At 39.8% G+C, this 133,503-nt stretch overlaps 10 protein-coding genes, 1 non-coding gene and 1 pseudogene across 26 annotated transcripts in view; 6 read left to right on the forward strand and 6 right to left on the reverse strand.

The window, feature by feature from the left end:
• Positions 1 to 7,983, reverse strand: part of LOC105042827 (uncharacterized) — a 9,086-nt gene extending 1,103 nt beyond the window's left edge. Inside the window, exons 1-4 of the mRNA XM_010920168.4 lie at positions 7,533 to 7,983; positions 7,277 to 7,387; positions 2,197 to 2,265; positions 1,095 to 1,226 (exon numbers count right to left, since the gene is read on the reverse strand). Coding sequence (XP_010918470.1) covers positions 1,095 to 1,226; positions 2,197 to 2,265; positions 7,277 to 7,387; positions 7,533 to 7,742 — 522 coding nt within the window. The 5' untranslated portion in view covers positions 7,743 to 7,983. The remainder of the gene's footprint in view (positions 1 to 1,094; positions 1,227 to 2,196; positions 2,266 to 7,276; positions 7,388 to 7,532) is intronic.
• A 1,313-nt stretch (positions 7,984 to 9,296) lies between these two features.
• LOC105042836 (APO protein 2, chloroplastic) lies at positions 9,297 to 16,227 on the reverse strand. The gene is made up of 4 exons (XM_010920178.4): positions 15,943 to 16,227; positions 14,758 to 14,825; positions 11,299 to 11,619; positions 9,297 to 10,499 (listed from the first exon to the last, which is right to left on the reverse strand). Exons 1-4 carry the CDS (start codon positions 16,123 to 16,125, stop codon positions 9,671 to 9,673), a joined length of 1,401 nt encoding a protein of 466 aa, XP_010918480.1. The 5' UTR covers positions 16,126 to 16,227; the 3' UTR covers positions 9,297 to 9,670.
• Positions 16,228 to 17,921: 1,694 nt separating this feature from the next.
• Positions 17,922 to 23,175, forward strand: LOC105042851 (uncharacterized). The gene is made up of 5 exons (XM_010920194.4): positions 17,922 to 18,948; positions 19,369 to 19,421; positions 21,839 to 22,005; positions 22,088 to 22,236; positions 22,334 to 23,175. Exons 1-5 carry the CDS (start codon positions 18,138 to 18,140, stop codon positions 22,762 to 22,764), a joined length of 1,611 nt encoding a protein of 536 aa, XP_010918496.1. The 5' UTR covers positions 17,922 to 18,137; the 3' UTR covers positions 22,765 to 23,175.
• A 12,034-nt stretch (positions 23,176 to 35,209) lies between these two features.
• Positions 35,210 to 39,137, forward strand: LOC105042859 (protein NDL1). Its single transcript, XM_010920206.4, has 11 exons — positions 35,210 to 35,400; positions 36,899 to 36,998; positions 37,167 to 37,264; positions 37,394 to 37,482; positions 37,605 to 37,665; positions 37,747 to 37,833; positions 37,918 to 37,995; positions 38,084 to 38,140; positions 38,237 to 38,292; positions 38,372 to 38,507; positions 38,630 to 39,137. The coding sequence occupies exons 1-11, from the start codon at positions 35,341 to 35,343 to the stop codon at positions 38,849 to 38,851; spliced, it is 1,044 nt and encodes a 347-aa protein (XP_010918508.1). The 5' UTR covers positions 35,210 to 35,340; the 3' UTR covers positions 38,852 to 39,137.
• A 3,576-nt stretch (positions 39,138 to 42,713) lies between these two features.
• LOC105043055 (inorganic pyrophosphatase 2-like) lies at positions 42,714 to 45,458 on the reverse strand (annotated as a pseudogene).
• Positions 45,459 to 58,333: 12,875 nt separating this feature from the next.
• On the reverse strand, positions 58,334 to 59,716 carry LOC105042868 (inorganic pyrophosphatase 2-like). Its single transcript, XM_010920217.4, has 4 exons — positions 59,531 to 59,716; positions 59,308 to 59,429; positions 59,001 to 59,202; positions 58,334 to 58,931 (listed from the first exon to the last, which is right to left on the reverse strand). The coding sequence occupies exons 1-4, from the start codon at positions 59,666 to 59,668 to the stop codon at positions 58,566 to 58,568; spliced, it is 828 nt and encodes a 275-aa protein (XP_010918519.1). The 5' UTR covers positions 59,669 to 59,716; the 3' UTR covers positions 58,334 to 58,565.
• Positions 59,717 to 64,064: 4,348 nt separating this feature from the next.
• On the forward strand, positions 64,065 to 73,988 carry LOC105042874 (uncharacterized). Of its 4 annotated transcripts, none has more exons than XM_010920236.4 (9): positions 64,066 to 64,268; positions 64,869 to 64,971; positions 68,629 to 68,729; positions 69,044 to 69,239; positions 69,604 to 69,758; positions 69,986 to 70,129; positions 71,066 to 71,169; positions 71,292 to 71,442; positions 73,611 to 73,988. In XM_010920236.4, exons 3-9 carry the CDS (start codon positions 68,661 to 68,663, stop codon positions 73,692 to 73,694), a joined length of 903 nt encoding a protein of 300 aa, XP_010918538.1. In that variant the 5' UTR covers positions 64,066 to 64,268; positions 64,869 to 64,971; positions 68,629 to 68,660; the 3' UTR covers positions 73,695 to 73,988. The 4 variants fall into 4 exon arrangements, with proteins under 4 accessions (XP_029120459.1, XP_010918538.1, XP_029120455.1 ...); XM_029264622.2 differs by having other exon boundaries at positions 68,649 to 68,729; XM_029264626.2 differs by lacking the exon at positions 64,869 to 64,971 and having other exon boundaries at positions 64,065 to 64,268; positions 68,649 to 68,729.
• A 3,647-nt stretch (positions 73,989 to 77,635) lies between these two features.
• On the reverse strand, positions 77,636 to 79,198 carry LOC105042886 (probable F-box protein At4g22030). The gene has a single exon (XM_010920249.4). It carries the CDS (start codon positions 78,913 to 78,915, stop codon positions 77,794 to 77,796), a length of 1,122 nt encoding a protein of 373 aa, XP_010918551.1. The 5' UTR covers positions 78,916 to 79,198; the 3' UTR covers positions 77,636 to 77,793.
• An 18,526-nt stretch (positions 79,199 to 97,724) lies between these two features.
• On the forward strand, positions 97,725 to 105,699 carry LOC105042895 (homeobox protein ATH1). 10 transcript variants are annotated; one of them, XM_073252843.1, is made up of 9 exons: positions 97,728 to 97,947; positions 99,063 to 99,137; positions 99,214 to 99,277; positions 99,382 to 99,499; positions 101,213 to 101,273; positions 101,347 to 102,879; positions 104,412 to 104,767; positions 104,860 to 104,920; positions 105,171 to 105,699. In XM_073252843.1, the coding sequence occupies exons 6-9, from the start codon at positions 101,656 to 101,658 to the stop codon at positions 105,318 to 105,320; spliced, it is 1,791 nt and encodes a 596-aa protein (XP_073108944.1). In that variant the 5' UTR covers positions 97,728 to 97,947; positions 99,063 to 99,137; positions 99,214 to 99,277; positions 99,382 to 99,499; positions 101,213 to 101,273; positions 101,347 to 101,655; the 3' UTR covers positions 105,321 to 105,699. The 10 variants fall into 10 exon arrangements, with proteins under 10 accessions (XP_073108947.1, XP_073108944.1, XP_073108940.1 ...); XM_073252846.1 differs by lacking the exon at positions 101,213 to 101,273 and having other exon boundaries at positions 97,725 to 97,947; positions 104,860 to 104,949; XM_073252839.1 differs by lacking the exon at positions 101,213 to 101,273.
• A 4,028-nt stretch (positions 105,700 to 109,727) lies between these two features.
• LOC105042908 (probable serine acetyltransferase 1) lies at positions 109,728 to 129,903 on the forward strand. 4 transcript variants are annotated; one of them, XR_002165110.3, is made up of 3 exons: positions 109,728 to 110,761; positions 116,935 to 117,440; positions 129,622 to 129,903. XR_002165110.3 is itself a non-coding variant. In XM_029264621.2 (2 exons), the coding sequence occupies exon 1, from the start codon at positions 109,861 to 109,863 to the stop codon at positions 110,740 to 110,742; it is 882 nt and encodes a 293-aa protein (XP_029120454.1). In that variant the 5' UTR covers positions 109,728 to 109,860; the 3' UTR covers positions 110,743 to 110,761; positions 115,999 to 116,347. The 4 variants fall into 4 exon arrangements, 1 of the variants encoding a protein (XP_029120454.1); XR_012139171.1 differs by lacking the exons at positions 116,935 to 117,440; positions 129,622 to 129,903 and adding exons at positions 115,782 to 115,873; positions 115,999 to 116,347; XR_003800907.2 differs by lacking the exons at positions 116,935 to 117,440; positions 129,622 to 129,903 and adding exons at positions 115,793 to 115,873; positions 115,999 to 116,347.
• LOC114913025 (U6 spliceosomal RNA) lies at positions 128,960 to 129,063 on the reverse strand. Its single transcript, XR_003799044.1, has one exon. It is a non-coding gene; the product is annotated as a U6 spliceosomal RNA (small nuclear RNA).
• Positions 129,904 to 130,816: 913 nt separating the features above from the next.
• On the forward strand, positions 130,817 to 132,901 carry LOC140855819 (pentatricopeptide repeat-containing protein At2g15690, mitochondrial-like). The gene is given in 4 exon segments (XM_073252847.1): positions 130,817 to 131,537; positions 131,540 to 132,079; positions 132,082 to 132,217; positions 132,219 to 132,901. Coding segments are annotated over 4 exon segments (1,497 nt in total). The 5' UTR covers positions 130,817 to 131,056; the 3' UTR covers positions 132,559 to 132,901.
• Positions 132,902 to 133,503: the final 602 nt, after the last annotated feature.

Below are 133,503 nucleotides of genomic sequence, written 5' to 3' on the forward strand. Positions count from 1 at the left end.
TTTTACTTCGTAACAAGGAAAATTAATACAAATATGACGAAGCATGTGAAAGAAAATTTTAGGTCAAAGATATAACAGCCATGTTTGGACTTGCTAAAACCAAATTTTAGTTAACAAGAATCAAGGATAAGAGAGTTGTGTCTGGTATGAGCCCATACACAACATAAAGAAATAACTAATGGACAAGTTCTCTCCTTTCATTTTACTTCATGCAACTCATAGTAGGCTCTCTACATGGTGAAGTGCATCTCATAGTAGGCTCTCTACATGGTGCATGTCTCACTTTATATAGTTTAATTCATAAACTTGAAGGAGATGTTTGGTTGGGGGCAGTTGGGGCTTGGAATTGGAATGGGAATGGGAATGAAAATGGGTAACTCCCATTCCAACTATTTGGTTGGGGGAAATCCCAATCTTATTCTGATTTTGAGGAAGAATGAGATGGCTCAATTCCCCTAAAATTTAATCCCAACTCTCCCCTAAGGATTCAAATCTCGATTCTAATTTTGATTCTGGTTACAAACCAAATGCTTCAGGAGATATGACCATTCCGGTTCCCATTCCAATCCATTCCGACTCCGATTTTGATCGCGAACCGAACACCCCCTAAGGTGTTTCACCTCAAAGGTGAAGCATCAGACAAGGGGAATCCAATAAGCCTTTCATAGCCAATGGTTATGCTATGGTTCTTGAAATGCAATGCAGCTCTACAATCTTCTATTTTGTCGAAGGATGGATGGGAGGATTTTCGTGCATACAGCAATAATATGATTGAAATAAATATCAAGAACGTATGATACTTTACAAAAATCAGTCTGTTGACAATATAATAAATGATTCACATGTATAACCATTGGCAACTAAGTTTGCCACATCTATATGTCATTTATGAGTCCATTTAGCTATTCATCCCAAAAATTTCTGTATCTGTTAAAACATGAGTCTGCAGAAATCTGGGTTGTTCGATGGAAAATAAAAAAGGAAAGAAAGGCATTATGGTTTCTTAATGATGTGAATAAGAGAGCTATTCCTTAAAGTTATAGCAGCAATTCGTTTATAGATATAGCAGTATTAATATAAAGTACTGTGACTACCTTGGGAATGGGTGGTGGCTTGACAGAGCATGCTTTAGAAAGGTCATTGCAAAGAAAATTAACCAATGAATCAATTGAAGGCTTTGTGCTATAAAGAAATTCAGCAACATCAGTATCTGAGTAACCCATGACCTGCAAAGAAAAGGAAAAGAAGAGGTGAAGGGGTTGAGCATCAACAACCGCAAATATTTTGTTATATTAAATATCAACATACAATGGATGTCAAGTAATTGTTCTGATAACCAAGAAGGATAAAATAATTTTGTCCCGCATGCACAACTGCACCAATTAGTAAACAAAAACACCCAATAGGTAACAAGCACTCCCCCAGGATGAATCTTTTTTCCACTTAGATAGTGAGTTTCCATCTCGCCACAGCATCAAATTCGACCAATTCTACAGGTAAAAAGGATTTCAGTCAATTCATGCAAAAGCAAGTCTTAGACCCAGCCATGAGGGATATATGCAACATGGACAGCTGAATTGCTCCTTGAACATTTTCATTCACTAGAGCAGCCAAACTATTGTGCCAAACCATGAATTTTCAATACCTTCATCACTGGGTCTCAGGACTGAACAGCCTCCACAGTATTTAATCAACAAAGAGATGTCAACGACCATAATTGGGTTCATTTTCTAAGCAGTGAAGAAGGCAAAAAGAAAATCCATTTTAGTGTTAAATCTGATAGCTAAGTTCAGGCACAATGATGTAATTTAATGGAAGATAGTTTTTTTTTTTTATTTAATACTTTTAATTGGCAAAAGACAAAATGGATTTAGCATGCAATCATGCAGTGATCACCAAGTTCCTAAATGGAATCCAAATTTCTAAACGGAAATTATATCTAAAATAAATGACATTTCAAAGACCAGTTATTACTTCCTCATCCATCTAATATATCATTCTTTCCATACTACAGAAGAATTTACATAAAACTAGAACATGATGTTTACTTTCTATGCGATTATTTCTTCAAAGTAGCTCTGTAACTTGAGATATATGGCATAAAGACAACAAAAAGTAAACATACATACCTTTTTACCCTGAATTCCACAGAATCATAATTCCAATCAATGGTCACAACAAATGCAAGTTTTTTACCTCTTGACAAGCACGCTCGATAGTCTTGCATTCTGAATTACATTGTCCCTCAATGCCTTGCTCAACAAGCTGGTGAGGTAAAAAAGAAGACTAATTTAATAAACCAGGCAATGGAATGCCTTTAAGAATAGTTGCCATACACACACGTAAAAAGAATACATGTGGCAAAAGGATGTAAGCATAACAACATAGGAACAACAAACCACTATAAGGAAAAAGGAAAAAGATCTATATATTCTTGAAATTGCACTTACATGTCATGTCTTCTTACCCAAGAGAATATATCAATCAAAAAAGGATGGTGAAAGAAAATCTAACCATGACCAGCAAGTCTTATATGTCTTAGTCTTCATGGATGATTCTAAGGCAGTGATTGTCATCAAGGCTACATTTTCTTTATTCTTATTATATAGTCATTTAAATCTAGGATGCAAAGTTTAAAGAAAGGTTATAGCAGATCAGCATGAAGACAAATAGTCATCAAAAAAGAAAAAAAGGAAAAGAAAAAAAATTGAGAGGAAACTTCAGAAAAATGAGCATATGAAAGCGAAAAGACAAATCTTCCAGGAAGGGGTATATAATGTCAGAGTAAGTAGAACTCATCAACATCTCAACTAACCAAAATCAATGATCTAAACCCACGAAACAATACATATGGTAATAAAGCACTAGATTATCAGGTTTCAGTTCCTTAACTTCCTAGATTTCTGCTCCTTCCAAAGGTCCTATCAACACCCCCAAAATAAGATTCAGGATCTTTCAAGAAAAAAACAATGATACGTTATTGAAATCAAAATGGGGCGCTGTTGCAAACTTTTAAACGATCAAGAATCAAGTGCCAAAGTACTCTCAGAAGGTTAGACTGGATATCCTTCCATGCATAACCACTTATACAGTCTTGTATGATATATGTAACAGAATATAACTGATATTACCGAAACTATAAAAAAAAAAAACACACAAATAAGTAAATGTTCCAGTATAACAGTAGTGGCTCATCTTGTGCCTCCAGCGCATATTTCTAGATTCTGCACCATGGGTTCAAAGATGGCCTAGAATCTGTAATAATAAGTAAAAGGTGCAATGAATCCAACAAAACAGAAGATCTAGGTAGCTTTTTCACTGCAGGAGGAAGAACATTCGCTACAATTTCATGCTTTCTGGGCCCACTAGAGCCCATTTTACAGCTCCTACGACAACGAAGCAAGTTAGCTTCTTCATCGATCATGTTAGGATTTGATGCCTCGAGATTCAGCCCACATTGAGCCCACAGCGAGGTTCGCGGCGAAAAACGGAGTCCAACGAGACCAAGATCACCTGAAACGGAGCTCGGATGGAGGAGATACGAGCTTTTGAAGTCGGCACGACATTCGAGGCGGCGGAGGACCGCCGGCGACCGGCGGCGGGCGGCAGCGGCGCGCGGGACGCGCGATCCAGGCCCGCGGCCCAGGCGGGCGTGCGGCCCAGCTGGGCACGCGCAGGCCCGCGCGCAGGCGCGGGCCGGCCCAGGCCCAGCGGCCTGCTAGCCCCTTTGCCCCGGTCCACGGCGGGGCCTGTGGACCGCGTGGGCGTTTCCCACGCGTTTCTCGCGGTCCACGGCATTATTCCGTGGACCGGAGCGTGATCGGAGGGCCCAGGTGATTTCCGGTGACGATCCGACGGTTCAGGAGGTTGATTTGGCTTGTTTATGACTCTTAAACCTAATCTAATTAGGTTTAAACCATGTTTAACCCTTAAAAAGGGTCCTGTGACGAACAAACAGTGAGGTGGTTCGGATTTGCGCCGTACGAACCCGAGAAGAGAGAGAGAGGCGAGAGTGCTGAGAGAGGAGCAGGAGGCTCCTGGACAGCGGTCGCCAGGCACTTCAGGGGTTCAGGGGGGGTCTTCAAGAGAGAGAGAGCTTTTGTGAGGGAAACTTCTAGTGAGAGAGAATTGGGTGTACAAGGATTGAGGGTGAGGTCTCCTCTTGTAAATTTTTTTTTCATAGTGAAGTTTGCATGCCCCGTGAAGGCGAGCCCTTTTATGGCTGATCCACATATTTTAATTGTTTTTTCTTTTGTTTTGTTTTTTCTTTCTTCCTGCTGCATCGCGTGGTACTGAAAAGATCTTGGGAGGTGGTGTCCTGGCCAGACATCCACCCAACAAGTGGTATCAGAGCAAAGTGGTACAAGGACGCAGATTGCAATGGTGGTGAGCAAGACTGAAGATGGAGAAGACAGAAACAATCAAGATGGAGATTAACAAGTTCGATGGTAAGAGCAATTTCTCCTTGTGGCAGGCAAGGGTGAAGGACGTGCTCATCCAACAGGGATTGATCGATGCTCTCTTGTGCGATGAGAAGCCGACCACCATGGAGGTGCAGGATTGGAAACGGCTACAGATGCAGGCGGTGAGTACCATCCGCATGTACCTGACGGATGAGGTGGTGATCCATGTGCTGAGCGAGACTTCCCCGACGGTGCTGTGGTCAAAGCTCGAGGAGTTGTACATGGCGAAGTCTCTCACCAATACACTTTTCCTCTGGAAGCAGTTTTACCAACTGCGGATGACTGAGGGACAGAGCGTGCAGGAGCATTTGAGCCACTTCCAGAAGATCCTCACCGACCTTCTCAGCGTTGGCGAGAATGTTGAGGAGAAAACCAGGGCGCTAGTTTTGCTGGCGTCGCTTTCTCCTTCGTACGAGTCCTTGGTGACTGCTCTTCTAATGGGGAAGAGCACTATCAAGATGGACGAGGTCACCGCGGCGATACTCCAGAACGAGGTTCTCAGGAGGGAGAACCCAGCTTCGAGCTCAGGTGGCGGTAGTTCAGCTTTGGTGGCTTTTGAAGGAGCAGGAGGCGGTAGACGGAACGACAGGAGATCGCAACGAGGGCGGTCTAAGTCCAGAAGGGACTTGAGCAAAACCAGGTGTTATCGGTGTGAAGAGTTGGGGCATCTAACTAGAGATTGCCCTCAATTGAAAAATCGGACGGTGGCTGCTGTAACAATGGCCGGCAGCGATTTAGATGAAGATGTCCTGGAGATATCTGACGAGGTATCTACTTCTTCCCAGCAGTGGATATTAGATTCTGCATGTCCCTATCATGTATGTTGCAGAAAGGAGCAGTTTGACTCCCTGGAGAACAGTGAGGGCACTGTATATCTGCCGGATGGATCGAGCTGTGCGATCAGAGGCATTGGGACGGTCAGCTGGAGGACACATGACGGTGCAGTGAGAAGATTGGGGGAGATCCGATACATACCCGATTTCAGGTGGAATCTTATTTCACTTAGCAGACTGGATTCGAGAGGCTACAGGACGGTAGCTGGTGGAGGAATCCTGAGGGTGCTACGCGGCGATAGGATTGTGCTGGAGGGGAAGAAGGAGAGCAGAGGATATTATTACCTGACAGGAAGCCCAGTGCGAGGTGGAACTTCGGGAGCCAGACGGAGCCCAGAGCGAGGTGGAGCTCCAGGAGGCGGATCGGGCACGAGACAGGAGACTCGGGAGGACGAGAGGCGACGTCGCAAGGTGAGATTCCTATTGCCGCAGGACGATGTCCCGAGCAAATCTCAGGTCAGGAGGAGCACAGCATACAACGGAGATGGGATCGAGCAGCCTGACTCGACTCCCATGTTTGTCCATCCATGATCAGCAGGCGATTGCTCCAGGGCATGGGGGAGAGGAGATCTAGAAGCTCTCGGAGTTTGAAAGAGGCCGAATATCGAGTCGAGGTGGAGATTGTTAGGATTTGACGCCTCGAGATTCAGCCCACATTGAGCCCACAGCGAGGTTCGCGGCGAAAAACGGAGTCCAACGAGACCAAGATCACCTGAAACGAAGCTCGGATGGAGGAGATACGAGCTTTTGAAGTCGGCACGACATTCGAGGCGGTGGAGGACCGCCGGCGACCGGCGGCGGGCGGCAGCGGTGCGGCCGCAGACGGCGGCGCGCGGGACGCGCGACCCAGGCCCGCGCGGGACGAGCGACCCAGGCCTGCGGCCCAGGCGGGCGCGCAGGCCCGCGCACGCGGGCCGACCCAGGCCCAGCGGCCTGCTGGCCCCTTTGCCCCGGTCCACCGTGGACCGGGCGGTCCACGGCGGGGCCTGTGGACCGCGTGGGCGTTTCCCAAGCGTTTCTCGCGGTCCACGACATTATTTCGTGGACCGAAGCGCGATCGGAGGGCCCAGGTGATTTTCGATGACGATCCGACGATTCAGGAGGTTGATTTGGCTTGTTTAGGACTCTTAAACCTAATCTAATTAGGCTTAAACCCTGTTTAACCCTTAAAAAGGGTCCTGTGACGAACAAACAGTGAGGTGGTTCGGATTTGCGCCGTACGAAACCTGTACGAACCCGAGAAAAGAGAGAGAGGCGAGAGTGCTGAGAGAGAAAGAGCAGGAGACTCCTGGACAGCGATCGCCAGGCACTTCAGGGGTTCAGGGGGGGTCTTCAAGAGAGAGAGAGCTTTTGTGAGGGGAACTTCTAGTGAGAGAAAATTGGGTGTACAAGGATTGAGGGTGAGGTCTCTTCTTGTAAATTTTTTTTTCATAGTGAAGTTTGCATGCCCCGTGGAGGCGAGCCCTTTTGTGGCTGATCCACGTATTTTGATTGTTTTTTCTTTTGTTTTATTTTTTCTTTCTTCCTACTGCATCGCGTGGTACTGAAAAGATCTTGAGAGGTGGTGTCCTGGCCAGACATCCACCCAACAGATCAAGACCACGATTCTACACAAAAGACCTAGTAATTGTTTTGATAACGGTGGGCACATAATTACTTATTGCGAGGCATATACTACCAAAACAGCATTTCTTTATGTTGTAGAAACCATTCATATTATAATACCCTATGTAAAATGGAAGGGAACCAACCAAATTATTAAGCGAAGAATATTTACAAAATATTACAAAGTGAGAGGGAAATAATAGAAAAGGCTTCTTGAATTTCGTCAAATATAAACACTCCTCTGACTCCAAATGCAACAAACCACATCACCATTATAATTTAGTCAACGCAAAGCATCAAATCAACGTGAAATCAAAATAAAATTAACCGAACTACGAAACTCACAAATCAACTCAGAAAAAATCGTTCTCTTACCTCCAGTTTATCTCCATTCTCAACAATATCAATCTGGAGAATCCAGTCCGCTTCTTCCTTCTTCAAATTACACACGTTCTCAGCTATCTCAATTATTTGAAACTCCGAAACCTATCTCCACCCCAACCACACAAACCAAAAAGGAAAGAAAAAGAGAGATCAAACTAAAAGTTAGTCATGGGATCAAACGATCAAACAGAACCACACTTCGAATCAGGCAAGACGAGAAGGAAGCAAGAAGGGAGGAAGGAGGGACCTTTTTGGGGGAGATCTGGACCTCCTTCTTCTTGACCTGCTGGTAGATCTGGTGGGCGATCTTCTCGCAGACCTGGCACTTGATGAAGGGGATGTCTTCCTTCCGGGCGGCCGGCGATGGCTTTTTGGAGGCAGAGAGGGCGAGAGGAAGAAGGGCCGAGACGACGAGGAGAAGCAAAAAAGCGGAGAGCCCTCGGAGAAGCCTCGCCATTGTCCGCCTCCTTCGCTCTTCTTCACCGCTCCTCCTCCTGAAGGGTTTTTCTGGTAGTCGGGCTAGGAGACGACACGACCGCGGCGTGAGATCGAAGAATGGAGAGTAATGTCCGGAGACCGGACGGAAGTGAAAACGGGTTGAGTCGTGATCGAACCCGTTGGTTGCTCGCTCTGAGGAGCAAAGCTCCAATCGGGTCGGATCTAGTTCAAGCAAATTCTCATTTGGATGCAATCCATTTACAAGATATAATTAATATGTAGGGTTGGATTCTGGAAAATTCTTCCGTCTTGTACGGTAAATCGGTTGGAGTTCGGTTCCAGTTGAGGTGCATTAACGTTTTGGTTGGGAGGGAGCAACAGGAGAGAAGAAAAGAATGAAAATTAATATGTTGAAAATTTTTTTATTAAAAAAAAAAAGAAGGAGGAACATAAATTTTTTTAAGTCTGTAATTTTTTTTCTCAAAATGAAGAGATTTGTAGTAAAAAAAATTAAAAATTAATAAATTTTTTATTTTATTTTTTAATAATAAAAAATAAAATTAATATTATATTTCAATCCTAAATGTTATTTCAAACCTCCAATCTAAACCTTCCATCCGATTGAGACTTATGTGGATAAAAAAATTAATAAAAATATTTAAAAATATTTTTTTTTTAAATTTTTAGATTTATTGGATTCATTTCAAAAATATAATAATAAAAAAAAAATCATAATATTTTTTACTTTTCTTTTTCTTCTTTACTTCTAACTAGGAAGAAAAGAAATTCTCTTCTTTTCTTTCTTTAAATACCTAATCAATATATATATATATATATATATATATATATATATATATATATATATATATATATATATATATATATATATATATATATACACACACACATACATTCGCTTATTAATATTTTTTTTATTTTTTTTCTCTTCAAACTTCCAACTAAGACGTAAATGTGACTAATGGGATGGGGTTCCCCAAGAGGAAGAGTCTAATATCATGTTAGGGGCCACACGCCTGATGGTATTTCTATGGGCATTGCCGATACATTGAAGCAAAAGATAGCGGATGTTTTTAGTAGCATATATTTTATTTTGTGAGAGAACTAGATTATGATAAATATTTTCTTTTATTTCTGGGATATAACTAGATAGAGCAAATAACAACAACAACAACAACAACAACAACAACAACAACAACAACAACAACAATAATAATAATAATAATAAAATATATAAGAGTATAATTTATTATGTGATCAGGATCATGGACAAACAAATCCTAATTATGAACAAATTGTATACTACATTATTTTCTAAAAGAGAGGTGAATCTAAGCTAAGCATATCCTATGCAAGATCTTAAATTCTTATTACCGTTACATGTAAAGGATTTGAATCTAAGCATACCCTTTACCGTTAAGTGGAAGGGAAAGAATGAAACCTAATTGTTGCTGATTAGGATTCATAAAGAATGAAACACTTGAAAATTCCTTTCTTCAACTCTGAGCCCTTCATGAATAGCCATCACAAATTGATCAGAATATAAACACAACGATAACCCCAAGAGAAAAATTGTCCGATTATCACAACCATAAAGGGCATGCCAGTCCATCTGCATCTCATTTTATCATGCAAGATACTCGACAGATATTTTAGCTGGGCGTCCAAACACCCCTTGAATGACCATAGCTATTAGAGCAAAGTACGACCAGCAATGGATTATACACTGAGAAATGGTTACCTCTACACGAAAAAATAGCATCAATTTGTTTAATGCTGATTCAGCGCATCCAAAGTGAATGATTGCCATCATTTCTGGGACATCTAGGAAGAGCTTGAGGTGAATGATTAATCTGCCTCAATATGCTAAACAGTACTTCTCTGAGTATATTCCAGCCATTCTAGTTTAGATGCAGAATTAGGTAAAAGTCATACCACCATCTCAGCTTCTCTCAAATTGGTTGGTATTCCAACATCCAGCCTCATGGTAGGTTTGTACTGTTCTGGCACTCTTGCTCCACCCTGAACGCACAGCTCCACCACAGCTGGTGCCTGTCCATAGAAGTTCCTCAGCTCTCGCTGCAGCTCTGGTTCTGTTGCTGGTACATGCCACACAAACCTCGGTGGTATCAGATCATCAAGCACTGCTGCTTGCCAGCCATGCTGCCCATTCCGCTGCTGGTGCTTGAATGCCCCACAATTCTGTGCCTTGTGCCCGCTGGGTCCCACATGCACCTCAGGGCAGTAGCCACACACCCTCACCGCATACTTCCTCATCAGCCTCCCGGTACCCTGCCTAAGAGTGTCCCATGCTTCAAGTGTCTCCTCAGAAAGGGAAGCAGTCTCCTCGGCACTGGATGGTGGAATTGCATCAGAATCAGGAATTTCATCCAGAATCGGCTTATTAAATTTATCAGGCTTGGGGTCAGGCAAGTCATCTTCATCAGCATCAATGATCTCACTCTTCCTAATGCGAATGACAGGCTTCCTCCGCCGCTTGGTGGGTAAGTCAGGAAGGTCGACACCAGCCTGGACACAAAGTTCCACAATAGCTGGAACTCGGGGGATGGAGAACCTCTCCTCATGAGAGATTCGCTTACCTAGACGGTCAAAAAGATGGTAGGCCTCAATGGGCAGAAATACATCTTCTACTGTTGCATTAGTCCACTCATGCAGACCCCTGCGTTTATCTGCATGCAGGCCTCGGCATGATTTGAATGGGTGCCCAGTCTGGCCAACATGAATTTCATTGCAATACCTTGGAAAGAGAAAAAAAGAAAGAAAAGAAAACATTGTTTACTAAAGAATCTGCAAATCCTTACATACATAACTAGCTGCTTTAGCCGATCAAAAAACAAGCATAGGCAATGGGAAACAACAAAACTGACCAAACTCTACATGCACGAAAACATAAGGTTTCAACAGACATATCTGATATGGTAATAGACACCAGAATATTGGTGATATGTGCAGCCGGCTAAGACTTACCATGGTCTGACTACACATAAAGTTGGGGAGGCTACAATCAGTTGGGAGCATTTTGGTCAGTTTGGCCTCAAGTGTCAAACAGGTACTGAAGATCAAATGAAGTCAGCAACTCCAAGTCTAAGACAGCCACAAAAGAACTGCACTTTAATTGTTTCAGTTCTAACTACAGATACTTTTCATTGGTGTAGGCACAAAATCAGAAACTTGAGCATATTGAAGAAAAGATACACCAGTACATGTTTTGTGGTATCTTCACACAGAATAAGTTCTCCATAGGCTAACAAAGGCTTTATGGTTTTAACAAGAGTAGCATATAAATGGGAAGTTAAATAAATCTTACTTTAAAATGATTGATTATATATACCGACCAGCTGTATTGAATGTCAATAAAGTCTAACCGTTTCCTGAAGCATTCATTATCATTATATTTAAGTAAAACTACAAATACAACAGTGGTGCTGAAAGGCAACGCAACAATAACATTCAATGTCCGATACGATGATGCAACAATGAACTATGTCAACATTATGCAAGATGCTCAAAGGAAGAGGAATAGTGGAGAAAGATACTTGCAAGCTCGCACTGGCACTACTTTCATTAGCCTTTTCAGATTGTTTATCAACAAAATCCTTGCATTCATCACTTCATATGCAACTGGTATCAGGCTTCTAACCAGCATTCCATTTTTTGGTGGTGGCATTGGTCTTCTGGGCTTTCCCCTGGCTTTCTTTTGCCTCTCTCTTGCCGCACGCCTTAGCTCCAATATGGGTATAGGAAAGGGTTTCTTCTCCCTCTTTGAGTAATAGCGAGGAAAATCAGCATTTTGAGGGTAACTACTTTTGTCTATCACAGAACTTGGATGGTCTTGGCAAAAACACTGAGTTGGAAGTCTGAAAATCAACAAACATTTAACTTTCTTAGCACCATGCTGCAAATAAACAACAAACGAGGTTCAATTCAATGTTTACCACACCCATGGCTGATCTGATATCTTAGAACATCATATGTAAATACTTTGAAAGCATGATGATCATACATAAATTCAAAGAAAATTGATATATATTTTGATAAAGCTTAAGCAGTTCTCAAATCAGAACAAAACATACCCAGCATCCCCACAGAAATGGGGAAGGAGGAAGGAAGAAAAGGAAAGGAGAAGGAGGCGGGGATAGAGAGAGATGGAGATGGAGATTCCATGATTCTTGTGTGAGAAACAAAAAGCACTTGAAAAATCAGAAGCAAGGAAGAACAACAAGCAACATCTCCTTAAAATATTTGATGCATATCAAGCCAGAATCAAATCCCTAAAAATGATGATGCACCCTCTCTACATCTTTCAATCACATCCATCTTATCCATAGTTGGTAACTTTTTTGAACAGCACACATGACATGAAAAACAATAGCATCAGTTTGTTCAACTGGAATGAACAGACATGAAAACTGTTTATTCTTGAAAAAAGAACCATGAATCTGAGTATCTAATCCTTTTCTAGCTATTGATTTACAAGTCATATGTAAAATCTGAAATTTAATTCTTTTTTCTCAAACACATCACATCACTGGTAAAAATCCTCCTAGCTAGCTCCTTCAATGGTACCGGCATAATTTGAGAAGCATTGATCAGATTAATTCATGAAAGCTGATGATATTTCTGGTTGGTTGAGTATGCAATGTCTCATCCAGGTTCTGAGAATGACTAGGCCAGGTCATCCAAATCTACCATTTGTTGAGGTCTTGTCTTTTTTCTCTCTACTTTGGAAACAAGATCATATCTCAATAAAAGATTGCTCTTTTTTTGGGTAAAAGTAAAAACACTGTTCAATGACTTAGAAACAAGGTCGGAAAACTTCATGTTTTAATCAAGTATTCAACTATAGCAAGCCAATTACAGGTTGAATTAATGCAACTGCCTATTATCAGCAATTAACCGGACAGATTTTATGAAGGACTGAGCTTTTGGGCAAAACTCACACACCATCTGAAGTTTTGAACATTTCAGTTTCATCAAAAGTGATCCAAAACCCAGGTTGGTCACATTCCAGTTGAAACTGACTATTGGATCCTAAATTAGTATATTTATGGAAATTTTTCTCTTTCTTTGTCAATCTTTCTTTTTTTTTTCCAAATTTCAAAAAGTTTTTTGACAAATAAAACTAAAAATATGAAAGTTCTGAAATGAGTTGTAAACATTTTGATATTGGGTTGACAGAAATATAAAGAACGAGATATGTTAACAATCTAGAGCTTAAATATTGAAGAGATTTAGAGCTCCATATGAAAGATTATCATCAAACTAGAAAGATATATTATACTCTAAAATAACATGAAAAATATTTGTGATCTTCATCAATTTTTCAAAAAAATGTTTTTCTGACTATTTCAGCACAGACCATCAAAGATGAATAACAAGCACGCCTACGTCCTAAACACTACATCATATACTAAAAAAAATGTTTAATTTATTTTGTCGACTTGCTTTAGGTTTTTCTTATTTTGATATTTCCCAATTTTTCATATTCTTGAATTTATTTGGCAAAAACTTCAGTGCTAAAACTTCAAAATTGAAACTGAACCTGAGTTTTCAGACCTCACTCCACAATCTACTTCGAAGACAAGATCATCAGCATATTAACTAAAGAACTCCATATGGAATCATGCAGTTACTCAAATAATTATTTAGCTTTAGTAATCAGATAATGCCATTTATATTCACTGTATAACATCCTTATGTGGTCATCAGGGTATGAATTGCAAGCCAAAGGGGCGCAGCAACAGCAATTCCTAGCCTTCCTTGTTCTATCAATTGTTTCACCATTGCCTATTTTAAGCTCAAACTTATATACACAAATTCAATGCATGGATTATACAAGAACATGTATGGGTAGCAGGGTAGGGGTGAGACAAAGTTATAATAAGTAAATCAAAATGAAAGAACACACTCCAATTCCACCTATAATCTCAAATTTTGCTCCAACAAATGCATCAACAGATGATAATGTGAACAGTGTCAAGAAAGATACTGGTGAGAATGATTGATAACATGCCAAACATAGACATTTTGTCTATATTTGGCTGTTCAAATCATATTACGAAATTAGAGTTCTAGTTCTTCTAAACCAACATAATGTCCTTTCTAAGATTGAATATTCATGATAGCATAACTAATAATTTGTTGTAAGTTTCCTATTTAGAGTGTTTCCCTCAGGTTCAATAGTGGGGGAAAAAGTATCACATTGTAGGTTAATCGCTAGGAGACACTAGCTATTGTCAGATTGTGCTGCCAATTATATATTTACTTTTCAATGATATATGCATCATATTTGGAAACTGTTTCCATCATGAGAATTGAGAATAGAGTGTGCCTCTTAAATCATATAAGTAGTAGACTAACTTATTGCAATTTTTTAGTTTTTACCAATATGCTTCATGTAACCTTTAGTAGTTATGACTCAGCCAAGTCAATAATTAATTCCTTCAACAAACCTAATCTAAAACATATGAGTCATCGGAGTTGCAATATTCTTTTCTAGCCATGCTTTAGTACAAGCATAACCTAAACTAGTAGTGTTGATGCATAGCCATGAACTTTATCACGTACTTCAAAATGATGACTTTATTGGAACACCTTGTTTTAACTTGTTTTATATACATCAAAAAACCAATTAGGCTGATGCATTCCCTATGCCTCACACTTTCCTGTCAACATTGACACCTATTAGTTAGGATCCAGTTGAGAAAGCTACAATAATCTCAAAATCAGCTAAATTACTTTTGCACACGGTCAACATCCAGCAACCAGAAATTGAAGCACAATCAAGGGCATGTCCATTTCAACCATTTTACAGCACTATGTAGATCTTCGTATCCATATAACAAGGAGGGACAGCAACAAGAATCATTTTGAATTCATATAATTCTTTTTTCTAAAAAAAACCATAATATTATGCCTTGAAAGCAGAAACAGAGCATCATACAACTCTAGCTGAGGGCCCACATAACTCATGGGAGTGGAAAAAACGAGATGACCTGGCACGCTGACAATCTTTGCGTGCACCCTTGACAGGAGCCACATCCAGATTTAGCTGCTGCTTGATCTGTTAATGTGTTTAATGGAAAGACAACAATTTATTAAACCATCAGAAAATTGAGAGGACAAGCAAAGGGGACTATTGAAGATAAATTTTTACTTGTTATAGAAAGACAAGCATGTAAGAAATCAAAAGTAATACTGTATTGCCAACTACAGCCAAAAAACTGAAGAGTGACTTTTTTGTTTCCACCATGTGCACAAATATATCCGACCAGGTTATGACAATTGACAGATACAAACCTAAGCTAGTGAAATAGAAGATATTAGACAAGGTTGCATCTTAGTCATATAGTTTCCCTGAAGTGAATGGAGTTGTCATATAGTTTCCCTGAAGTTAAAATGGAGTTGTATATAACGAATTTCTAGCTGTAGTAGGTATAGTTTTGACATCAATGATATGCTTACTCATTAACATTCAAGGCCATTTTATGGCTACACTCCACTTTTGGTTTTTTCTCTAGCATGTTCGTTCTCATATTCTTGGGATTCATATTTCCATTTCATGTTATAATTTACTATTAGAAACGAAAAAGAATTGTAGAAACAATACACAACGGCACTTATTTCCTTTTTTCACCCCCAATCTTTGTCAAGTCCTCGACAAAGTGTATTTCAATCCTTGGTCATTATTTTCATCAACCTCTTCTTAGACACATTATTCAACTTGATCACGAGACACTTCCTCATCATGGCTCTTTTTGGCAAACCTCTAAGATGGTTTGTCCATCTCGAAGACATTTTTCCTCCCTTTTCTGCACGGATTCTAGTGCTACTTGTAAGCTCTTTAATTTCCCATCCCTCCTGAGAACAAGTTCTTCCTAATCAATCACATATTCAAAATCATCATCTTCGAAACCTACATTATTTTGGAAGGGGGAAAAAAAATCCACAACGTGAGGGTTACATTCCATCGACGGATTACAAGAGCAACAACAATAAACTCGGCAAGGCAATAAATCAAGCACATGAAAGACACGAGAGTCAAAGTCCGGATGCCTTCTTGGCCCCGATTCTCCTGACATAAATTCTTTGCTGGAGTAGCTCTGATGGACAAATAACCATGCAGGCTCCCAAATAGTACTATGAATTTGAGCTGCAAAGAAAGGAAGTGCACGTCATACCCTTTTGTGCGATAAGAGGGAGCCGAGGTAGGCCGAACGGGACGCACGGATACCGGAGAATCTCTTGGAGCTCGACGAGGAGTAGAAGAAAACGAAGGTTGCTTTTGCGGTTGAGGCAGAAGAAGGAAGGAGGGAGAAGGAGGAGGGAGAAAGAGAAGAAGAAGATGATGATGAGCAGCTCATCACATCACCAGCTGATACTGACGACTCTCTGCTCCACGGTGCCCGTGGGATGGAGATATCTAAAAAGAAAAGAAAATATCAGATGGAACCGTCGCGGATACATCGACTGCTCCCGAATCCAAGATGAACCCGAGCCCGGAGCCTGGCCGAGGGTTGAGCTGAAGGTGATCGCGACTGGGCCGGACCCAAAAATCTCTTATAAACATGAGAAAATTATTTTTTTTTTCTTGAGGCCCTGCAATAATGGAAAAGAAAACTATATTATTACGATACATGATGGCCGGAGATCCACCCATTTCCCCATGACATACTGAATATCACTTCTAATATTGCTGGAAATACTGATGATTGAATTTAACGAATTAATGAAACATGCCCACAAATTTTATAAAATATTTTATTTTTTGATTTTATAAATTGTATATTTGTACTCATATTGAAGTTGTATGATCACCTTTTGTATAAAAAAAAAAAAAAAAAAAACTACATAATTTTATTTTAAAAAAATGACAACCAGACATTTCAGGGCCAGCAGTAAGACTGCCCATCCCCTACGGGTTGGTCAAACCGGAGATTCTAGTATACCAAAACTATACTATCTCATCATATTTTTCCTTCATTGGTATGGTCTTAAAAAAAAAAATTAAAAAGGTAGCAAGAAAATAAGATGAATTTGTCTTTTTACTTACGTGATACCTGTTACATGTTAGCTATACTTTGGTAATTAAAAATGATTAAATAGGAATAAAAATATTTTGAAATGTAAATTTTGTATTATCTCTATCTGTCCTAATCTATGCTGGTCCTACTTATAGCTATCAAGGATAATAAGCACATATCATCAAGTAGTTTATCCCACTTCGAAACTAGATGTTGAAGTTATAATATAACTTGATCACAAAATAATCTCAATATTTATGTCTATGATAAATATCAAAAAATAATTTCTAGGTAAAAGAAAGATTGATAACTACATAAAAATGTGACATTGAGTGCATTTTGCATATTAAACTAGATTATGGTTGCATTGCTGCTAAGGCCATGTGATTTCATTATCAAATGGTCCGCTTGGTATTCTATGCAGGTACCAATTTTATGCTCTTTATCCTTTTTCAAGATAAATCAAACATATATCTTCTGCTATTTTATATTTGATGCAAAGACAGACACATTAGATGCATAACTAGTGATTGACTAGATAGATGTAATCTTAGATAAATGTTTGCGAAGAACTTTAAGCCGATGCTAACAGGTGATTGAAAGTTAATTGGATGCCTTAGACATTATACAATGCTTATATAAGATGAAAAGTCCATTTTATAATGAGCAAAGGGACTCAAGGTATTTGGATTCTAAATCAAGAAAGTACTTGTAAGCAATGTGATAAATGAATAATGTTAACTTTCAGACTTCAGAGAAAAAATATTTATCCATGCAAGATCTAATCTGCCTTAGAATATTCCAACTGAAATTAAAAATGGCAATACTTAACCATTTAACTTGTTTAATTTGATCCAACTTATTATAGATCAGATTAGGTTATTTGTTTAATAAAACAACGAGGGTCAGGTCTACATTTTTGACCGTTCAATGAATAAGTCAGTTTTGGTTGATAAAATTTGGATCCATCTTGTATCTGACCCATTCTAATCTGGTCTGATCCAACTTGGTTGCCATCCTGAGCCCAAATCCATCCCATGTGTTCACCGCATAGAAATTCATATGGGTCCAAAGATAAGAGCCTCCGTGTGGGAGCGCCTCACGGTGGTGGTTTTAAATTTAAATGCACCCGCAGTGTAGAGTAAGCATTTAGAGGTCCTCTCCCCAAATTGTTAAACCTCTCCCGCATTCGAGCCGTTGCAAAACCCTAACCCTAACCCAAACTTCCCCAAGACCTCTTCGAGACGACGAGAACGACCTCCACCGACAGGAAATTAGGTTAGGGCTTCTCCGCGCCTTTCTCCGCTCTTCATTCTTGCTCGATCATCGATTCGAAAGCTGTCGATTAGGAGATGGATGCCGTCCTCCTCGAATCCCCGACCGTCGCGAAACCCCCGGCCTTCGCCCCTCTCGCGGGCCTCAATTTCCAACCCGTGCTCAAGGAATCCATCGACCGGTTCCTGATCGAAGTCCAGAAGGAGTCCTGCGACTTCTCCGCCTTCCGTTCCATCTTCTTCCGCTTGATCCAGTCCAGCGCCGACCCCCCGCTCGAGGTTATCTGGTTATACTCCGCGGTTGGCTACCACGAGGCCATTGCGTCCAAAAAAGAGGCCATTGAGCGCGTGATGGCCGTCAAGGACCTCCTCCAGCTGCTTTTCTCTTGCTCTGCTTCGTGCGGTGGCCTAAAGTCGATAGCTTTGCTTGCTCCTGCTGTTTCTGAGCTCTACCGATGCGTGTCAGAGGCGGGGAAGCTCTCCAGGAAGGTGGCGAAGAAGGCAAGGAGGGATATTGGGGCTTTGGTGGAAGGGATAATCAGCTACATCAGCATTTGTAGCAGCAAGAGCTCCAAGGTGGAAGAATTCTCTGACAACTACCTGCTTCCTTGCTTTGTGGATCTTGTTCGAGTCTGGACGGTGCAGCATTCATGTGGAGGGGACGGTCTGGGAGTTCTTTTTCCCTTGGTTAGTGAGGAGATTCGGGGCCAGTTCCGGAAAGAAGGGTGTCGTACTAGTTATTTGGCTGGTGCTGTGGTTACCGAGGCTTTCTTGATGAGGTTATGCTTAAAGATTGAAGCTGCTGGGGCGCCAAGGCCTGACTTACAGAAGGAGTTGAGGATTTGGGTTGTCAGTTCGATAACTGCTTTCCAGAACCGTGTCTTCTTTGGTAATTGTTAATCCCCATTATATTTATTTCATCACTGATTTGAAATACACATTGCAGATCAACATCATCGTGTTCTGCAGTTCATTCTAGTTACAAGGACTGAATATCTATGTCTGAGCAGCAACCATGCCATCCCTAATTTTTCATATAATCATTTTTTCCCCTTGATTTGCAAACTTACCAAATTGCAATTGAGTGCTTTAACCATGATTAGCAGCTTAAACTTATTCTGTTTCTTGGCTTTAACATGGATCTTGTGATGCAGGCATTCTGTTCTCTTAGATGAATGCCCTGGTGTTAAAAAGCATGATATACTGAACATAGAATTGTCTTCTTTTTTCTATTGTGTATGCTGTTTAAGCATTATTAGCCTAGTTGCGTAGTTTGATTAGATTCTGATTTCTTCTTTGTAATAATCAGAGATGCTACTCAGGCTGCTGCTGGACCCACCAATGCCTCTCAGCTTCCTCCTGGTAAGTAATTATTAATTGCAGACAACCTCAACAAAATTCACTGAATATACATTTGAGTATCGTTGAATGCTTGTTAGTGTTGAATTTCATGCTTGACCCCCTGCCACGTTTGATGAAATGGACCATACTGAGTTATGCGTTTTGAATAATATCATATCCTAGTCAGACAGCTTTTTGAAGAGTTAAATCTGTAATTTATTTATAATTCATTATTGCACTTACCCAAAAGCCAAAACACATTATCCCATTAATCTTCTTACATGAAGTCGCCAAGTTTTCCCCATCGTATCTGGACAAATAATAGTTTGCTACTTGATCTATGGTGATGCCATAAATTATTATCCTCTTTGATGTGCGGTTACTTAAGATCATGGAGAAAAGATTTGTTTCATATTTTCTCTACATATTTGCCTTGTAGAAAGCGTGCTAATGGGATGATATGGCTGAAGCAAGCTGTGTGATTGGGTGATAAAGATGTATATTTTCTCACTAATAGGGTTGTACAAGTTATTAAGTTGGGTTATGTTGGTATAGCCTCTGGTTAGAATAGTATTCATGACTAAGGGCAAGCTCTAGATTGAGTGGCTATGCCCTTATAACAATGCAATTATAACTTGTTTCCCTTGACTACTTCTTTAGGTCCAGTAACACAAATTTTATCTGACACAAAAACCAAATAAATAAGAGAACCCTTTAAATATAACAACTGCATATTAAGTATGAGCCCCAAACTTGGCTGTTGAGTGCAATTAGTGTCCTATTTTATTTCTCTTGGTTATTTTCGTTCAAGATGCATTTGCAGTACTTGTACTCTTATAAAATGCCTTTACCTGTACTCTTATAAAATGCCTTTACGCAAAACACTTCCATGGAAGTGCTCCAGGAAGCAGCAGTTTTTATCTCTTTTGTGTTTGGTAAGTACCCATTTAATGAGCAATTAAATGTGTGGGATGGGACAAAAGGTTGGAGAGGAGAACATATAAGAGAGCATCTAGGAAAACATCGTTGCAAGTTGGGCAGATATTTTTTTTTTTTCCAACATTTTCAGAAAAAAAAGGACTTCCTTTTGCTTTTGTAGCTGCAAATGAATGTATTTTTTAGCAAAACACGGAGACTCATATGATGTGTGGTTCAAAAATTAGAAACGTGGATATGAATGGTAATTCCAAAAGTTTTTCCTCTCTATTTGGGTGTGCTTCATGTTGCTTCTACTTTTTAGAAGTTCCTCATGAAAGAAGAACCTAAAGCTGGGTTTCTAGCTTCTCCTAAGAGCACCTTTTTGGTTTTTTCTTCTTTTAGACATTGTTACCAAAGCACTCATTTTTTCTAAAATGTACATTTTTGCTTTAAATGCTACAAAGATACTCGTTGTTAAGCAACACCAAATATGCCCTTTGTCTAAAATTTTTGGAATACTTCGAACAGGTTTTTTATCCATAAAAAAGGAAGCTAGAATAGAAGAAGCTTAATTCCAGGAATAAAGTTATCCCAGATGCCTTTTTGTGCAGTTATCCATCAATAAACAGTCTTGGCCAGAATAACTATTCTTTCCTTATTCATGCTCTTTAAGACCTGTTTCCAAGTCTCTCTCCTGCTCTATTCCTGAACAAAATGTGGCTTAAGTTGTTTTTCATCTTTTTTTTTTTTTTTTGAGAGGGCAATTATGGTTAGTGTCTTTCTAGAACAATCATGAATATTGCTGCTACATGCAGAATGTAATTTTTATTAAAAGTTACAGGGCTTCATCTAATAAAAAAAAAAAAAAAAAAATCTCCCTGGACAGATCAGGCCATAAATTGTGATTTATAAGCTTTTCTTGATATTTATGTTATATCTTTCTTGGTTAGCCTGACAGGCTGAAACTTAAACTGATGAAATGATTCTGATTTGATGGAGTTTTCATTTGATATTTGCCTAATGCTTTTAGGCATTAAGATGGTTAACGTTTTTTTTTTGTTTTGTCCTTACTTATGTCACTTCAGATTGCGTTCTCTACAGAATGCTACAAGCATCTATTGCTCTAAAAAGTAAATAATATGGAATTTTCAAGTGATGATTGTTTTCCTAAGAGGCCTTGTTCTGATCGTGGAACTCCAGTAGTTTGACTGTAGTGGGCCTATCACCTTGGCTAAAGCTGGTGCATGTTTTTTGACTTAGAGCTTATGTGGTCATTCTTTATTCAGAAAAACAAAAGGAATTCCTGTGATCCAATTTTGCGGTTTAAATTTTTTCCTTCACTCTTCTGGCACTTGGAGGGGTTCTCGTTGGTGGTTCTATATCATTAACTGCTTGCAAGTGGTGTCCAGTTCTCAGGTTATATGTAGACTTTTACATGGGATCAGGCCTTAACAAATTGTTTTTCCCCCATCTTATCCCGATGTAAAGATTATATTCTAATGTAAAGGTTATGTTTTCAGTGTTCTATGGATGAAAGCTTGGTGAGAGACATTCTCTATGATGCTGTTATATTAGTAGATTATTCTTTCATTAATCCTGGATTTCATGTGGAACGATATGATGATTCTATAATGAATCTTCTTATGACAAGGTTGATTGTTACCCATGAAGCCATCCAAGTTGCGAGGTAAGGAACTTATTATAATAGTACTCGAGATGTTTGTGGATGTGTATGTATTTTGGTGCTGATCTCCACTGTTTGGCAACAGAAGTAGGGGAGATCAGGGCAAAGCCATTGCTTATATAAATGCATTTTCAACATCGTTTATTCCCAATGGTTTAGTTAACTGGGTCAGTAAACAACTTGGCTTGGAGAGACTTAACAGACCAGCTGCCACTACACCTCAAGCTCTTCTCAGTGTGTATTCTAGATCCCCTGTTTCACCTTGAACTTTATATATTTCCCTCTGATGTCTCCAAAAACGTTCTTACTGATAAGAGACTTATTTTGACAGAGTGGTTCCTGGGTCTTGGAGAACAAGGTTTGAGGCTGTTTGAAGATAGCATATCGAAACTTCATAGTAAATTAATATTTGACGAGACCAAATTTGGGTCTGATGCTTCAGTGTTCCATATGGACAGCAAAAAAACAAATGCTGATCTTTTCTTTTTCGATAACCGAGGGGAGGTTGCTAAGGAGGCTGCAGAGGATGAGAGCATGGAAGCAATGGATACTGCTTTTATAGCTGCTGCTTATTCCATGAAATCAACACCAAGTAATGGAAGGAAGAAACGAAAAGAATGGGGAGATGAAGATGGGGAAGTGCAGATGAAATTTGTCAAGTATAAGCTTGACAAAAGTTCAGTGAAGGGGGATTTTGATATGAGCAGTGGTAGTGAAGTCGAAAATCCAGCATCTGATGAGGACATGGAGGACACAGATTAATGAGCCAGAATCGGATTTCTGTGCATGGTTGTAATTCAGTGAGAAGGATCATTTTGCATTAGTTGATGCTCCGTTCAGGTTCTTGTCATCTTGGATCGAAGACTTCTGGCTGGGGCAAAAGATAGGTGATCATATCTTGTGGTATTTTCACTTGTTGAACTATCACATGGGTGATTGGAAGCAGGTTTAAAAGGCATCTGTTAATTGTGGAGACACCCAGTTTTGTTAATTGCTATATGCTTGTTCCACTTCCAACAGCTGGTCACCCAAGTATCTATCACTAGGCCATGATCCCAGCCATGTTGGATACTTGTGTTTTTAGATATTTCAAATTTACAAAAAGACTGAAAATGATGAGCAGAATTACATTTTCTATAAGGCAGGCTATATAAATTTATGTTATGGCAACAACCTAAATTGCTTTGGGGCTTTTTTTTTTTTTTTTTTTTTTTTTTTGCGCATTTTTCATGCTTATTTGATCTCTATGTTCAGGTTTAGATCCTGAAACGTTTCCAACTCTTGCCCTCCGCCCCTCTCTAATTGCTCACCTATATTTGATTGGTGCAATTTCCCTTACATTCTGGAGGATGGGTTCTGAGGATCATCTACTGCCTACTTCACAATGCGATTGAAGGATTTTGTGTCTTCATGAATAATTAGCTCGTGATAAGGTTAAGACAATTCTGAGATGAATCCTGTTTAAAGTATCAAATTCGAGTCCTTGGCGATGAGAAAGAAGTGGCATTTCTGGTGCACGGTTCCAAGTTCTAACTGTGAGTTATCGGTTTGGCATCGCGATAATAAAGAGTCACTGGGACTGGTTGCTTTGCACCTTATGTCTGCAGTATGATATGAATCAGGATGCCTGCAAATAATTTAAAGTTCACACGAGCATTTCAGATATAAGCATGTCAATATCCAGGACCACGGAAACTCACACCGCATCCAGGCTTGTGTTGATTATAACGTGAGAAGGACGTGTTTTCGTGAAGAAAGCTTTGCAGCACCGGTTCCCTACGGACACCACCCACAGCCAGTGATGGCCCGGGGTTCAGGTGGTATCTTTCGCACGAAAAAATGATGGATCTTCTCTCACGGTGTCGACCATTAGATCACATCATACACAGATTGCAAAGCACTTAAACTCTGTCAGTTGCTGTTTAGAGTACGCTTTGCCCAAGAAGAATATGAGCAGGTATGAATCTCTGCCCAAGTTCCCTGTGCCATATAGTCAACGAAACTGCAAAAGTATGAATATAGTAGAATTCCAAGTTTAAAGAACAGGAAAGTTATTCAACTCTAATTTCTTCAAAATAAAATAAAATAAAATAAAGAAAAAAACGATCGCAACAATTTTGACACAAATTACGGTGCAAAACAAGATCACCTAGAAGCAAGAATAGGCTGAATCAAGCCACAGCCAAAGCAAGAAGTCATTGCAATACTGCCTTCCCTCTCAAAATACAGACAGAATACAGGAAAATGGTGCAGTCAGTACGACGTATAAACGAGAATAGAACTTCAGAGTAAGGCCTCTACTGAAAGTAAAAAATATTGTTTGCCTTTCAGACACCTCTATATATTCTGAGCAATTGTCTGTGACGGCATAAGCTATTGCAGACATATTGTCACTAACTTTTCTTTTCTGCATCATTTTCACCTTGTTTTTCCTGCACCTTTTCGCCGGTCTTGAAACCAACAAAATTATCAATAACCTGGCATGAGCAAGAGCCATTTTGAAAGTGGTGAAAATGTCTAGCCTCATGAACAATGATGACCTTTGAGATGATTTTGATAGCGTTGTTGCAATCTCAACAAAGTCAGAGGTTCTTGAGAATTTGAATTGATTCCTTGGTACTTGTGCTTATGAGATCAAAGGCAAGGGCAAATCTTTCACTGTTCCCATGTCGTCCGCAAACTTAGTCAGCACTCATATGGCAGTTAGCCTTGTAAATATCCCCTTGCACATACCTTCCATACTTAAGAAATGGGTGGCTAATGCCTCCTTTTTACATCATATATATATATATATATATATATATATATATATATATATATATATATATATAAAAGGTCAATCAAATTTGGATTTAAATCCAATCAAATCAAAATTAGATAATAGAGATTGTACATTAATGATCCAAGTCATTGGATGTGATCTACTATCTGAAAATTACTTACACATAAAAAAAATTATATTATTTAAAGACCCCCAGCAAATGCATCAAGTAATCAAAAAATATATTTAATTTAATTTTATTTAGACTATTCAATTTTTGATTGTTTGATACATAGGTTGGCGATCTCCAAATCATATAATTTTTTATGTGCAAGCAGTTTTGAAATAGTAGATCACATCGAATGGTTTGGATCATTAATGTAGGACTTCTATTATAGATTTGATTTGATTGGATTTGAATTCAAATGCGGTCAACTTTATTTTAGTTTAGCGCACGCTCTCTCTCCCTATATATATATAATAGATATTACGGAAAAGAAAAAAAAAACCTCTATGGGGTCTTGGTTTAGCAGCACGTGACTTTTTAACCTTGAGTATCATTTTTAGATTGTCTCTTTTGTAGTATTTATGTTTTAGAATTCATTTGTTTTGCAGAATTTTTTTTCTAGAATATTATTTTTGAAAAGCTGATTCTAAAAATATGATATCTGAAAAAAATAGTTTTGACATGTCTGACTAAACATAGGACAATGACTTATTGCAGTGTTGTTTCTATTTTATTTAAGTATCAATTTTTTTGAAAAAGTTATGTAAAATATCAATTATACCCTTAATTCAAAGAAAAATCTTACACTATCCGACACATTACAATAGTTTGTAAATAAAATATTATGATGGTTAAGAGTATGTTCCACCATAGATCGTGGTTGAAGAGGGTTTAAGGTATTGTGACAGAAAGAATGCTTATTTCAATCATAAATCTTTTGATAGTTTAAAAAAAATATTTTTGAAAAAAAAAATGACCTCTAATTTTCATTCCATGTGAAAACCAAAATTTATATCTCATGTGAATTTTTCTTTTCTATGAAACATAAAAATTTTATTTTCATGAGAATATCTTTTTCTAATCATTCTTTTTTGAAAATTCTAACTAAATAAAATGGGTTTTTTTAACTTACAATCAACTACACTTTCCTCCCCCACTTTCCACAAATCAAACGAGACCTTAATCTTTCCTTTAAAAGTCCTGAAGGGTTTTAGTTGTTTTTATCGTAACGATAGTATGATTGAACAATGAGATGCGGTCAATGTTTCCAATGTCTGCAGCTGGCTAACTCCAGTTTTTATCGTTTGTGACGCGCCTCAAACACCCGAGCGGCTCCCGCCGCGTAGCTTTGGTTTCAGAGTATCGCTGGTTGCCATTCTTCATCTGATCTGGCCAAGATGGGGTGGTTTAAAGACGGGTTGTTTATACAGGACCACAATGTTGCTCTCTCTTCTCTTCTCATTATGGACTTGTGTATACTTCCTGTTGTTTTATGTTTATAGTCCTTTCCTCATATTTCGTTTTCCTTTGTACACAGTCTACAGTTTTTGCTTTTGTTTGTCATAAGATTCTCCAACTACAATATTTTGGGCTGTCTTGATGTATCCACTTTTCAGGCCTGTTGACCAAAATTTGTAATCAGCATACTTTGTACCACTTTTTGTTATAATATCAGCTTCTATCGTTCACCTCCCCCCCCCCCCCCCCCCCCAAAAAAAAAAAAAGTGGGAAAATTAAATGGCTAGAGTTGAAGTCAGACAAACTTACCATGCAACTAATCTTCACATTGTACCCAAGCTGACAAGCTCCAATGGTTGGTGAATGTCTATTAATTAAGTACTGCAATCAGTATGAAGGAACGTAGATCATAGCGAGGAACAAAGCAACGGTGGGTAGTCCGGGAATGGAGTGGATCCGTTGCTTCCAATGTTTCCTACATAGTAGGATTGCAACGTGCCGATCTAAATCGAATTCCAACCCGTGAAGATTTTTAGCTGGAAGTCCAGGTAAGGTGCAGCTAATAAATCAATCTTGCCAAGGATTGGACATGACATGATCCAAACCCAACAAGTAGGTCCGTATGGATCGCATCATAAAACAGGGGAGTTTGGTCTTGTAAAGCTACACGTACGTACGTGTGAATGAAAACACTCTGGTGGAGGGTGATTTTCTTGGGACTGTTAGCTGGATCAATAGGCTATCCATTCTTAATTTTACATAGGTATTTGGGACTACCATCGCCTTAGAGCAATGTTACCGCGAAAGGAAAACGGGCAATGCTACGCCAACACAGAAAAATTGCTCAAAGAGTCGCCAGGTATCCGGCGCCAATCACTTTGCTTCATTTAATGGCACATTTCCTGATGCCACTCCCCAAAAGGATACATCACAATAGCTGAATGACTTTTTGAGTTTTATACCGGAGTTATTAGAGCTTTCTTGATTATATTGTTCTTGAACTGTGAGGACTTAGGCATATATTTAGTCTCATATTATTAATGTATTGGATAAATAAATTGGATAAGATGCAAAACTTCAAATAATATTTTTAATTAATTTTTTTAAAATAAAATTTTAAATTGTTATCAATAATATTAAAATATACATAATTCATAGTTTACATGAATTTAGCGGCACTACAACACAAATCCATTGGCTTAACCATAAGTTAATTATATTGTTCGTAATTAGATTTATAGTTTTTATAATTAATTTTGAATTAATTTGAATTTTTAACCTAACAACAATGTAAAAATTTAAAATAAGAAAATATATGAGGACCAAGTTTAGTCTTATATTGCTATGCATTATACCGACTTTAGATCTTTATGCAGAATCAAAGAGTTTAAATAATATTTTTGAAATATATATTTTTTTAGATGAGGCCCTGATGGTTACACGAACATCTTTCAAGCAAGTCACACGTATAGAGTAAATAATCCAGCTAGTAGTTGATTAGATTTCTCACGGTACCCAACTACACTAGTGGAAGTAATGTTTGGGAATCCCTACCCTTCCACAGGCTCTCAAACACGCTTTACGCCCGTACCGCGTTTTCATTTGCTCAACTCTGGTGGACCCCAGCTGGGCAACCCATCTTCCCTTCAAAGAGGAAAAAAGAAAAAAAAAATGAGGCCTAGTGTTTTAGGTTCTCTTCCCTGCAGTAGCTTGCCAAAATTATATAAAAGAAAAGAAACGGACACAGCCTTTGGAAGAGAAATAGTTAAAATATTTCTTGAGAAGATTTCAGAGGTGTTGAACACTTAATGTAACTGGAAATTTTTAAGAAGACTCAAAACAAATGATTATTATAAGTAAACAATGTTACTTTGGGCCTACAGAAGTAGATGCCAACTAATTCAATGTTGGGAACTGTATTAGCTAATTAAATCACATAAAAGAATGATGAGCTTTGTTTAAAGAAATAATTTTATTAATATTTTCTTGAATGTAAGTGTGCAACATGCTTAGGAGATTTATACGTCTTACCTACCTTGCATGAATTCCATGTGCCTAGAATATTATAATGAAAGCTTACTTGTATGCTTATGGAAGTGTTTTTTTTTTTCTTTTTTTTTTGATGAAAGGTTTTGCGTGTGGTCAAATATAGAAATACCGATCGGCGCCGGTGCACATTTTTTTATAGCACATGGAATGCACATAGGTCTACTTATGATAAAGCTAAACAGCAGTTACATTTGCACTCACTGAATTGAGTTTAAAAAAGAATTATTCGTGGATAATTACAGTGGAAGAGAGCACTGTCAACAAACAACCATTTCATATAGAATGATAAAAAGATGCTCGCATTTCTTAAAAAAACTTGAGAAATTTTTTTCCTAAAACTAGAAACCTCCTCTTAATAAAAGAGGCACGCACTCAATAGTTTATAGCTCTATTGCATATTCTGCTTTTATTAGTTCATAAATAGTTAAGTTCAATGTATCTAGTTATTTCCAATAAGGTCCTTGTTTTGTGAAAACAAGATATGATTTAGGAAAAACTAAGGTAACAAACAAATAAATCATACGCAACATTCCTGTGATGGCTTCAGACACTGATGATGCATGGGCACCTATCAGTGATTCAGATGTTGATATTATATTTTTTAAGGCATCTGCAAATCTTAGTTTTATCATATTGGCTAAGATTTTGATATTTTAGTTATGGTATTGTAACAATTGAGAATCTCATCTAAACAAGCAAGTGAGAAAATATTATTGGATTCTTTGATCTTATATAAGTATCTAGAATCTATCTAATGCGTGGTCAATATGGAACTAAATACATATTCTTATGGATTTTCACACACACATAGACACATACACATACATACACACACACACATATATATATATATATATTAGCTAAGATCTCTAAAACCATTAGAGCTTTCACAACTTTCCCACTTTACATACCAAAAAGATAGATTGAGATTCTACTTCATGTTGATATCAATTTTTTACCAAGATGATTAATATCCAAGCTCTTGGAAGCCTTAGTGGCATTGTGAATTATATTGCTAAATGGCTCATATAAAACTCTACCAAATATCCATGGACTTTTAACTCTTTCGGGAGATGTGAGGGAAATTGATTGGGGATTCAAATTAGAAAGAGATTTTTTTTTGCAAAAAATAACATATAGCTTTGTAATTGTTAACAAAGTTGAGAGAGAAAAAATCACACTCAATGTCACCGGCAAGAAGGGGAGAGATACCAAACAATGTCGTGCAAAAAAAAAAAAAAATTCCCTCCCTGAACTTGCACCACTAGAAAATTTTTTGTAGATACAACTAGATATTATGTCTTCTTCATGAAGGTGTTAGGGGATTAGACTAAATCAATTTTCAATACTTCACGAATGAAAGGTTCGTGGACTAATGCTGAAGTAGGATCATGTGCAATGATCATAGTTAAGTGATCTTATAAAATTTTTAGTTATTATTGTATAATGAGGATATTATTAATTTTTTTTGTTACAATCATCTATTTATATGATTATCATCTTTGATGCAATATATATAGGTGAGCATAATAGCTTATTTTGTACGTCACTTGAAAATTAAGCCTTTTAATGACTATGATGGGCTGAGTAGCTGCCTTCTTGTAAAAGTAAAAAAGAAATAAATAAAGAAACCTAGTAACTAAGAGAACAAACGAGTTGGCATAATTAATCACCACAAATAGATATTACAACAAGTTAATTTATGGAGTTGGTAAAGCGACTGACCATTCAATATGAATGATTTATGTTTCGTCTCCGCTTGTACAACAGTTAAGCTTTCATTCCAGCCTCACAAAACGTCAAATATTTCCAAAGGAAAAAATAATAATAATGAAGGAGGCATGGCTGCAAATCTATCAATAACCATAGCTAATCCTTTTAAATGCAACGATGCAAGGCATGATAAATCCATCATATTATTATGTAATACATGCTATTAGCTCCATTATCTTTTCTCGACTTGATGGCTCATCTCAGTACTGAACCCTATACTTCTATCGTTCTATTATTCTATTATAGTATTGGTATGCACAATATAAGATAGCATACTAAGTATCGATATAGTAGGAGACTGATACGATGGCCGGAACAGCAATACGGGCTTCAAACCATGGACATATCCTTACAAGTTTGAGATATACGCTGCTGATTCTCCTTACCTCGGAGAGCAACATAAAACAAAGAGGAGGGTATTATTTGCTTCAATAAGGCTCGAAAAGGTTGGCCTGCTCCTATCACGCTTCAACTTTAGAACTCGTGTTCTGATCAAAAGGTTGTGACGTGGACATGCCAGCTGCTCGACCAACTCAATTCTCCAATGTAACATTGACACATGGCGGTATGTTTGAGGTCCCTGTTTAGCTGCATTTATCTCCCAACAGCCCTATGTTGCCATCCAAAGCCAATTTAGTCCCACATCGTGAAACCGCGCAGGCCCACAAATCTCGCCAGGGGCTCATTGCAAAATTCGCCGTACCAATTTGGAAAGCATAGCGTCCTCTGTAGAAACTCTAAGAAACTTTTATTTACCCTGGACCAACGTCACATCGGCCCATTCCAAAGATCGAAAATATTTTTATTTGATGATAATTTTTGAAATAACTAATGTGCTTTGTCCATAAGGGGAAGGAAAAAAAGAAGGAAGCAGTTGTGATAGAAATAGTTTGATAGCTTGTATTAGAATAGTTATGCCCCTTTGCTTTCTAACATTTATGTAATAAATATGAACTTATTTCAACTCTTATACTTGCTATATTTTCAAATCAAATATTTTTGTTTTTTTTTTGATACATGGGGGGCCCAGTAAAGCCCCAAAGGAAATACAGTAGAAAAAGACACCAGCCTCGGAGAAATTGAATTCCAGCCATATCAGCAAAAACTAGTAATCGGGAGGCCAATGGAAGAAGAGAAACAAAGGGGTAGGAAGCATCCATGGGCGATGAGGCAAGAACGTCCGCCGGTTGATTGGCTTCACGGAAAGTGTGGGAAATTGAGGAGAACTCAAGGGACGAGACACACAAAATGATGTCTGCTAACAGAGAGTGCAACGGAGACACACAAAATGTGCACCGTTGAGCGGGAGTTTCTTTGGAAAATAAACTCATTCTTCGCTAACCATATATGATTTTACAAAACAAAATATATATACAAGTATATGGGTAGGGTTTTATAATTTTATTATTGAAAAATTAAGATTTTCTCTAATCCGGGGTTTGAATCAGAAAGATCAAGATGTCCAACCACGGGTGTCCCTACGTTATGATGGTTGTGATTGAATGTGGTACATGTAACAGTACTTTGATAATATCCTATGAAGCTCATTCAATCACAACCATCATGCAATACATAAATGATTGTGATTAAAAGACTAGATCTCTATGATTCAAATTTTAAATTAAAGATGATATTAATTAATTAGATGAATAGTTTGCATATGAATCGGAAACGGTTGGTTGTCCAAGTAAGGTGATTGGCACAATGAACCCTATCAACACTCCAACTTATGCATGGTATGAGGTCTATCCGATCATGACCGTCATACCAATCACTAATGGATGTGATCAGGGAACCAGCCTCTCATGTGAGAGTAGGTCCCCGTGGATACCTCATTTTCAAAGTGGCTAACAACGCCACCTGTATCAGTAACAAATTACATTCTATTTTTGACCCGTGATCAGTACCGTTCCATCCGTGGGGCTCCTCTGACTAATTTGGACTGTAGGCAGTCCTATGGTGATTCATTGATCACCAGAATCACATGATTTACAAATGCCTCGGTGATTCGTGGTAGATCTTTTTTCCATTTACAGCATAACGATGGTTTGCCATCTGATTTAGAAGCTAATCCTGTTTGATATGAACTGCAGATTGGAAGAAAGATTGATAGAGGAAGAATGGATGAGAAAAAAGATGATAAATCTTCTATTCATTTTCTTATATATTTAATAAAATATAAAAGAAGAATATATGAGAATGATTTTCTCCTCTGTTTGATATAGAAAGAAAGAAAGAAAGGAAGGAAGGATGATATTTATAGATATTTTTACAAAACTATTTTTACATCAAAAATAATAATAATAATATTTTTTTTATAACACTTATTTATACTAAAGAAATTGAGCAATATATAAGTTATATTTCTTTATAATTTATGCTCAAATAAATATTTGGTTTGATTTAATAAATAATTTAATAAATTGATTATATATGAGTAAATTTTTTATATATTTAATTACATAAATAAATAATTGATTCATAAATTAATTTAAATGTTCATTAGTTTGTATAAATAGCTCACTAAAAAATAGTGAATATAAATAAAAAATAAAAGATAATTTTAATTATTTACTTATAATTGTAGCAATTATATGTTGAAATTAAAATAATTAGTAATAAAACTTAATAGTATAGGATAAATAATAAAGATAAAATAAAAATATATAAATAAAATAAATAAAAAAGTGATGAAGTGTTAGGGTTTTAAAAAGGTTGATGAGGTTAATTTTATCAATATAGAAATTTACCCCCCTTATGCTTCATCCATCTATTCATCCTTCCTTACATTTCTTCAATTTAGGAGGATATAAAATGGTCAGCTTGGATGGATAGAGAATCTCTTCTTTTATACATCATCTTTAAAATTATTTGAATCAAATAGTGAATGGAGGTTATCCATCCTTCCTCTCATAACACCAACAAAATGGAAGATAAGGATGAAATTGAATACGGTTTAAATATTGGTATATTTATATCTATATTTACTTTATTTAATGAATATATATATGAATAAAGATATTAGTCGAATATAAAATTTATATTTATATTTATTTTAAACAGATACAAATATAAATCGGATACTAGATGTATTGATATAAATATAAATAAAAATTAAATAATTAAATTTTATGATCATGAAATTAAAGATATTACTAAATAGTGATAAAACAAGTTAGTGGCATGTGAATATGATTTATATTTTTCTTAAAATTCATGAGTGAAATATAAAAAATAAGATCATAAATAGAATCAAATCTATGAATACAAATTGGATAATCATCTATTACATATCCATATTTATTTTTCTTTGATGGATATAGATATAAATGCAAATATTAGTCGGATATTCAAATTTCTATCTATATCCAAATAGATTTAGATACAAAAATGAATTCGAAGAAATATTATCTGATCCATTTTTATCACCTTCTGACTTTTATTTATGGAGAAAATTTATCTCACTGAATAACAGTTTCTCTCCTAAAATCATTATTTATCATTTTAAAATAATTAATAATGGATATTATTTTATTTTCAAAATTATTTCATGTTGAAACAGCTTTTATTTACTGGTTCTTCCACGCCACCACCCACCCCTTTACGCTTACTACCATTGGTGGCCGAGGTTATGGTTTTTCTTGTTTGGCACAGGAGCTTGATATTTCGATCACCTTTGGTGTAAAGTAAAAAAAAATTATCTGAAAGATTCAAGTTGAGTAGGATTAAACATGATTCATGCTAGATGGTTATATATAGAGATGATAATTATAGCTGATCCATCGAATATTAGATTCGATTTCACTTGATTAAAATATGAGATTAATATAGATTTTGGATAAAATATTTAGTACATATTTGGATCGGATATAGATAATAGTACATTGTCCTTCAAATATGATCTAATATAATTTTAATTTAATTTTTTAAAAAAATTATAATTATTTTTAAATATTTATATGATAAAATTTTTATTTGATCCAGTTCTATCTAACCCATCCTATCTATTCAATCCGATATATACCATCTATTTTATTTATCCAAACTAATCCGAAGGGTACATGATAGATGTAGATATAGAGTTTTTAATAATGGGATGAGCGTGGAATTCGTTGCACAGCCATCTCTAGTTATACAAGAAAATTAAATTTATAAACTTAATTTTTGCCGGAAAAACTTGATACGAAATGGCCGTTATATATTTTAAATATTAGAAGGGACAACGGGGAGATCGCGCTCCCTGTAATCATCGGATATTCCCTTCCTTTAACGCGGGTAAGAATAATCGCGTGACTGCAGCCATACTCACCAACTCCGGCGCACAAAATCTTTTTCCGTTCTTTATCAATCAATCGTTAGATTTGAAACGTGTCACGAAATCAATCCCATAATATGAAAATCTTCCAAAACCAATAATAGTGGAGACCGGAGATTCGACAAAATTTACAGAATTGCATACTTTTTTAAGGTCAGAATTAAGTTATAAATTAAAACTGAAATGACGGAAACACACCCCGCAGCTTATTTCCGTTTCCCCATGGGACGCTATGAATGTACGATGGACCCGGCACGACCATTGCAATCCAAGATAACCAACCCCGTCGCTATGGTATAATGTACCAATAAAACGTCAAATCCGGGCCCTTCAGCTGGTGAACCACACGATCAGACGGTGCTCCTCCGACGAACCCCACAATCTCCCTTCGTCCTGGCCGACACAGTCAAACGCTGGCCCATGATAATTCCGGTGCCATGCCAGTCAACCGGTCAGCTCCTGCCAAAACTGTCGCCATCTCAAATCGGACGGCTCTGATCGATCATCTCATACATTCTGGGACGCGGAGCCATGGAGGGGCAGTTTGGTCCGTTGGGTGAAAAACGAGTCTCTATCGAGGCGCAAGGGGCAGTTTGGTCATTTGGGATCCGACCGATGGGTCCGCTAATGCGAGGTTAACGTCATCAGTCACGTCCGTTATTGGGCCGTGGGGTCCGGGAAGACTCCAGCTGGCAGCTAGAAAGAGAGAGCCGGAGAGGAGCAGAGAGAAAATAAGAGAGAGAAAATAAAAAGAGAGAGAGAGCGTCGGTGGGGGGAGTTAAAAATAAAAGAAAAATTAGAGGAGGGGGCGCTTCGTATATAAGCGAGGGAATGGAGGGTTTGGGGCTCGGAAAAAAGAAAGGGAGGAGGTGAGAGGGGGAGGTGGAGTGACGGAGAGGCGGGGAGGCGAGGAGGGGAAGGGTTCGGGGAGTGGAGGAGCTCCGTTCTCGGCCGTGGAACCTCCTCGGCCGGCCAATGGGGGAATCGAGCGGGTCGGTTTCGGTCGATGTGGAGAGGATTTCCCTGGGTGGAGAGGTTAGGGTTTCTTGATCCGTCGGCATTCGACTTCGACTTCCTTCTTGGATTCTTTTCAAAGTTTATGATCTTGTTGTGTTTTCGGATCTTTGTGTTTATGAATTTCTGTCGATATTTTTGTTGATCTTGAGGACTTTCTTGTGTGATTTTTCGGAGTTACAATGATGTAATGCGGCTTGGATAAGGAGTGGTTTGTTTTGGTTCTAAAGTTTGGAATTTTCACCAGTTTTCTTGATTTAGAGATGTTCTTGGAGTGCTCATTCTTGTAATCACCTTTCAGTGCGGCTCTTTTGGAAATTTAAAGAAAACTGCAGGAGGCTTTAATCTTGGAAAATTTTAGTTTAGGATTGCTTTTCATGTCGGTTTTATTTTTTTTCGAGTCTTCGTAAAATCTAAACGTAATCGTCCTTTTTTTAATTAATAAATTCGTTTAACGTATAGAAATAAGTTCACATTTCTAGGTTAATGATCGCGTTCATATGGGCGTGCATTTTGGTTGTAAGAATTTTGCTTTTTTTAATTATAAATGTTGTTTTAATCATATATTTTGTCATAGACCATATGACGCTAGAGTTAGGAAAAAGCTAATGATTGCTTGAGTTTTGTTGTTACGTGGAAAAATGGAAGAAAAGATTATTCCTTTCTTCAAGAGTCAGCAGGGTATTATTTCAACGATTTGGGTTATCCTTGCATGATTACAAATTAGAAGTCTGCTAAGCTGGCAAAAAGTAAAGAACACATGCCTCCATATTCCAATATATTGTTATATTGAGGAAAGAAAAGTGAACCTTCCTTGTTCGGAGAAAAAACAGCATAAAAGATTATTACTACTCTGTATTCTTGGATAACACAAGAATTTGATGCTTTGTCTATAGATCTATGCCTCAACACAGTTGTGATTCTTGAATCTTCTGTTCTTGTTTTCAAGCCCCAATGGCTTGCCTTTTGAATTTGAATTTTGTAGCACCGCTATGTTATTGCTTGATTGATCCATGATTTAATGCGTATAAAGCCCTCTGCTTTTGATGTCTTATACTTCTCAGTTTATATGCCATACCTTCAATAATCTCAGCAGGCCGATACACTAATTTCTCTATGGCATGGTTGGTATTTGGTAAAATACAGCTATAATATATTACATTGACCGATTCTGGTGCTATACCAAGCTTCGTTCCTACTTAACTGTTTGTATTGTCTCGATTGCTTTATGTTAAATGCCTCTATTCTGAAATAGTTTGGGGAAGATTGTATGTAACAGTTTGTTTGGCTTTTATTTCAAACCAATAATTTATTTTTTTGCTGAAAACATCCGATTGCAAAACACCTACTAACTTAGAGCGTGCCTCATCAGGCATTTTTCCTTTTTAAGTTTACCTTTAGAACTAATGCTTATCTAAACAACCTTTATTGCACCCTTTCGTATAGGATGCAATTTCCGTCATTTTTATTTTCCTTCTTGGTCGCTAAATGCAGACTGCTTTTCCTTGCTGGCCTGCAGGAACATTTTATAAAAACAAGACACGGCACAGTGTCTGTTGCTGTTTTTGGAGAGCAGGAAAAGCCTGCACTTGTAACCTATCCAGATGTGGCTTTAAACCGTAAGTGCCAGTTAAACATTTGGTATGAAACATTGTTTTCTTTTTTGTTGTCCTTATTCTCCAAATATATGCATTATTAATGTTATGGAGTAAAAACACAACGATTTTCCTGACAGTTTCTGAGGGATTTTATACCCCTTTTTCCTGTTTTTGTGTTGAAATAAACAGATGTATCATGCTTCCAAGGATTATTTTTTTGCCCTGAAGCTGCATCTTTGCTTCTCCACAACTTCTGCATATATCATATTAGTCCTCCTGGACATGAGGTCGGTAGTTTGGTTTCAGATTCCGTATTAAATAACCTTTCATACGGTTTTATTCAGTAAAGGTAGTTGTGCATCAAATTGAACATGGTATTTACATAACTTTGTCATCTTCCTCAAGAGTTGTTGCAGTTAGGTGCTGCTTCAGTTTCTTCCCATGTTCCCGTCCCTTCTGTGGATGATTTGGCAGATCAGATTGCTGACGTTCTTGACATTTTTGGGTAATAGTTACCAGTCAGTACTGTATCTGCTTGTATGTAACATTGGAGCTTAGGATGGAAGATATGTGACAAGACAACTTGAAATCCAACAATTTTATATCCTTTCAATATGTCCTTTGCAGGTTAGGTTCAGTAATGTGCTTGGGGGTCACTGCTGGTGCTTACATCCTTACCCTTTTTGCTGTATGTCAATCTCCAGTACCACTTAAACATGTTGTCGTGTTTAAAATTTAAATGACTATAAGTTTTATTCCTTGCTTCCAGATAAAGTATAGGGAGCGTGTTGCAGGTCTGATACTCGTCTCTCCTCTGTGTAAAGCTCCCTCTTGGACAGAGTGGTTGTATAATAAGGTATTGTGTCAGATCCCTTTTGTAAGTTAAAAAGGATTTTCTGTTTAAGCTGATGAATTGAATTTTATCCTCTTGTATATACAGGTAATATCCAATCTGTTATATTTCTATGGGATGTGTGGCTTGGCCAAGGATTGCTTGCTTCAGCGGTACTTCAGTAAGGTAAATAAGTTTCAATTCTCACAGTTTTTATTGTTTCGCATCACCATCGGTCTGATGCTGATGGTTTCTTCTTTGACTTGCTTGCCAGGAAGTCCGTGGCAGCGCACAGGTCCCGGAGTCAGATATTGTACAAGCCTGCAGAAGTGTGAGTTTTGATTTATTCTTGTTGCTGTTCATTGTTTTATCATTTGGTGAAATTTTTTAATCGTTGTAGTGGTGGTTATTACTTTTGTCACTGTAGTTGTTGAATGAGAGGCAAAGTAAAAATGTCTGGTGTTTTCTTCAGTCGATTAATGGGTATATCCATACACCTTTGTTCTATAAAATGTTAAATCAAAAAGAGGGGGCTTGTAAAGATCTTTTCTCATGTGTGCAGGAGATACGACATCACAGAAGAATTACATCGGCTACAGTGTCGGACACTTGTATTTGTTGGTGAAGACTCTCCGTTCTATTCTGATGCCCTCCAAATGACATCAAAACTGGACAGAAGATACAGCGCGTTGGTCGAGGTACCATACTGAGTCAATAGATCTTGGGTGCTTATCTTTATTTAGAGTTAATGGTATTTTGATAGGCCTATATCAGTCTGACTGCTGGCATTGCTCATGTTTTTCTGGGGAACACAATGCAGGTCCAGGCATGTGGATCATTGGTGACCGAGGAGCAACCCCATGCCATGCTGATTCCGATGGAGTATTTCTTCATAGGTTATGGACTTTACAGGCCGAGCCAGTTTACAGGCAGTCCTCGCAGCCCGCTCAGTCCATCATGCATCTCCCCGGAGCTGCTGTCACCAGAAAGCATGGGCGTGAAGCTAAAGCCTATCAAGACAAGGGTGTCGCTTGACATTTGATAGTGGTGGGCATAGGCAGCCAGCCAGAGGTTTAGAAAGAGTAAAGATATGTCCAGCATTTTGTGATGTTGAAGTTGTAGCCGACATGTAAAAATGTGTACAAGCGCTTTCGACACCTGGGATGGAATTCTTTGGGAGTGTAGATACAAAGGAAAAGAATGCAGTGGGTGGCAGGGGGATCGATAGGGAAGTGATTCTGTTCCATTCATTGTAGGCAGCATGCCCACCTGTACATCTTCATTATTCATGATAATCTAATAACAATAAGATATGGTGGTGTCCTTAATCATAGGCTTCTGCTTGCTGATTTCATATTCATGTGAAGTCCACCTACGGATATATTTTAACCTTTTATTTAATTAAAGAAAGGGTAAGTAATTATTAAGTTGTGATATATCTAGTCACATTCTCATTATTACTAGATTTATAGCTTTATTGTCATATACTTATATTTAATTGTTGTTGTTGTTTGCTTTGAAAAACCGACTTTATGTTTATTGTAAGGGCTTGAAAGAGATTGCTTGTCTGATGGAGCTTAAGAGGTTACAAAGAAGTCAGTAGTTTATATGGTGACTTGTTTGGAATATATATCAAACAAGCTGTACAGAGTTCAGCACTTCAGCTCTCATTATTTATAGCCATATGATCGGTATCCCCCGGACTTGTACATTTTATTCTGAATTTAGTTCAGGGATGTTCCACCATCTGACACTCTTTTTAATCAGCGGGTCCCGCCGTTGGTCTGGATGGCTGGTGACGGCATTCTCTATTTCATTGTAGAATGCTATGCAGGATGGAAAGTTGGAGATCATGCAGAACGTCATAGATGGTGCATCAGCCAGAGATGAGGCTTGTCGTTGGTTGCAGATAAGTATGGTGAGAGCTCTTTGTCGAATGCTTTGGATGTTTGGCTGAGTGGTTTGTGGTGTTTCTTGGTGATGTAGAAATCACTAGGACTATCTTTAACATTGCCGGCTTCAATATAAATTATTCAGTCTGGATATACTTTCTTTAGATCTGCGCTTCTATCACCATTTTTTTTCCTTGCGTGGCTCAAATCTTAAATTTTGTTAAGAATATTATCACTACCAAGAGCTGTTAATGAGAGCCATGTGGTCCTCTCAAATTCTGTAACACTTGCAGCGCACTAGGTTGTCGGATCTCATTGCGCTTGCTAACTGTCGTACATACTGATGCCAAGACTAAGAAAAAAATTAATCATGTCTCCCTTGTGTTGTTTTCGGCCCCGGTTGCTTGGTTATGTATTGACCTTTTCTTGAGTAGTCTCTGTTGCTGTCTGTACACACTTTTCCAGTTTCTTTTAATAAAGCTCTGCTTTTACTAAAAAAAAAAAAAACAAAATTTATTATCTTGTTGCAGTCATGGCAAATAATGGTCATTACCGTCATCACCACCATTTTTCCTAGCTGCTAAATTAAACTGACGTCATCCACACCTTTGTTGGTGGTGACAGATTATTGTCCCTGCACCATTATCCCTCCATGTGGAAATCATCGGTAGGCTCTGCTAAATGAGTACTCTGATAAGTCTCGAGGAGGCTGTGCCAAGAAAGCCCTTGTTTGTGCCACACCTTGGATAGCATCAACAATGCTTATCCATAAAGCCTTAACTTGTCTCTACGTCAAGGCAACGAGTGGTTGGCTGAGGCAAACCGCAAAGCCAGATCAAAGAATGATGACGCTCGGCTACCAACCCAGAAAGTTGATGAGGGGCCGGGAGAGATAGATAAGCTTAACTAGACTTTTGGAATTATTATGATTATGAATTATGTCATCATGACATAGCCCATGGGCACCATATATGTGTGGGAGATGGCTCACAAGCCATACATGAGTGCAATTACTGAGCCTGGCCAATTACCGGCCAGCCACACCTGACCATCCATCGGGCCAATTACTGTGCCTGGCCTTGGTATTGCTACCTTAGAGCAGCATGACTTCATGGGACCAAAATCTACACTGTTGGACTCATTTTGGGCTACTACTTCATCAGTCAAACCTGGAGCTGGGCCTACATGAGTCGATGCCACTGATTGCATCGGGAGGTGCTCTCCTATCACAAAAGGATTCAGAGGGGAAAAAAAGAGGGGTGTGACCTGTAACCAGCAATGTCGAATAAAGTTGGCAGCTTGACCTCGGCTCAAGTTTTGCGTAAGAAAAGCTTGATTTGAAGCTAAATGAATCAGGTGGCAAAGCCTGCCAACTTTATATCATGCTAGCCACAAAGGGATCAAAAGCAATTTATGGTTCCTATAGGGAACTATAAATATGTCCTCTCCACATATTATTTTCATAGAAAGAAAGGTCTGACAGTCTTTGCCTCCTCACATAAAGCTGTCAGGATTTATCAGTAATTCAAAGACTGATCAGGGATGTCGAAGTAATTTTTCTGTGAAAGGTGAATTCATCCATATATGGTGGGTGCCAACTAGCGTAGCCGGTAATCACCTCGATTTGTAGGTACCTAATGACCTGGGTCCAACCTTGCCTACACCCCAGTGGTTGGATAAGGAGTCACCCCCTCCCTTAGAAAAAGGGAAACTCTTGTCTCATGACTCATTTTGCATACAGATAGTTTCATCCACATAGATTTAGCATTCTTCAAAACGATTTACTCTGGAGAACGAATTCTCTTGTTGAACAAAGGAAAGAATGTTGAAGATTTTTCTTTGGTTGGGGTATAACGTCCACTTAAATACAAGGCATGTGCTAAGTAAGAAATTAAGAAAGGACTTAAGGTGGATATGTATCATGTAAGCAAGCTTTGGAGTCACTCAATTCAATTCTGCTGTATTTTTCTTTTTCAAAGACAATTTGATTAGAGCAGCCGCAGGCAGGATTAAGCTCTTCGCTTTGCATCTGAGAATTGCTGGTGGGAGCAAAGCTCTTGCCTTGCCAGCTTTTCTTCTCTGCTTCTCTTTATTGTACTTCCGTAATATTTCTTTTTATTATTAATAAAATGGGTGGCAAACATCTCCCTTATATATATATATATAAAAAAAAGGAAACAGAAAGAAAGAAAAAGAACAAAGGAAAGAATGTGCTTCATTTTCAATGGCCTACTCTATAGTGGAGGAATCTGTTCTCATTTCCAAATTGATAGGTTTTTTCAAGAAATTTGTACACCTAGATTATTCGGATATCTTGAATGATGGCATACTAAATGCGTGAAAGCATATTTTCAACTTTCCATGCTTTGTGAAAGTCATATTTAGTAAGCATCAAAGTCATATGGTATACTAATTAGATCCAAGATTAGGAGCTCCAGTGGTGAATTTGCAATTAATAACAAAGACACGTCTTCCAGAGAATGATTGCAGCTTCCGATTAAGACAATTTTATATTGCTTGCTGTAAAAAGCTTCATGACTCTTGCGGAAGAAAACTATCGTTATAACCAGAAAGAATTCAGGATTCTCTGCAACACTAAAGTTTAGTTTCTGTGTGCTTGTTTTAAACTTCCATCTGACATTTGAAGGCTAAAAGAGATCAGATGACACCATTAGTAAGAGTCAAGAATGCTGAAGATCCAGAGCACTTCTCAATGGTTGCTGATGATTTTACATAGAAGGTTGTGAAACATGGCTTCGAACACTTCAGTTTTGGTCAGCTAATCATGGAATTGAAACTATAAGAGAACGTAAGACTGTTTTTAGATGTTTGGTTTTTTTCTCATTATAAAACATGATGTGGATTCAAGAACAACACGGTGCTGTCCATTGATGAACATGGCTAATTTAAGCTGCAGGAGCAGTGATTTTGCACCTCCAGTTCTCCAAAAACAGCATGGTGTTGTTTATTAATGATCATGTCTAATTGAAGCTTTTTGTGCGACATCTTTTTGAAGGATTGCATGTTTTACTTTCCTATTAGGGTGTTTTTGGCTTGAATCAATCATGATATGTGGTGAGAGGAATATTGATGCTAAGGCTCATCAGCGATTGGAGTCTTCTGAGTCTGTCTCTTAGATGTATGGTGTAATCTTTTTCTCATTATAATTTTCACTGCCTGACTCGTTGGTGAAATAATGTCCAGGGCTCACTAAGAAACAGGATCATGGTTATCATCCGGCAGTATTTCATGATATGAATACTTGGAAGCTTCTCTTTTCAGTTTTATGTCTTGCCTCCTGGATGAAAACTTGTGTAAAATGTCTACCAGTGTACAGTCAGCTCAATTTGAGTGACCATAAACCAAAGCACTGGTCAAGATGAGCTTATTGATCACTTCTTTTTCCTTCCACCTCCAGATAACTTTCATCAAATTCAAAGACCGTAAAGCAACGAATCGTTGGAAAATTTTTGGTTTTATGTGGATTCACATCACAACAACAGACCTAGAGGGAGTTCAAGAGAATCATGACAATGAATGATGATGCTCATGTGGTACCAACCATTGGAACATACTAGGTATGTTTCTTCCTCTGTTAACATGTTCTTTTTGGCCACTAGTGTCAAGTATTTTAGGATTGAGTCACGTATGGTACCACTGAGGAATCCTGAGAGCCAGCGTAAGGGCTTGATTGGGGGATGTTGAAATTGTCTCAAACTTGTAATCTACTGTCAGTAATTGGGCAGCACTGCTGTGGTCAACAGTGATCAAACTGTTGATAAGTTGCACAAGGATTCTGTCGAGCTCCTCACAATTGCTGGACCTCAGCCTTGAGCAGCTCAGGATTGTTACAGATGAGCCCCCACACAGCCACAGCACAGTTCTTCCGCGGCATCATATAATCTTCTTCACTTAGCCTGAGAGAAGGGCAGTAGTCTCCCTTACCATTGTTCAGGTAGATGAATCGCTCTTTCCTTCTGCAAAGGCTTAGTTAGACTTTGGGTTAAAAAGCAGAACCGAATCAAACAGTCCCTTTTTCCTATAAATAATCCTTTCAGATGTAATGCACTCAGGAATTTTGGAAATTTGATGTTGTTTATAAAAAAAATGCAAGGATTTGGATGTCTAGATATTCTGTGATAAATGCTTTTGTCATGGATTCATCTAAGATGTGCTTTTCAGGCCTTGAAAGCAACCATCGAGTGCAAAAAACCTGTTCTAGAGGTTAGAAATTCCATGCATGTGTTCTAAAATCACCGAAGTAGAGAGTGACTAATTATAGCCCTTTAGGTGATCCGATAGTTAAACAAATTCATCGTAAGCAGAAAACAGTGAGAAGAAATCCAACTCAATAATTTCTTTTGATTGAACAAATCCAATTCATTCAATAATAGAACTATTAGTAGGTCATTTGTATTAGAAACTAACCATAGATGTCAAGTTTGTAGTTTCAAGTGCTTCCATTACATGGTTTTCACTGACGGTACTTTGTACTCGGAGAAGATTACCACCCCCTTCCATCGGTACTACTCCTTTGCATTAGTGGTGCAAAAAAAAAAAAAACCACATAACAAGTTTTTTTTTTCCTTATTACTGGAATTAGTTATAGAGTTGAATGTAGACAAGACAATAAACAAGTTTTACCCTGCACATGTTTGGAGGGCAGAGGCTGCATACATGAGAATAGGTGGTGAAGCCATCGAATGGGAGGATCCTAACCCTCTCCTCATCCACACAACATGCATTGGTATTAATCTCAGAGAAAAACTAAATGCAAAAGGAAAGGAAAAGGAAAGAAATTGTTTCAGCTCTTACGAGGGAGAAAGGATACCCAAGAGCATGAGCGTGTTGAGATCCTTAACAACAACATGAGTGTTTAGATGGATAGGCCTGAGAGTAGCCTAAGCGCCACGAAAGTTACTTCAACAACATCGCCTCTCATATGTAGAGCCCGAAGGACGGAATCCGAAATGAGTGCGATACTTAGATAACACGTTAAAATCCTATCCAAATATTTAGGCATTTAGATGGATGGGCCTTAAGAGTATACAGATGGTAACTTGAAGTCATTCATCTATCTGATGTGGGATTATTATTTTTTAATAATAAATATTAAAATAATATTTAATATATTTTCAGACAATTTAGATTATCAGTAATGTTGATTACTGTATTTGGTACATACAGATAATATTGCAGTAAAATTACTAAGAATTTTGATTGACATGTTTGACATAATAATTAGATTATTGTTAATATAACATCAAATTCTCAAAATATCCTTAAATCAAATTATTAGTTTAGTATTTTAACATATATTTAGTAGAACCAGTGATCCAAATCTTTAGCCAGATCAATTTATATAATACATATTAAAAATTTAATTTTTTCGATATATTAAAATTTAAAATAATTAAACTATTTATTTAATTTATTATTATTTTTATTATTTTTTTATTATTTATTATTATTTTTACTATTTTTATTTTTATTTTTATTTTTTTCCTCTTCCTTCTTCTTCTCCGGCACGCCACACCTCGACCCCCTCTCCCCCCACCCCTAGTGGCTCCACGCACCCTACCCCCAATGGCACCCCACCGTCGTGCCTCCGACACTGCCTTCCGGCCATCCGGCGAACCCACACTCTGCGCCTTCCGCAACTGCATCCATCGCCGCTCTCACCCATCCGTGCTCCGGCCCCCTCACGAACCCGCACCCCACGCCCCTACGGCCGCCTTCATCGCCGCCCTCACCCATCCGCACTGACGCCCTAACCCAACCCACCGGTCTTCCGCATCCGTGTCGGAGTTTGCTGTGACCTCACGGGTGAAATGATGGAGCTGCTGGCTGCCGCCACTGCTGCCTCCTCCTTCCCAGTCATGTTCTTCGATGGGGATTGCTTCTCATTAGATTTCCTTCTCACTCGTCCGCCACAAGAAGGTCCGTGCCTCATCGGAGGTCCGTCATAAGGTCTCCATCAACGAGTCCTCCGATTTTGCCGCCATCGCATGCATGGGATACCGCTGCGAGGAGGGCGGCGGCGCTAGAGCGACCGACGGTGTGCGAAGAGTGCGAGAGGGCGAAGGAGGAGGGGCGACCGTCGGAGAGTAATTACATCCAGAAATTTTATTGCAAGATTACCAAGATAATGGTAATCTAGATAACCACTCCTCCCCTTGGTAATCCAGATTACTCATGGGAGGTGTTGGGGTGATTCAGCCGATTCTCCGATTCTGATTTTCGATCGACCTGATAAGCACGGTCTGTCGATTATCAATCGGTTGGCCGACTAACAGTCGACTATCCTCAAATTTAACAAATTTCAACTATGACGACTCGACTGATTTCAGATCGATGACCGTCGGTATATCAGAGTTGATGACCGTCGGTATATCAGACTTACTGACCGATGCTCATTCAGACTTTCACAATTATTGACATACAATCGATATATTTTGATTACCGACATATAGTTGGCTTACCAGAAACTATCAGTGTAGAAAGCGCATAATAGCCAGACATAATCAGTGACGGATATAACCAGCCATCCCACAATCACATAATGTCAGAACAAACGGGATCCACATGTCCAACCGTTACAGATGGTTACCAACTACTCGTCTATAAAAAGAGGTAAATGAACAGCATTGGAAAATTTTTTTTGAGAGCTAAAACTCTGCCTCTTTGAATATTCGACTGCTGTTCATCACTTTCTACTGACTTAAGTATAGAAGAGTCCTCGCCGGACATAATTTCGATCAGTGTGGACTTCATTTTGCAAGTGCTCTTCACTGGCGACAAGTGTAACAGGAGATTGGCTGCAATAGATTGGCACGCCAGATAGGGGAATAGGAGCAACAATGGTAAAGACCAGAGCTCAAAATAATTCTACAGGATCTGCGAGGTAATCTTTCCGCTGAAAAGATCTTCCTCCTCCTTCAATGGCAGAACCCAGCTCCTCGCATCCTGTAATCACTATGGACACACAAATTACTGCTCTAGTGCAGCAAATGAAGGTATTGACGGAGACAGTCCACAGCCTCCAATAACAACAGACACAGCAACAGGTAGTAACCGTCGGTGGAGTCGGTAGCTCATTTAGTGCCATCCAGGCACAGTCGCCGTCCTCCATGGTGCTCACCCTCATCATCTCCAGAATGACGACCGTCTCGACATTTTCATCTAGTTGAGCAGCTATATTCTCGGCATTCTCATCACACCGCTTATCCTTCACGGCGATCTCCTTCTCCTTCCCGTGTACATAGTATCAAGAAGGGAAAAAGGCCACGTGCACCTTCTCCTTCTCCATCCTCAAATTCTTCAGGGGATTCTACCTTCGGATTATCTCCTCAACGACGGCTCGACGACTACGAGCGCAAGTTCAAAAAGATCAACTCCCAACTCGTCTGACTTCAGGTGGAAGGTCAGAAGTCCTCCAACGACTATGACTTCTATACTGCCCAACCTCTCTCTCAGCATATTTTAGACAGGTCAATCTCATCTCGATTCAAGATGCCGCAGATGGAGCCATATGATGGATCCATCAATCTAGTTGATTATTTGGAGAGTTATAAAACTCTCATAATGATCTAGGGGGCAACTGACGTCCTCTTGTGTATTAACTTTCTGGCAATCATTTGGAAGGCTGCTCGAGTATGGTATTCTGGACTTCAGTTGGGAAGCATAAGTTTCTTCGAGCAGCTTAAACATTCTTTCGTAGCTCATTTTAGCACTAGTCAAAAGGTACCACAGACATCAGACAGTCTCTTCTCCATCAAATAAGGCAAGATAAAGATATTGAGAGATTTTGTGGCTCACTTCAATGACGCTACACTTGAGGTTAAGAACTTCAATGAAGATATGGCCATATCGGCTATGAAGAGAGGTCTGAAGAGATCCAGATTTACTTATTTTCTGGATAAGACTCTTCTCCAGACCTATGCTGAACTCTTGGAGTTCACATACAAGTATATTTATGCAGATGAAGGCACTTTTGACCGACGACAGACAGAAGAAAAAGATCAGAAAAAAAAATAAAAAAAATAAAAAAAAATTGAAGCTTCGATCGAACCAAGTCGGTCAACTATCAATAAGCGAGCTTCATCTCGTCGATGGAGTCCAAGGCCGAACAATTTTGACAACATGTATGACTCCTATACTCCTCTTTTCCACTTCTCATACGCAAATCTTAATGGAGATCGAAAGAAATGAGTATCTTCAACATCCCCCATTGATGAAAGCACCATCGAGAAGTCATGATAAGAAGAAGTATTGTCGGTTTCATCATGATCACGATCACGATACTGAATAGTGTATTCAACTCAGAGATGAAATAAAGGCCATGATCTGATGTGGCTACTTCGAAAAATTTTGACGAGATTGTCCGACTCAACCTCCCACTGACCAACAGCTTCAGCCACAAGCTGAGAAAATGATCAACAATCGACCAATGACGGGAGTGATCAATATGATCTCTGGGTGATCGAAGAACTGATGGGGCAACTTTCGAAGAAGAGTCAGTAAAAAAATGATGACTTGATAATGTAATTTTTTTTTGAAAGATGATGTTAGGGGAATACAAACTCTTAGTGATGATGCTGTCGTCATTTCGACGATGATAACAAACTATGATGTAAAAAAAATTTTAGTCGATAATGAAAGCTCAATTGATGTTCTTTTTTACTCGACTTTCTTTCAAATATAACTACCAACCGATCGACTCAAAAGAGTCTCGATGCCATTAATCGATTTTACTAGAGATGTAGTTACCATGGAAGAAAAATTACTCTCCCACTAACCGCGAGAATAAATTCATAATAAAGTATTGTTCTTCTGATATTTACAGTCGTTCGAGTTCTATCGATCTACAATGCCATATTTGGATGACTTGAACTTAATATTCTGAGAGCAGTGGTTTCAACATACTATTTATTGGTTCGATTCTCAACAAAAAATAAAGTTGAAGAAATACGTGAAGATCAACAACTTGCTCGACATTGTTTCATGGTCTCTGCAAAGAATAATAAATCTGAAGACTCTTTATCTATTGATAAATTAGATCAAAAAGAAAAATAAAGAAAGGGGTGAACCAGTCGAGCAACTGATTTCTATCCCATTGAAAGAAGAAGATCCTAAGAAGACGGTCAAAATTAGATTGCAATTGTTTGATCTAGAGTGGCAACAACTGATGAATTTATTAAGAGCAAATGTTGATATTTTTGCTTGGTCGGCAACTGATATGCCAAAAATTCTTCCAGAAGTAAGAACCTATCGACTGAATATTGATCTTAAAGTTAGACCGATGAGATAAAAAAAAAAATTTTTGACTCCTGAAAGGTAGAAGGTCATCGACGATGAAGTTGACAAACTCCTTGCGATTGACTTCATCAGATAAGCTAATTATCTTGATTGGCTCGCCAATATAGTGATAGTGAGAAAAGCCAATATAAAATGAAGAATCTACATCGACGACATAAATCTAAACAAAATTTATTGAAGGATAGTTTTTCTTTGTCAAAGATCGATCAACTAGTTGATACGACTTCGAGACATTGACTTTTGAGCTTTATAGATACCTTTGCGGACTACAATCAAATTTGGATGGCATCCGAAGATAAAGAGCATACTGCCTTCATAACCGACAAAGGCATTTACTGTTACAAAGTAATGCCATTCGATTTAAAGAATGCCAGAGCCAGTTATCAACGACTGGTTAATAAGCTGTTCAAAGTACAAATTGGACGAAACATAAAAGTCTACGTTGATGATATGCTAGTGAAAAATCTCCAAACTTCTGATCATATTCGAGACTTGGAAGAAGTCTTCGACACACTTCAATGTCATCAGATGAAATTGAATTCGATTAAGTGTGCATTCGGAGTAACTTCTGAAAAATTTCTTAGATTTTTTGTATCACAATAAAAAATTGAAACTAATCCTGAAAAAATAAAGGCTATCATCAATATGAAGCATCCAAGCTCCAAAAAAGAGTTACAACAACTTAATGAAAAGATCGTCGCACTCAGCCGATTCATCTCAAGGTCGGCAGAAAGATGTTTATCCTTCTTCAAGACCTTGAGACAAGCAAAAAATTTTTTATGGTTAGATAAGTACCGATAATCCTTCGAAGATCTAAAAAGATATCTGACATCTCCATCATTACTTACAAAATCGAAGGTGGGAGAAATTTTATATCTCTATCTGGTGATTTCAACAGAAGCAGCTAGTTCGGTACTCGTCCAAGAGGATGAAAACTGAATTCAATGATCAATTTATTATACAAGCAAGGTGCTTTATAATACTGAAATAAGATATTTAAGAGTAGAAAAGATGGTCTATGCTTTAATCATATCATTACAGTGACTTTGTCCGTACTTTCAGGCACATCCTATAGTCGTCTTAACAAATCAGCCGTTGAAAGCAAATTCTATACCGACCTGATACTTCAGGTCGAATGACAAAATGGATAATAAAACTCAATGAGTTTGATATTCAATATCGTCCATGACCATCCATGAAAGCACAAGTTTTAGCCAACTTTATCGTCGAAAGCACCATATCCGACAATAATTCTGAAGATGAACCTGACGATAAATTAAAGCAAATTGCAACTCCTGAGGCTGACTTAGCATCGGTGTGGGTGCTACATATTGATGGAGCATCCAATGCATAAGGCAGTAGAGCCAGTTTCATCCTCATCAATTCTGAAAGGATTGTAACTGAATATGTCCTTTGGTTTAATTTTAAAACTTCAAATAACCAAGCAAGTATGAAGCTCTTCTAGCTAGCTTGAAGATTACTAAAGAGCTTGACATTGATAATTTGAAGATTTTTACCGACTCACAGTTGATTACACTCACAGTTGATTACTGGGCAAGTTAATGATGAGTTTGAAGCCTGAGATCCCGTTATGATGAAGTACCTTTAGAAAGTGAAAGATCTTACATCAACTTTAAAATATTTTGAGATCTCTTATATTTCAAGAATAGAGAATGCTCGAGCTGACGCACTTATCCAACTCGCAACTACTTCATTCAACTCACTGGGTCAGACATTCATCGAATATCTTGAACAATCGAGCATTGATAAAGTCGAAGAAGTGCTACAAATCAATGATGAGCTTAGCTGGATGGACCCGATCATCCTGTACTTGACTAATAAAATTCTATCTGCAAATCCTTCAGAAGCCAAACGACTACGATGGATGGCCTCGCAGTACATTTTGATGAATGGATAATTTTATAAAAGATCATTCTCTCTTTTCTTACTGAAGTACCTGAGACCAATGGATGTCGACTATGCACTCTGAGAGGTTTATGAAGAGATTTATGAAAATCACTTGGGGGCAAATCATTAGCTTATAAAATTTTACGACAAGGATATTATTGACCCACCATGAAGAAAGATGCAGTTAAACTTGTCCGAAGATGTGAACTATATCAGAAGTATGCTAATATACAATATTAACCAGCCAGCTAGCTGATATCAATTGTTATACTATGGCTCTTCGCATAAGGGAGAATCGACATACTTAGTCCTTTCCCTCCGACATCCAATCAGAAAAAATTTATAGTAGTTGCCATTGATTACTTCATTAAATAGGTAGAAGCTGAACTCTTGGCACAAATCACTGAAAGTAAGATAGAAAACTTTATTTAGAAATCAATCATATGTAGATTCGGTCTATCATATAGCATTATCACTGACAATGATCGATAATTCGACAATCAGAATTTTAAAAAAATTTATACAAAATTTTATATTACGTACAAGCTCACATCAGTTGGCCATCCACAATCCAACGGTGAAGTGAAAGTAACAAGCCGAACAATCCTACATGATCTCAAAATCAGATTGAATGAAGCTAAAGGCCTCTGGATAGAAGAATTATATCCGATCTTATGGTCATATCGGATAACTCCTTGTATACCAATAGGAGAATCGCCATTCAACCTAGCCTATGGGATGGAGATGATGATTTCACTTGAGATCGAATTACCATCAGCAAAAGTGGAACAGTATAATGAGCTGAGCAATTCTGAATGTCGGAGAGCTGATCTAGACTTACTTCTAAAAGTTCGACAGTAAGTTCAAGTTCGGATGGCAGCATATCGGCAAAGAATATCTCGATATTACAATGCAAAAGTCAAGCCAAAGATCTTTCATCCAAGAGATCTGATCCTAAGAAAAACAGAAGTTTCAAAGCCTCTGGATCAGAAAAAATTATCTTCAAACTGAGAAGGACCCTACAGAGTAACCTAGATACTTCGACCAGATGCATATTGACTAGAAACTCTCGATGGAATGATTATTCTTCGAACTTGAAATATCAATAATTTAAAAATATATTATCAATAAAATTATTCATATATACGATGTTCAGAATAAAATATTGAAATTCAAAATCATGAAAGCTTCAATCAACTATAAGTAATCTACAAAATGATATTAGATCGATAAATAATTGATTAATTTTTATCGACTACATCTCAATTTTTTAATGCAAAAACCAACTTACCGATTATATCTCAATTTTTTATTGTAAAAACTGACTTAAGTCGAATGACTACTCATATCGACTTAGCTTTAGCTAAGCAAAATATGATGCTGATTCAATTCCGATCGAGTGAAAAATACACCGACTTGACTACGATCAGTCGAAGAATATTTGACTTATCACCATCTTTCAAATACTTAAAGTATACAAGCTAAGTCGGCTGACACCCGACTAGCAGACAAACTCTATTATGACTATTGATCGATATTCAAGTCATCGATGGATGATCGGTTGATCGACTGTTATTCTACGATCTTGACAATACAAGTGTAAAAAAAAGAGATTCCATACTTAAAATTTTTTTTTCATTCATTGAAGAAAGATTACAAAATTAGACTTAGTCTAACTACAAAAAAAAAAAGAAAAAGTATTACACCGGTCACCAGTCGGCTTCTTCTTCACCTTGCTCTGGTACAACTTCGATGGTTGGAGTAGTTTCTGATACAGTCAGTGTGGTGGTCTCCTCAGCAACCTCTTCTCCCGAACTAGGAGGCACAATGCTGCTCAGGTCCAGATTTGGATATAATTTTTCGACTGTATCTCTATCGTCCTCGTATCCGATGCAGTAGGAGGCGAATCCATCCTCGAAACTTTTATCCTTGAATTTTTATGAATCTTTGAAATTCTCGATGGTCAGACTCAGAGCACCTCTCGCCGACTCAGCTTCTTCCTTGGTGGAGGTCGATTCTGCATCAGTCAGTGCCAACCTCTCTATAGTGGCTCGATACCTTCCGCGCTCCACTTCAAGCTCCTCTATGCATCCATCTCTCTTTCTCCAAAACTGACTGATGGGATACTTCTTACTCTTGATTCGAGATTCAAGAGATGTGATGTTCTGTTGCACCGACTCTAGTTCGGCTCTAGAGAACTATAGTTCGATCGTTATGCGGGAGATCTCTTCTTGGAGCATCTTCACCTATTTGACTGTCGTCTGGAGTTGTTCAACAGCAGCATCTTTTTCGGCATGGGCGACTGCCATCTTATCCATCCATGCCTGATGAAGCTCGATGATTTTTTGATATCCGCTCTCTAGAACGTGCATATCGTGTGCCCACTGAAAAAAAAAAAGAGAAGTTAAGTTGGATCAAAAAAAAAAAGAAAGAAAACTTTCACTGACTCACCCCAAGCATCGTCGGGTAAAACAAAAAAAATATTTTGGATACTATCCGATCTCTCCTGTTCTCCCTGTCAGTTGAGAGAAGTGTAGCTTTGATGAGTCATCTGACCAAGGCCGACTCACCGACAGGGATTCGGATATCAAAAAGAGTGAAAAAAATCCACCGACGACCCATTATCGACTGAGGTGGTTGGTGCATTTCTCCGCTCCACAATCAGCGATCATTCGTTTGAAACTGCCACAAAATCAGTGCTTGATTGTGCCTGAGACTGCTCCATTTGAGGAACAGCTTGCACAGCAACAGATAGTTTTGGTTCGATCGTGACTATAGAATCGATCCGAACTCCTACAGATGGTGCTGCTGATGGTTCAGGTGCGGCATCTTCATCTCTTACTGTCTCAACTCTGACTAATAACACTTCAATTGGAGGTAGTACTGTCGGAGCCGACAACGCTATAACCGGCTCGATGCCAGAAGCTATCACTGACGGGATGTCTGACTTCCTCATCGATACCAATCCAGACGCACCCCAACTTCTCTTTAGTAGTCTGGATGGTCCAGCATCGGCCGCTACTCTCTTCTTAGCAGCATGTAGACGGATGTCGGCAGCTGAAAGGCAATCAAAAGATAAAAGTTTAGTACAAAATTCAGAAGCAAACAAAAAATAAATAAATAAATAAATAAATAAAGTGATCGATCATGCTATACTTAAAAAGGTTACCGAACTAAGTCCGACATCATAAAGAGCCTGCTCTGTCATCAGCTCTCATTGTACGAAGACTTTCATATCTTTAAGTCGAAAGAAATCTTCCCGATCGATGATGTCAACCCGACTATGCTTATTGAGGTCAGTTCTCGGATCATCCCAGCATAAAGAAAAATCTCAAGGAAATGAAGAAGAAACGAAGAAAAATTGATTCTTCCATCCATGAATGGATGATGGAAGATCAAAAATGAAAGAAAGACCCTTCATCGGGTTGAAAAACCACCAACCCTTAGTTTTGGGATGAGGATGAAGAACAAAGAAAGTCCAAAAAAGAGAAGGGTGAGGGTTAGTCGGGATAAGACGATATAATAAGACAAAGCTGATAATCAGTCGAATGGAGTTCAGAGCCAACTGAGTAGGACAAAGACCGTAATAATCAAGAAGATTTCGAGCAAACTCTGGAATTGAAAATCGAAGATTGGTCCGAAGGTTCTTGACATAAAAAGCAACTTGATCCGAAGGAAGGGAGTTCATCCGACCATCTGAATCAGGAGCAGAAAGCTGATATTACTTCGGGATATGATACTATTTTCGGAGCCATTCGACTTTGGGCTCGGACAAAGAAGAGACTTCCATCTTTGGATCCGAAGGAGAATCGTCGGTCAGATTCTTCGATCGACTATCCCGAGAAGATGAAGCCTTCATTTTCTTACTCCTACTTGCTATTGGAAATGAAAGAACCTAAAAAAAAAAGAAGAAAAACCTAAGAGAAAAGAATGGAAACTCGATCTGGAGCTAGAAGTGACACGAAGAACAGAGAAACTTCGAGAGCTCTCAGCACTTGGGGGACAAAACCTTCTGTTGTAGAGAAAAATGATGAATGTAAAAGCGGAAAGTTCAAATGAAAGGAACACTATATATATAGGACCTCTCAGCGGTCTGGATGAAGTTATTCAAATCAAAGCTCTCTCAGATTTTGATAAGTGGCTACATCAAAACCGACCATTGATCGGATGGTTTGATGCACCTATCTTCAGATCACGCCACTTCAGCACTATCCGCGTGAGCGGCGTTGAGCCAATGATATCTAGACACGTGGTCGAAATCGACTAGTCAAAATTGAATCGTCCGAATTCTCCAGACGTCGGACTATCTTCTCGAAGCGATACCTCAATGATGATATCGCAGTTATCGAAACGACAAAATGGATGAAGTCTCTTCGTATTTCAAAAAATCATTAATATCTGCAATCGAATCGGAGCTCGAGACAACACGTGGCAACTCTCTTCGTCCAACGTGACAGACCACGTGACAACATGCATATCAGACTACCTTGGACTTAGGAGTGGAGGGCAACTATTGGGCCGATTCAGCCGACTCCTTGATTCCAACTTTCGATCGGCCTGATAAGCACGACCTGCTGACTATCAATCGATTGGATCAATCGATTGACCGACTGACAGTCGATTATCCTCAAATTTAACAAACTTCAACTATAACGACTTGACTGATTTCAGACCAATGACCATCGAAATATCAGAATTACTGACCGATGCTCATTCGGACTTCCACAACTACCGACATACGTTCGACATATTTTGATTACCAACATATTGTCGGCTTACGAGAAACTGCCAGTGTAGAAAGTGTATAATGGCCAGAACATGATCAGTAGCAGGTATAACTACCCATCCCACGATCACATAATGCTGGAACAAGCGGGATCCATGTGTCTAACCCTTACAAACGGTTACCAACTACTTGTTTATAAAAAGAGATAAATGAACAGTATTGAAAAAGATCTCTTGAGAGCTGAAACTCTGTCTCTTTGAATATTCATCTGCTGTTCATCATTCTCCATTGATTTAAACATCGGAGGGCTTCCATCGAATATAATTTCGATCAGTGTGGACTTCATTTTATAGGTGCTCTTCACCGATGACAAGTGCAATAAGGGATTGGCTGCAATAGGAGATAATCTGAATTGTCAAAATAATCTGGATTATCAACCTAAAAAATATATCAAATATAATAATTTAAATAATTATATTAAATTTTTAATAATCTGGATAGATTGTCGGCTATCAAAAGCAACCTAAAGCTCGGGTTGGGAAGAGTTGGTTGAAAAGCTCTGGTGAGCCCAAGCTCGTCAATCACCCACTTGTCGCTGTCACAGTTGATGATGGTCTTGTGGCTCTGGTCGAAGTCGAACACCACGACAATCCCTGCCATTGGATCCAAATTTAGTTGCTTCTTGTTCTTATTCTCTCATGAGGACGGAAAGAGTAAGCCTTTCCACTCCTCTGATTTGCAACATAATGCTGCGAGATTATGAGGAGCCTTGTCGGAAGACGTGGGGTTAGGGAGCAGCGTTTGCCAAGGGAATATTAGATAACAAGGATAGAGATTTCGATGGAGGCTGTGGAATCTCATTCCGGCCTCTGTCTTTCCTTTCATGTTGCATGTCTTCCTTTAAAGTGGGTGGGATAGGCACCACCAAGTCACTAATCTTCTTTTTTCCGCTTCAGAGAAGCATCGGCAAGGATATAATTCGGGATATTCCGCGAGTACCGAATCTTTGTGGACATGCGTGGCTAGCACTCCTAATTCTCACAGGCAAGTTGATGGGATATTCGGGCTGGGAGCTTCTGATTCTCCCCCTTGCCCACCTTCTAGGTATAATGTTGACTACCTGCCTTTCTTGATCCACAAAGGACTTGAATTGTATTTAACTGCTCCTTATTTTTCTGAGACAAATTCTTATGTTCCTTGTTGAGCCTTTAATTAAGAAAGAGGCAGTGCTATGGTGCATTGAAAATATTATCTGCTATGACTCCTTTAGCTTCTAATTTTGTCTTTTGGGTCCCTGTGCAGAACTGATGAATTAATGTTAGGGTACTCACGTGCATTACAGTTTTAAAATAATGGCCAAAACTGCTTTAAAAGAAGTAATATCCTGATTTCAGTGGCTCCGATATGTAAGTTTAAGGGTTTTAATAATCGCTGTTTAACTTTGTCTTTGTTCATCATATTATAACAATATTATTTAAGGGAAAAAAGTCAAAATATCTATTTGCTGAATGGTTTAATAATATATATTTTATGCTATGAATTGTGATATGAGCAAATAATATGTTTTTTTTTTATTAACTATTATTTTATGTTATAACAAATGACATTGGCTTGAAAACAACAATCAGCTGAAGATGACCGTTCTATGGTATTTTGCTACATGAAATTCGATACAAGTGGTATCATGGGATCCATGATTTTTGGTGTGACACTCTTTCACCAAGGAACAACATTTTTTTTTTCTTTCTGTTTTTTGAGGCATTTTTCTTTTGTTCACTAGGTTGTCTCTTATTTGATGATGTAGAGGTGATCAAGAGCCCTCCATTCAGTCAAAAAAAGAAAGAAAGAAAGGAAAAAAAAAAAAAGGGGGACTATGTGGATGGACCTTGTTGCCATGATGTGTCCATTTGTTGAAAGATGCATCACCCCACTGATGCAAATGCTAAGCTTGGGTGGAATATATGTAGAACCTTTGAGAATGACAGTAGAAGCACCACAAAATGGCTATCTTTGAAGAATTGATGTCAAGTTGGTCTCATATATTCCACTGGAATATATAGGTTTAATTTCCAATACTTCAAGTTCTGGTTGAGTATTACCAATACGGAATTTTGTTTCAGATTCAGGACATATGAACATTGAAATAGATCATTCAAATTTTCATATTACAACCCTACAGCAACGTGCCCTGTGATTATTTTTCCTATCATTAATTTCCTAGCTTTAACTTACTCCTCATAATAATTACTGGGGAACAATTTTTTTCTAAAACGTCCCACCAAGCAAATTCAAACTTGAAATCTTCCACTTGAATAGTCCAATATTGTTAGAGATAAAAACAAAAACCCACTCGCCTTCTAGAAACAAAGCAAATTATTGTATGTTTGTCATCTCTGGCACATCATAATCAAATTGGCAGCAGAAACCTAGACTGAGAGTGGCCTATGATATTATGGCCCATCCTGGAATAGAGAATACGGTTGGTTACTTAATTTGAAGGGGTCAAACTAAAGGGAATGGAATTGCTGGCTAGTTGGCAAACAAGGTATGCCTTGCAGAAACCTTAATTTTGTACCAAAGATGAAAGCACTTGCCATGCTAGAAATTAAGAAACCTCTGTTGTTATGGTCTACTTCATGCAATTGCCTTCTGAGATAGTTCCACAGTTTACGAAGCAGAGTACAAATCCAATGGATTTCACATGAAAATTTCACCACATAAAACATCAGGAAAATTTATCTCCGTCACTGACATTCTTTCCACTGTAAACTTTCACACAAGGTCAAAGAGGAGAAAGAAGGGGAAAAAAGGCAGAACCAAAAAAAAAAAAAAAAAGCGAAACGTGGTCTTTGACCAACATTCAGATAAATTGCCCACTTGTGCCAAATATTTGAGGGCCAAGTCAGGCATGGTTAGTGAGGAACCCTGAGAGCCAGGGGAAGGGCTTCATTGGGTGACATAGGAATTGTCTCGAACTTGCAATCCACTGAGAATAACTGGGCAGCATGGTTGTGATCGGCAGCGTTCGACATGTTGATGAGCTGCAGGAGGGTTCTTTCAAGCTCCTCACCATTGCTCCATTCATGGACCCCAGCCTTGAGCTGCTGAGGGTTGTCACAGATGAGCTGCCACAGTGGGTAATTCTTCCTTGGCATCACACAGTCTTCTTCACTGAGCTTCAGAGAAGGGCAGTAGTCTCCCTTCCCGTCACCCAGGTAGATGAATCGCTTCTTTCCTTCTGCAGTAGCTTGTGCTTGGATTCGTTCAACGATCTCGCTCTATATTTGGAAAATTCCAGGATTATATGGCACAAGAAGTTTTCTTAAGCAAAAAAGGTATAGTTATACCTTGCACATGTTTGGAGGGCAGAGGCTGCAGCCGTGAGAAGAGGTGGTGAAGTCATGGTAAGGGAAGATCCTAAGTCTCCCCTCCTCATCCACATAGCTTGGATTGGTATTAATCTCCGAGAAATACTCAAGAAGCCCATGGTGTTTGAGAACTGTCTCTATGAAGAAGAGGTTGGCATCACTCACCACCCTCAGATCACACCTAAACCAAAAGAATATATAACAAGCCGTCAATACAATACAAGTTATACAACATAACATAATGTCTAAACAATGGAGAAAACCCGACCAAAACAAGAAAAAGTACCCAAGATCATAAGCCGATTTGATGGCCGTGATGACGTGAGGGTCCAGTGGAGCCCTCTTCAGGCAATCTGCAATTTCTTCGATGGTCTTCCCCTGTAAATGTAGCTCCTTCATCATCCTATCCTGCAAGAGTGGCGAAGCATAAGGTGGGATCGATGAGTATGGTATCTAATGACGAAAAGAGCAGTACCGTGTGTGAGAGAGGGAGAGATCAGTGCACAAACCATGAGAGAATTCCACGGCATGGACGGGAGGAGGAGCTCAAAAAGCTCGGTGGCGCCGAGCTGGTCGACGACCCAGTTATCGCTGTCGCAGTCTATGATCGTCTTGTCAAAGTCGAACACCACCACGATCCCCGCCATTGAATCGAGATCAAGCTGAAGAAAGCTTTGAAAGTATGAGAAGTTTGAGGTCCCAATGGTTTGGGGAGGTATATATAGGGAGCAGAAGATGCCGAAGGAATATTATGTGCCATATAAATGGTGATGGGAATAAACTCTGCGGACTCCTACTATGGGCTGGTTTTCCTTTTCCTTTAAATTTATTCCGAGGTGGGTGGAATACTGGAATTACTGGTCCCGAGAAGAACCGGGAGGGACGGGATGGGACTCTCGTGGGAGCACGGAACCTTTTTTTGGAAACGCGTGGATCGCACGCCGTCTCATAACCTCACGGGTTTAGAGCCGTTGGCGGGGGAATATTCGGGATATAATCTTCCGAATCTTTCCAGTTCTTTACATAATTGCGTATGGCCTCCTTGTTCTTGCGCGGGCAACAATAATTATCGGGGAGCTTTCGGTTGAACATGGAAATCCATTATCTCCGCTTGGCAGAAAGAAGACAAAAAAAGAATGATCGGAAAAATAGCTGGTATTTATTTTTTTACACTGAATTATTTGAAGGTAATCTAAAAATATTATTTTTTGACAAAAAATCAATAGTTGTTAATTATTATATTGATATTATAATAATTATATGATATATATATATAATTATAAATATATAAATATATTGATTAATAATATTATAAATAACAATTAATATATTAAATATATTACTATATATTAAAAATATAAAGCATCAATAAAATAATTAATATTTATTTATTAATTATCAATAAATCAAGCATAGAAGTTATTAATAATTAATATATTTATTAATATATCAAAGCATACTAACATATATTTTTAATAAAAAAATATATTTTTAATATATATAATTAATTAAAAATATTTTTAAATCATATAAATAGATTTTAATATTTAAAATAGTTAATATTGATAGCATTTATGTAAGTAGGCCGCAAATAGCTAACAATGGCTTGAGAACAAAATATTATCACTTAAATTATTTTTTAAAAGATATTGTTAGAAATTTAATAATATTTCTTTATAAGATTAACTTTAACCAAATGTAATGATTTTTTTCCAATACTATTTTTTAGAATAATTTTTTATAATTTAATATAATAAATTTATTTTTTAAAATAAATAATTTTTAAAAAATATCAGATTATTTGATATAATAAATTTTTATTCCTTAGTGTCAACAGTACTATCAGAGATGTATCTGTTGTGAATGTATGGTTCTCAAAGAATATCTATTACCATCGATATTTTTTTTTTTATTTATGGAATTTTAGTCATCTGAATATTTCTTTGAACATTGGAGCATTCTTTACTCTCTTCTTTAATTACCCCTCGAATGCTGAACTTGAGGTAATGGTCCTGAGTGCTTCCATGTAGAGAAGGGAACGTGATGTCTTTTCTGTCTGTAATTCAGTACCCATGTCCTTTGTGTCTCGTAGAGATATAGGGTTCTGGGGTAGCTACGTGCAAAGTTCCAATGTTCCAAGCACAGGGCACCGTACTTTATATGACACCCGGCATTAGATGCTTTTCTCCCCGAACATGGCCTTTGTTTCGTAAATTTCTAATGTTTGCTTTTGAGGCATTTTTGTCGTTGCTGTGTGCCCATGAATGTGTTCATTATTTATTAAGTGAAACAACCCAACCGTGTTTTGATGGGGAATAACTCCCAATTCATTTTCTTATATCTATATATATATATATATATATATATATATATATATATATATATATATATATATATATATATATATATAATTTATTTATTGGCTAGTGTGATAGCGCACTTAAACGTTCCTCCACGTGAGTCCCATGGAATAGGCTTATTAACTCCCGTACCATAATAAGTTAATTATCACATTATCCTTCCACTTTTTCTATCCACAATAAAGTACATCAAGAAGTATGAAAGTAATTTTGGCTTTGTAGTAAAAAAAAAAAAAAGGAAAAAAAAAATCATGAATATTTTATTCCCTCCCCTTATCCTCTCCTATTTATTCTTCAAACCAAATGCTAGCAAATATTTATCCTGTAGAATAAGCTCATCTCTTACTTGGATATCTTTTTCTTATTCTCTCAAAAGTATTCGACAGCTAAACATTATCTAAGGGATTGATGTCAAGTCATATGGACAGAAGACTGTGAAACTGAACTTTAATTTGATAGTGTTCTTGCAATGTATATGCCATATTTGGAAATAAATCTCTTGATTGTGGTTAGATTTTTTTTTTTTTTTCCTTTTAGTTGAATTCTTTTTACCTACAATCATATAAAAAATTTGTGGAATATTATACACTGGATGTCCCTTTTTGCATATTTGACATTAGCCTAGTTCTCGGACTAAGACTAGACCCCATCTTTTCTATCCTATATCCTTCTCAACTTCGGTGACCAATTCCAATTGAACAGGTCTCTTAAATGGCAAAAGATAATATCAATTGAGCAAGCATTTGGATAATCATTAGTTTAGTTGACTAGCACTTCTTCCTAAGAGCTTACCATGAAGGAGGTCAATGGTTCAAATTTTGGATAAATCTTTTTTTTTTTTTTAATAAGGTTAAAAGGAACAACATTAGTGCAGTCCAACTCTAAATATGTGGGCATTAGAGACCAACTTCCAATATATGGACGCAGGTATTTTGGTTTGTCTATTTATATGCTTTTTTTTTTTCCAGATATGTTAAAGAATGCCATTAAAAGGCCCTAGATGGAAAAGAAGGAAAACAAAATTGTTGGATTCCTAACAGGTATGGAACTGATTCTAGATTGATTCAGTGCCTTGACTTTGATAGGAGATAATGGGTTTTCACTAGGTCCTACTGCTGTAGGACATCGTTCCAACCTCATAGGTGCGAGCCTAAGAATGGAACAAGACTATAACCAACTCAACTCACTCATTGGGCAAATGATTCATATTGAACACAACAATGTATACTAATATATATACATACACATACATAGATACACACACACACACATATATTCTGTGTGTGTATGTGTGTATAACATCTCGTGTGCTCTAAAATTTCTTCAGAAATTTCTGCTTGTTTTGCATTTTAAAATGGAGGATGTTGATTTCTCTAATGGCAACCTATTATAGCAGGAGGAAAGTTCAAGTATGAGTGACAAATATTATAATTTAAGTAAAATATAAGGTTGATAATTAATATAAATTTTGTAACTTCCGTGATCATAGGCGAACATGAGATGGTATTGACTTAAATTCTTTCGACTTGGGTATCAATAAAAGACATCGAGGACCCAGCTGCCTTAAATTCAAATATTCAATGAACGAAAAGCAGAAGTTTCATGCAAGAGGAATTCAATATGACCACCATGTCAGAACGGAGCTGTCTTGATCTAACATATTCAATTTCATGCAAGAGGAATTCAATATGACTACCATTTCATCACTCATCATCCGAGTCCCTCAAACAACAAAAGCTTCAAAGTAGGGAGAAACGTTGCATGACGCTTGCGTGGGTCTCTTTTTATCGTCCTGCAAATTAGGTTGAGCTCGGGTTCTCTGCTGTGCACCGCACGGTATGGTGCACAGCAGAGAATTCACGCGGAATTAGGTTGGCTAAGCTAAATCATCTTAAATAATTCTTGCTGAACGGTCAAGTGGGTAACGTAATGGACTTGGCTTGAACACGACCCAAATCTGTACATAAAAGGCTTATGAAAATAAGCTACATTGCAGATTGAGATGATCACACCCCAGCCCATCATTAAAATTGGCATGTGACAATATCAGAGCATAGGTTTATGATTTATAGAAAATTTCAGAGAGGACTCAGAGTCCGAATAACAAAGCAAGTACCCACTTTTGAATTGACTACTTAAGCGGCGAGAAGTCCAAAAGAACGAACCATAATTTTGTAGCCATTTTTGTACTGTAACTCATCTCCACTAACCTCTAACATTAATATATGGAGAAAAATAACAATCTTATACAATACGTCAACTCAAATAGACCTAATGGATGAAGCATAATTTTAGCTAATGTCTTTTTTGATGATAATACTTTTAGCTGATGTGATGCTGTAAGGGGTGAAAGAAGCAACTCACAGAAAGATTTTGATGTGGCTCACTAAAAATTGTGTGGAAATAAGATCCGAGAATCATTCTAAGAATATGTAATTGGTAAACTATTCACTATGTCTCTTTCTGCTGGTTGTCACCCCTTCTCCAAAATTTGATGGTTTCTTTTTGTTTCTCCAAAGTGTTTGTAACGGGTTTCCCTTGGTCGCTATATGGTATCATATGTTGGGTTGGGGTGGGGCCGAGGTACTGGTCTTTGGGTTTCCATGGGCCAGTCCAAATGGGCTGGCCCAACTTGAGCGTCCTTGTAGATAAATAAATAAATATATGTAAGTAAATATTATTGCCATTATTTTTTTTAATCCAGTATCCCCGCCTTCCAGATTGACAACCCTAATTGCCCTAATTTCCTGTCGGATTCTCCCCTCCTCCTCTATCGAGTCGAGACCTGTCCCGGCGTCAGCGGCGGCCGAAGGCTTCCATATCCGGCGCCGTCGCGCCGATCGGTTGGTGGCACCGCATTCCCTCTCCTGTCTTGGAGAGGTCACAGGTTCGGATCTCTCTCCCGATTTCTCCCTCCTCTCGATTTTTATTCGCTCTGTCGCAAATCACCTGAATCTTGGCCGAGATCTTTTTCCTTTCTTTGAGCTGATCTTAACGCGATGCGGAGCCTATCCCTCTTCTGATAAGATGGGGTCGGATCCGGGGATGATCCAAAGGTGCTGCCTTTGGGGATTTTGTTGTCGGATTCTTCCTATCTTGATCGCCGTTCCTGTTTTTTCTTCCAAAGGACGTTAATTTCTTATTTGTTCTTCCACTAAAGCAAACCCTCGAGGGCGTCAACTAGGTAATTCGGAGGAAGTCAGATATTCTTGTGTGAGAAAGAAAAGTTTTCTTTTTTTTTTTTCATCGACAGTTTTCTTCTAATCTAGCTCCTTATAAAGTTTTTCTTCTAATTTGGTTCCCTGTAAGGTTACGGGTTTGGTTATCTTCGATTTAGGGTAGGTTGCCGTCAACTTTATTGCATGAGTACTGGATAGGGAGCAATTTTATCCTTGTCCTGTCTCGTTGTTTTCTAGTCTTTTGATTTATTATGTTGTCCATCAAATATTCATTATATTCTAATAGTCCGTTATTTTTATCCGTTCAGATCCATTGTGGGAAGGATATAACGAGGAGGAGGGGGAGGAAGTTTGTATAATTATATATATAAATATTATACCTTTTCATTTTGCTGGCAGTTACATTTCACCGTAAGTCTCCTTTTTATCATTCTTCTCCTTCTTTTATATTGCGCCGCTATCATGACTTTGGGAACTTGTAGAGCAGAACAATGGATGATGAAAACCATTGCATCTTTCGTCATTCCATTACATACCTGATACCACATAAATCTGGGTTTTGACATATTAATTGGAGGAATTATTATGGCCAAATGGTTTAGGTGGCATGGGCAAATTGTGACAATGCACATTAGGAGGAAGGCTACCATCATCTAATTATAGTTCATTGTGTGAAACCTTATTTTCATGCTCTCCTTGTCGCACCCGGTTGCTCCACTTTTTGCTTCTAGGCAAAGGGTTGCCGCTTTATGTGATAGTCGATCTGCCATAGGTTCCCACTGCTATGAATGCACTGCTTGTGGTCACCACTCAATGCTTCTGCTGCTGATATACGAAGATTGCCTTTGTGGGGGATATTTGAAATAGGTCCCACCTCTCTAGGACCAGTATATACCAGCCTAGTGATTTCAAAGTGCCTAGAAAAGAAAGATTTGAAAGGAATTAGACTAATGTGGGTGCAAAAATAAATCTAAACTAGAAATTGAAAAGGAAACTAATTGCTATGATGCTAATATGAGAGATTCTGCTAGGAAGGGAAGGTATCAGAACACCTCCCCTTCCCTTGAAACCTGGAAAAAGAAAAGAAGGGCTAGGCTAGTATGCAGGAACTAAGCTAAATTATGCTAATGTAGAAAATTAAGTAAAACTAGAGGAAAAAAAGAGAAACAAGGAGAAGAAATCTCCCCTTTTTGGGGCGTTGAGCCATAGGTCTGACCCTTCTCGCATGAGCCCCATTGAGTCCTTTGCACACTCTGAGAATACAAAAAGGCTATGAACTGCTGCCTGAAGTTTTAATATCTAGAAGTGTGCTCTTGCAAAGGCTTAAAGCTCCTTCTTTGATACTTTGGCTGTTCCTTAGCGATCTTTTGATGATGCTTGGCCCCCTTGTGGGGTTTTATATAAGATTCTTTTGGGAGGTCTAGAGCTCGTGCGTCCAATGTGGGACTAAGAGAATTGGTGAAAATGTGCCTAAGACTTGTCAAAATTGGGTAAAAATCCAAGTAGAAATCAACTTGGGGAGTTGATTTGGGTCGAGGTTAGGATCCTACCAATGGTAGGGTTGGCTCTGTCTGTATACAATCCATGCCAATTAGCTTGTCGTCGGTACTCAGTAGGCAATGGATGGTCAAAACCCACAATAAGTTGGTCCCTTCTAGAAACCTATGTCTTTGATGGTTGTCACATGGCATCAGCATGATACTAATGGCAGGAGCATTTCTTCAGTGGGGTACCAACGATACAATATCACTGTTTGTTGACTCCAAGAAGGTCTAGGACCCTTTTTCCTGTAAATTGAATGCTTTGCATGGGATGCAAGGTATGCCAATGCCAAACTGTTTCATTGGATTGCGGAGGTTTGGGTGATCGTTATTGGTGACACTTTTGGCCTGTTTTTGGGTGTCAAGAGCTAAGTACCTACAGTTGTGACAAGACTTTTAGATCCTTTGAAAATGGCTGGTTAAAAAAGGGATGCATGTTGCAAACTCAGTGTATATGATATTTGATAGAAATGTACAAATGGATAATTATATAATCCATGCTATCTAGCATAGCATTTTACAAATTCTACTATGTCACGGTTAAAATATATTTTGATGGTATGTTTGTCAGTGTGGTACTCCTTGGTATGAAGCTATCAGATCTAAACTCAAGAGTAGCAATAAGCAACCCAGTAAGCGACCCAACAAGGACTTTAGAATTTCTTTATCGTGACTCAACTCCTAGCCTATTTCTGTCAATTTGGCCCAACTTTGGGACTTCAATGACAATTAGTTAAAATCTTGGAAAGGTAAAATGATAGTTGTGGGGCTCAGGTTCAATCTTATTATGATACTTGCAGCCTTCCCTCACATCGTATCCCACTATGCAAGTTGAAATTTAGCATGCCTTATATCTATGCTTGTGTTATATTTTCAATCCTATATTGACTTCATATTGGGTATGGTAACATCAAAATATTTTAAGTTACCTTTCTAGCTTGCTCCCTACTAAACCAGAGAAACAATGCATATATTGTTCCTGAATTCTTACTCGCCTACAAACTTAATCTTCATTGCTCAACTAACAATGGAGACATGACTGCTGAAATCTCATAGTATTTTTTCTAAGTTTGCTCCCATGAAGGCTGACGTCATTACTCTAGGCGGAAGACTTGTCTGATTAGTTATTAAAGAATAAAGATTAAGAATTAAGCTCACTTGTATGAAATTCGTGGTGAATGATTTGGCAATGTTTGCTCTGTAGAGGATAAGATTTGGAATACAGCCAGTTGTGTGGTATTCATAGATGAGAATTGAGTTATGATTATTTAGGATGATGATTATTTATTAGGTCTGCAAATGGGCCTTGTCTGGACCAGGTTAAGCATGATGCAGATCTGACCCTGTTTCCTTGTGGGTCATGATTTCAGAACTGGACCAAACCCACCGACCAATCAGGGCAGAGTAGGTCAGGTCCATGGTAAGTATTTTAGACCCATCTAGTCCTGGTCGAGCAATATGTCAACCCAACAATGTGTTTGAGATTGTGCTCAGTCTAGGTCTAGATCCATTGAAAGATAAAGAGAAAGTATATTTTCGTAGAAGAAAGACTAATATTGATATGAATAACAAGTGAAGAAAATTAAAAAAAAAAGGGTGTTGGTGTTGAAGAAATACTAGGAATATTTGAGACTGTGTTCACTCCAAGTCTTGGTCCATTGCAAGATAACAGGAAAGTATATCCATGCCTAGAAGAAAGACTAGTAGTGACATGACTAATGAGTGGATAAAAGTAAAAATAGTGTTGGTGCTACCACTAATATCACCAACAACAATGCATTTCAACCTTAACTGAGGCTCTGACCGGCAACTAAATGGCCTTAATACCCACTCTATATGCTCAAACATGGCTATGGGGTGAGCAATGAAGGGTTTAGGGGTTTCAACATCATGATATTTTTGGCTGAAAATGAAGCAAGTCAGGACATTTAAATTTTGATTATTTTAGACCTGTTTAATCGATGGGTTGGTTAGGGATAAACTGACCTAGATCTGACATGGTCTTATGAAAAGGCCATATTTTACACCAAATATGACACATGGGAAGATCAGATTATATGTCACAACATTTGCCCTTAAATCTATGGTTTTTAAGCATTTTTCTCTCATCTTTTAGAAATGTTGCATTGCTAGATGATTGTTAAATACACTTTGTGAGCCAAATTTAAGCACTTTAATATATCATAATTCATAACTATTTGCCCTTAAATCTATGGTTTCACTTTTTGAGCATTTTTCTCTCCTCTTTTAGAAAAGTCTTGTAATGTTTTTTAAGCCTTATGATCATTTGTTTATAAGTGGGGTTGGAGATTCTGAAAGTTGGATACAAGTATAATCACATGACCATCATATGCTTTAGGTGTGGGAAGGTAGATTTTGGGTGTTGTTTTATATGCTTTATTTATTATTCTTCTTATTACTCCCCATATGTTTGTGCTTGCCATGTAAAATGTCATATTATTTGAAACTACTGTAAAGTACCTCGGTTCTGGATCTTTTGTATCTGTGATTTGTGTAACTCCTGTAGGTTGATTACCAATATATTAGGGTTCATTCAAAATGGAAGGCAAACATTACGGTGGCAGACAGGAAGCATATTTTCAGGAACGACAAAGAGATAGGGAAGAGGTAAGCTTCCTTTGCTCTCCCATAGTTTTGTAACTTGAGTAAGAGATGTTTCTCTGGTCTGCATGCTTGATCCTGACAACTAAGAGCCTCCTCCTTGAGATAGTTTTAATGTCCAGTACTCCATTTGATTCAAATTGGTTATGGTTTGTTTTAGTAATTATTTTTCCTTTTTGCTATCTGGACTCATAGGCTGTATGGGTCATGTGCTTTTCTTCGCACACATGTTTTCTGTTCTTGACATCTCCATGCTTCACTATCCTATTTCCAAATTAAGATATTTGTGTATGTCCTGGTTATGTTGTTTGCTGCTGCAGGCATATTCTAATTCTCTTGTTGAGGATTCAGGGGAAGATTTTCGTTTGCCAATTGATCACCGTCCCACGGAGAACCTTGATATAGAAAACTTGGAACAAGCATCTCTGGATACACAACTTACGTCATCTAACATAGGTTTTAGGCTTCTGCAGAAAATGGGATGGAAAGGCAAGGGTCTTGGCAAAGATGAGCAAGGTATTTCCTTCATTATGCCAATAGCTGCTGTTAGTTGTCATCATTTCATCATACAATCGTTGCTTGCTTTTAGTTTTCTTGTTTTGTTTTCCAGTGTTTATTTTTCCTGTTGCCATAAATTGTGTACAATCTTTTCTTCAATTTTTGTCAGACACTTATTTTGTTGATTTGCCTTCGATAATCTTTGCCCGCTTTATTGGAGTGACTTGGATTTGTGCCTGCTTTTTCATTGCAAGTAATGTTACTGAAATATAGGGTGCATTCTACTGGTGCACACTATATTTTCTCTGATTTGTTTACCTGAATTAACCCCTTTTTTCTGGTTGTGTTAATGGTCCATATCATTTTTGTTGGGGATATGCAGGCATAATTGAGCCAATAAAAACTGGTATAAGGGACTCAAAATTAGGTGTGGGGAAACAGGAGCAAGATGATTTTTTTACAGCTGAAGAAAATGTGCAACGGAGGAAACTTGATATTGAATTAGAAGAGACTGAGGAACTTGTAAAGAAGCGTGAGGTATGTCTTTAGATGCTCTTCACCATAGCCATTATTTGATGCTTTGGGGTTGATGCTTGACATTTTCAAAACCTACATCTAGTAGTAGGCAGCATATAGCATATATGCGTATCTTTTGACGGGAATGATATATCATAAGGGAGCTATCGAGGGTCTTGAGAATTTCGTGCACTTTTTATTACCTGGTGGCTTCTACTGCCTGCTTCGTGCAAATGATGACAATCCAGGTCCTAGCAGAGCGTGAGCAGAAAATCCAAACTGAGGTGAAGGAAATAAAGAAGGTTTTCTTTTGTGATCTTTGCAACAAGCAGTACAAATTAGCAATGGAATTTGAGAGTCATCTGAGCTCATATGATCACAATCACAGAAAAGTAAGTCAATTTTAATTTAGTTTTTTTAATCAAAATTTCCTTTTTGTAGTTGCTAGTTAAGAAACCATGTGACTGAAATTTCATATATATATATATATATATATATATCTTGTGTCTGTGTGTGTGTATGTTTATTTATTATAGTAGTGCTTTTTTGCCAAAATGTGTACTGTATCAAAGTTCAGCTATGTTCATACATAAACAGGACAGTGGACATGCCATGATATTGATATCAGGCAATCACCTTTCATATCAAGCGACTACCATGACTTTGGAATTTGTATTTCTCGTCCTCAAAATATTGAAATCAGTTCATAGGCCGTATATCTAAGAAGAAATAATATGATATGGAAGTCTGATTTTTGGCACCTTTTCCTAGATCTGTTTAGGATACCAGGTTTTCTCGAATTCCTACACTCCTTTCTGCATGAATATCTTCCAGTATCCCCCCACTCTGACGCTTGCAAATAAAAGGCTATATTGCAGTTTTTGTTGACACTCCTATCTTTGCTTTACATGGTCAGTGTAGAATATCTTTTTTTTTGGCTCAGCTTGAGCATTCCCTTCTTCGTTTGCACCAATAATTTATAGCTTTTCCACCCATCATGACCAATTATCTGATTGCCATTCAAAATGATGATTGCTAATTGCTTCATAAGTTCTTGTCTCATTCTTCTTTCATGTTGACCTATGAAGTATCCTGTGGATTCTCTAGTTACACTTATAAGTTTAATACGTTTGCAAAGTGCAATCATAATAAAGCAACTTGTTTCAAAAATCTGTTATTTTCCTTGTATTTGTTACGATATCTCAAATTTCTTATTTTGTCATGCTAAACAATCTCAGTGCAAGTCTTTGCAAATATGTTAAGAAAGGCATTTTGGTCTCTGATTCATGACCTAATACTGGTCCAATAACATGGTATCTTTTGTACAGAGGTTTAAAGAAATGAGAGAAATGCATGGGAGCAGCAGCCGCGATGACAGGCAGAAACGTGAACAATTACGTCAAGAGAAGGAAATGGCAAGATTTGCCCAAATGTATCCATTTCTAGAAAAACATTTACAATGTTTTATTCTGGAAGTTAATTTCTAAGTTTTATTGTAATATCTGTGACTTTGTCTGTACAACTTATTGTACAATTTCCTTGATGCCATTTTAGGGCAGATGCTCATAAGCAGCAACAGCAGCAGCAACAGGAACAATTGGAAGTGTCAGCAGATACTGGTGCACCAAAGAGTGCTTCCAGACTTTTGGCTCCAGATCAGCGGCAGGCATTGAAGTTTGGCTTCTCTAGACCTGGTGCTTCCAAGGTTCGTTAAATTAGGATTTAGGACGACTCATAAATAGCCACCTTATGCTTCAAAAGAGGAATAATTTTGACACTTTCTATATCATAGCAATTATGTTATATGTGTAATACTATATGTATTTCATGTTTGTTACTTACAGGTTGTTTGTCATTAACGTTATCTTGCTATTTTTCAAAAAGCATCTTGGTGCATCTTTTTCTGTGGTCTTATTACTGCTTAAAATGTATTTCACATGTCATTGCATGCTATAAGAGGAAACGGCCTATTATCTTTTGGGATATATTATTTTCTGGTTGCCACTTCCAGATTGCTGTTTTTGTTTTTTTTTTTTTTTCCTTTTATACATAATGTGACTTTTCTATGGGCTTACTAGTGTCTTCATCACAGTGCACATCTTCCTTTTTTTGGTGATAGCTTAATTGTAATTTTCATCAGCACTAGAATGTAGCATATGATTGCTGACCCTGGAATAATGCAAAATTCTGTAATAAACTCGACTTTTTAGATGTTAGTAAACTATTTTGTTAGAGGTTTTAATAAATTAATTATTAGGAAAAAATTGGACATAAGATTATGAAAAATATGGGAATCTTTATATGCCACTAAGATCCTATAACTTCTAGGAAATATATTCTTAATATTCTTCTAGATTGGTTTGGAATACTCTTGAAAATCTCTCTCTAAGATGATTATATGAAATCTCCAGAAATGTGCATTCTATTTTGTCACCTCCTTGATGCACTTCCTTAAGTCTCCAAGCATGCCCCATAGTGTCTTGAACGTTATTCTCATGGTACTTTCATGAATATACCTGCTGTGATCCTGGGTCTTTCTGTGCTTGAGCTTGAAATGCTTCAAAATATGCTTGGAGTCTGAGAAAAACACATCGAGGACTGCGAAAATATAACGCACCTTTTTAAAGATATCCTAGAAATAGAGGAGGGATCTTTGAAATATCTAGAAATATCATAGAGAAGATCTAGGTAAGTCGAAAAAGAATTACATGTATTAATCTGGATGTATTTTTAATAACTATTGTGGAAGCATATTAAAGTGTTCTGCATGCTAGAAACTATAGGAAATTAGACTTTGTGTTAGCCCTTCTAGATTGAGAACTCTAGAAGATTTTGAGGTTGAGGGTGCCTATAAAGTAGTGCTCCAGTGGGCAGGCATGCTATTCATTATCTTGTAGTTCAGTAGAGGAGTGCTCTACCATTATTTTACATCTTACGTGTTAGTGCATCGTGAAATGCTTCTTTTGTCCATTCTATTCTATAGCCTTAATCCTCTACAAACTTGCATCACTATCTCAAACTTTTCTCATTCCAACTTCCATCGAACTACCATATCCTTCTCCTTCAACTTACCATCTCAAACCAGAGTTTGTTGAAACCAATACTATTCCACCTACACCATTCCAACCAACGATGGAGATGGTCATCCGTTTAGTGCAATTCTGAACTCATTGTGGTAGTCTTGGAAGCTCAGAACTCATTGACTGTCTCTCTTTTTCTTTGTTCTTTTCTTCTTTTCTTTTGGAGATATCAGTGTGCATAAGTTTTACAGACAGTTGAAACTGCTTTTTTTATTATTAAAAAAAACCGAAAAGTGTAGGATCTGTCAATACCTCGAACAATAATTTAAGCTTTCAGCGAGATAGTTCTCTTATCAGTTTTTAAGGAATGTTAGTTTTATCTAAAGTGGATTATTAAAAGCTTGTGTGGCTTTTCCACCAAAAGAAGATCTAAAGGTATTTGATGCCTTGGGGCCGTCCAGATGAGAATTTTCATTAGTCCTATCATACAGCATAATGGAGAAAGTTTGAAAAGAATGAAGAATGTATTAATTTCTCCACTGCCATTTGAGCTGGACAGAGTTTCAAGTAATTTATGTTTTATTCTCCATGACGGTGCGGAATTGTTGTAGGTTTTGGACAGTGAGTGAGTTCATTATGTGGTTGAATTTTTCATTATGTTGCTTTGTAGTTTTTCTTCTTTTCCTTGTCAATAACTTTACGGAGAGTATAGCATTATTATCAATTGTTTATCTTAATGTTATGTTGATGCTGAATGTGCAAGTTTGTGTAGCTGTAATTTTGTTATTTACCAATTTTTCAAATGTGTTTAATCTCTCAGGATATTCATTGTTCTTTACCTTTCTTTCACCAGAAGACTTCTACTGGCGGCATCAGCAAGAAACCAAAAATAGCTGTATCCTCAATCTTTGGCGATGATAGCGATGACGAATTATAATTCCCTTTCTTGAAGGCTGCCCATTCTCCATGCGCTCTTGGAATATGGAACTTTAATCTTCTGATGAATCATGTAATGAAACTTTTTATTTTGTCTCAAGTTGCTCTGTATATTAAGATTCTGCCATTTATGATGGCTCTTATGTTAAGCTTGTTGAATGGTCTGAACTGTTGATTTGTTTGTATCAGTAAACAATGAGACTAATACATCTTGAGCAGATAACATGCTCAGATGGTGGCTTCCTTCCATCCAACTTCCCAATATGAAGAGCAAAGCAAGTTCTCTGTTGGCTTATGTCTTGGACTATTGCATATGGTTTGTTAAACATCTCATTAGGTAACATGTAATTTTCTGGATGGCAAGGTTTATCAGCTTTGTTGTGCAGCCTTGCTACTGATGGGCAGAGCAAAAGATTATAGATTCTTGCGGTGGAATTAAGTCAGGATCTTGTATATTTTGGTGCTTAGGTATCTTGATGGCTCATTTATTCCATAAAGGCCTGCTATCGGCATACTGGTCTTACAAATAACGACCGAATATGAGAATTGTTTGTCTAAAAGATAATGTGAAGCACTAGTTAGATCTGTCTTTACTTGTGCCATTATCATAAAAACTGATGGCAGGGAATTTCTCTGTTAGTTTCTAGACGCCTCAGTAAGTTTTCTCCACTTATCTCCAGTGTCATGGACTAGAGACCATGATGCAACCGTAGAGATAGATCAGAATTTGTAGTCTGATATTCAGGTGATACTTGTTCTAGCAGCAGCTAATTGGAGCTGCTCAAGCTTGCTTTTTGATACTTGCTTGTGGAAATAAAAAATAGCAGTAGTCCATCGCTGGTTGAGATCTTTTAATATGGTGGAAGGTCAACGTGGTACGTACTTGCTTTTATGCTTAATTTTTTTCGCAGTTTGAAAAAGTTATCCTGTGACGTGAGCTGATCTGAACTGTTGATTTTGATGTCTCAGCACCATGGTTGCTGATGAATTTGGACTGTATTATCTCTGCGATAGACTGAAATGTTGAGCTCCGGCACTTGTAAGCTTTGATTTTTCAGAGACATTGTCAGGGGCTTGTCCAGTACCTATGCCCATCTTCGTACGCGGCTACTTGATATGTGCATTGCAGCTTCTTATTTATTTGTTTCTTTGTTTATTTGTATATGTATCAAGGATTCAAGGCTGGACGTGGACGGAGCTGTCTCTTGCTGGTTGGACAACTGTGTCATGATCGGTCCGCTTTCCTGTTCCGGTTTGTCTGATGTCAAATGTCAAGGCTTTTCTTGGTGTTCATGGTGACATTTGCTGGCATGGCAAAACATCTCTCTCAGCTGAGCTGAAGGTGGATTAGGCATGCAGGATTTGCAAACAAGGAGATTGGGTTCAATGCTCAAGAATGCGGCGGATTTGATGTGATATCTGTCTAAATATTATTTTCAAAAATTTGGCAGACATGATCTATTTTTTTATGGATAAATATCATGAAAAAGTTGATCAACTTTCTCATTGATCAATTTACTCATATTCTTACACTTTTCAAAATAAATAATTTATGTTCTCATAAATAATATTTATTTATAAAATAAGAAAAAATTTTATCTATCTAAAAAATTATTAAATTATTTTTTTATTAATCAATAAAATAGATATTCAATTTTATTTCTAAGATGTTCCATCCTCATTTCTAAAGTCTTTATCATTCAATATTCAATAACTCAATTATCCACTTTTTTTCAAACCTAAAAAATTATAAAGTGTATTATGAAAAATATAGATAAATTTTATCAATTTATCTAAAAAAATAATAATACAAAAAATAGTGATGCAAAAGAATGTAGGTAACAGATTTTAAAGTTATTTTTTTATATAAAAATATGAATAAATTATTTTTTTATCTAAATATTATTTGAGAAATATTTATTTAAAAAAAATAAATTTTTATGTAAATTTTTTATCCACAAAAGAACGGACACGAAACTCCTGCTATTTGGCTAGTTATTTGTCACGGGGCCACCTAATTTGATGCTTTGATACTCTGATTCCTGCAGAGGCTATATGTCAGGAACTTGGCAGTCCATTTTTTCTTTGCCAGACTAGTGTAAAAGAAGCTGTCTCTAGTTTGATCCCTGCAAATACTACGTTTCAGACGGTGGAGCTGGTGATTCAGGTGTTAAGAATCCTCGACTTGACTCTATGAATGTTGGATTTCTTGTCGTCTGTTATGGACTAACCGAAACGACAGGATTCGCTCTTCATCCACTGCACAACTACGTGCAAGGAAAGCTATTGTCCTTTCTAATGAGTTAAAACAGAGCTAATCCATAGCCTTGGCTCCTGGGGCCATTACGTCCCTCATCTGGTCTCCTGGCATGCCTCCGCTGCAGGTGTTCTGAGGAATGAACAGGGGCAGGTCTTCTTTGCCGGCTGTAAAAGATCTGACACCTATGCTTCTGTTCCATTCATGGGGGTAGTTGCACAACTTGGTAGGGTTCAAGGATTGCATGCCACCACTCATCTGCTCAGCGATTCTACTTGAGGGCGGCACTCGGACAGGGATTTCGTAGATCAATCATAGGCAACACTAATTAGATTTTGATCTCAAAAAAAAAAAAAATTATGGCAATTATCTTAATAATTATCTCAATCCAAGAATAAAGAAATCTCGGAGAAATATTAATGAGCTGCCTTTCCTATTTTTGTCATCACCAGTGCACTGGAAGGAACCTTACAGTCAAAACATATTCTACATCCACCCCCTACGTTTTTTTTTTTTAGTAGAAACCCCCTACTCTTTTTTTTTTTTTTTTTTTGGTAAAGAACCCCCTACTCTACTTTGAAGGGAAGTTTGGTGACAAGCATGTGAAGCTTTCAAACTTTCCACCATGATTGTACCAATGGGAAAGCGCGTCAAAACGTGACAACACAAACATACGGATCTAATTGAATAGAACAAAAATAATGGATTGCATTGTTGTCCTACCAACCAGCAGCGATACTTTGCTGCATAAATGATCGAAAAAATTAAAAAAAAAAAATAATTATATAAAAATTTTAAATTTTTAAAAAATTTTAATTTTATCATCAATTTTTATTTAGTACAATCAAATTATTAAATTATTAAATTTTTTAATTTAAATCATAATTATAATTTTCACCAACCTGCTGTGATGGAGTTATGACATTGCTTGTCTATATTATAAAAAAAATTTACTTATGTGGCAAAAGATGATGATGAGGTAGAATGATAATTTTTATTCTTCAAATGAGTCTCCTTTCAATTAGGATTTTGATCCATTCCAATCCAAAGTCCTGCTTATCTTCTTAGTGTCTAAACAGCAGCGATGGCCTTGAGAAAGATAGTATTTATCTTCAGCAACGAGCATCGGTGGCTAATCCTCAATTTCGACAACAAAAATAATGTTGTAAGCTTGTATCAGATTATACTTATAAATGTATTATGATTTTAGATATTTTTTTCTCCGTAATCCTTAATCCTTACATCATGGATCCCACAATTTATCTAAAAAATAATGTAAGGATTGCTTTAGCATCAAACGTTAATAGTGATTTGAGGAGAAAGTGACCCAAATCATTGTGAGATGTGAGTACAATAGTGAAGTTGGGGTGAAAAGGAGCCGGAGGAGATAGAGTTGTATTAATTTTGATCTCTATCAATCTAAAAATAAAATCTCTTCTTTCTATTCGAAAAAGATAAAAATGAGAGAGCATAGAGATCCAAAGAAAAAAGATTTTTTTTCATCTTCTAATTGATAAAAATCTTAAATAGAAGAAGACAAGAGAAAGAGGAGATAATTTCTAAAAATTTTTTCAGATCAGCGAAACAAGGCCACATAAGAGATCACATGATTATGTGATAATCTAGTGATGGCAAACAGACAGAAATTAGAACAGGATTCGAATCGAAAGAATTTAAAAGTTCGATGTTTTGATTATACTAAATAAAAATTTAAAATAAAATTAAAAATTTTTAAAAAGTTCAGAGCTTCCCGCATAATTAAGAAAAAAAAGTTACAGAACTAAGGATAAGTTGTTCCCCAGTTTTCAAAATCTGATACATGAACAGCTCGCACAGAAAGCTATCAGAACAGCTTTCCAGCGAACTCCGGGGCTTCTCCATTTTTAGACGAGGAAGAAGCATATGATGCAAAGCTTTTAAGCTCAGAAACACTCCTCCCAAGCTGCAATGCCATCTTCAGCTCTAGCATTTCTCCATTCTCTCTGTTCTTCACCTCCTTCTCTCCCAAGTTGGACTCAATGGCCTCTTCTAATTGAAGGTAGAAGCCGGCACAGTTGCGTAAAAGCTCGAAGACCATTCCAACCTGCGCTCCATGCTCCAAGGTGTTCATTGTGGCCGCAAGTGCCCCACCAACCACCCCAACCAATGCCGGCCATAGCCCCAGTGCTGGAATTCCAATCAAACCAGCTCCAACTGCAGCTAGACCTGCAAGTAGAGGCCCCGAAACTGCTAAAATCCTATTGATCTTCAGCACCAACTTGTCCCATCTCACGTATTCCTCTTCATCCTTCCTCTTTAGCACCCCAAGAATACCCTTCATCTCCTCTTCTAGTTCTTTGCTCCACCCATCGCCTTCTGCTCTTCTTGTGCGCTGCAGATGGCTATGATCAAGCTCTGGCCACCAAACAGCAGGCTTTACTGTTTTCGGGAATTTATCAAGCATTCCCGGCAGCAAAGGGAGAGGGTAAGCCTTGTCCAGTGCCAGCACCCTCGCCATAGCCTCTTCCACATCGAGCTTAGTAGGAGTTCTGAGAGCAAGAGCGGTTCTGATCGACTTCTCTAGCTGCCTGAACAAACGGGTGGCATTCCTTTGCTCTTCAGCGAGCTGCGAAGGCTGAATCCTGTTGACAACCAGCATCATCCCAGTTGCTGCCGTGAACAGGAGAGCCGAAGAGAGCTTGAAGGCTAAAAGGTGGGGAGCTGCTGCTTGTGCTGCTGGGATTGAGGAGATGCCAGCCATGATGGAGGCGGTGAGAGTGATGAAGTTGATGGAGTGGAGAAAGAGGTGATTCCAATTGTTTCTCTGCTCTCCAATGATGGCATGCATCTCCGCCCTATCTGCGACGGCCTCCATGATGGCATAAAGCTGGGAGACATGGTTCTCCTCTCTTGCATTCTTCATCATGGGCTGCATTTTTGTGCTGTTGATTGCTGTGTTTTCTTCTTTCAGTCTCATCTCCTCCATGTCGATCGGGGGAGGTAGCTTCGGAAGAGAGATGCTGTGCGAACCAGGGTTTGTGTGGGCTTGAAGGAAAGCTCGAAACCTACTGCTACTTGAGTTTGATGATGATGATAAGAGGAGACTTTGAATTTTTACAATCTACCTGATTCTCCTCTTTCAAATGGGATGTGGCTTGGATTCTATAGCTAGCTCTAAGGTGTTATAAGTGTTTAGATGTGAGGAGGGGAGAGCTAGGTGAAGGGGAGAACGAAGAACTGAGAATTCTGGTGGTAGTTTGTGGTGAGAATTCTAGTGGTTGTTTGTGGTGAGGTGGGGAGTTTGTGAGTTGGTATTTGTAGTTGGAGATGGGAGTGAGTTTGGGGATGTTTCAAATGTGTTGTTTGACTGGAGTTTTCTTTGAATCAGTTTGAAAGCTCATTTTTCATTTTTTTTTAATTTTTATTATTTATTTATTTTTAAAAGAAGAAGAAGAAGAAGAAGAAGAAGAAGAAGAAAGAAAGAAGGAAAGTTTGAAAGCGCGTTGGATGGAAGAAAAAGCATATTGACCGTCAATGGGCTTTAGACCGGCTTATGATCTTTGAAGCGTTGGGTGGAATAAAAAACCGTCAATAGGCTTTAGACGGGCTGATGATCTTTGAACACTTTCCAAGCCACTTAATGTGTGAACGCACAGGGTGACAGCTTACGAGGCCTTGGTCAACTGGTAAACCATAGGGGATGTGAAGGGGGATAGCTGTGCTATTTTGGATCTGGCTTTAGAGTCTCGGCTTTCTGCTTAGCTAATCCAACCCTGTTCCACTGGTAGCCATGCAAACAAATGCTGAATCATCTTTTTTTCTTTTCTTTCTTTTTCTTTTCTTTTTTTTTTTTTTTTCTGGCAAGAAGTACATAGAGTATTATCCTGTTTGTTGCTACCATTCTCTTGATTGTTTGAAAATTTAAAATTATTATCTCCACATCCACGTACATGCATGCATGTGCATATATATATGCTCCAAATAAAATGTTTGTTAGCCTGGAAGACCATCATGAGCAATTGTCATTTAATGCTGAATCTTATTGCATCAGTATCATGTGAATTCTGAGCTATTCGTCCGCGTCTTGTTCCGAGCATGGTGGGGATCGAACATGCTGCATGAATATTCTCCTCTTTAGCCATATACACATCTTTTGAGCTTTTCAATGCATCTAATTTCTTGTAGTCCAGGAGCACTGTTATTCCCATACATTCATCGATGGCTTAATGTCGTAAGAAAGAGATCCTTATGAACTCATTAAGTTTATAAGTCCCAAAAGTCCAAGATTAGAGTGTCTTTCAAGTATTTCCCGTGGAGCAATTCTGACTGATCTATAGTTGGTAGAGACTTGGGATGGATGACCTGGGTCTCTCTCTTGTATCAATACAAGAGACTTAATTTGCCAACTCAGTCAATTGGCATCCTTGAATCCAGGCTTTATCCGTACTTAAATAACATAATTTATATCATTAGCGCATATGCTACATGCATGGGCTTTTAAGTCACTGAAAGGTGGGATCTGATAGTTTTATTAATGTGATTCGTATGGATTCATATGCCAAATCAAAGACTTTTCCGGATTGTCCATTCTTTCGCCTAGGCATGCAAGTACTTGGAAGCTAGTAAGCTTATATTCTCTTTCTTTTTTGTGACATCTTTGGAAGACCAACCATAGGTTTTTCTAAAAACGTGGAAAATATTCACATATGTCATCTCCCTTTCGTTGCAAAGCACTCCATCACTCCATGGACGCATAAAGCGTTTAACTTTGGTGTAAAAATAGAGTGGTGAAGTTCATTTCAATTAGTAGAGTAGAAAAGAATGTCATCGATAAATCAATGAATAAAAGGATGAGTCTCATTCCAAATTTACTGAAATAGATAAACTAAAATAAATAAATAAATATACTAGTATGTTCTTAAAAAAATAAAAAAATAGATAAAATAATGAAGGTTGTGTGTCACACCATTAATGAAGTCATAATAAACCATCTACCTAACTACTCTCTCTTGCGCGAATGAATAACAGGCACCATTGAAGTCTACCATTGGTCTCCATGAGGAGGGTGTACGGACTTTGTAATTGTTTTGCGGGACAAGTTATACCGATGCTTTTGCCTGTATGTTAGCATATATACATAATTTTTTGTGCACCACAAAAATGTGTCATCTCATCCTATTGAATCATGTAGCCATCGTTTTTCAACGTATATTTAATATCTGCAGTTCTACTTTTTCATTTGAAATTTTGAATGACGAAAATGTTCCTCCTCTTTTAAAAAAATTATGACATTTCGTGACCATATTATGATATCCTAGAGTCAAATTATAACTTTCTACACAACAAAAAATCATAATTTTCTTCTAGAAGTCATAAAGAGATAAGAACATTTTCTTTATTTAAAAATTTTATAAATTTTTAATGACGAAAATGCCCTTCCCTTCTTTATGACATAAGGTGATCAAATATGATTTGCTGTTGTGCAGAAAATTATAATTTGACCGCACGATGTCATAATATATTACAGGATATCATAATTTTTTTCAAAAAATAATAAGTATTTTCATCATTTAAAATTTCAAACAAAAAAATAGAACTATAAACATTAAATGCATGTTATATAGTAATAGCTACGTAGCTCAATAGAATGGGATGATGCATTTTTGCTGCATCGCTGTGGTGCACAAAAATTTTCCCTAGTATATACAATCGCTACACCATTAGTAGGCCTTGCCGTCTGCAGTTGAGAAGATGTATCGGATCCAATCCGTGATATGCGTGATTTGTTGCATATTTTTACACGCAAGATTTGTGTAAGGCACGGCCAATGCATATGAGCATATTCAGGCCTTTGTCAATGCCGCAGCTTTATAGGATTTGCTAAACAAGTTGAAAGACATGGTGCAAGTGCTAGTTACATGCTAGGTGGCACTTTGGGACTCACTTGGGAAGGGAAAAAAAAAAAAAAAAAAGGAGATATCCCCATTTTGTAGCCTAGTGTAAACCTACGAGTTAATTTTTTATTTAAGAATAGCTAACTAGCATGATGATACCATATTTTGCTATCTAACAAATTTTTAAAATTCACTAATTTTAATAATTGATGGTCATGAAAAACACTTGCTCAAATATAAATATATTTTTTTTGCAATAAATAATTTAGACTTCTATCTTGTCTTTGTCATGGTTTGGAGATCAGGGGTGTTTGGGGGGAGTGGTTACATTTGCTGGAGATAGATCAACGCTCTCCTTCCTTTTGTGATCTGTGCTTGGCGTTGCTATAGATCTAGTTCCATAATCCTACAAATTTATTATATAAACTAATAAAATAAAATAAAAGGTATGGATTGAACATGTCATGCGTAAAAATTTTGAACGTAGATCTAACCAATGCAAGAAAGAGGAGCACGCTGACATGCTACAACTTTTAAGTGACAACTAAGCAATTAGGAGCAAACCATGGTTGTTGATTTCTAAAGATTTATTTGAATGGTTGGATCCAAAATTCTATGAAATTTGTGGATCGGACTAGTACTATCAAAAATATTAGAATGCAGACTAGGTTAGGTCTATGTTCTTAAATATCCAAGATTATCTTTTAAGTGGGCCGATCCGAATATCATGAGAAGGAAACATGATATTAAGACCAGGAGTAATTCTTCGTACATCACACCGGATGTAGAAAAAATGCATCGTTCTCATCTGATTGGGCCACGTAACTACCACTTTCCAATATGTATTTAATACCTGCAATTTTATTTTTTTCATTTAAAATTTTGAATAACAAAAATACTCCTCCTCTTCTGAAAAAATAATGACATCCTGTGATTATATTAGACATTCTATGATCAAATTATGACTTTCTACTCACAAGATGTCATAATTGACCATAAAATATCATAAGAAAGAGCGAAACATTTTTATCATTTAAAATTTTATAAATTTTAAATGATGAAAATATCTTTCTCTCGTTATGATTTTCGGAAGAAAAATTATGGTATACTGTGTACATAAAGTAATAATTTGACTGCAGCATGTCATAATATGGCCATAAAATATCATAATCTTTTGAAAAAAGAAGAGGCATTTTATCATTCAAAATTTTAAATGAAAAAACAGAACTGTAGATATTAAATACGCATTGAAAAGTGATAACTGCATACTTCAATGTGATTGAACGGTGTACTCTATGTTAATTCTATTACAGCACACACGGTGCACAAAGACTTTTTCTTTAGATCAGTCCACTCAAAAGATAATCTTAACTATTTAGGAATATAAACCTAACTGATCTGTAATTCAATATATTTTGTGATTATATTGATCTAATCCATCAATTTTATAAAATTTTAGATTCAATCATCCAAATATATTTTTAATTTTTTAAAAGTGTTACAACCTAAATTAATCGTTAAAAGATCATCCAACTAGAATTATATTCGAATGCTTTTTCCATGCGTGAGGGAGGAGAATACACCTCGCATGGTCCGAGCGACACTTGTCATCATAAAATCTCGTGATGTGTCCTTTGCAAGGTGCACTACAAGTAATTATATACCTTTTTCCTAATTTAAAAATATACTATAATAATTGGTTACAAAAAGATAAACAAGAAATCTAGTGCATCTGTCAGAAGTCGGGACGCATTTATTAGATGGGAATGAAGATCATCAATATGTCCTCTCACGTGATCATAATGTCCAACGCCGGCTCTGTACAACCAGCCCCCTTCCTCTCACGTGACCGTGATCATGGTCTCAATCACCAATTCAGTGTAACTGCCCCTTCCATCGCAAAAATAATTTCGTTACAACGATGATATTATATTAAATTTATTATAATTTAATAAAAATATTTATATTTTATTAATTATCATATATTTTATTAATTTTTATAATAATATTTCATATTATTTTATTGATTTTAAATTTTTAATTAAATTATTATAAATTTGATATAGTATCCTTGTTGCAACAAAAATTTTCTCTTCCATTATTTTTTTTATTTTTTTATTACATGAAAAGAGGAGGAGAGATCCAGCGTGACAACTCCACTGGATAAACTATGAGAAACTTCTTCTATCAGAAAATATCTAATACATCGTATCAGGATGACTCTCGGTACTCACGTGACAAGCCGATGGTAATCATTAATAATTTTTTTTTCTTTCGTAAGCATAGAAATAGTAATCGTTAATTTTCCCATGCGGCAGCTCTAAGCCTTTTTTTTTATGCGGAACATAGCAATCGCATTTGGTGTTAGCTACTGTAACATAATATATCGACTCCACAAAAAACATAAAATATTGGCAAAACAATGATGCCATTTGCTAATATCATCATTGATTTTAACTTAATGCACAAACTTATGTTTCCAATATAATTATCACTGTATTTTATCTCTCTCTCTCTCACACACACACAATCGCATCCGGTGTTAGCTACTGTAACATAATATATCGACTCCACAAAAAACATAAAATATTGGCAAAACAATGATGTCATTTGCTAATATCATTATTGATTTTAACTTAATGCACAAACTTATGTTTCCAGTATAATTATCACTATATTTTATCTCTCTCTCTCTCTCTCTCTCTCTCTCTCTCTCTCTCTCACACACACACACACACACATATATATATATATATATATATATATATATATATATATATATATATATATATATATATATATATATATATATATATATATCACTGTATATTTTTTATTATTAAAATAATGATAATATTATTAAAAAATAAATATTATGTCAAAAACTCATTATGTAAAGCTGAGGACATTCTAGAAGGGTACAATGACGATGGATAGATAGCTAGGAGAAGACCCACGCAATCAACAAAATGGGGCAGGGAGGTAGGTGAAACATCACATAGCCATTGCATGAGGCCTGTCGGTTCTCCACGAGAAGGCAATGCCAGCCATTGGTTGCGACATCAGTTCATTCCATCAGATATGCAAGTCTCTCTCTCTCTCACGGTAGATGCAAGCCGCCAGTTTTTTTGTTAGATAATTTAATTTTTTTTATATTTAAATTATATTTTGATATTTATATAAAAATCAAAATCATATCTTACACCATCATCTCACCAATACGATGATCACATAACCTGGAGAGCGTCTGTTCTTCCTTCACGGACGGTTGATCTTCTCTCTCCTCACCCTTCTTTGTAACACAGACGATCGATGGGAATCGTCACATCCTCCTGAGAGTTGGAGAAAAGAGACTTGACCATCTCTATTTATATTTGCACTTGTCTTGTCCCATCAAAAGATTTATTCCTAATTAGAGTTGAAATTTCAATCTAAGTCTTATCAGGAATAGGATTCTTTAATTAATTAAGCTCACTGTAATCGATTCAGAACGTGTGGCTGATTCACAAAGTTAAATTTGACTAAGTGATAATTAGGTCATATTAAGAGTCAAATCCAACATTCTCCCACTTGGCCTATATTATCGCTTAAAAATATTTTTTTTTAATTTTTTAAAAATATTTTATTTTTTAAAAAATAAAATATTTTAATTTTCAAAAATAACAGTCTTGAATCAAAATTTTAAAATTGATCCGATGAGTGTGCACTAATTTTTAAAATTTATCTAATTATCTATTCTCTGAAAGATCCTTTATACTTTGATTAAGTAAAAACCATTAATACAAATCATGGCGGTTATATATTTCAATTGGCATACTCCCTTCCATGTATCATGATATTAATAATTCTTATTTAACCTAGTCTTTATATACTAGAATACATAGACTATCAAAAATCATAATACCTATGATAATGATTCCATTGTTATGTCATATAAATGACACTTCTACTTACTTTAATTTTGACAAAAGTCAACCATAATATATACAAGCAATAATTAAACAGAAGCAATAGCAATCATCAAACTATTAAAAGATCTCAAAATAATTAAACAGAAACAATAGCAATCATCAAACTATTAAAAGATCTCAAAATAAGTATCTATTACAAATTAAATATCCCAATGATAAGTGTCCATAACTTTTACATGCTCTTTAAAAATCTTGGACACTAAATCTTTCATCAAAGGGTCAGCTATCATACAAGCTATACTAATAAAATCAATAAATACCTGATGACTACTAATTCTTTCATTCACAATAAAATACTTAACATCAATGTGCTTGTTTGCATTGGTCATCTTGCTATTATTAGAAAAAGAAACTGCGGCAGAATTGTTATAATAAATTCTCAACGGCTTGAAAATAGAATCCATAGCTCCAAGCCCTGAGATGAATTTCCTCAACCATAGAATATTTAAGGAAGCCTTATGACAACTTATGTATTCAGCTTCCATAGTAGAGTATGCAATAATGCGCTGTTTTACGCTCCTACATAAAATTACTTCACCAGCCAACAGAAAGATGTAACCTGATATGGACTTCCTACTATCAAGGTAATCAGTATAATCTGCATCTGAATAATCGACCACCTCCAATTGATCAGTCATCCTATAAGTGAGCATATAGTTTTTAGTCCTTTAAAGATAACGCATCACCTTTTTAGCAGCTTTCCAATGGTCTATACCTGGATCACTCTGATTCTACCAAGTGTTCTTAAAGCAAAATTGATATCAGGATGAGCACATACTTGAGTATATATCAGACTACCCATTGCAGATGCATAGGATATATCCTTCATCTGATTTCTCTCAATCTCCTTCTTGGGACACTAAAATTTACTGAATTTATCACCCTTAATAATTGGTACTTCACTTGATGAGCAGCTTGACATTCTAAATCTTTCTCAGATCCTAGTAATATAATTTCTCTGAGATAAACCAAGTAATCTCTTATTCCTATCATGATGGATTTCTATATCAAAAACATATGAAGCATCTTTTATATCTTTTATGTCAAAATATTTGAAAAAAAAAATTTTAATTTCATACAAGAGATCCAAACCACTGCTGGCTTGTAAGATATTATTCACATATAGAACTAAAAATATAAACTTACTCCCACTCACCTTTAGATATATACATTGATCAGCAATATTTTTCTTAAATCTGAAAGAAGTAATGATATGATTAAATTTTAAGTACCATTCTCTAGAAGTTTGTTGAAGACCATATATAGATTTCTTTAATTTACATACCAGCTTTTATTTTCTTACACTAAAAACCCTTCAGACTGTTCCATATACACCTCTTCCTTTAAATCCACATTCAAAAATACAGTCTTGACATCCATTTGATGTAGCTATAAATCAAAATAAGCTACTAATATAATAATGATTCTGAATGAATCCTTTCCAAAAAAAGGAGAAAAAGTTTACTGATAATCAATGCTTTCTTTCTGAGTGAATCTTTTTGCGACAAGTCTAGCCTTATATCTTTCAATATTATCTTTAGAATCCTGTTTGATCTTAAAAATCCATTTACAACCTACATGCTTAAATTCTTCAGGCAATTCGACAAGTTTTCAGACTTGATTTTTAATCATGAATTCTATCTCATCTTTTATGATATTTAATCAAAGTTCAGAATCATCGCTATTCATGGCATCCTTAAATGAGACTGGATCATCTTTCATCCTAATATCATAATCACATTCTTGTAAGTAAATAATATAATTATTTGAAATAGTCGATCTTCTAATTCTAGTAGATCTTCGTAAAATTTCAGATCAGTATCATTATTGTGATTATTTTCAATCGGATCAGGTTTATTAATAGTTTGTTCAAGAAGTGATGTATCAATCACCTGTTGATATTCCATAATTTCATGTTGAATATGTTTATAAAGAATATCTCTAAGTGTTACTATAATAGAAAAAAATTCTCTTATTTCTGTAACACCGCATTATGGGGTTCATCACTCCCACTATTTTTATCATCCTCAATGAACTTAGCAGTTCCAGTTTCAACAATTCCAATGATGTATGATGGATAATAAAATCTAAAATCTTTTGATCTGTATAGATATCCTATAAAATAACAACTAATAGTTTTAGGATCCAATTTTTTTTCATATGAGTTATATAATCGAACTTCTGCAGGATAACTCTAAACATGTAAATGCCCTAAACTTGATTTCCTATCCATCCATAATTCAAAATAAGTTTTAGGAACGACCTTACTAGATACCCGGTTTAGGATATATATAGAAATTTTCAAGACTTCTCCCCACAAATTCAAGGATAATGGAAAATTACCAATCATACTCTTCACCATATCCATCAAGGTACTATTATGTCTTTCAACTACATCATTTTTTTAGAGATTTTCTGGCATAGTGTACTGTGCTACAATGCCATGCTGTTCAAAAAATTTGGCAAAAGATCCAAGATTATAGTCAGATTCATCATATCTATCATAATATTCACCACCCCTATCAGATCTCACAATCTTAATTTTTCTGTCCAATTGATTTTCTACTTCAATTTTGTACAACTTAAAAGCTTCCAAAACTTTGGACTTTTCATACAATAGAAAAATATAACCATAACGTGAGAAATCACCAATAAAGATGATAAAATATTTTTGTACTCCAAAATAAGATGTAAAATAGTCATAAATATCGGTATGTATCAATTTTAAGATTCTTTGATTTCTAGTAGCATATGTTTTATGTGATTTAATTTATTTTTTTAATATAATCGATGCACATATCAAAATCATTAAAATCTAGATTTAGTAAAACACTTTCTTTAACCAATCTAGTCATTAATTCTTTTGATATGTGATCTAATCACCTATGCCACAATATTGAAAAATTCTCATTTAGAATACCATATTTCATTCCGACATTGACATTCAAAACAAGTAAAAATTGTTCAAAAAAGAATCCAAATTCAATTTATATAATCCATTGCATAATATTTCAGTACCAACCAAAATAAAATTTTTTATTAATTTAAAACTTAAATTTATAAAAATAAATGAAAAACCTTCTAAATCAAGTTTTGATAAAGATATCATGTAGATCTAATTGAAATCCGATGTCTGTAATAAATCTGTAGGTCTCAACTGAAATGACTTTGGACTTCATCCGATTCCTCATAAAGATCCACCGCTCTTTATCATTTGGTTTTTGGCTCTAAAAAAATCTCTGCAATGAATTGAAAATGTGAATTATAGCACTCGAATCAATCTACTAAGTATTAGAAGGAACATCAATAAAATTAGTTTCAAAACAAACAAGTGATAAGGGAATATCTTTCTTTTCGAATCATTTTCTTCTTTTCTCACAATCCTTCTTGATATGTCCCTCCTTGATATAGAAGAAATATTTCAATTTGTGAGAACTTTTCTTTGGTGGATTGCTGAATCTTTTATTTTCTTTCTTCACCTTCTTTCTTTTAGGACGCTCTTGTGAAACCACATAAACAATTGGGATCTCTTTCTGTTTCAATCTCTCTTCCTCTTACACATTGAGAGATGAGTTCATTTATTGACCATAATTCTTTATATGTGTTGTAATAAATCTTAAATTAGGTGAACTGAGATGGAAAAAAATTGAGAACAAACTGGATAAGAAAATTTTTAGATACTGTCATACCCAAATTATTCAATTTTCTAGCTATATTATGTATTTTTATAATATACTTTCACACTCCTAAAAATCCATCATATTTTATAGAGGTTAACTTGTTTATTAGAATACCAGCTAAGGCTTTACTTGATCTGGTAAACTATTGTTCTATAGAGAAAAGGTATTCAGAGATCAATTCGTTATCAAAAATAGATCTCCTAATATCTCTTGCTATGAAACTCTTAATAATCATGAGAGACAATCTATTAGAACGCTCCCATTTTTCACATAATTTTTTATGATTAAGAGAACTAGTGGGAGTAAGTGGATCAGGCTGAGGCTTACAAAGGGCCAAATCTAAATCTAGGCATTCTAAAATAATGAGAAACTACTCGTGCCAATCAGAATAATTCGATCTATTCGATGTGAGAACGTTAGATAGATGTGACGAGAGTGAAGCATGGGCCATAGCTGTAAGTAAAAGAATATGCTCACAATTACGATCATGAAACAGATTGTATAACACAATTCTGCTAATAATACTCATTATGCAACTATAAAATACCTTTGAACAAAAATCATAGCATATAATCAGTATTGCAACTAATTTAATCATAAATTTAAACATAATAAACAATGCCAGAGCATGCATCACATAAATCATAACCAATAATAATATGAAATATGTAAGCAAGAACAATAATTGTGGCATATATACATAATTCATGTGTAAACTGTAACCCATCATATTAGTTATATTTTCAATGGTTTAACTAACTACGATTATAAAAATTCGAGATTATTCTCACTTTTGGGTGTAGAACTCTCCGTCTTTATGTAATTCAAGTTAGTCAATATATTGCTATTAATTTTGTATCAAATTATAGTCATCTTTAGATCAATTATAATAGACACACCTTTATGCAATTTTAAAATTATAATGAGATAGAAAATTATTAGCTCTCAATGACTCAGCTATTCAAGATCCATAGTATGTTCCGGGCTCTTTGGAGCTACGGAAAAACATACTTGAACATTATAATAGTGAGTAAAATTATAAAATAAATAATATATAAATTATTCAAATATTTTATAGTACGAGAAACTGAACCAAAATATTTCTAAAGCCATCACGAATCCAACAGTTCAAAAATCGTTCAAATCGGATATAAAATGAATAAGGTACAACAATTTTACCAAAAACCTTAATAATAAAAGGCTCAATCGTAAATAACAGAAAGAAAATGGACTTTTTTGTAAAACTGTAGGAACCTTTCTATAATAAACTATTGTTCAGAGGGTTATATGCAACATAATTTAAATACAAATGGGTTCAGATATGATCCGAAGTTTTAATGGGTTAAATCCAAAACCCGATATTCTTAATGGGTGCATTTAAATTGGTTTCGGGTTTGGATCAGGATCCGTTAGGATCCAAACCCGTTAATCTTTTCTTCAACCTTTGACTGGGAGAGGTTTTTCTCACTCACTGCATGGGTGGCCGAGCGGCCTCCCCAGCCATGGTCCGCCGCCCTCGCTAGAACCCACATGATGCCCGGAGAAGATGCGGTTCCGTCGGAGAAGCCGAAATCTGCTGAAGAAGCCGCGGTTCCTACATGCTGGGTTCGGCTGCTGCATCCGACGGTCGCACAAACTTTGCGTGCGACGGTGGCCGCCGTTTCCTTCCCTTGCTACCCTGTTCCCCCATCATCGCTGGCATGGCAGCAGCCGTGGCCACTACCCCGTTCGTCGGACGGCACGGATGGGTTTCCGCTATCATCCCAAAGTAAAATCTCCATTTTTTTTTTTTTAGGAAATTAAGAAACCTTAATTTAATTTAATAAGCTTTAGTTAATTCCAAAAGATATAAAATCATGATTCTAAATTTTTGAAAATAAATCAAAATTTGTTGAAAAAATTTTTACATAAATACGAAATATGAAACCGGGGCTCTAATATCTCATGTTAAATAATTTAATTTTTTTATTCTTAGATTGTGTTCTAATATTCATGCAAAAATCAAAATCATAAATAAATCATATCTTACACCGTTATCTTGTCAATACGATGATCACGTAACCAGCAGAGCGTCTGGTCTTCCTTCACGGACGGCTAATCTTTTCTCTCCTCATCTTCCTCTTTAATATGGACGATCAATGAAAATCGTCACACCCTCCTGAGAGTTGGAGAAAATAGATCAAATCATCTCTATTTATATATGTACTTGTTTTGTCCCATCAAAAAACTTATTCCTAATTAGAGTTAAAATTTCAGTCTAAATTTTATCAAAAATAAGATTTTTTAATTAATTGGATTCACTGTAGTTGATTCAAGATATATTGCTGATTCAAAGAGTTAAATTTAATTAAATAATAATTAAGTCATATTAAGAGCCAAATCTAACATTTCTTACCACTTGAGTGGGCTTTGACTTATTGTAAAATGCATTCACTCCATTTGGCGATTGTTGATGTTTTATCTCTTCTTATAGTTTAAAAAAATTAAGTAAAATAAATTACTTGATAGATTTTTTAAGCTATATTAATTACTCAACAATGTTCTTTGATAGCAAGCAACTTACCACAGATTTTCACGTGTGAAATCATATAGGTCATGGGACCTAGGGCTACTGTAAATTTAACCAGCCGAAATTTTGAGTCAACTTTTTTCGGGCTAAGTCAGGTGAGATTGGTTGGGTTCGGTCTCGGATAGGCTACCAGACACCGATGACTACTTGGGTAGATGAGTAAAGCTTTTGTCTTGAGCTTATCATTGGACGCATGGATGTGGTTACATTTATGGGGCGAAATAATCTTATCAGATTTAATAACCAAAGCTATCAAGTGAAATCGAAAATAGTCCTTATTTGTCAAAATTTACCAAGCTCGAGATTTTTATTAGATTTAAACTAAAAAAAAATTATGGGGGCTGTATGGTGGAAAAGAACAGTTTGTCAGTCAGCATATATATATATATATATATATATTAATAAAAGACATCCGATTTTTATTATCATATAGCTGCTGTCACTGCTCTTACATGGCTCTTCTTGATGGCTATTTATATATATATATATAAATTAATAAAAGACATCCGATTTTTATTATCATATAGCTGCTGTCACTACTCTTACATGGATCTTCTTGATGGCTATTTATATATCTATGTATGTATAAATTAATAAAAGACTTCTGATTTTTATTATCATACAGTCGCTGTCACTACTCTTGCATGGCTCTTCTTGATGGCTATCTATTCATTTTCGCAGCTACCTTTGCACTAACCACATATTACTTTATAAGCTCTGGTTACTAGCATTTCCTATATAGGATGTTGGCTTGCTTTGAGTTGCAGCATGATGTTCCTGTTGCTTCCATTCTTATTATTTACCGTAAATTTAACTAAGATTTTACTTAACAAGTTATTCATTATGTTTATTGCTTGTTCATCACTCACATGATTAATATATTTTGCTAGATGTCTTTTGGCCTACAGTTCTTCACCATTTTGTACATAACATTTGGATATATATCCTTGTTGCGGCCAATTCTCCGTCGCTCGATCGTCGAGGTCGCACATCTGCAAGAGGAGTCCTCACAGACCGGAGATGCCTCCGACGGAGACCCTCCGACGGTCAAGTCAGAGAGAGACTAGGCAACAGCAGAAAATCAGAGGCCCAGCCCGAGGGGGCTCGGATAAGCTTGGGAGCTAGAGGGAGCGTCAGAGAGAGAGCCTACCAAGACTGTTGCCTTACCCCTTTTTATAGTAGAATGCGGCGTGGTCCCGCCATTAATGGTGCAGACAATTGGGGAGTTGTCAAATCATCGGGGGCTATCAAATCACCATGGACTGTCAAATCACCGTGGGTTGTCAGAACGAACCCATGTCCTCGGCAGGACAATACCTCAAGACGACTGCACAGCATGTCCTTGACAAGACAACAGCCCATAGCGGTCGTACGGCCCTTGGGCGGGCTGGCCGACCATACGTCGGTATTCGGCTGTCGGGACGTCGGGTGATGACCCGGAGACACCGTCGATCGGTTTAATACCTCGCTGAGGTCGGACGTCGGCTGCCACCCCCGACAGTGAGTCGGTGATTTGGGCTCCACCGCTCGGCTGGTTGGGAACAGAATGGGTCTGCCCAACCGATACTCCTTCAGTCGGATAATGTCGGCAGCTACTATTGGCAGTCGTCAGTCGGTGCGGTCGGTAGAGTCGGGCGTCGGTCGGAGTCGTCCGTCGGGGTCATCCGTCGGAGTCATCCATCGGTCGTCCGTCGGAGTCGTCCGTCGGGGTCGTCCGTCGGGGTCGTCCGTCGGAGTCATCCATCGGTCATCGGTCAGACCGATTCGAGGGTAAGTCAGCGTATGGGGGTCAGTCGGTATATCCCAACAGTTGCCCCCCACTCCTGAGTCCGATGTCATGTTGGCTCGCGTGAACACGTGGGCGACGGCTTCAGGCGAAAGGAGTGGTTTTCCATCATGTCTTGCCCCGACTCTGGCGATCGCATCAACGAACGATCCGATGTCGGTCATCCCGACTGTAGGTCAAGCGTGCACATCGGGTCGGAGGTCGGCCAACCTCCGAACGTAGTATGACACGATCATCCCGTAGAGTCTGATAGTCGAGTAGCATCCGACGTATCCGATAGTCGAGTAACGTCCGACGTATTCGGATAGGATAACGATGGCAAGTCGAATATCCATTGTCCGACCCTTGGTCGGGCGTGCTCGTCAGGATGTATGATAAACGGTGGCAAGCCGAATATCTTTCAATCGGTCGTGACCAAGTCGGTATGTCGCAAGTCGAACTGCGGTCGTCTTGGCGTTTTGCCGCTCTTAGTCGAAGCTAAGTCGGCAAGTTAGCCAACCGCGTTGGTCGAGGCCTTTTGCCCTCAGAGGTTGAGGCCGTCGGTTCGGCGATCGGTGATTGAGCCGTTGATTCGGTGATCGATGATCGAGCCATGTTGGTCGAGGCCCTTTTGCCTTCAGAGGTCGAGGCCGTTTGGTTCGACGATCGGTGATCGAGCCATTGATTCAGCGATCGACGATCGAGCCGTGTTGGTCGAGATCCTTTTGCCTTCAGAGGCCGAGGCCATCGATTCGGCGATCGGTGATCGAGCCGTTGATTCGACGATCGACGATCGAGCCATGTTGGTCGAGGCCCTTTTGCCTTCAGAGGCTGAGGCCGCCAGTTCGGCGATCAGTGATCGAGCCGTTGATTCGGCGATCGGTGATCGAGCCATGTTGGTCGAGGCCCTTTTGCCTTCAGAGGCTGAGGCCGTCGTAGATACTCCGCTCCTTCGATCTCTATCAGGATCTGCGCACGAGGAGCGGGGAGAAGGATGTAGGAGTCATACCTGTGATGCGTCGGTCTCAGACTCCGTTGTTAGGACGAGACCCGTCTATCGATGGGGCCCGCTGGGTTCAGCAGAAGCTCGATTTTTCTTCCGCTTCTCCTTCTGACCCGTGCCCTTGGTCAGGCACTGGTCGAAAGCTCCTTCGTCCGCACGTATGTATTTGTACCCGCGCTCCAGCAATTCGACATACGTCCGGGGGAGGGTCTTGTCCAAGGAATAGGTGAACCGAGACCCCCTTAGTTCCCTCTTCATGGCCGAGATAGCCATATCTTCGTTGAGGTCCCGTACCTCAAGTGTGACCGTGTTGAACCGGGCCACAAAGTGTCGTAGAGTCTCATTTTCTCCTTGCTTGAGGGAGAAAAGACTGTCTGAGGTTCGCGGCGGCTTCCGACTGGTGCTGAAATGAGCCACGAAAGAATATTCGAACTGCTCGAAGGAGTGGATACTTTTCGAACGGAGACTAGAGTACCAGGCCTTGGCAGCTCTGCGGAGTGTGGTGGGGAAGCCGACGCAAAGGAGGGCATCGGTTGCCCCTTGGATTGTCATGAGAGCCTTGTAGCTCTTCAGATGATCAATTGGATCGGTGGAGCCGTCGTAAGGCTCCACGTGAGGCATCTTGAACCGACTAGGGATCGATTCGTCGAGGATGAATCGAGAGAGAGGTTGGGTGGTCCGAAAGTCAACATCGTTCGACGACTTCTGTCCATCCACCTGGAGCTGGACAAGCCGACGGTCAATTTCTTCAAACTTACGCTCGTAGTCGTTTAACCGTCGGTGTTGAAAAACTCCAGGAGTCGATCCTCTCGATGAGTTTGAGAGTGAGGCGGACGGCGTCCGCGGCCGCTTCTCCCTTTTCGCTCGCTCCAGCTGGGAAGGGGAGGAGGGACGTCGAGACCGACGGGCATCACACCGTGGCCGCCTCCCCCCTTCTCGGTGGGAGTGGTGAGACGGCTGCTCTTGAGGAGGAGATGGAAGTGGACACGGGCGTCGGCAGCTGCTTTTGGACGGCATGGGATGCGCCACCGGTTGTTCTGCCAGCGGTCGCGGCAACTGAGTCGGTTGTTGCTGGAGATTTTTGACTGCATCCGTCAGAATGGTCATTTGCCGTACAATCGCCGCGATCTGCACCTCCATGGTCACCGTCGGGTGCGGAGAGCTGGGCTCCGCCATAGAGGGTGAAGGAGAGGGCTCTTCCCGACGGGAAGAATGCCTCACCGATCCGGTAGCTCTCGATCGCTGAGCTCTGATTTTCGTCATCTCGAGAGGTCTCTGAAGCTCTAGGGAGCTTGCTATCTTACCTCTGTCGAGCGTACCCCTAGCTGGCGCGCCAAATCTTTTGCGGCCAATCCTCCGTCGCTCGATCGCCGAGGTCGCACATCTGCAAGAGGAGTCCTCACAGACCGGAGATGCCTCCGGCGGGGACCCTCCGACGGTCAAGTCAGAGAGAGACCAGGCAACAGCAGAAAATCAGAGGCCCAGCCCGAGGGGGCTCGGGTAAGCTTGGGAGCTGGAGGGAGCGTCAGAGAGAGAGCCTACCAAGACTGTTGCCTTACTCCTTTTTATAGTAGAACGCGGCGTGGTCCCGCCATTAATGGTGCAGACAACTGGAGAGTTGTCAAATCGCTGGGGGCTGTCAAATCACTGTGGACTGTCAAATCGCCGTTGGTTGTCAGAACGAACCCATGTCCTCGGCAGGACAATGCCTCAGGACGACTGCACAGCATGTCATTGACAAGACAACAGTCCATAGCGGTCGTACGGCCCTTGGACAGGCTGGCCGACCATACGTCGGTATTCGACTGTCGGAACGTCGGGTGATGATCCGGAGACACCGTCGGCCGATTTAATACCTCGCTGAGGTCGGACGTCGGCTGCCGCCCCCGACAGTGAGTCGGTGATTTGGGCTCCACCACTCGACTGGTTGGGAATAGAATGGGTCTGTCCGGCCGATACTCCTTCAGTCGCATAATGTCGGCAGCTACTATTGGCAGTCGTCGGTCGGTGCGGTCGGTAGAGTCGGGTGTCGGTCGGAGTCATCCATCAGGATCGTCCGTCGGTGTCATCCATCGGTCATCGATTGGAGTCGTCCGTCGGGATCGTCTGTCGGAGTCATCCATCGATCATCGGTCAGATCGATCCGAACGTAAGTCGGTGTATGGGGTCAGTCAGTATATTCCAACAATCCTTTTTCTTTATGTTCTGTTTTTGTTTTACACTATTTTTCCTCATCTTCTGAATGTATCCTGTATTCTGCTGTGAACTTCTGCCAATACTATCTTGTTTAATATAAGTTTCTGCTCGTTCTAACCCACTAAAAAAAAAAAAAGGGCCTCCGATTTTTTTTTTTTTTAAAGGACTCATGAAAGTGTTATACAATGGCCGTTTCAAACCATGGAACCACTCAATTTGCAACGTTTATGTGGCTTTGCAGACGGAGTTATTGATTGATGAGTTGGCTCAGCTCGCATGCATCTCACAGCAAAAGTAACCACGCGCAGGGCATCCCCTCTGGGAGGTGCACTACATGTGCTAGCGTACAAACACATGCCACCATATCCTCAGGCGAAAGTGGAAAGGCTAGCAAGCATTCGTCGCCCTTTCCCAAGAAAATCTCTTTCCTCCTCCGCCCTCTTGATCGTTTCACATGCGGCCTTCAATGCAGCGCCCCCCGGAGTACATCCACACCCACTCTCTCCCGCCGCGGTGCCATCTTTCAATTGAAAAAAAAGGCTTGACCTCTTAAAATTACTTACTACAAACATGCTGAGGCCCAACCGAGAATCCAACCACAAACTGGCCATGACTGAGTCAGAGATCTTCCCAGTAGATTTTGTTGACGTCATCCTGTCCTCTCTCCCCCCCCCCCCCCCCCCCACTATGGCAATCTTTGGAGCTGCCACATAGTCCTCTCTCTCCATCTTTCTCTTTCTCTGGGAAGCACTGGCTTTAATGGAGAATGCAAGGGACTTACACTTCCCGTGAGCTGTAGTTGAGAGCAGCTGCCAAAGAACAGAGATTCCTGTTAACTCTGGTTGAGATGATCATTGCTGAGAGAAGGGATGGAGGTGGAAACACCAGAGGAGATGGGGGGAGAGAAGGGGAGGAGGGGCCCCCATAAGCCTGCGCCAAGGTAATGCCCCTCCCCCTCCTGTGCCTTTGTTTTTTTCCAATGAGTAGCTCCTCTTTTCTTTCCTTTTTTTTCAGTTGCATGCTTTTGATTGATGGGCCATGCACGCTCTCTCTCCTCTGCAAAAGGTCTCTTGGCCCTTTCCTTAAAATGCATCTCTTTTCCTGTTCTGTGTCTGCTTTGCTTTTATATTTTCTGTCCTGGCAAGGAAGTCTTAAAAAATCCTATTTTTCTGCTTTTTGAGTTAGATTTTGTGGGCTGGGGTGGAAAGGGGGAGGGGAAGTCCATGATCCACTTGGTGGTATGATATGGTTTTCTTGAGGTTTTAAAAAGCTAAAATTGTTTGTTGTTTGGGGGGGGGGGGGGGGTGCAGCCTTGTGGTTCTGTTACTTTTTGACAAAAAAAAGAAGAGGGAATGATTGGTTTCCTGTTCAGCCTTGAACCCATGCATGATCAATCATAGAGAGACTGGGAACCCATGATCTCATTGATGGCTTTTGAATCCATTGTCTTGGCCTTAAGGTAACTCCTATCTTTTATATTATCTTTTAGATTTTATTTTAATGAAGGCAAGGATAATCTTTTGGTTTGATCAAGCACAGGGAGTTCAAATGATGAATCTTTTTATGTGCTGTCCATCTCATGCTTGTCTTTTGGGTGTTTTAGTCTGAAGAAAGCCCTACTTCTTTGATCAAATCAAAGGGAGCATGTCATTCGATGTGCCAGATAGTAACCTCTAGCTTTGTGCTTGTAGTGCAGGGAGAGTGCATCATTATTCTTCCGCTCTGGACCTTTTTTTTTTTTTCTTTGGCTGCTGTGGTGCTTCATTACTCAATTCTGTGAGTGCCTTTGTTTTTTGCTTTTAAAGGAAAAGATCACTCTTTGGAGTCATGATTTAAGTAGTTGTGATTGATGATATGTGTCTGATAAAATTGGTGTTCAATTGTTATCCACTTGCTTTCGTTTGATTAATGATGTAATTCTATCTTGTATGCTTTGAAAGTGTAAATGAATCATTTTTTCTCTTTTGGTAATAGAAGGTCATTAGGTTTGTGGAGTAAGAAGTTGAGGGAAGCATCACTCTAATCTAATTTTCCATTTTTTTGGTTATGGTTCAGGGCCTGGGGAAGTTGTTGCCTGCGACTTGTCATTTGGCCATGGATGATCTCTGTGCTGTCATGCACCCGAGGGAGGTTGGTTCTTTGAGCTCTAAATATCTGCTTTCTTATTTTCTTCATTTAATGCAGATGCCATTTGGCATTCTTGCAGATGGCTCGGAGTTCCAGCTTTTCATGAAGAAAGAAACTAATTTTTTCTTCTGATATCTTCTACCGTGCGTTGATCTTTAGTAACTTAGGCATTGATCTTCAGTAACTTTGCAAGCATATTCTCTATACTTTGTAACTGTGAACTGGAATTATTTGCTTTTGTTTATAGGTCAGTCACTCTCTCTTACACCCTTCTTCATTTGAGCTGGAGGTTTGAAAAAGGTCTTTGAGGTGGTGTGTTACTTACCATCACTCTACGAACGTGGCCATGCTTTGAAGTGATTACTGTAAGCTTAGCATATTTTTTATGTTTTTATTTTTATGTTTTTATTTAAGAAATATTAATATGTGGATGCTGTGCATCTTTCTAGAATTTCATGCTCATGTCTAGAAATTTATTTAATATCTTCTCTAAATATCTCGGATGTTATTGTCTCCCTTTCGTTTCCTCATATATCTCTCTTTGCCTGTTGAGTATGATTATCATTATTGGCTGCTCAAAATACAGCTTCCTTCTTATGATTTCTATTCTTCATGCAAAATGAATGGAGTGTTGTTGTAATGCCACCATGTGTGGATCTTACATAGCAGAGGATGTGAAAAGTTCTGCAGTTGATGCATAAAGCTCCTTATTTTTCCTTAAGTTGATTCGATGCTGAAGAAGCAGTCATGCCGCTGAATGTATTTCCACAGTAGGCTGTATCCTTTTCTACTTGTAGTTGCTGATATGACTAGCCTTTTCTCTCACTAAAAGTCATGAGTTTATTAAGAACAACTAAGACAGGAACTGTAGGAGGATCAGAATACTTTGTGAGATCGACAACAATGAAGTGCATCACTTGCAGAACGAGTGCATGACTTGGTGTTGCATGTTGTTTTCCCCAAAAGGCATACATGCAACCTGCGACCTACTATGTTCAAAAATATGCCGCCTAGGGAGTGAGCATTTTGGTCAAGTGGCTCATCTGATGTTGTTGGAAAGGATGGGGATGAGAAGAAGAAAATTGTAAAATTTTATAAGAATAAAGCAATTCTTACTGTAGAGCACTGTGTACAACCTCTTTGATCCAAAAGGAAGGTCACAGATATAAAACAGTTGGGCATCTCTCAGTGGCATAAGATAGGCAGTCTGATTTGTATAAGAAAAGACACAGAACTGAAAGAAATCTCTCTTAACATAACAAGAACACAAGGGAAAAAAAAAATACTAACAATATGCTGATGTCTGCCATATACTTGAGCTTGCATCTTCATCTCTGAAAGTCAACAGACAGCTTTAGTTCACTCATTCTTGCCAAATACCAGCTTTAGTACACATTCCCTATGTTCATTCATTATTTTTCCTAGGAATATCTTAGATATCAAATTTTTGTTGCTTTAATGGTTCCAAATATCAACATCTAAAGTGTTTCATTGGGTCAATAATTTAGGATTAAGACGTTTGCTTCTTTAGGTTAAGATGTTCCCAACTCATTATTTGCTGTTCTAGACAACATTCTGTTGCCCATATATAAGAATGGGATAACTTGCTCTCCTAAGGATATACGAGGAAGTGGATTAGGGCTGTGCTAAAGCAACTTATTTTGTTGCTTAAATAGCAGAGTTAGCAAATGCTGAGTTTTATATGATGAGCTTTCCTCCAATTTTCTTTGTTTCGCAACCTTACTGTCGGTGTCATCAGCATTTCAAGCTGTGTCTGTACAACCTGTTCTTAAAACCAGTTCCAGCATTGATTTACATAAAACAATCAATCTCAAGAGAGATGATTGTTCTTAAAAATAACCATCACCTGTGCAGCTTAGCCTTCCTCATTAACTCGATTGTTATCAGCCAGTTCTAATATATCTATACTGCTGTTGTTTCCTGTTGTTTGATTCACATAATACCTGGCTAATTCGTCTCAGAGTACTTCATTACTAAGCCACTTTTTTTGGATGATGAGTTGGAGGCCCAAATTCTGGATATTGTGTTTAGCCTTTTCTTTTTTTTATATACTGCAGGATTGATATTCTGCTCTTAATTACTTTCTATTCCTCCAGAATATCACATGACAATGGATAGGTAAATCGCGATTATAGGAATTTTCCATTTGATTGTTTTTTATTGGTGAGTTCATGTGCTTATGTTTCTCCAGGTGCAGCCCTAGCAAGTCCAAGATGACTTGGAATGCCTTGAAGACATTGGAAGCATAATGACTGCAGCTCCATTTTAAATCTTAGTAGCAGAAGTTCTGTCTGATTTGTAGTTAAATCTCAAAGACTTGCTTGCAATTGGTTATCATTGAAAGAGTAGGAGAGACGATTACCCTGATCCTCCCTTTTTCTTCCTACATGTTGTTATGATTTTCCATTAGTATGATGTAATTTGAGTCCAGTGGGTTTACAGCAGTGTTCCATTAACAATTCCTCTGAAGCAGACCGCAATTTTCCAGCATCACATTGCAATGGAGAATGATGTTTCTGATACCTCACAACGAACAACAGATCATGATCATATGGACATCAATGCAGTTGCATCTAATATGTTTTCAGGCCCATTCACACAGTCAGGTATGATAGATCATGACAGCAATGAGCAGATGATGGCTGGGAATACTTTGTACCCAGCATTGCCAGAAGAAGTTCTGAACAGTCTCTATATAACAAATCATGGTTCTATCTCCAATTATGCATCAAGGGGAAATGCTTCCTTTGAGGATTCTGTTGGGAAAACTGGCCTGCGGGAGCATCTCCTTGGAGGTTCTTTGTTTGCTACTTCACTTGCTTACGTTTTAACAGGCTCCCCTAGTTTGCAGGAAGACATTACTGGTTCAAGTGTTTCATCCACTTCAGCATTGCCACTGGATGAGATCAGAGCTTTATCATCCAGAGACCGTTGCAATACTTTTGGGCCCCAGGATGTTGCAAGTTTTTCAGGATCCAAAACTGATGCCAGTCTGAATGGCAAATTTGGTTACAGGTGGAATGCTGATGAATCTCAGGATCTTCAAGTTCCATCCAGTGGAACAACAAGCACTGTTCACCCCTCTTATCATGTCATAGGATGCTCAGAGCCTGGGTGGGGTTCTGATTTATCCACCAGAAAATCTGATAATCTACCTAGTTATCTTCTGCCTAACAATGCTTTGTCTCTTAGGCTTGGCTCCTATCAGCCTTCTATGATGAACATGTTTAATGTTCCAGATGAGTGTTCAGAATTAAGCCGCTCTGAGTTAAATCAGGTTATATCAAAGGATAGTAAAACCCCAGACCCTACTGAATTGCAGCATTCCTCATGCCTTTTCAGTCCTTCTCAAAATCTCAAAGTGGGAATGGCATTGGGACTTGAACAAACCTTCACTAATGGTGAGGAGCTATCTCTATGCTGTAATCCTTCTCCCTTCCATTTTCCTCACTTTCTTTTAGGATCAAGATATCTCAAGATAGCTCAACAAGTTCTTGCTGAAGTTGCAAGCTGTGCAAAGCTGGATGACTTGCTTGGTGGGATTGGGGGTGAGGCAAGGATGTCCTTTTCTTCTAGTTGTTCAAGTGAAAGAGGAATTATGAGTGTGGGCTCTGATGAATTCACACTTTGTTCTGGTGAAACCAAATATCAGAGCCATATTGACCCACAGCAGAGGCTGGAAACTGACAAAGAGAAGTCTCAGCTGTTAGTGATGCTTCAAATGGTATGTGAGTCACCTTTTTTTGTAATTTTATCATAGATGGTTTAACATATTAATGATCAAGATCTGGTCTTATTTGCCATTTATGTCTTTGTTGAATGTCATATTTTATTGATAATCTTTCTTTCAATTGTTCTGATTCTGGTTTTGATAAAAAAATCACCTGCAATCCCCCAACTTGTTTATCATCTATTTCATGCATTCCATTTTATCGTTCTATTTAAGGTAATGTTTTTTTTTTTTTTTCTTTTTTTGAAACTATGTTGCTTGGGTTTAGGTTCTGAATATATATGTTGTGCGAAGAATGATTTATGTGGTTCTGAATATAGGAGAGCAAACAAACAAAACATAAAGAGAATGATTTACGAGGTTCAGCTGATGGCCTATGTCTATAGGTAGAGACAATCAGAGAAAGCGCACTACGGTGGAAGAGTGCAAAGAAGAGGGGAAAGAATACCCAATACGAAGCTCACTATGGTTGTAGTCTTTTCTTTTCTAAAAATAAAAAGAAAAGAATGCATGAGCAAACACCTAAAAAAATTGGGCCCGTACAATGGGCTGAAGCCCCTTTGGGTGAAGAGCCCGAGTGGAAGAGGCCCTTCTAGCTGTGTATCCTCTAATACAAAACAGACCATACCAATGTACAAAGCTTATGATTAGAATATCTTCTAGGTGGCATTCCTACATCTCTATCGTACTGAATTGAAGGTGGTGGTTGTCCTCTCCAGGTGCCTTGTCCTTGTGAAAGGATGTAAAATTCTTTAAGAGTTTAGTTTACTTCCAAGTGGGATTGGACAAAGCAAATTAAATTTATAGAAGTTGGTTGAACGGAAGTTGGGTACTTCACATGTAAATATATACACAAAATGTGTTGTCATTTTCATTGTGTTATCAGCAACCAGGTAACTAGCACCAGGGAATTTGTTACCCTGTTGTCCGATGCTCTTCGATGATCAGATGCGATACGATACAGTTCACCGTGATTCGGGCTTCTCATTCTAAACACAACCTTGAGCTGGTCTCAGAATGTAACCTGGAGATGGTTCTCTCGTTCAGTGCCTGGATGGTAGTGACATTGCTGGTATGTGGTATTCAATGTCGTGAGCCGGAACATGGCCTTTTTGTTTCTCAATTGTATTGGTATCTTGTGTCCTGAATCTATGTCCCAGAGCTGTTTATTCTCCTATATCATCATAATGCACGGTTTCGCACACGCAATGTATATGTATGCTCTATGAATGCATATGCCCACTTCAAAAGAAATGTTTGAGCTGCTTAGAAAGTTCATGGCATTGCTCCAGTTGTTAATTAGACAATGGATTAACTCAGGTTTGGCAGTGCCTAGGTCCAACACAAAGGATAACAAGTGCTCGGAAGAAAATAAGAAGGACAACAAGTTACTGAATTATTTATTAGGAATGTATTTCATTTCGCATAGTTTCTACTTCCTATACCTTTTGATAGATGTCCTCTGTTACCTCGTTGATCTTTCCGCTAGTAATAATAATTTAGTCGTCTCCCCTTCTGTACTTCAGATTGACTGTAGATACAATCAGTGGTTAGACCAGATCCAGAATGTGATATCTGCATTTAATAAAGCAACCGAGTCAGTAACTCCTCAACTGCATGCGTGCTTTGCCCTTCGTACAATCTCTGTGATTTATAAAAACCTGAGGGAGAGAATTACCAGCATGATTCTTTTGACTGGTCAACAACAAAGCAGTGAATGCACCAAAGAACAGGAGAAGACTTTTGAAGCTTCCTTAATCCAGAAACAATGGGCTTCGCAGCAGATGAGGAAGGATCAGCAATCTTGGAGACCTCAAAGGGGCTTGCCTGAAAAATCTGTCTCAGTTTTACGGGCATGGATGTTTCAGAATTTTCTTCATCCGTGAGTTGCTTAATTCTACGATGCTTGTAAAATAGAGTAATTGTTGTGATCGAGTCCCTGATAAATGACAATGTATTTTTGACATCTTTCAGGTACCCAAAGGACAACGAGAAACGTTTGCTTGCATTAAAAAGTGGATTGACAAGGAGCCAGGTAGAAAGATTTCTGAATTTATCATCTGGGTACAGTCTTTCATCATGAGGTCCATTCATATATATGTGTTTCGTAATATGTGTGTTTTGTATTCAAGGACTAGCTCAATTCATATTACTGATAGAAATCAATAATTCAATGCATTTGTTGTTGGGCAAACAAGAACTGCACTCTAATAGCCCAACCAGTGCAATTAGTTCTGGAAGCTAGTATAACCTTTAATCAGTTATTCCCTTTATCACAATCTCAGGTATCCAACTGGTTTATAAATGCACGAGTTCGTCTATGGAAGCCCATGATAGAAGAGATGTATATGGAATTCAGTAAACAGAGTCGGAATGAAGGAGCTACAGGGACTGACTGCCAGAGCCATCAAACATTTAGCAGAGGATCCAAATGAATCCAAATATGTTGATTTTGGTTATCATGCATCCCATATCCGTCAGATCGATAGATGTTGAATGCTGATTCATCCAATGCAAAATGTAAGCTTTCTGGTTCAGTTTGGTATTTCCAGTTGATTGCAGTCTGCACATGAAATGCTTCTCGAGAATGTTCATGACATTCGAGTCCAAATTAAAGGTTCGTGGTGCAAAGGTATTCTTCATGGAACTGAAGGCCTTGTTTTCGGTGACTTGTAGTTATGATGCATTGCATTTTTTAAATTGTCAGGTTTTGTCAATATTATCGGTGCAACGCATGATGGTAGAGTCAATATAAGTGCTAATGAATGCTTGTTGGGCAATGTGATAGTTCATAAGGCCAGTGTTCAGGTCTCATATCATTTTCCATTTTGGTAGGTCTGCATCAAATATTTGTCGACTCATAATTAAACATGGGACATGTCATTTTTGCTATTCTAATGATCACTTGTGTCCTGATAAACTTAACCTCTCTTGCCTATTTTTAAGTTGCAACATGATGTCTTGTCTATCAGGGTGCAAGAAATTAAGTTCTTGCAGAGTTACTAGGAACTCCGTGCACTGAAGCCTGAACAAGTTGGTCTTGTTATCCCATTCTATTCGAATCTTCTATGCTATAGTCATTAATTGGTCCTGTTTATGGTGCCAGGCTTTGGTTTTTTCCTATCCTATGTTCATTCTTTAGGTGGGGTTGTTGTGCTATGCTGCATTGGCTGGCTGTCATATCCATTCATTCAATTTCAAACAGGATTCTGCGCCACCAATGCTAGATAAGTATTCTGTCTATTTTAGTGACATGGTTTGAAATTTTATTTAGAAATCTTAAGCAACAAAATCATTTAGAGCTCCGGCATCCGCATGTTTAAGGACATGGTAGAAGAAATGAGCTGCTGCAGTTTAATGCTTCTCAGGAAGTATTATCACTCTTATCTTCTTTCTCCCATGAATTTTCTTTCTCCCATGAATTCTGTGTGTGTCATCTCTCCTACGTATCTTTGTTCGTCTCAAGCAAAGATTTCTGGGCACATTCTTGAGATTGCTTCATTGTGGCTTAGAGGTTACAACATGGAAGCAACCTCTCCATGTAAAGTTGTGTGCATCTAATGGTAATTGGCTGGGTCATATCAAAAAATCATCAAATCTGAATTCGATCGGTTTAATAAATGGATCGATTAAATAAATTAAATAAATTAAATAATTTTTTAATAAATTAAATAAATTAAATAGATTAAATAAATTGGATTAAATGAGTTAGAAATAAGTTAAGATTAAGCATATTTTAAATGAGTTAAATGGATTAAAATGATTATCTAACTCAATCTGATTTGAATATTAAATGATTTAAATAGATCAGATATTTAAAATTTAAATTTGATGTAAATATTGAATAAATTAAATAGAGTGATCTGTTTATGATTTAAAATTATTTAATTTAAATTTAAATTTATTTATGGTGGATCGAATCGAATTGATGAATCAAATCATATTTTATCGATCTTATCCCATTCTTCGTTTAGTTGCTATCGGTCACAAACAATGCATGACCTTCATTCAATATGGATGCAAAGAGAGTTTCTAGATAGAGTAGAGATACCAAAAACATGATGGGCCATGGGGTTATTGACCTGATGCTGATGATGGTCGAACCATGTCTCTTTCAGTTTAGGCAGGAAGTCGAGATCATTAGAGGCCCTTTAATATAACCAGAAAGGTGAGAGGGCATGTATTCTTTCCAAATCCTTTTGCCACCTTAAGATGCATGAGTCGTTGAATCTTGCCTGTATACCTTTGCACCTTATGAGCTCATGTATTTTACATGCATTTTACCAGAAAAATTATAAATAAATGATTCATTGTACCACATCATATTGTAGGGTCCACATAGCATTTCAGTTCCCACGGAAATCCGCTACCAATGCAATTTATTAATGAAACAAAGTTCTGGATGGCCTAGTTGGGCAAGTGGGGATGAGGTCTCCCACTTGTTATTTTTCATGTCTTTTCTGAGGAAAACCAGATATGTTTGACATCGAACTCTTTCAAGTGCAGAATTTTTTTTTTTTTTTTTTTTTGTAATTCACACTGCCGTATAGATAAATCCATTTTCTTCTTTTTGAAAAAAAAAAAAAAAAAGTTAAACGTGCCAGTGAGGCACAGTTATATTAGGTAAAAATGTAAGATAGATGATCTGCACTCTCCTGCCATAAGAGTTTCTGAATTCTTCCTTATCCTTGCTCCTGCTTTTGCCAAACAAAACACCAACCAAAAGAGTTCGTGCGAATATGGTGGAATTGACCGAAAAAAGCCTCCCGAATTCCCATGCAGTAATCCTCTTGTAGCCCACGGAGATGCCCCTTAATCTATTCTAAATGAAATGAGTTGACCTTGGGCCCTAATTATTTTTGAAGAAGATTTAGATGGCTGTCATTGTATTGGGAGACCAACCTAGATGTTGTGCACGCATCAATTGTAATTGAGGTCATCATGTCACATGGCATGTAGCGTCTATAGTTTGTTGTGCAGAGAGCATTCATAGATAACTTTGAGAGGGGTGCTGCATGGACGTCAGATTTTCTACGGAGTGATGTATAAACAGAATGGTGCTTTCATACGTCACGTATACTATTTCCATTTTAATCGTTTCCATCTTTTCACCCTACCAGTAGCTTCTGTATTACGACTAGTACTAGTGTTTTCAGATATATTAGCTCATCAGGGATTCATGGTCAAAAAGAAAAAGAAAAAAAAAAAAGTCTCACACTAAATTATCGATGGCGTAAATAGGAACACAGTGGAGGTTGTAGAGTCTAAAGACGTTAAACAATATGAGAATAGACTTTGCCACCTGGGTGGGCATGCCTTTGAACTCCTCACTAGTCCCAATTTGCGAGCCTCTATCCTCTTATCGTAGGTGTGCACGTAAAGAGAAGGTTGGTTGGAGACGAAATCAAGTATAATAATGGCTAGTGTACCCCAATTTTCACACGGCTTGCCATCGACACCGACACGGTGTTGGATAATGTAATCGGAGGATCTAAAATCATGTTGTGTAGCATTCTTTATGGAGGATTACCTTGTGATAGAAGAAAGGTCATGGGCTCAAGGTCCCATGGGTAATTTTAAATCCAATTTATTTTCAAAATTACTGCAGCTAGCTCTCTTCCCTATCTACAAGAAATGCCTAATCATGATAAGGAGCCAATGCAGTCCCAAATCCCAATTAATTGATTTCATTCAATGAATTTGTGTGGGTGTATGCTTAAGTTTGTGAGGCATGTTCGCTAGAAATGGCAAACACTCATCATCAATAAAAACTCTACTTACCAAATATGAGGTCATTTGGAGAGCATTGTTTGTAGTTAAGAAGCCTCCATGGAATAATGAAGGTCGTTCCATAACCAGTTGTTAGATTAATAGCAAATACCGTTGACCAATCGAAAATCTCTTCTTAAAACAAGCTTACTCAAAAGAAGGAAGATGTATTTTATCAATTATTTTTTAATCTCATATTACTCAAGACCAATTACTTCTTTTTTATACAACTTGTAAAAAGTCTAATTATGGCAAGATGTATGTTGTGGTTCGAATAGCTGGATTGGCTCCATATCGTATCGTTCGTTTTGATTCTGATCATCTTTGGACTTCAATAGATTTTAACTATTTGGAGTCTCACGATTTTACTCTTTAAAACGAGTCTTACGTAGAAGAGAAAATTTCAATCTATATAGATCATTTTTTTTTAATTTATAATCGATGTGAGATTAAAAATATCATCCTGTCACACCATCATTTATAGCCATCAATGTTACCAACGAAGATGTTTTATTCATCAGTTTGGAATGAATTTTTGCTCAAATTACGTTCTATTAATGGATCATTGAAGAATAGCATATTTTCAATAATATATATTCACGAATAAGTCAATGGGCCACCAAACTTTCCATGTTACAATAAAAATACACCAAAAGTCGCAACAAGCCACGGAATGGGTAAACTCGAGCACCTTGCGGTCCTCCAAGGCGGCTAACGCCCCCCGTTTCCTTGCACAAACAGCCCGCAAACCATACCAAAAGCAAAGAACCGCAAACTTGTTTCTGATATGGGCTGGGATTGTATTTTTTGCTAGAAAAAATGATTGATTTTCTTTCGCGATATAGTCCGTCGGATCTCGATTTTGCACGGCTCTCAACGCATTCGGAGTCCTGTTCTTTTCTATTCATCCGTCTGTGAAGCGCCAACTGCGGGATCCAACGGTGGATTCGTGCAAAGGAAGGTAAACCCTTCTTCGTCACTAAAAATACAACCGTGTCCCTTTCTCACTAAATTCTTTGGTTCTGTCTAACATACATACGTACGCATACGTATATATTTTATATATAGAGAGAGAGAGGGGCGCGCGCGCGCATAAATCACACCGCCTCCCCTTGCAGCGTCCTTCTTCTCCTCCTCCTCCCCCATCATCGCCACGTGACCAACAATAAGCGGCGGCGGAGAGAGAAAGCGATAAAGAGGAGCAAGATGCCGGCGGGGCAGCAGCAGAACCACCATCAGGTGCCGACGTACCCTCCGCCGGAGTCGGAGGACGATGAGTCGTGGGTTTGGTCCCAGATCAAGGCGGAGGCCCGGCGCGACGCGGAGTCGGAGCCGGCACTCGCCAGCTACCTCTACGCCACCGTCCTCTCCCACCCGTCCCTGTCCCGCTCCCTCTCCTTCCACCTCGCCAACAAGCTCTGCTCCTCCACTCTCCTCTCCACCCTCCTCTACGACCTCTTCGTCGGCTCCTTCTCCTCCCACCCACCGGTCCGCGCCTCCGCCGTCGCCGACCTCCTCGCTGTCCGCCACCGTGACCCCGCCTGCGCCTCCTTCTCCCACTGCCTTCTCAACTACAAAGGCTTCCTCGCCGTCCAGGCCCACCGTGTTGCCCACCTCCTCTGGCTCCAGCAGCGCCGGCCTCTTGCCCTCGCCCTCCAGTCCCGCGTCGCCGACGTCTTCGCCGTCGACATCCACCCCGCCGCCCGCCTCGGCCGTGGCCTCCTCCTCGACCACGCCACCGGCGTCGTCATCGGCGAGACCGCCGTCGTCGGCAACAATGTCTCCATCCTCCACCACGTCACCCTTGGTGGCACCGGCAAGGCCGTCGGAGACCGCCACCCCAAGATCGGTGACGGCGTCCTCATCGGCGCCGGCGCCACCATCCTAGGCAACGTCCGCATCGGCGAGGGCGCTAAGATCGGCGCTGGATCTGTCGTCCTCATCGACGTTCCGCCCCGGACCACCGCCGTCGGTAACCCAGCCAGGCTCATCGGCGGCAGGGAGAAGCCCTCCAGGCACGAAGACATCCCGGGGGAGTCCATGGATCATACCTCCTTCATCGCCGAGTGGTCCGACTACATCATCTGATCAGATTTAACCTGATAATGTCTGTCTCTCTTTTCATCTTCTCATCTCTTCGATTCTATCTATGTGCTTCTTTCTTCCCCTCTTTTTTTTTTTTGGTTTGGTATATAGATCGGTATTGTATCGTTTGTGTGTCATATATGTGAGGACTTCTTAGTGTACTTGTATTGGAATGAACTAGAACGCAATTTTGCCTCCGAATTAATAATGTTTGGTCTAAATCTTGAACTATATGATGGTTATTGACAATGTCGAATATTGCGCTATGTTCTATGGTTCAATATTCTTCATATCTTCATAGGTGGGTTGATATAACTTCTTCCTTGATTTGGAAGTGTAAATTGGTGCTTTGCTGTGTTTGAGCTCTCAAGTTTATTTCTTTTATCTGCAGTTATGTGGATTCTGTTGTGTTTGGTGGCACTTTGAGAGGAAAGGTAGCATCCTTTTCCAGATTATTAGAGTTCCTTTGGTTTATTAAAGGATATTATAGGTGGAGCTATTTGTTAGGTTTAGAAATAAAATTGCATGGTCTGTGCAGTGGTGCAAGTAGATTACATAAATGTTAGGCGTTTGGAAGGATAAAATTGGAGAATTAATTGGTGCATCTTACAAAGCACTCTCAGAAGGGGGAAGAGAAAGAGGATGAGCATGAATATTGTTTCAGTGGATGGATCTGGTATATGAGTTTCTCCTGATATGGCTTATGATAATTGATTCTATGTTGAAACTGCGGTGGATTTTCCATGAACAAGATGTATTGGGGCCATGTTGCTGTTCTGTAGTAGTTCCACCAAATTTTCATATGTTTAACAAACCCTAATACCCTATAGATGTCTCTCGACTTAATAAACCTTGTTATAGTTCTAATTGATATGCTTTCTTCTATCTCTAGATTCATTACTACGCTCAAAATAGCTAAAAGATTATCACTCAAAAAATATCCATCAAACGTCATTCTTAGTTGAATCCCTGCTTTCATTTCATTCCACAAAAAATCATATTTCAGGTACTCATTCATAGGAAAGCTAATTTTTAGGCCCACATGCTTCTAGATTTTTCCTTCACAATCTTAATGTGGTGCAATAATGTTGTGTTAGAGAGCTTTCATTTTCTTGTTGTACTTATTTAATAACAATGCATCTATGTGTTTTAGGATATGGTTGGAACATATTCTATATTTATCTTCTAGAAAACCAGTATTCAGGTGATGTTATAACTTGTCATTTTGAGAGATTTTTAGGATTTAGTTGTAGGTTCATGAACCTGTTTTCACTGCTCTGACCTTTCATGGTGATGCTTATTGTCAGGAATTCTGGGGCATTCTTACACTAATGCAGCCTCTTGAATTTATTAAGATTACTGGAAAAATACAGAATTATAAGTTATCATGATGACCAAATGGAGTTGGTCCATGTCTGGGAATGGCTTTTTTAATTCTTTTATCTCCCATTTGTTTCTGTCAAAGGCTAGAACCTTCGGTAACACCATAGGAATATAAAATGAAAAAGAGTCCTAGAGATTTTAGAAGGGTGATTGTGGCAGCATATGGTATGCTGGTGGTTGTTCTTTTCTTTAAGCTGCAAGGATTTGCTTGTTTAATTATTTTGTAGCATATCACCAGAAAATCTGATTATTCTTCCATTTTATAATATTTTTTCCTTTTTTCCCATTGAACTTTAAAGATATGTTTTCAATCAAGGATTTGGAGATAACGATGTTGAAATCACAAACCAACCTTAGGGCCACAAAAAAAAAAAATACGGGGACTAACATTGTTTGAGGTTTGAGTGTGGGTCAAAACAGTCTTACGTAATAGTACACAGTTCATGAATCCCATTGAATTCAGAAGTAAATGCATTGTGATGCATGCAAAATTTCGAAAGATGACACGGAAACTAAAGGGTTCTTGCACACTAGGTTAATGAATCTTAAAGACTAAGGAACTGTTTGGCATTGTTTTTGGAGGGCCAAAAAGCACTTCTTGGAGGGCTGGAAGTTTTTCTTGGGCAAGTTCAAGGTGTTTGATAAAAATTTTGAATCAATTTTCTCGCTCCTCTAAACGCTGAAAAAGATCTACTAGAGAAAAGGATGATCTTCATATTAGTCAGGGTAAGTTTTGGTTGGAAGCTGGTTGTGTATACTATTCAGAATGATCTTCATATCTCATTGAATTCAAAAGTACATGCAATGTGATGCACTCAAGATTTCTAAAGATGGCATGGAAACTAAGAGGTTCTCATACTTGGTTAATGCTTTCTGAGGACTAAATGGTGCTTCATTACTACCTTCTGTTTAGACAGAAAATAAGTATAAACATATGATTTCAGAGCACTAGGCAGCAAATTTTGGCATAAGTTGACTTGAGACCACATGGCGGAGCTTTTAAGAGGGTTGAAAATTAGAATTATCTTTTATTTTAGTAATGTAATGGGATGTGATATTGGTGCATTGCCTATTGCATTATTGAAAGGATGTTTCATCTCCTCATCCTTGTCATTTTGTGCATTAAGGTGTTACCAAACTTTCTTTGGAGTTTTTTTTTTTTAAATTTATTAGTTAATGTGATCTTGATGCACTTTGATGTAGAGAAGATGCCCAATCATTTCTCCATTTTCCTTGATAATGATTAGGTTATTTATTTGAAAGGAGTGCATCTTTCAATTGATAGTTGAAACATTATTAGTAAAGAATAAAGTACAACTTGCTCTTATTTAAAAATGAATCTTTTTTAAGGCTGGCTTTCTTTTGCACCAAAATTAGAATGAACAATTCTTTTATGTGCCATTGGGGATACATGTAAATCTGTGTGTTGAAGACTTCTAAACTGAATAAAAACTGGCCATTGTACAATTTTACCTAGAAAGCCTTACTGCTCTCCAAAATTCATAGTAATTGGGCTTTATGAAGTTACCATCTTTAAATCAAGGATAGGCTCCCCTATTGAGAGGCTTTCTTTGGGGTACCTCTTGATTGAATGAGAAATTTCTTTCCATAACTGAATATGATGATATCTCTTTTTTTAAAGGGTTAAAATTTCTTTCAAATTTCGTGTGATCAGGTCATTATATAAGATGATCATGGTTGAGTAATTATGTAGGTAGACATAGGTACTTTTGTGTCTGCTGCACAGCTATGTTTTTTTTTTCTTTCTTTCTGGAAACATTTTTCAGTTAGGCTGAACAGCATTTCATCTGCTACTTGTATTATGTTAATCCTTCAGGCCATATTTTTTGAGATTTCCTCTATGATTGTTATTTAACCTTACACTTTTTTTGTCTCATAAGAAACACCACCTCCTCTCAAATATTTGGGCAACTTCTGCACTCATCCACTTACATTATTGGTATCATCAAATTTCCACCTTGACATTTATATCACTGCAGTGCTCATTGTACTTTTATGGACTCTTTTCATTACCTAACATCTAATACTCAAGCATTGCAAACCATATTGCTGTTTCCCCTTGTTTTTTGTGTGTGTGTGAAACAATTCATACCATTATGACATCTTTCCACTTCATCAACCCTGTTATTGTTCCAATTGGTATGCCTATGCTTATCTCCACATTTACCGGTACTTCCAACATAGCTAAAATGATCACTCAGGAGACATCTATTAACCATCACTTCTAATCATATCTCTGCTTTCCTTTTATTCCCACAAGATGATATTTCAGGTATTCTTTTATACTTAAGCTAACTTCTAGAGACATATTTTCTTTAATTTTTGTTCACAACCTAATCTGGCACTCAACATTTCCCTGTCTCAAAGAAATTTTTCCTTCTTGTTATACTTTTTTAGTAATTATTGATGCATCACTTATAGACTTAAAAAGTAGTCCTCATTGCTGCATTAAGGAATTCTAAGATCTGGTTATAGGCTCATGGAACTGTTTTCAGCAGTATCACTTTTAATACTAATGGCCTTTGTTAGGCATTATTTGTCATATTGAATTTCTGAGACATTGGTACTGCAAAACAGTATCTTGAAAATATTAAGACAATCAAAAAGTAGAGAATTATAATCATAATCACCCAGAGTTATTGTCTATATCTGGGAATGGCTATTATAATTTTTTTTTTTCCTTCCAATCATTTCTATCAAGTGCTAAAACTTCTTTTAACACCATAGAGATGCAAAATGAGAAGTCATGGAGATTTTAGAAAGGAAGGGTGACAGCATATGGTATGCTAATGGTGTTCTTTTGGGGTGTTGAATGGCAACAGCATATAATATGCTAATGGTGTTTTTTTGGGATGTTGAATGGCATTCTTTTCTTTAAGCTGCAAGGTTTTACCTTTTCCATGTTGTAGCTTATCACCAGAGAAGTCTTCCTTTTCTTCTGTTTTTAGCATCTTTCCTTTTCTGTTCCCCCATTTGCATTGGTGATAGTTTTTCCAATTATTAGGTCCTAGAGTTAAAGTATGTGTATGTGTATATGTGCTCTTTTTTTTTTTTTTTTCTTGCTAATGGAGATGAAGATGTTGAAAAGAGGCTCTGGTTTTTTGGAAAATGGGAAGTTTGTTTTGATGATGACTGATTATCTTTTGGTTTGAGTGTGGCCTAAAATAGCTCTGGGTAATAGCACATTGGTTGGAGGCAAGATCCATTGAATTAGGACGTATATCTGCGACATGCAGCATTAGAACATGGTTTTAGAGCACTGGGTAGCATATTTTGGCATGAGCTGACTTCATCAATCAGGATTACTTCCCTCCGATGGTGTTGCATTATTGGAAGGATATGCGGTTTTATCATGCTTGTGATTTTATCTATTGAGATGTCATCAGGTTTTCTTTATAGAACTGGTTCTTATTTTCCTTAGCAGGCATGATCTTGGTGCACTTTTTTTAGAGAAGATGCCTAGTAATCCGTCTCTTTCTTGATGCGCATGATGTAATAAATTTGAAAGGAGCATAATTTTTTTTTAATTGGCAGTTGAAACGAAAAAAGATTTGTAAAGAATTGAGGTACAACTTGCTCTCGTTTGAATGGAAAATTTCAAGGCTAACTTTCTTTTGCACTAAGAATATGAATAATAGTTCTTTTACAGGTCACTGAAAGCACACATTGATGTATGTGTCAGAGACTTCTAAACTGAGTAGAAACTATATCCATTTCAGCTTTCCACAAGGTGAACTTAACGCCAAGCTAAGTCATTTTGACATGTCATCAGTCCAGGGATCAGAAACTTTATACCCCTTGCCTTCTTAATCTTTTGCCGCATGTTCTCCTTTACATTTTTTGACTCCTTTCCAGTCACAGAAAAGAAGCATCGACCATGTTCCCAGCTTTCAGAAGAAAATTTAAGTTCTCTCTAACGTTGTCAAAGGCCAGGGACTATTTAAAGCAGGAACCCGCAATTCGGGCTACATGCTAATTGTATCTTCGCGCTTGCAAAATTTATTCTATTCAGCAGATGCCTGTGTTTCAAGTTTCAACCAGAAAATAGTTGCAGCTTTTGAGGAACCTTCGCACCTCACTGCCACCTTCTGGTGGATCCTAGAAGCTTGGAAATGAACTGCAGCAGCACCTATGACCTTTATACTCCAGCAAATAATTGTACTCTGTAATTTGTACTTGTATTCATGAATCAGCTTTATCAACAGTAGCTTTTACTGCTTGCGTTCTTTTGTCTGCTAAAGCATTAGCCCTTGGAAGCCCCTGATCTGAGCTGAGTCTAAATTGCTCAGACGGCCTATTATTTGCAAGAGATCTTGTCTGAAGTCTTTTGCAATGCTTTTTTATCCGAAAAAAAAAGAAAAAAAGTCCTTTGCAATGCTTCAGGATTTCATACTATATCAGCTTGATGCTGTTGATGTACTCCAGTTGATTCTCTTTCGATCTCAGTGCACATCCAGAGGCAGATTATGATTGTGGCTGATTGCAAATATTCAAATCACAGATAAAAAGGAAAACTTGAGATCCCAAAACAGAAACAGAAATGAAAAAGGAAGGCGAACTGTTATCATAAAGTTTTCGGTTGGCCTACCAAATAGCCTAACATGTAACAAATATAACTAATATGATAATAATTAACATACATATATTTATTCATGGAAGTTTTGTGTGTCAAAAATGCACGATGCATGTTCATGTCCTATTACATCTCAGTTCGTTTTAAATTTTATTCATTTGGAATTGTATATGATGATCCTACAATGAAACTAATTTTTTCGTTATTATGACGTACAGGCTCTCAGCTTGGAAATATATCTGGAACTAAACTATATCTTATTACGGATCCAAACCCAAATCAAACCCTCCAAAAAAATCCGAACCCGATGTTATTGTGGGGTTTGGGTATGAAAAATTGATGGTTCTACCCGATATCACCCTAGCATTGCGGTTCCCTCTTTCCACTCACCTGTGGCTTTTTCTTGTGTCTCACATCTCTCGTGAGATGGGCGCAGGACTGATGGGCGCCGGCGCCGCCGTGATCGCTGCCGCATGCTCGACGAGGCCACGGCGATCGAACGTCTCGCCACTGCTGGCGTCGGTGCTCCCCACCGGTGTCGTGGAGAAGGCTTTGATGGTTTCGGATGCCGTCTCCGCCGCTCGTTCGGACGGGGAGAGGGATGCCGGCGGCGAGCTCGTGTGCTTCATCGGACCCCACGCTTCACCACTTGAGCGACCCTCTTTTTCCTCCTCCTCCTCCTGCTCCACCATCCATCCAAAACCCCGGCATGTCTGATTCCTAGGTATTTCTCCAACTTCTTTCCTTTTGATAACAGTAAATGTTCAAAAATATTGTTCTCTCTTCTCTAATTTTTGATTTTTCTGTCTAATTTCTTATTTAATCTATTTGTTCTTATCTTGCAAAAAGGATAAAAAAAGGGTAGATCATTCACGATGTAATCAGACTCATCCTCCATGCTATCATAATATCGTCAGTAAAGATCCTGTGATGTTTATCTCGAGGTGGTTCACATCATTCTTTTTGAATGGATTATTGAATCAGTTCCCGAAGAGAATCATATCAATGCTGCTATCATGTATTCAAGTTGTTGCGGCCAATCCCCTCGTCGCCTGGTCGTCGGAAAGCCCGCACTGATCGGAGGCAGCTCCGGCGGGGATCCTCCGATGGTCAAGTCAGGGAGGAGGCTAGGCAACAGTGAGAAGAAAGTAAAGAACTCAACGAGAGGGTGAGGGGGCGAGCCTGTCGTTTCGAAGGGCCTCTAGCACTGTAGCCTTCCCCGATATATATAGTGGAGCGTAATATGGCGCCGTTATTAATGGCGCAGACAATTGAGGAATTGTCAACTCACTGTAGACTGTCAGAGTCGTCGTGAAAGTGTCACATCGCTGTGGAACTGTCAAATCACTAGAGTTGACAATGCCCTAGGTGGGATAATGCCCTTAGGCGGCAGTGCCGCATGCTGCTGTCAGGACTGACAGTCTCCGGCAGCTGTACGGCGATCGGAGGAGTCGACCGACCTTAGGTCGGTGGCCAGTTGTGTGACGTCGGATGGAGATTCGGGCCCCTCCGATGGTCAGTCGGGCAGGTTGCGAGAGTCGGCCATCAGACTCCCTGGTACAGTCGGTAGAGAGCCGTTAATCGGTCGGTAATGGCGCCCGACGATCGGTCGGTCGGTCAACAGTCGGTCGATCGGTCGGGTATGCCCGACTATGAGTCGGCATGAGCAGGGTCGGTCGGTAATCCCCAACAGTTGCCCCCCTCCACTCATTAGTCGGACGACGTGCTAGCCGATGTCTTCATTTGGACAGTAACGCCGGGCGAAAAGGAGTGGATTCACTGTGTGCCCCGTTCCGACCGTACCAAGGGCCGATATGATGTCAGGCGTCTCATGAATGCCGAGCGGTTCGCTGGCGTCAGGTGTCCGGTCGGTGTCAGATGTCCCGTCGGCGTCAGACGTCCTGTCGATGTCAGGTGTCATGTCGGTGCCGGACGTCCTGCAGGCGTCGGATGTCCCGCCGGTGTCAGACGTCCTATCGGTGTCAGACATCTCGTCCCATCGGGAAGGGAAACCGCTGTTCCCGCCGTCCCTTCGGGGATACGAAACGTCGCGGCCTTTATGCCACGTGGCGCGCGGCCATTGGGACGGGTTCGTTGGAGTGGATGGAGGTGACGTGGCTCGATCTGAAGGTAGGTGCGTCGAACCGTCGGGCCAATGGGCGGCCCGGATGATGCCACGTGGCAAGATCTAGGGAGCCCTCATTGGTCGTGCCTTCATCTCGACCGTCGGGGGGCGCTATATATACAGGGTTGCCCCTATTCAATTTTTTACCCCCCTCATTTCACTGTCGAGACTCTACGCGTGTAAGTCCTCATCCCAGGTACTCTCCTCCGCTTTCGTTCTTCTTAGTAGTTCCTTCTCCTTCTTCTGGGGGCCATCATCATCTTCACCATCTCCTTCCTCTTTATTCCCTACCATTTGTTTCAGTCTATGGCCAGAACGTCTCCACGAGGTGGTCGGTCGGGAGAGCCGACTGACGACACTCGGTCGACCCCGGAAGTGGAGGTTTCTTCACTTTCGGGGCCGAACGTTGATCGGCTCCGGGAGCAATACCGCATCCCGGGGCAGTTTCGGCTGTTCGCCCGTGGTGCCGACGGTCGGGTTAACAGCCCGCCTGAGGGCCAAGTGGCCTTCTACTTGGAGGACCTCCGGGCCGGCCTTCGTTTCCCGGTTCCGGAGTTCGTCCGAAACATCCTTGACTATTACGGGCTGTGCCCGGCACAACTCGCGCCGAACTCAGTTCGGCTGATAGTCAGCTTCGCGCTTCTGTGTCGGCTTTTGCCGACCGATCCTCGGATCTCCCTCTTCCGAGCTTTCTTCGTCCTCCGACCCCACCCTAAAGCCCGAGGGTGGTGGTACTTCGTTCCTCGGAAGGGGCTCTCCTTCATTACTGGTCTTCCGTCGTCCATTCATGGATGGAAGAACCAGTTCTTCTTTGCATCATCTTTCACTCCTTGGTGGTTCCCTGTCCGTTGGGGGAATCCCCAAACTGAGCCGAACGAGAACAGTCGGGTGGAGGCCAAAGACCGGAAGGACTTCCACCGGCTGAAGGACATCTCGGTGCCGAAGCAGAGTGAGCTCGTCACCGAGCAGGCCCTGTATGACGCCGGCCTTAGCCCGGTCCCCCGTCTAGGTCGGTTTTTCGTCTTCCTTGCCCTTTTTCTTCTTTTTGTTTCCTCTTTACGGTACTGACCATCTGTCGTCCTTTTGCAGATATGCCGTCGAGATCACGACTGACGGCAGCCGACGTACGTCAGTACGCCGTCCGAAAGAGGCCGGCGCAAGGGGCCGGACCGTCGCGGCCCCCCAAGAGGCCCCATGTAGCTCCACCGAGCGAACCAATCGGGTCGGGGGCGGAGCCCGTCATCGCACTGTCGGCGCCGACAGTGCTTGTCGAAGTCCCGTCCGAGGGACCGTCGGGCGAGGGCGCCACTTCGCCCGAAAGAAGGGCTGCTGAGTCCGTAGATGGCGCGCCGGCCGCCCAACAGGCGAAGGAAGATCGGGAGGAGGCTCACGAACCCGAGCGACCAGCACCTGCCACTGCCCTGTCGGTCGAGACTCGGTCGGGCTCAAGTCTGCCGTCGATTTCCGACGTCAGGGCCTGGGCGGCCGGCCGAGGGAAGGCCCCCATGGCGTCGGGCGACGAAGGAAGGTCGGCTGGCGGAGGATCGACCGACTTCCCGCTCCCCGAAGGTGCGTCGGGCCTGGCCAACCACAACTTGGCCAGGAGACTGTGCCAGGCGCTCCTCCTTCCTGCCGACATCGATGCGATGAAGAACCAGAGTGTCTCCGACATGCTGTCTTCATTTTATCCGATGATGATCCGGGTGAGTTCCTCTTTCCTTTGTTTCCAACATGGTTTCCGTAAGCCCGGTCTCCTGACGGTCGGTCCCGTTTTGTGCAGCTGGTCTTCAACATATCCGAGCTAGAGGTCGGATACCGAAAGTTCGGCGACATGCGCGCGACTTGGAGGGACAAGGTCGCGGCCGTTGAAGCCGACAAGGTCGTCCTAGTCGACCAGCTGCAACAGTCGGTCGAACGGGAGGGCCGACTTGAGGGGGAGGTCTCCCGACTCAAGGGAGCTTTGGCGACGTCGGAGTCGAAGCTGCAGTCGGCCAGGGACGACGCGAAGAAAAAGTCCCGGACCATCCGCCGGCTTTGGCACGAGCGAGACAACTTCGCCAAGGAGCTGGAGGCCGACCGCGAGCAGCTCCGAGTAAGCCTCGAAAATCTTGCCAAGGCCGAAGAAGGCTTGTCCATCGCCCAGGCTGATGCGGACATTGCGAAGGCCGAAGCAGAGTCGGCGAAGGAGGCCTTGGGTCGGGCCGTCGAAGACTTCCGTGACTCGGAAGAGTACCGAGAAGAGCTTCTGGAGAGCGACTTCCTTTCGTATCGGGTCGGGTACGAGGATGCTCGGGAAGTCGTTCGAGGCCTGTACCCAGAAATTGACCTCAGCAGCATAGTTCTGCCAGAATCGGAGGCCCCAGCCACGGAGGAGACGGCCGAACCAGTATCGGAAGGCCTTTCCACCAGGGCGGAAGCCGAAGAAGACGTAGAGCGGGCTACTGAAGATCAGGCGGCCCGGACTACCGAAGCCAGGGCGGATTCGCCGACCGTCCCTCGTCGCTATCCAGTGGAGGAGGCCGACTCCGATGATTAGTCGGTTTTTGTTTTTTCTTTTTTGCTTTTGCTCCGGCTTGTATTCGGGCTTCGGCCCAACTTTGTAAAGCCTATTTTGATCTTCAATGAAATCAAAGTTCTTGGACTTAAACTTTTTTCTTCTGCTTGTCTTTCTCTTTTGATGTGTCGTAGAATGCATCCGAACACGTAAGTCGCCAACCCATATAGATCAGTTAGGACGTTCGGCAATTTGTGCCGCCATGAAGGTAGAATAAGTCCCGACTTTGGATCGGCCTTTCGATGGTCGAGGGCCTAAGTCGGGCGTCCTTCGCCCGGTTGTGAGTCGGGCGCATTCGTTGAGTCGAAAGCCGACCGACCACCGGATAAAGCTCGACAGTCGAGTCCCTTCCGTCGCGTTCAGTCGGATATTGTCCGGTGCATTTAGTCGGGGAAACGACGATAAATCGGATCCCGATACCATTGTGTCGGGTGTTTACACTGCCCTCATGATACACGGTAGTAAGCCGAATATCATCCGGCCGGCCGTAGCTCGGTCGGTAAGTCATGAATGTGACTGTGGTCGCATCGTGTGATAGACGGTGGCAAGCCGAGTATCCTTCGACCGGCCGTAGCTCGGTCGGTAAGTCGCGACGGCGGTCGCGTAGGCCTTTTCGCTTTTCTTTGGTCGGGGCTCAATCGGTAAGTTAGCCGATAGTCTGGCCCGAAAGTTCGACCGTAGAAGGAGTGTCAACTCCCGTCGTCGTGGATGGTTCGGTCCTTGCGAGTGCCCGATACGTCGTCGGCGGTCGGGCAGTCGGTTTCACGCGGACACAAAGTTCGAGTCGGGACGTCGGGACTCGACCTTCTTGGTGAGCGCCGATCGTCCGTCGAAGAGTTAAAACTCCAAAATTTGAAACTGGATTTGTATTCCGAATGAACAAGTACAAAGTTCACTGGTGATACAACTTCAGGTTGTCGGCGTTCCAGATCCGGGGAATGAGTTTCCCTTCCAGAGTCTCCAGTCGGTAAGTCCTCGGCCCATAGGTGCCTGCTACCATGTAGGGCCCTTCCCAGTTCGGAGCCAGCTTCCCTTGGTCCAGGGGCTTCGAGACTTCTGCCTTTCTCAGGACTAAGTCCCCAGTCCTGAAAAGCTTTGGTCTAACCTTGGCATTGTAATATCGGGCTACCTTCTGTCGGTATGAAGCCATGCGAAGTTGGGCCTCGTTCCGCAGTTCGGGGAGAAGGTCTAGGTCGGCCCTCCGGCAATCAGAGTTGTCCGGCTCTTGATACCGCTCGACCCTGGTAGATGGCAGCCCAATCTCGAGTGGAATCATCACCTCCGTCCCATAGGCCAAACCGAAAGGCGACTCCCCGGTCGGAACGCGGGGGGTCATTCGGTAAGCCCACAGAACGGAGCCCAGCTCGTCGACCCAGAGGCCTTTGGCTTCATTTAGTCGGGTTTTGAGCTCGTGTAGTATGGTCCGGTTGGTCACCTCGACTTCGCCATTGGACTGTGGGTGTCCGACTGAAGTCAGTCGGTGCGTGATGTGAAACTTCGCGCAGAAGTCTCTGAAGTCTTGGTTGTCGAATTATCGCCCATTGTCGGTGATAATGGTATGCGGCAATCCGAACCTAAAGATGATGGATTTTTGGACGAAGTCCTCCATCTTCCGTTCGGTAATCTGCGCCAGGGGCTCGGCCTCCACCCACTTGGTGAAGTAGTCGATGGCGACGACTATGAACTTTCTTTGGCCCGATGCTGGAGGGAAGGGACCGAGAATGTCGACCCCCCACTGAGCGAAGGGCCATGGAGCGACGATAGGAGCAATTTGGCTGGCCGGTCGGTGCTGTACGTTGGCGTACTTCTGGCATGGTTCGCACTTCCGGACTAACTCAGCCGCGTCCTTCCTCATGGTGGGCCAGTAGTAGCCCTGTCGCAGGACTTTGTAGGCTAGGGATTTGCCCCCCAAGTGACTCCCGCAGATTCCTTCGTGCACTTCTTGGAGGGCATAATCTGCGTCAGTCGGCCCCAAGCACCTGAGCAAGGGAAGGGAGAACGACCTTTTGTAGAGTCGGTCATCCATGATCACATATTGGGAGGCCGACTATCGGAGCCGCCTGGCCTCCGTGGGATCTTCGAAGCTGATCCCGTCGGTCAGGAACCGAACAATCGGATCCATCCAGTTTGGTTCAGCTGTCAGTTGTAGCACCTCTTCGACCTTGTCGATACTCGGCTGCTCGAGATTCTCCACGAACGTCCGGCCCAAAGAATCGAAAGCCGAGGTCGCCAGTCTGGAGAGTGCGTCGGCCCGGACGTTCTCCGACCTAGGGATGTGGGAAATTTCGAAATACCCGAGGCGCATCACGAGATCCTTCACTTTCTGGAGATATTTTGCCATGGCTGGGTCTCGCGCCTCGAATTCACATTTGACCTGCCCCACGATCAGCTGAGAATCGGAGAATGCCCGGAGGCTGTCGATCCCAAGTTCCTTCGCCATCCTCAAGCCGGCAAGAAGCGCTTCATACTCGGCTTGGTTATTGGTTGCTTTGAAGTCGAATCGGAGGGCGTACTCGGTGACTACCCCATCAGAGTTGGTGAGCAGGAACCCAGCCCCGCTCCCTTGAGCGTTTGAAGCTCCGTCGATGTGTAGTACCCAGGTGGAGATTGGGTCTGGCTCGGAGACCGCGTCTCGTCTCGGGTCCATACCTTCCGACCCTTGGTCGGCCGTCGGACATTCGGCGATAAAGTCGGCCAGGACCTGGGCCTTTAAGGTAGGTCGCAGTCGGTACTGTATGTCGAACTCGCTGAGCTTCATCTCCCACTTCGCTAGTCGTCCCGAGGTATCAGGTCGGTGCAATATCGCCCTCAGGGGCTGGTTGGTGAGAACCACAATGGCATGCGCCTGGAAGTATGGGCGGAGTCGTTGTGCGGAGACGGTCAGGGCGAAAATCATCTTTTTCGTCTCCGAATATCGAGCTTCAGCGCCGCGGAGCACTCTGCTGGTATAGTAGATAGGCTGATGGGTTCGGCTCTCATTCTCTCTGACAAGCACCGAACTGACCGCCTCAGGGGAGGTGGCCAAATAGAGATACAATGTCTCCCCGACCTCCGGCTTCACAAGCAGAGGCGGGGAAGCCAAGTACCTCTTCAGGTCCTCGAAGGCCCGTTGGCACTCATCCGACCAAGAGAAGCCCTTCGCCTGCCTCAGAGTTTTGAAGAACGAGAGGCACCTTTCAGCCGATCGAGAGATGAATCGGCTGAGAGCGACGATTTTTTCATTCAACTGCTGGACCTCCTTCTTGGTGTTCGGATGGCGCATGTCGATGATTGCCTTTATTTTCTCAGGGTTAGCCTCGATTCCTCGCTGAGAAACGAGGAATCCGAGAAACTTTTCCGAGGTCACCCCAAAAGCGCACTTAGTCGGATTCAGCTTCATTCTATGTCGTCGTAGAGTGCGGAAGGTTTCTTCGAGATCTCGGACATGATCCGGAATCCGTGCACTTTTCACCAGCATGTCGTCCACGTACACCTCCATGTTGCGCCCGATCTGGTCTTTAAAGACCTTATTGACGAGTCGTTGGTAGGTGGCGCCGGCATTCTTCAGCCCGAAGGGCATTACTCGATAGCAGTAGAGGCCCTTGGGGGTCACGAAGGCAGTGTGCTCCTCGTCTTCAGGCGCCATCCGGATCTGATTGTACCCGGCAAAGGCGTCCATGAAGCTGAGCAGTCGAAATCCGGAGGTCGCATCCACCAGCTGGTCGATCTTTGGAAGTGGAAAGCTATCTTTTGGACAGACCCGATTCAGATCGATGTAGTCAATACAAATCCTCCACTTTCCGTTGGCTTTCTTGACCATGACAACATTGGCGAGCCAATCGAGATATGCGGCTTCTCTGATGAAGCCTGCCTCGAGCAGCTTGTCCACTTCTTCGTCGATGGCCTTCTGCCTTTCGGGAGCAAAAGACCTTTTCTTCTGCCTCACCGGCCTCACCGTCGGGTCGATGTTGAGTCGGTGAGTTATTGTCTCCGGGGGGATGCCCGACATATCTGCTGCCGACCAAGCAAATATGTCGGTGTTGGCCGTCAGCAGCTCCGTCAACCGTTGCCGTTCTGGGTCGGGTAGTTGAGACCCGACCCATACCTTCCGGTCGGGGTTTTCCGCAATCGGGATCGACACGAGCTGTTCGGCCGGCGAGCCCCGTTCTTCCTCCTCCCGTTGGTCTAGTTTGTCGATCATCAGGGAGCTCCTCAACTCGTCGCTCTGAGCGGAGATCTGGAAGCATTAGCGAGCGAGCTGTTGGTTTCCGCGCATCTCCCCGACTCCGTTCCTGATCGGAAACCGAACCAGGAGATGGTACGTTGAGACAATCGCCTTGAGGGTGTTTAGTCCGGGTCTTCCAAGTACGGCGTTGTAGGCCGAAGGTACTCGGATGACCGCAAAAGTCAAATGAACCGTGCTTTGTCGTGGTTCGGTGCCGACCGTCACGGGCAGGGTAATTTCACCTTCCGTCGCGACGGCGTCCCTGGCAAAGCCTATCAAGGGCGTAGGGATCCTCTTGAGTCGGTCGGTTGATAGTCGCATCCGGGAGAAGGTCGAGTAAAACAAAACGTTTGTTGAACTTCCATTATCTACAAAAAAAAATTTTACATCATAGTTTGCTATTGTTGCCGAGACAACAACAGCGTCGTCGTGGGGAGTTTGGATGCCCCGAACGTCTTCCTCCGTAAAAGTAATCAGGTCGTCCGGGCGCAGCTTCTTCGTGGGCTCCCCTCCAGCAGTCGTCCCCGGGCCAAGTCGTTTGGAAATCATATTGTTGACCCCGGCCGTCGGCTGATTAGTGGTCGCTTCCTCAGTCGGCTGGGGTCGTCGGTCGGCCACTGGTCGAGTCGGCGGGTTTCTCCGAAATTTACCGAGATACCCTCGACGGATGAGAGCTTCGATCTCATCCTTAAGCTGGATGCATTGCTCGGTATTGTGGCCGTGGCCCCGGTGGAATCGGCAGTACTTCCGTCGGTCGAGGCCTTTTGCCTTCAGAGGCGGAGGCCGTCGCAGGTATTCTTCCCCTTCGATCTCCATCAAAATCTGCGCACGGGGAGCAGAGAGAGGAGTGTAGGAGTCATACCTGGGGCGTGTCGGCCTTGGAGTCTGCCGTCGGGGCGACTTTTGGTTTCGTCGCGGAGGCGAGACCCGACCATCGGTCGGGGGCCTGCTAGGTCCGGCGGGGTCCCGACCCTTCATTCGCTTCTCCTTTGGGCCCTTGAACTCGGTCGAGCGCCGGTCGGAGGCTCCTTCGTCCGCGCGCATATATTTGTACACGCGATCCAACAATTCGGCATACGTCCGGGGTAGGGTCTTGTCCAGGGAGTAAGTGAACCGAGACGCCCTCAGCCCCCGTTTCATGGCCGAGATAGCCATGTCTTTGTTGAGGTCCCAGACCTCGAGCGTGGCCGTATTAAATCGCGCCACGAAGTGTCGGAGCGTCTCATTTTTCCCCTGCTTGAGGGAGAAAAGGCTGTTCGACGTTCGCGGCGGCTTCTGGCTGGTGCTGAAGTGAGCCACGAAAGAGTGCTCGAGCTGTCTGAAGGAGTGGATACTTTCCGATCGAAGATCGGAGTACCAAACCCTGGCAGCTTTGCGGAGCGTGGCGGGGAAGCCGATGCAAAAGAGAGCGTCGGTTGCCCCCTGAATCGTCATGAGAGCTTTGTAGCTCTCCAGGTGGTCGATTGGGTCGGTGGAACCGTCGTAGGGCTCCATGTGCGGCATCTTGAACCGACTGGGGATCGATTCGTCGAGAATGAGTCGGGAGAGAGGTTGGGCGGTCTGGAAGTCGACGTCGTTCGAAGACTTCTGTCCGTCCACCTGCAACTGTGCAAGCCGACGGTCGATTTTCTCGAACCTACGTTCGTAGTCGTCCGTCCGTCGGTGCTGGGAGACCCCAGGAGTGGAGTCTCCGGAGGATTTCGAGAGTGAGGCGGACGGCGTTCGCGGTCGCTTCTCATTCCTCGCTCGTTCCAGCGGGGAGGGAGAAGGCTGCTGGGATCGACGGGCATCGCACCGCAGCCGCCCCTCCTCCTCTCCGTGGGAGCGCTGTGGCAGGCGCTCGCGCGGAGGCGACGGAGATCGACGCGGGCGTCGGCGGCTGCTCTTGGAGGGCATCGGATGTGCCGCCGGTTGCCCGACCGATGATGGCGGCAGCCGTGCCGGTTGTTGCTGGAGGTTTTTGACCGCGTCCGTCAGCACGGTCATTTGCCGTACGATTGCCGCGATCTGCACCTCCGTGGTCACCGCGGGGTGCGGAGAGCTGGGTTCCGTCGCGGAGGGTGGAGGGGAGGCCTCTTCTCGGCGGGAAGAGCGCCTCGCCGATCCGGTGACTCTCGATTGTTGAGCTCTTGTCTTTGTCATTAGTGTCTACTAGGCCCCCCTACCTGGCGCGCCAATCTGTTGCGGCCAATCCCCTCGTCGTCTGGTCGCCGGGAACGAGCGCCTGCAAAAGAAAATCCACGCTGACCGGAGGCAGCTCCGGCGGGGACCCTCCGACGGTCAAGTCAGGGAGGAGACTAGGCAACAGTGAGAAGAAAGTAAAGAACTCAACGAAAGGGTGAGGGGGCGAGCCTGTCGTTTCGAAGGGCCTCTAGCACTGTAGCCTTCCCCGATATATATAGTGGAGCGTAGTATGGCGCCGTCATTAATGGCGCAGACAATTGAGGAATTGTCAACTCACTGTAGACTGTCAGAGTCGCCGTGAAAGTGTCACATCATCGTGGGGCTGTCAAATCACTAGGGTTGATAATGCCCTAGGTGGGATAATGCCCTTAGGCGGCAGTGCCGCATGCTGCTGTCAGGGCTGACAGTCTCCGGCAGCTGTACGGCGATCGGAGAAGTCGACCGACCTTAGGTCGGTGGCCAGCTGTGTGGCGTCGGGTGGAGATTCGGGCCCCTCCGACGGTCAGTCGGGCAGGTTGCGAGAGTCGGCCATCAGACTCCCTGGTACAGTCGGTAGAGAGCCGTTAATCAGTCGGTAATGGCGTCCGGCGATCGGTCGATTGGTCAACAGTCGGTCGGTCGGTCGGGTATGTCCGATTATGAGTCGGCATGAGCAGGGCCGGTCGATAATCCCCAACACAAGTAAAGAACAGGTTAAAGATGAGAAGAAAATCTTGTTGTCTGTATCCAAGGATAATGAATCCTAATTAGCTCATTCTTTAATCTACTATGAGTACATGGGAGTCATGAAGAATTAAAGAAGACTGATGATATTCATTCATATTCTGAACTTTTTAGGCCATAAATCATAAATAGCTCTCTCTGTTTTTGGTGGTTGATTCCAACTCCTCATGTCATGTAACAGCACAGGACTTCATCCTCAAAAGGGTAGCTGGAAGGTATCACTTGGGTTCTTGTATAAGTATCCAAGATCTTTCCAGCACACAATTTATGTGGGACTAAACACACACCGATATGGGCTCTAACATATCGCCCCATTTAAGTTTTGAAATCCTTGCTACTCTAAGGGTCTAGATCCAATCAAATCTAATCACAAACACCACATTTGATCCATGGTTAGCTCTAAAAGGTTTTGTATTATAGTATTTCCTAGTCCATATGGACCATAGGCTAAGTCCACTCTGATACTATTTCTCAATTTGTGCATGTCATCTTTGTATAGGGGCTATGCTAATCTTCTCAATATCATTCCAATTTTATCAGTCCTATCATGGTGTTTGTTATTGGATTTGTTTAGATTTAGATCCTTAACATAGTAAGGATGCTAAGATTTAGATGAGGAAAGTATGTGAAAGCACGTACATGAATCTTGTCTATTTCCTTTTTTTTTTTCCTTCATTTTGATGTTTTCCAAGTGTTTGTGATGAGATAAATGAATCTTGGTTATTGCAATTCTGTTGGAAACATGGTTGAGTCAAACTAAGTGCTCAATATTCTTATGAAAGGAGCTGAGAGTTAGAAATTTCACATTAAAGTTTTGGAATCCATTTTTGGCCTTCTAAGCAAAGTTTATGTTGATCATGGTGCTTGGGATAGTTTTTGGCTGTTTTCAGTAGGCTGTCCCTTAGTAATTTAAACATTAAAATGAGTGCCAAAAAAAAAAACTATATTTTGACTGTATATGTGTTTTTTCCTAATAATTCTGGTGATGAAGTCAGGAACTAATGTCTTCCTATTTATCAAGATTTTGTAGCCCATCATACAGGTTACACCTGCTTAACATTAATCATGCATTTATTTTTAAAGCATTGACAGATTTTCTTCTCCTCAATGTGCAGGAATGGGAGCTGACCAGGAAGAACAAGATTATTTGTTATTTATGTTTAAAGATGCTCATTTAATCGAAGTGATTGCCCATGAAGCTGAAGCTGAATATAACATGAAATCTCCTGCCATACTTGAGAAGTTTATCAAAGTTCTTGCTTGTTTTGTATGATGGAGCACAAGTAATTACTAGTGAAGGCTGTGTCATACCTCGCTCTTAATTTCTTGCTAACTCAACTATAGACCTTTATGCACATTACTTTTTAGTGGTTATATTACACTGGTAATGTGCCTGATTGCTGGTTGTTACAACTGTGGCGGCTATGTGAGACCTGCACCTGAGAACTTGTACACAGTTGCATGAATCACCTCAAAATGAAATAGGTTAGAGCAATTGAGAAAGATGCACTTGAGGTTTGGTGCTCATGGGAATACCAGTTTGGGTTTCCCTGCCTGAATAGCATAAATTTACAATGTAAAAAGATTCTGCATGTTAGGGGGCAAATCAAAACACTTTTAGCATTACTTCAATAGGCAGCTGAAGAGGATTTCTCCATGGCCGCTATCCTGAATAAAAGGACTAGTTCGTCCATAGGTATCATCTACCATGATGTCAATATATTGATCAAAATATTCTAAAATCTTTCTTTTGGTTTTAAATATTGCAATTGTTTGCTTAAAATGAGGATCCATGTCAGTTTTTGCCGGTTTTTGACGCCTTGATCTGGGGTATGTCTGGTCTCTTGAACGAGGTGTTGGATGGTGAAAAAGTATAAAGAGTACAAAAATAGATGTAATGGTATTCTCCTTTTTGAAAAATATTACTTTTTTTTTCTTTTATATTTTTCCGTACAATCAACGAAGTCTTAATACCTCGTTTATTTTTTACATTGTTGTTGTCTATGTGAATTATTTGGCTAAGAAGAAAAAAAAGAAAATTATGCACATGCAAGAAAGAAAAATAAAAATATGATTAAAATTTATATTTTTTATTAAAATAATAATGATGATGATGATTATGATAATGATGGTATCAGAATCGGCGCATTGCATTAGATAAAATCGGCGCGCAAGTTGCCGGTTCCCTTATCAGCTCCGAGGAAACCGCCAAAAAGATCCCTCGGTGGTGAGTGGTATAGTCACAGCCATCGATTTACTTGATATACGTCCAGCCCCAGGAGCAAATGCGGCCAGAGCTCATTTCTCGTCACACTAATCAGGATCAGGGGGATCGCAAGGACTCAAGAGTGGACGGCTGTGATCTGGTAAGCAGCTGTAGCCTCTTACCCTTCAAATATCTCCGAAGCCCTCACCTAAAGCCCAAGCCCCTCCTCCATCCCCTTCAATCCGATTACGCCAGACGGCCCGAGAAGGATCCACAAACCCTAGGGTTTCTCAGAAATTCGCTAGGGTTTTTCGCGCTTCTCCCACTCCCCAATCTTTCCTGCCATGGCCTCCTTCGTCGCCATCCATCGCGCCGGCAACTCCATGCTCGCCGTCACCCTATCCAAGGTCCGCCTCCCCCTCCCGCTCCCCTCCTCCCCTCTCCTCCTCAAAACCTTCAAACTCTCGCCTTTCCCCTCCCGAGCCCTCGCTGCCCGATGCCTTTCCACCTCCTCCGCCGCCCCTAACTTCCAGCGGCCGGCCCCCTCCGACCCCCGCGCCTTCCCCCACGACCGCAACACTAATCCTGGCCCTTGGCCCCCTCAGAACCACCAGCGGCCCCCATTCAACCACCGCCTCCCCGTCGATAATCGCCCTCCCATGGACTACGGCCGAACCCCTGTCAACGGCCCGCCTCCTCCGGCCGCCCCCGCTGCCGCCCCTCCTACTGCCTCAGCCCCTCCTCCAGGTCCCATCGATCTCATGGCCCTCTGTAGAGAGGGGAAGGTCAAGGAGGCCGTCGAGTTCTTTAGCCAGGGCATCCGCCCCGACCCCCGACCTTCTTCGCCCTCGTCGCCTCCTGCTCCGATTCAAAGTTCCTTGAAGAACTCAAGAAGATCCACGAGTTCTTCATCCGATCCCCCTTCCGTGCTGACCTTCAGATCAATAACAAGCTGCTGGAGATGTACGAGAAGTGTGGGAGCATGAACGATGCCCGTCGAGTGTTCGACGGAATGCCTGACCGGAATATGGATTCGTGGCATCTGATGATTGATGGGTATGCGTCAAATATGCAGGGAGATGATGGACTGCAGATGTTCGAGCAGATGAGGAGAGTGGGGGTGCACCCTGATAGCCGGACCTTTCTGGCAGTCTTAGCTGCTTGTGCTAGTGCTGAAGCAGTTGAGGAGGGATTCATACATTTTGATTCCATGCATAAAGAATACGGTATTGCCCCTGGGATCGAGCACTACATTAGGATAATTGAAGTGCTCGGGAAGTCAGGGCACCTCAATGAGGCAGTAGAGTTCATTGAGAAGTTGCCGTTTGAGCCACCGGCAGCCATTTGGGAGTCGTTGAAGAATTTAGCATGGGCACAGGGGATATAGATCTTGAGGACCAGGCTGAGGAGCTTTTGATTTCTATAGATCCATCCAAGGTGAACCCTGCAAAGATCCCCACCCCATCAGCTAAGAGGCGGCCTGGTATTAACATGCTTGATGGAAGAACAAATTGGGGAGTACCGTTTGCCTCCGAAGATTGAGAAGAAACCAGTGAAGGAGCAAGTCTATGTGCCAGACACGAGATATGTGCTTCATGATATTGATCAGGAGGCCAAGGAACAAGCTTTGCTTTACCACAGTGAGAGGTTGGCAATTGCTTATGGGCTGATCAGCACACCTGCAAGGACACCGCTTAGGATCATTAAGAACCTTAGAATATGCGGTGACTGCCACAATGCAATTAAGATTATGTCAAAGATTGTTGGGAGGGAACTTATTGTTAGGGACAACAAGCGGTTCCATCACTTCAAGGATGGCAAGTGCTCCTGTGGAGATTACTGGTGAAGTTGCTGCCTCCATGAAGAGTATGGGCATGGACCACCTTCCTTGGATTTGCCAACTTAATGCTTAAATAGGATGCCATGCTTTTTGGCAGTGCTAAGGGTAACCATTTGACCATCATTAGACGATGAATGTGGTTATTGTTCACTGCATTTGGTTGTAGATTGCTTGTACTGAAATTCTATTTCGTACTGATAGGTTAAAGGTACTTGCTTATTGAACTGAACATGAAAACTATAAGTATTTAATATTGTCTTCCCCTTGTGTAATCTAATTGTCATATTTCCTATCAGGGGAAATCACAGTAGATAAGACCTCTTGGATATTTGCTTTACGACAGCTATAACTTTCTTTATTGGATTAAGCATATTCTCGTTATATTTTTTTCTAAAGGTATTAGAAGAATGGTAGCCCCTCAATGTGGATTGCTTTTTATCCTATTTATTTTCTTCATTTCATTTAGAAGCTTTTCATGGATTCCCTTCTGAAATTAAACTCTTTTATTGGGATTGTATTGTTATTTGTTACCTTCCCTATAACTTTTTTTGGCGTTCAGAATATAGTATCAGATAGTATTGATTGGAAACTCGGAGTTCTAACAGGTATGACTGAGGAGAGTAAGAGATTATGGTAGGTGGGATAGTGGTATGGTATTGTAACTAGTTTTTGTTGTTTCATTGCCTCTACTTTGTAGAGATGGACTGTAATCATGCATGGTTATGATGCATTGAGAGGGGAAAACCACAGAGTCAAACTTCATTCTTGGTTTTTGTTAGTAAGCAACCTTAAGGAGATTAAACAATTTAAGGAAGAGTGTTAAATGGGAGGCTGCAGTTTTCTCAAAGGAATTTTAGGACTAGTCAAAAGATTCACAGATCTTATTCAAATCCTTTGTTGTGTGAATTGGTGAGGACAGCAAGGGAGAAGAGTATAGCAATATGAGAGGAG

Source organism: Elaeis guineensis, chromosome 2 (assembly GCF_000442705.2).
Source record: "Elaeis guineensis isolate ETL-2024a chromosome 2, EG11, whole genome shotgun sequence".
NCBI lineage: Eukaryota > Viridiplantae > Streptophyta > Magnoliopsida > Arecales > Arecaceae > Elaeis > Elaeis guineensis.

Coding starts and splice junctions, on each gene's coding strand:
- LOC105042836 (XM_010920178.4), bottom strand. CDS start 16,125: ATGAGCTGCTCATCATCATCTTCTTCTTCTCTTTCTCCCTCCTCCTTC. Junction 14,826..15,942: donor CCCTCTTATCGCACAAAAGG/GTATGACGTGCA, acceptor ACACATTAACAG/ATCAAGCAGCAGCTAAATCT. Junction 10,500..11,298: donor GTGCCAGTGCGAGCTTGCAA/GTATCTTTCTCC, acceptor TCTCTTTCCAAG/GTATTGCAATGAAATTCATG.
- LOC105042851 (XM_010920194.4), top strand. CDS start 18,138: ATGGATGCCGTCCTCCTCGAATCCCCGACCGTCGCGAAACCCCCGGCC. Junction 19,422..21,838: donor TGCCTCTCAGCTTCCTCCTG/GTAAGTAATTAT, acceptor TTATGTTTTCAG/TGTTCTATGGATGAAAGCTT. Junction 22,237..22,333: donor TACACCTCAAGCTCTTCTCA/GTGTGTATTCTA, acceptor TTATTTTGACAG/AGTGGTTCCTGGGTCTTGGA.
- LOC105042859 (XM_010920206.4), top strand. CDS start 35,341: ATGGGGGAATCGAGCGGGTCGGTTTCGGTCGATGTGGAGAGGATTTCC. Junction 35,401..36,898: donor GGATTTCCCTGGGTGGAGAG/GTTAGGGTTTCT, acceptor GCTGGCCTGCAG/GAACATTTTATAAAAACAAG. Junction 37,834..37,917: donor CAGAGTGGTTGTATAATAAG/GTATTGTGTCAG, acceptor TTGTATATACAG/GTAATATCCAATCTGTTATA.
- LOC105042868 (XM_010920217.4), bottom strand. CDS start 59,668: ATGGCGGGGATCGTGGTGGTGTTCGACTTTGACAAGACGATCATAGAC. Junction 59,430..59,530: donor TGCCGTGGAATTCTCTCATG/GTTTGTGCACTG, acceptor CCACTCTTGCAG/GATAGGATGATGAAGGAGCT. Junction 59,203..59,307: donor AAATCGGCTTATGATCTTGG/GTACTTTTTCTT, acceptor CTTTTGGTTTAG/GTGTGATCTGAGGGTGGTGA.
- LOC105042874 (XM_029264626.2), top strand. CDS start 68,661: ATGGAAGGCAAACATTACGGTGGCAGACAGGAAGCATATTTTCAGGAA. Junction 68,730..69,043: donor GACAAAGAGATAGGGAAGAG/GTAAGCTTCCTT, acceptor TTGCTGCTGCAG/GCATATTCTAATTCTCTTGT. Junction 69,759..69,985: donor AACTTGTAAAGAAGCGTGAG/GTATGTCTTTAG, acceptor ATGACAATCCAG/GTCCTAGCAGAGCGTGAGCA.
- LOC105042886 (XM_010920249.4), bottom strand. CDS start 78,915: ATGGAGGAGATGAGACTGAAAGAAGAAAACACAGCAATCAACAGCACA.
- LOC105042895 (XM_073252843.1), top strand. CDS start 101,656: ATGGAGAATGATGTTTCTGATACCTCACAACGAACAACAGATCATGAT. Junction 102,880..104,411: donor TGTTAGTGATGCTTCAAATG/GTATGTGAGTCA, acceptor TCTGTACTTCAG/ATTGACTGTAGATACAATCA. Junction 104,921..105,170: donor GTGGATTGACAAGGAGCCAG/GTAGAAAGATTT, acceptor TCACAATCTCAG/GTATCCAACTGGTTTATAAA.
- LOC105042908 (XM_029264621.2), top strand. CDS start 109,861: ATGCCGGCGGGGCAGCAGCAGAACCACCATCAGGTGCCGACGTACCCT.